This window comes from Dendrobates tinctorius, unplaced genomic scaffold, assembly GCF_039654945.1.
Source record: "Dendrobates tinctorius isolate UK_male_01 unplaced genomic scaffold, ASM3965494v1 ptg000165l, whole genome shotgun sequence".
In the NCBI taxonomy this organism is placed as follows: domain Eukaryota; kingdom Metazoa; phylum Chordata; class Amphibia; order Anura; family Dendrobatidae; genus Dendrobates; species Dendrobates tinctorius.
Genome location: NW_027361832.1, coordinates 25816781 through 25960959, shown reverse-complemented (window position 1 = coordinate 25960959; position 144179 = coordinate 25816781). Strand labels below are relative to the sequence as shown.

Below are 144179 nucleotides of genomic sequence, written 5' to 3'. Positions count from 1 at the left end.
CAAAAAGGAGGAAACACAGCGTCTGGTGATGTCCATGAGTTCAAGACTTCAGGCAGTCATTGCCAACAAAGAGTTTTCAACCAAGTACTAGAAATGAACATTTTATTTACAATTGTTTAATCTGTCCAATTACTTTTGGTCCCTTTTAAAACAGGGTGGCACATGTTAAGGAGCTGAAACTCCTAAACCCTTCATCCAATTTTAATGTGGATACCCTCAAATGAAAGCTGGAAGTCTGAACTTCAACTACATCTGAATTGTTTTGTTTAAAATTCATTGTGGTAATGTCTAGAACCAAAATTAGAAAAATGTTGTCTCTGTCCAAATATATATGGACCTAACTGTAAGAGGGTGGTGACCTACTCTTGCAGATGGGCTCATCGGAGGATTCTCCTGTGTGCCAGTCCAAGCCTGGGTGGCAGTAGGAGCCCTACTAGGTACACTAACAGCTTGACATCACATTGATTTTTTTTTTGTGGATCCAGTGGTAAACCCTTTTCTCCAAAGTGTCCTAGGAGCAGTGTTCAACATGAGGCCAGGCCACATATTGTGACCTGCGTGGCCGACACAAGCTACCACAGCATCTCGGGGCAGATCTCCAATAGAGCACATCTGGGATGCATTGGTCAGCAATTTCAGAGGGAGCTGCACTAATCTATGGAGCCTGCATCTTCTTTTCTTTGTTGCTGCCTGCTTATGAATGGTCTGCATCATACCGGGAGAAGTATATGCCCCCAGTGATAACTCCCATAGCACCCACTTGGACTTTTTTATTTTTTTTAAAAAGTTAAATCGTTAGATGCCAAATACTTTGAATATTAGGCTGAGTTCACACGTGGCGTTTTTTTCGCGTTTCCGCGGCGGTTTTAACCGCGCGATTTTGCCGCGAAAACGCGAAAAATAAGCATCCCATGCATTCCTATGGGATTCCGCAATGCTGTGCTAATGCTGCGGTTTTTCTCGCGGCGGAATCGCTTCGCGGTAAAAACCGCAGCATGCTCATTAATTTGCGGAATCGCGGCGATCCCGCACCCATAGGAATGTATTGTTCCGCTTACTTCCCGCATGTGGCTGTGCACACCATGCGGAAAGTAAGCAGAACAATTGCGGATGGTACCCACGGTCCGGAGGAGAGGAGACTATCCTCCGGGCTTTGAGTACCATATCCCTGTAAAAAAAAGAATTTAAAAATAAAAAATATTGTTATTCTTACCTTCCGGCGTCCCGCGCAGCCTTCCCGCCTCTCTCCACGCTCCCGGTCCCAGTAATCCTTTGCGAAAATGCCCGCGATGGCATCCGTTCTCGCGGGATCGCGAAGTCTCGCGGTCATTCGCGCGACGTCATCGCGAATTACCGCGAGACATTGCGATCCCGCGAGAACGGATGTCATCGCGGGAATTTTCGCAAAGGATTACTGGGAACGGATGCACGGGACGTCGGAGGGTAAGAATAACACCGTTTTTTTTTTTTTTTTTTACATTCTATCTTTTACTACTGATGCTGCATAGGCGGCCTCAGTAGTAAAAAGTTGATCACACTCGTCAAACACTGTGTTTGACGAGTGTGACCAACCTGTCAATCAGTTCTCCAAGCGATGCTACAGATCGCCTGGAAAACGCTAGCATTTTGCAAGCTAATTACGCTTGCAAAATGCTAGTTTTTCCGCGGGAAAATCGCGGGAATTTAAAATGCGATTTTCCCGCGGACTGGAATTCCGGAATTCTCGCGGTAATTTCCGCGAGAGTTCCGGTACGTGTGCACTTAGCCTTAATGTCTCTGCAACGGAGAGGCACATTTAAAAATTATTCTGCTCTGCAGCTACTAGTACATTGTGTGTCCAGTTCAACATGGAAAATTTGGTGAAAGGTCATTTTTCATGTAAAATGACCTAAAAGGGCTAAACCCTGAAGAAGGACACTACAGATTTTAATTTTTTGTGTATGTGTTTTATGCATCACCTTGTTAAAACGTTTTACAGCAGCACCAAAAGTAAAGACTCACATTTTGCCCCATTTGATGGAAAAAGCTGACTTTTGTTTCCAAGTTCGCAAGTGCTTTTGTTTCATATTCATTGCATTAAGCCTCTTGCTGACTTGTGATTTTTTTTTTTCAACTATTATAAATATGCTCTCAGGTAAAATAAAGCCATCTGGAACATGCCATGCAACTAATGAAAGCATTTTACAGTAGAGTTGCCAAGTCACTGCTTCTATAATCTATAGAGGATCATAGTTTTCCTGTTCAGGAAAAGGATAGTCTGTGAATCAGCCTCGGCTAGAGATGTAACACCTGCAGGCTGAAGGTAGTATTCCCTGTATTTGCCAGTGTAATGTATGTTAGTAGGTCTTCATCAGGTAAACACAGAAATCATGGGGGCCCATAGCAGAAGTTCTAATTGGGGCCCCCATTCCCCCCCCCCCCCAAAAAAAAAAAAAAATTCTATCACTAAAGATCATATCTCACAACTTTGCAGCCTTTAAAAATTATCTTTCTCCTTTTGAAGACCCTAGATTCCCCTTTCATTCCATCCATAAAGTATGATGCCAACAAAAGTGCACCACAAATGCTGTATGATACCCACACAGTGAATTCATCCACTGTAAGTAGAGTGAAGCTCTGCGCACAACAATTATCTGGCTAAATGCCACTGTTAATCTTAGACGGGCACTTACAGCATGTGTCCGGGGAGGGGGGGCGGCAGCCAGCTGCTCTAACCACCCATTGGAGCACCAATGGGTTGCCTTTACAGCCAGGGGTCTGCAGAAGACATACTGGTATTCCTGTGAAAGCCAGCTTGAGACTCGCGTTCATAAAATACTGTGATTTTTGCTATATACAGCAGTATGGTATTGCTATGTGTAGCACAAGCGATTGGATGATCCTAGGTTGAGGTTCCTTAAGGGGACTACTAAATACAGTAAAAAGAAAATCTATATTTCAAATCACCCTCTTTTTTTTCTTTTTTTTTTTCCCGCCATTAAAATTAAACAGGGCTAGCAAATGCCGGGCCCAGGACAAATGGTGGGACCCATTTGCTGTCGAGGACACCGGCACGCTATGGGACCCATTAGTTGGTTGAGCCTGGTGCCAGCATTGGCACTGGACCTCCTCAAATACTCACCTCTCCCTGTTCTTTACAGCTCTAGTATCTTCAGCATCTTCTGACACTCTGTGACGTCTCAGGGCAGACGGCACAATGACGGCAGTACAGTGCGCCCTCTGCCAAGCAGTGCAGAGTGCCAGAAGATGGTGAGGAGAATGGAGCTCAGGGGGAACGAGGAGAGGTGAGTACTTGAATTTTTTTTTTTTTTTTTTTATCTATGGAGCACTATATGGGTCCCATTACACCGTATGGAGCACTATATGGGGCCATAATTCCATATGGAGCACTATATGGCGCTATTATACTATATGGAGCAATATATGGGGTCATTATATACTATATGGATCATTATATGGGGCCAATATACTGTATGGAACATTATATGGAACCCATTATATTGCATGGAGTCATTATATACTATATGGAGCATTATATGGAGCCCGTTACACTGTATGGAGCATTATTCTTTGCAGCTGCAGACTTTTGAATCCCCCAGGTCACGCACTGTGCGCTGTGAGGATTCGCCGATTTCTGAGCTATTGTAGAATTTACAATAGATATCACTAATGTAAGAAGTAAGTGGAATCTTTGGCATGGTACAATACCTATATTTCTTTGCCGAAGCTGTGCATCATGAATTGTGGTAGGCGTTAAAGTGGCCGACTAAGACTCTTTGACCGGGGTCCACGAAAACCTGGAGACGCCCTGAAACTAGAGAACTAAAAAAAATAAAACAATACAGATGTGGAATCACTGCATCCCTATAAAACAATAAAATTAATTACCGTAACCCCATTGGTAAACGATGTAACGAGAAAAAAGAAATAAAAATGACAGAATTACGCTTTCTTCGGCCACTGTAACAGGACCCTAAAAGTTATTGTGCAATTTGTCCTGAGTACGCTGATACCCCACATGTGGGGGTAAACCACTATTTGGGCGCATGGCAGAGCTCGGAAGGGAAGCAGCGCCATTTGACGTTTTTGGCTGGAATTGAGATCGGACACCATGTCGTGATTGGAAAATCCCTGATGTACCAAAACAGTGGAAACCCCCCACAAATGACACCATTTTGGAAACTAGACCCCCCCCAAGGAACTTATCTAGATGTGTGGTGAGCACTTTGACCCCTCCAGTGCTTCACAGAAGTTTATAACGCCCTGGCGTGAAAATAAAAAAATCGTATTTTTTCCACAAACATGATCTTTTAGTCACCAATTTTTTATTTTCCCAAGGGTACCAGGAGAAATTGGACCCCAAAAGTTGTTGTCCAATTTGTCCTGAGGACGCTGATACCCCATATGTGGGAGAAAACGGGTCTCGGAAGGGAAGTAGTGATGTTTTGGAATGCAAACTTTGATGGAATGGTCTGCGGGTGTCATGTTGCCTTTGGAGAGCCTCTGATGTACCTAAACAGTGGAAACCCCCCACAAGTGACCCCATTTTGGAAACTAGACCCCCTAAGGAACTTATCTAGTTGTGTGGTGAGCACTTTGAACCCCCCAGTGCTTCACAGAAGTTTATAACGACCGGGCGTGAAAATAAAAAAATCGTATTTTTTCCACAAACATGATCTTTTAGTCCCCATTTTTTTTATTTTCCCAAGGGTAACAGGAGAAATTGGACCCCAAAAGTTGTTGTCCAATTTGTCCTGAGTACGCTGACACCCCATATGTGGGAGAAAACTACTGTATGGACACACGTCGGGGCTCGGTAGGGAAGTAGTGACGTTTTGGAATGCAGACTTTGATGGAATGGTCTGCAGGTGTCATGTGCGTTTTGAGAGCCCCTGATGTACCTAAACTATTGAAACTCTCCACAAGTGACACCATTTTGGACACTAGACCCCCTAAGGAATTTATCTAGATGTGTGGTGAGCACTTTGAACCCCCAAGTGCTTCACAGAAGTTTATAACGCCCGGGCGTGAAAATAAAAAAATCATTTTTTTCCACGAATATTTTTGCCCCCAATTTTTTATTTTCCTAAGGGTAACAGGAGAAATTGAACCCCAAAAGTTGTTTTGCAATGTCCAGAGTAGGCTGATACCCCATATGTGGGGGTAAAACACTGTTTGGGCGCATGGCAGAGCTTGGAAGGGAAGGACCACCATTTGACTTTTTCAGCTCAGAATTGGCTGGAATTGAGATCAGATGCCATGTTGCATTTGGAGAGCCCCTGATGTGCCCAAACAGTGGAAACCCCCAATTCTAACTCCAACCATAACCCCAACACACCCCTAACCCTAGCCCTGGCCCTAGCCCTAGCCCTAACCCTAATGGGAAAATGGAAATAAATACATTTTCTTTTAATTTTATTATTTTTCCCTAACTAAGGGGGTGATAACGGGGGGTTTGATTTACTATTTATAGCGGGGTTTTATGTTTGGCAGCTGTCGCACGCTAAAAGACGCTTTTTATTGTAAAAATAGTTTTTGCATCACCACATATTGAGAGTTATAATTTTTCCGTATTTTGACCCACCGAGTCATGTGAGGTCTTATTTTTTGCGGGACGAGTTGACGTTTTTATTGGTACCATTTTCTGGCACGTGACATCTTTTGATCGCTTTTTATTCTGATTTTTGGGACGCAGAATGAGCAAAAACCAGTGTTTCATGAATTTCTTTTGGGGGGGTGCGTTTACACCGTTCCGCGTGCGGTAAAATTGATAAAGCGGTTTTATTCTTCGGGTCAGTACGGTTACAGCGATACCTCATTTAGGTCGTTTTTTTATGTTTTGTCGGTTTTATGCAATGAAAATTATTTTATATAAAAAATAATTATTTTTGCATCGCTTTATTCTGCAAGCTATAACTTTTTTATTTTTTCGCTGATGATGCTGTATGGCGGCTCGTTTTTTGCGGGACAAGATGACGTTTTCAGCGGTACCATTTATATGCGTCTTTTTGATCGCGCATTATTGCACTTTTTGTTCGGCGGTATGATAATAAATCATTATTTTTTGCTTCGTTTTTTACTTTTATTTTTTAAGGGGTTCGCTAAAGGGGTTAACTAATGGGACAGTTTTATAGGTCAGGTCGTTACGGACGCGGCGATACCAAATATGTGTACTTTTATTGTTTTTTTTTTATTTCCAAAAAATGAATTTATTGGGGGAATATTTTTTTTTTTTCTAATTTATTTGGCGATTTTTAAAAAAATTATTTTAACACTTTTTTTTTTAACTTATCGCTGATCTGTCACATCACAGATCACTGTGACAGATCAGCGATCTGTCACAGGCAGTACAGCAGGAATTCCTCTTGCCTGCGCTTTGCAGGCACTGAGGAAGCCGGCTCCCTGCAGGCCCCCGAAGGTCCCCGTCGCCATCTTGGATTTGGGGACCTGCAGGAAAGGAGCCCCCCGCAGCAGCGCTGCACATTGCGCTGCCGTGGGGAGCTCAGGGAAGCACGGAGGGAGCCCCTCCCTGCCGATGCTTCCCTTTAACCCCCAATACACCGCGATCGTGTTTGATCGCGGTGTGCAAGGGGTTAACGTGTCGGGGGCGACAGCTGACACCCGGCCGCGATCAGCGGCGCTCACCACGTGGGCACCGCTGATTGCTATGACGTACTATCCCGTCCCTGGGAATTAAGTCCCAGGGGACATGGATGGGATAGTACGTCATATGGGATTAAGGGGTTAAGGGAACGATAATCAATACACGGTCTTAATGAACCATCTTTCTTGGCCACAAAAAAAACAGCACCTAAAGGTGACGAGGATGGTGTAATATGACCCTTCTCCAACGACTCCTTAATATAGGATCGCATAGCATCATGTTCGGGTACTGATAAGTTGAAAAGCCGACCCTTGGGAAATTTACACCCAGGCATCAACTCAATTGCACAGTCATAACTCCTATGAGGAGGCAAAGATGCAGACTTACTCTCACTAAATACATCAGAAAAATCGGCTAGATAATCAGGAATATCATGAGACTGAGGAGAGGTGGAGAAAACAGGAGTGTCCCTAAGAACACACTGACAACCCCAACTCACCACAGACCCAGATTTCCAATCCAAAACTGGATTATGAATTTGCAACCAAGGAAAACCCAGAACAATAGTATCATGCAAATTATGCAGCACCAAAAATTTACAATTTTCTTGGTGGTCTGGAGCAACTCGCATTAACACCTGGGTCCAAAACTGAGGTTTATTCTCCGCCAAAGGAGTGGCATCAATACCCCTCAAAGGAATAGGCGTCCGCAGAGGCGTCATGGAAAAACCACAACGTTTAGCAAAGTCCAAATCCATCAGATTCAACGCTGCTCCTGAATCCACAAAAGCCTTAGTGGAAAATGTGGATAAGGAGCAGATCAGAGTAATTGCCAAAAGGAACTTAGGTTGTATACTGCCCACAGCAAATATGTGTGCAAAACGTTTCTCTCGTTTAGGGCAGACAGAAATAGTATGAGAGGCGTCTCCACAGAAAAAACACAGCTTATTACGCCTTCTAAACTCCTGACGTTGCGCCCTAGACAAAACCCCATCACATTGCATAGGTTCAGACGTTTGTTCAAAAGGTGGCAGCGCCTCCCGTGTAGTTTTACGTTCACGTAAACGCCGATCAACTTGAATGGCTAATGACATAGAATCATCCAGACCAGAGGGAACAGGAAATCCCACCATAACACCTTTTCTCGGTCTCTGATAAACCCTTCTGAAAGAGAGCTGCCAAAGCACTATCATTCCATGTAGTAAGGACCGCCCACTTTCGGAATTTTTTACAGTATAACTCTGCAGAATCCTGACCCTGGTTTAATGCCAACAGGGTTCTCTCAGCTTGATCAACAGCATTAGGTTCATCATACAACAAACCCAAGGCTTGAAAAAATGCATCCACATTAGTCAGAATAGGATTTTCAGGTGTCAGAGAAAAAGCCCAATCCTGGGGATCGCCGCGCAGCAAGGAGATGACAATTTTAACCTGCTGTGCAGAGCTCCCCGATGAGTTAGGCTTCAAGGCAAGAAATAATTTACAATTATTCTTAAAATTCAGAAATTTAGATCGATCCCCAGAAAACACATCAGGAGTAGGGATCTTGGATTCAGCAGCATGTGACTGAATGAGGTAGGTGGAAATTGCTCAATCTCCATTAGGGAAAGAAAATCCTCCTACGGCCACAGAGAAAAAGAGGAAAAAATACATATAAAAAAAAACAAAAACTTTGACACTTTTTTTTTTTTAACAACTTTTTCCTGCTTTTGAGTACCCTAGAATCTGCGGTATGGCTGGTGATTCTGTTATAAATCGGTCACCAAGGAGGAAAAAACCTAAACATGCTAAGCCCAGAAAAACCAGAGAGGTTGGTAATTATGCAGATTGCAGATCCCTGATCCTAACCACACAACTAGCAGCAGTCGTGGAGCGTACCTACGATGAACCTAGACGCCTCGTCACAGCCGGAGGACTAAATAAGCCTAAAGCAAGAAAAGGGGAAAACTAACTGCCCCAGAGCAGACCCCAAAGGAATAGACAGCCCTCACGCATGTATTGACGGTGAAACAAGACGAAAACACAAAAACAGGCAGGAAAATAGGCTGAGCAAATGATGGGGCCCAAACTAACTAGAAAGGAGAGGAAAGGAAAGACACTGTCTGCAATCTGCCCAAAACCCTACAAAATTATGTCCAACACTTCTGATAAAATTAACCCTGAAGTCACTAGACTTCTCCCACTATATCAGCACTCTGAAATATTCTGAGACAGAGCAAAAAGAGGCCAATCTAATAAGGGGCAAAAAGCAAATTGGCAATTACAGATAAATAAGAGTGGAAATTCAGCACAGCCCCAGCCGGGGCTGGCAGACCACACAAAAAACTGAATAGAACAACAAAATCAAGTGTGAACATTAGCAAAGAAACTTAGCTTGAGCTGACTGGAAGAGAGCTGAGAACCAAGACCTGACAAGCAGAAGGAATCACCAGCACCAGAGTAGGGCGTCGGCTGTCTTAAATCCAATCTGAGATTCCTGAGGTCCAATCGTCATCCTCATTATCAGGTAGCAGATCTCTACTGATTAAATCAGCCTCACTACCTCCTGTTACTACCAGAGGGAGCCTAGAAGGAGAACTCTCAACTGGTAGATCAGAAAATGAACTCACAACACCCCTCATAATACGGGGTATCATGCTGCTCTCTCCTCATACGGGGTATATCAGGCTGCTCCCCCCCCCCCATACGGGGTATCATAATCATGCAACCAGGACTCGCTATATAAATAAAAAAAAAGCTATACTCACCTCTCCTCACTCCCACGCTGATTTCGGCGGTGGCTCTGCTGTGATGTCATGAGCTGCGCTGCAGTCAGACCGGCGCACAGCGGGGACGCGATGAAGTGATGTCATCGCGCACTCGCTGTGTGTCAGAGGAAGAGGGTAATAATGGGAGAGGGAGCATCATGAGACGCTTTCTCTTCCATTATTGCGGCACGCACTGGGGGGCCATGCTGACGCCGCAATAATGGAATATATGTATATACTATATAGATTATGTTTGGCAACAGCACGGTCATCTGTTGAGGTTATCTGGTTAGGGGCCCACTCAGAAGTTTCGCTCCCCCTGAACCAAAACCCTAGCTACGCCTCTGGTGGGGGGTGTGGAGTCTGTACAGCTCAGTCCTATTGTCTGTGTATCTAATCCCATCCTCTGTGATACTGTGCTGAGCCGTGTATCTAATCCTCTCGTGTGATACTGACTGCTGCGCCGTGTATCTAATCCTATCCTGTGTGATAGTCTGAGCCGTGTGTCTAATTCTATCCCATGTGATAGTCTGCTGATCCGTGTATCTAATCCTATCCTGTGTGATACTGTCTGCTGAGCTGTGTATCTAATCCTATCCTGTGTGATACTGACTGCTGAGCCGTGTATCTAATCCCATCCTCTGTGATACTGTGCTGAGCCGTGTATCTAATCCTATCCTGTGTGATACTGACTGCTGAGCCGTGTATCTAATCCTATCCTGTGTGATACTGTCTGCTAAGCCGTGTATCTAATCCTATTCTGTGTGATACTGTGTGCTGAGCCATGTATCTAATCCCATCCTGTGATACTGTGAGAACAATATGGGTGGTATTATGTGTGATCTATATGGCGTTATGTGAGAACACTATGGCAGTATTGTGTGATCTTTATGTCGGTATTATTTATTTGTGATCTATATGGCGGTATTATGTGAAAACACTATGGTAGTATCTGCAGAAAGGGGACCCATTCTAGGGTGGTTCTGGCTGAGCACCTGCACACAGGTCTGGGGTATTAGAGGGGGCAGCATGCCCTCCAGTTAGGTCATACCTCCCAACTTTTGAAGAAGGTAAAGAGGGACAAAGGCTGCGGCGCGCGTGGCGCACTGCGGCAAATTTTAGACCACGCCCTAGTCACACCCATTTTAGTAGTCACGCCCATATCCACGCCCCAACCGCACCCATTTAGCACTGCTGATCACACTGTTTCATAAACAATAATTATAAACAGAAAAAAAAATGGAGCGCTGATGCGCCGCCGCCGCTTCTCTGTCCTCCTGCGGAGTCCCGAACTATTACCTCCTCCTGAGGTGACATTCTATAAGCTGACCGCCGGAAATGAGGTCAGCAGTCAGTTCCGGCGGTCAGCTAAGGCCTGTTTTACGCATCCGTTTGTCACCATCAGTCAAGATCCGCCGATTTGCAAAAAAACATCCGCCATTTTTCTTGGCGGGTCTGTTTTTTTCCTCATAGACTTGCATTATCGGCGGATCTTGACGGATGGTTATCCGTTCGATCCGCTATTGTATGGATCCGCCAAGATTTTGCCGTCCGCTAAGCGGACAGGACGGAGCATGAAATGTTTTTTCATGCGCGAATCCGCATTTTGCGCTTCTCCGGGTGATTTAACCCTATATCCCAGCTGCGAAATCTCTCTCTCTCTCTCTGAAGGATAAAACACGATGTAACAGCAGAATAGTGAGTTCAGCTCTGGAGGTGACTGGAGGATAAGACACAATGTTATAGCAGAATGAGTGCAGATTCGGAGGTGACTGGAGGATAAGACAGGATGTAACAGCAGAATAGTGACTACAGCTCTGGGGGTGACTGGAGGATAACACAGGATGTAACAGCAGAATTGTGACTGCAGCCCTGGAGGTGACTGGAGGAAAACACATGATCATGATGTGACAGCAGAATAGTGAGTGCAGCTCTGGAGGTGACTGGAGGATAAGACACGATGTAACAGAATAGTGACTGCAGCTCTGGAGGTGATTGGAGGATAGGGACACGATGTTACAGCAGAATAATGATTGCAGCTCTGGAGGTGACTGGAGGATAAGACATGATGTAACAGCAGAAAAGTGTCTGCAGCTGTGGAGGTGACTGGAGGATAGGACACAATGTAACAGCAGATCTCTCTCTCCCCCTCTCTCCTCCATTCCTCGCTCACCCGACTTCCTCCCTATCTTCTCCACCTCCTCCATTCCTCGCCAGATAGCGGCCCCATATCGCGGGATAAATAGCTTCCTGGCCGGGATGGCGGGATACGGCCCCCAAATCGGGAATATCCCGCGAGAATCGGAAGGGTTGGGACCTATGAGTTAGGTGCAGTCAGGGGAGGGCTAGTGAGGCAGCTGAAGAGGGGTCTCATTTTTATCATTACTATATGGCTACATTTCCCCCTAGCCTGCCTGCCAGCGCATCCCTGACTGCACCTGTCGCCTCGCTTTCACACCGCCAGGACAGGATGGAGAAGACAGGATCTGAGGAGGGGAATGGGGTCTTTGCATGCAAAGTCTGGATCAGAACAGGCCATCAATCAACAGAAATGTTTCCTGAATTTCTGTGGAACCGACAAGCAGATGGTCCATCCATGTGTTTAAAACACAGAGCTCTATGTACAATCCCTGGCTGCTCCGTGCACCGAACAGGGTGCCCCCCATAGACCAGCACACTGCTCTCCTGAAATACTGTGCTGCTGTCACCCTGCTCCCTCCACCATATATCTCCCAGAATCCTCGCTGCCTGCCATCCTCGGCGACTGTCTACTTGTCTGTATAACTTTGCAGTCACCAACAAAATGGCTGCTCACTGTGTTCCTAAATGTCGTCCTCTCTTATCCCTTAGCAAACACCCAGAAGAGGAGGGGATGAGTGACATCACACCCATGTCAGCAGACTCAGCCCATATTTATTTCAGTGCAGTAAAGTGAGCTAGTTGTACACAAGGTTTTTGTCAAATTTCAGTAGTTGCTCCCCCTAGTGTTTAAAAGTGGAAATACCAAACCTTTTAAAATTATTTTTCATATTTTACTAAATTCTAAACAAACAATAATATTTTGTAAGAAAATTTAAACATTAATTCTTTACATTTTTAAAATTACTGTAAAAAAAATTTTTGATGGCACCTTCCCTTTAAATTCACATATTTGGTATTTCCATATTCTTATTGACCTGGAGAATTCAATTTCCTTTTCATTTTTATGTTATAATGAATGTTGTAAATAAAAAGACCTAAAATCAATTGGGAAATTGTGCATTTATTGCTATTTTGCTGCATTTGGCCTTTTTTTCCCACTTTCCATGTACTTCATGCTATATAGTAGATGGTGTCATTCAAAAGTACAACTTGTACCGCAACAAAGAAGCCCTCACACAACTATGTGAATGGAAGTTTAAAAAGTTATGGCTCTTGGAAGATGAGGAGCAAGAAACAAAAGTGTGTAAAACAGAAAATCGCCTGCTTGGAAAGTGGCTAATACTCATTGTCAGATAAAATAAAAAAAAATCCCCCAAATTTTTAAATAATACATTTAATAGAAAAAATATGAATAGGTCATTTTGTGATGATGGCTTCCTTTTAAAGGGAAACTCATGTGGAAAAACACCATTATCCTTCAGAAATGGGGTTATTCTGCAGGTAAATACTGTTCTAAAGCCATGTGGCCACAGCAATGGAAGGTAATCATCTTTATTCCTCTCGGCAGCCTCCGGCTTTCAGTCATAGAGGTGCGGCAAGCGCACTTTCAATCACTGCTAAGTACAGAGTGAGCATTGGCTGTAACCGCACCCCGCTACTGACTGACAGCTCGCTCTATACTGATGCACTGCTGAGCTGGCTGTCAGTCAGTGTCGAGGCATGGTTACAGCCGTAGGTCCCTGTGTACTGAGCGGTGACTGAAGCCACTCCTCTATCACTGAAAGCTGGAGGCTGCCGGGAGGAATACAGTCCTTTAGCTTTAGAACACTATTGACCTGGAGAGTAACCCCATATCTGCAGGTTAATGTAAATCCTGATGAAAAACCAGGTGTTCATCAGGGAGATGTATCGCCAACAAGGATGATTTTTAGTTCGATCATTTGAACAATTATCAGCCAATGCAAAGGAGCCTTTAGATCTCCCCTGGATGCATAGAGAATCCCAAACAGAGATGTATCGTCCTTGAACCCTCTTTACCCTCCAAACAAAGCAGACATCTAATTATCCATACATACATATTGAACTGCATTCTGCCTACAGGGTCACGCCATGAATGACTGCCATATTAAGTAGGCATCACTTCCCATCGGAAGATGTTACTGTATGAGCAATTTGCATCTTATTTGCCGTACTTGGACTTTGTGATGGAAATTCCAGTTAGGCTATGTGCACACGCTGCGGATTCTGCTGCGGATCCGCAGCGTTTCTGGCCCTAGGGGTCCGCAGCAGTTTCTGGTGCGTTGTACAGTAGCATTGTTTTCAATGGTAATACCAAAAACGCTGTGCACATGCTGCAGATTTTTCCGCGGGTTACAATCCGCAGCATGTCAATTCTTTGTGCGGAATCCGCTGCGGTTTCACACCTCATCCATTATGAGGTGTGAAACCGCAGGACTTTTGACCTGCAGATTTACCTGCGGTTTTTTACAAATCCACGGGGACAAATTCGCAGCTCTCAAAAGTACGTGTGCACGTAGCCTTAGTGTGCATCTTTAGGAGAACATAGGGTTGGTAGATTTTAGTTATTGCGCTGAGAAAAGTCTGCATTCTATATTTGCAGTATATATTTCTTATGAAAATACTACGGCCTTCACACATTAGGAATGAGGTGAATATAGGGTAAGTAGGACACTACTCCCTGCCATCAAATAAAACAATGAGGCGTGACGGTTTAACAGGGGAGTTTTGTCTGCTAGTGCAAGAGGTCATTCAATAAAACAAGGAACAGATGGTGAATAGCAGATCCTAGTAGTAGCAGTCCACCAATGACTGGTCATCCTCCCTTTTTATAAGTGTGCGCATAACAGGGTCCTGTTCTAGAATATACAGATTCTAAGCATCTTGCACCTCGATTCTACGTCAGCCAGGTTTCCGATAGCTTACAGTGCCTAGCTCCTGCCGCGGCGCACATCACCCGTGTAGTCTGTCTTTGGTTCACTTGGACAATTATGGATAAGAGCACATTTGGCAGCCTAACGACATCTAATTCCCAATGGGTATATTTTGGCTTGGAGCACATATGGATCATCGAAATGGAGACAATAAGAAATACATTTGTAATAATTCTGTCTCCGGTTTACTGATCTACACAAATGAAAAATAAACTACGGTAACTGGATTGAAAAAAAAAAAGATAAGAAATTGAATTCTTCGCCTTGTTTGAACCATTTGTAGTAATCTAAATATGGGGTAAAAACAGATCCCATTATCATGAAGCCAACCTCGTGACTCAGGGATTAGGTCATATACTGTACAATCTGCATACAAGAATGGCAGGTCGGAATCAGCTGGTATTGGCAGATCTTGTTTAGATGATTGACAAATCATCTGTGTGAAGAATTTAGTAAGCTGCCAGCCACTTCTCTATTAATCTCTGCAGGTGGGTGGCTGGCTGTGTCAGAGAGCAATATGCCTTAGTGCGCTGGGTCCCCCAAATAAAAAAAACAAAAACTGATAAGCACCTCCAGCGATGTCAGCGTAATTTTTACAGACGCTCGTGTGACATTTAATTTTACGAGCACTGCGGCCACTTGCCTGTGGGCTGCTTTACTCACACTTCCATTATTAGCTCAAGTTTTGTCCTAGGGAAGTGTGATTGACTCGGCACATTAACATACACATCATTGTGTGGGCGACGCATGCACAGTGGGAGCCGGCGTCCTGTGTGTAGGACTTCAATAAAATGGTGCCCTTCCTTATCAAAGACTATCACAGCGTGATATTTTCACTGGCCCCACATTTTGCATCTTTATATGAGTCCTGTTGAAGTCTGCTGCCAAACAATTGCAGGGTCTGTCGGTTGAACTATCAGACCTGCAATCTAGGGTCTCACAGCACCAAACTATTGGTCTGGCGGGTAGTCAGGGCGAACCAGAACCTAAGGTGGCCCTCCTGGATAGGTTTTATGGGGGACAGGATAAATATGTTATTCTGATGACCTGAGGTTGGCATCCTCAATAATCAGAACCTCCCACTCCCGTGTCCAAGACTATACACGTGCTGCGCCAATTCTTTGGAATGCACTTCCCAGGTCAATATGATTAGTCCCCAATCCCCACAATTTTAAGCGTGCACTAAAAACACATTTATTCAGACTGGCCTATTGCCTCAACACATTAACCTAATCTATTCCTGTGTGGCACAGCCAAACGTTTTACCATAACCAGGTTCCCCGTATCATGTTCCCACATGCTTTATGCATCCATTAGCCCTCTGTGTCTGTACTATTACACACTTAACATTATGGCTGGTCCAAACAATCAGGGCCACTGTTACCACCCACCTTTTGTGTCTCCCTTTTTTCCTCATAGATTGTAAGCTTGCGAGCAGGGCCCTCATTCCTCTTGGTATCTGTTATGATCTATGTGATTATTGTTATGCTGTAATGTCTATTGTCTGTACAAGTCCCCTCTGAAATGTACAGTGCTGCGGAATATGTTGGCGCTATAGAAATAAAATTATTATTATGTTCCTTAAAGACTGCAAGCTTTATTTTAGGCTACGTTCTATTTCATCTGGGAGTGAGTAGCAATGGGTTGAGATTGTTATTTATATAGAGAGATCCTCAATCCTGGGCCTTTTGATTTCTGGCGGACATACTGTCTCTCTGGTCGGTTGATGTTTTATAAGGCTCTAGGCCTCGTGTATGATGATATGGACTGTGTAAAATGAGGATGAATGAACTCATGGAGATCAACATCCAACACTGCAGAGACACCATCACGTGTTTCTCAACGCAGTGATTCTAGAGCGCTGCCCCCATCCCTTATGGGAAATATGCAAAACATGCAAAACAGAAGCCGCGGAGACACCATCACATGTTTCTCAACGCAAGCAATGACCAGCCAGGTCTTTCCCCGGGAAGGAACAACCACGGGAAGGACAGTCTCCAATAAAGAGAACCACCTATGCCAAAACATGGTATCCATCCACAGACAGCTGTTTCGGGGTATTGCCCCTCATCAGTGTGGAGTAGGAAACTGGCTGGTAGGAGCAATGCCTAGTAAAAGACTGTGTAAAATGAGGTTGAATGAACTCATGGAGATCAATATCCAACACTGCGGAGACACCATCACGTGTTTTTCAACGCAGTGATGTTTTGGCATAGGTGGTTTCCTTTATTGGAGACTGTCCTTCCCGTGGTTGTTCCTTCCCGGGGAAAGACCTGGCTGGTCATTGCTTGCGTTGAGAAACATGTGATGGTGTCTCCGCGGCTTCTGTTTTGCATGTTTTGCATATTTCCCATAAGGGATGGGGGCAGTGCTCTAGAATCACTGCGTTGAGAAACACGTGATGGTGTCTCCGCAGTGTTGGATGTTGATCTCCATGAGTTCATTCATCCTCATTTTACACAGTCTTTTACTAGGCATTGCTCCTACCAGCCAGTTTCCTACTCCACACTGATGAGGGGCAATACCCCGAAACAGCTGTCTGTGGATGGACACCATGTCTTGGCATAGGTGGTTTCCTTTATTGGAGACTGTCCTTCCCGTGGTTTTCCTTCCCGGGGAAAGACCTGGCTGGTCATTGCTTGCGTTGAGAAACATGTGATGGTGTCTCCGCGGCTTCTGTTTTGCATGTTTTGCATATTTCCCATAAGGGATGGGGGCAGTGCTCTAGAATCACTGCGTTGAGAAACACGTGATGGTGTCTCCGCAGTGTTGGATGTTGATCTCCATGAGTTCATTCATCCTCATTTTACACAGTCTTTTACTAGGCATTGCTCCTACCAGCCAGTTTCCTACTCCACACTGATGAGGGGCAATACCCCGAAACAGCTGTCTGTGGATGGATACCATGTTTTGGCATAGGTGGTTTCCTTTATTGGAGACTGTCCTTCCCGTGGTTGTTCCTTCCCGGGGAAAGACCTGGCTGGTCATTTCTTGCATTGAGAAACATGTGATGGTGTCTCCGCAGCTTCTGTTTTGCATGATGATATGGACTGTATCCCCTTTGAGTCTAAGCTACGTAAACTCCAGCAGGAAGACAGGTCAGCAGAGGCATTCTGCTCAGATTTCTGTAGAGGGGCCACTGACACCCGGTGGAATGATCCTGCTCTTAGGAGTCAGTTTTGTCAGGGCCTGTCTGAAAGATTAAATGACGCACTAGTGCTTTACGAAACTCCTGAGTCGATGGAGTCCACCAAGGCTCTGGCCAATACGCACAGATGCCTCAGGGATAAACTTGTGATTCCCCCCCATGCTACTCCCTAAAACTGAGGTTCTCCCTTTGTGCTTTGAAGAACCTATGCAGTTAGGTGTATACAGTCATGGCCAAAAGTATTGACACCCCTGCAATTCTGTCAGATAATACTCAGTTTCTTCCTGAAAATGATTGCAAACACAAATTCTTTGGTATTATTATCTTCATTTAATTTGTCTTAAATGAAAAAACACAAAAAGAATTGTCCTAAAGCCAAATTGGATATAATTCCACACCAAACATAAAAAAGAGGGTGGACAAAAGTATTGGCACTGTGCGAAAAATCATGTGATGCTTCTCTAATTTCTGTAATTAACAGCACCTGTAACTTACCTGTGGCACCTAACAGGTGTTGGCAATAACTAAATCACACTTGCAGCCAGTTGACATGGATTAAAGTTGACTCAACCTCTGTCCTGTGTCCTTGTGTGTACCACATTGAGCATGGAGAAAAGAAAGAAGACCAAAGAACTGTCTGAGAACTTGAGAAACCAAATTGTGAGGAAGCATGAGCAATCTCAAGGCTACAAGTCCATCTCCATAGACCTGAATGTTCCTGTGTCTACCGTGCGCAGTGTCATCAAGAAGTTTAAAGCCCATGGCACTGTGGCTAACCTCCCTAGATGTGGCCGGAAAAGAAAAATTGACAAGAGATTTCAACGCAAGATTGTGCGGATGTTGGGTAAAGAACCTCCACTAACATCCAAACAAGTTCAAGCTGCCCTGCAGTCCGAGGGTACAACGGTGTCAACCCGTAATATCCGTCGGCATCTGAATGAAAAGGGACTGTATGGTAGGAGACCCAGGAAGACTCCACTTCTTACCCCGAGACATAAAAAAGCCAGGCTGGAGTTTGCCAAAACTTACCTGAAAAAGCCTAAAACATTTTGGAAGAATGTTCTTTGGTCAGATGAGACAAAAGTAGAGCTTTTAGGGCAAAAGCATCAACATTGAGTTTACAGGAGAAAAAAGAGGCATTCAAAGAAAAGTACACGGTCCCTACAGTCAAACATGGCGGAGGTTCCCTGATGTTTTGGGGTTGCTTTGCTGCCTCTGGCACTGGACTGCTTGACCGTGTGCATGGCATTATGAAGTCAGAAGACTACCAACAAATTTTGCAGCATAATTTAGGGCCCAGTGTGAGAAAGCTGAGTCTACCTCAGAGGTCATGGGTCTTCCAGCAGGACAATAACCCAAAACACACTTCAAAAAGCACTAGAAAATGGTTTGAGAGAAAGCACTGGAGACTTCTAAGGTGGCCAGCAATGAGTCCAGACCTGAATCCCATAGAACACCTGTGGAGAGATCTAAAAATGGCAGTTTGGAGAAGGCACCCTTCAAATATCAGGGACCTGGAGTAGTTTGCCAAAGAAGAATGGTCTAAAATTCCAGCAGAGCATTGTAAGAAACTCATTGATGGTTACCGGAAGCGGTTGGTCGCAGTTATTTTGGCTAAAGGTTGTGCAACCAAGTATTAGGCTGAGGGTGCCAATACTTTTGTCCGGCCAATTTTTGGAGTTTTGTGTGAAATGATCAATGTTTTGCTTTTTGCTTCATTCTCTTTTGTGTTTTTTCATTTAAGACAAATTAAATGAAGATAATAATACCAAAGAATTTGTGTTTGCAATCATTTTCAGGAAGAAACTGAATATTATATGACAGAATTGCAGGGGTGTCAATACTTTTGGCCATGACTGTATATCTCCTCCGCTTGTGTATCTCCGTTTTTCTTACCTGCAGAAGTAGTTATTGGTATGAAAACTGAGAAAATATCTATCCTCTTGTATAGTGGGATGGGAGCAAATATAATGGATGCTTGATTCTCACGGGACCTTGGTCTTCCTTGTAGTGCTCTGGCGAAGCCCAACCCCATTTTTGCAATTTACTGTGCACCACTTGGGCAGGGAAATTTTAGGCAAGTAGTGCATAATGTGAACCTGTGTGTTACACCCGGTTCTGGCACTGCCCCCTGTTCTGGCCCCTTACCTGCTCCTGAGGCTGCCCTTGTACCTCTGCAAGGTCCCTGTCTGGATCCTAGCTCTCTCTGTCCCTCAGCATCCTGCTGCTGCTTCTCTCTCCCCCACTTCCTGGCACGCTGCCAGCAGGCCTCCAGGGAGAATGCTCAGGACACACACTTACCTCCAGTCTCTTAAAGGGACAGCGCGCATTTTTTGAAAATGTCAGTTAACCAATGGCAGTGCACTGATTACTACTTCTGGCAACTCCGTCATAGGGAGGGCACCAGAGCAATGAGGATCTACTCTTGCTATATCCGGTTCTGTTCCTGTTCTGTCGGCGCTGTTATAGCATTCCGTTTTTCACTCTGCTGATACTGTTTGTTTCCGCAGAATACTAGTGACCAGTTGTTCGGCTATCCTAAGACAACACCTGTACCTATATACTCAAGTGCCATCCCGTTCTGCCACTCGCCATCCGAACCTCTGGACGATGCTAAAGTTGCTGGAGCCAGCTTCCTCCCATCTACCCAGAACCTGACTAGCCTCACCAGAGCCAGCTTCATCTCTCATACCCAGTGTCCGCGGGTCAACTCCACTATATCTGTAATATTTGCTTACCCGTTTGTCCCACTGGAACAGCTGCCATGTGTCCGGGGTCTAACTGGAGGTAGCACCTGTGTCCCCCAGGTATTCCACTCTGGTCCTGTTCGAGGGATCTTACTACGGATACCTCGGGGTCACTAGTTACGCCCCTTCGGAGCCCCCCGGACCGAGGTCTCGAGGTTCCACTCAAAAAATAAAAAACAAATGTGGATTTCATCACCTGTGCCTCCACTTCCATTCGTTACCCTGTGCATAGGGGTTCTTCTCAAGGAGCTCCTTTCTTGCTATATCTTGGAAAGTCTCCTTACTCCTATTGTGTTAGTCCTTCCTTGGCTAACTGTGCATAATCCTGTTATTGATTGGCAGTCAAGAGAAATAGTCAAATGGAGTGATTTCTGCAAAAATAATAGCCTAGGTACCATCATTTCTACTGTTTCCACTAAAACCATACCGTCTTTTCTGTCCGATTTTGTAGATGTGTTCTCAGAAAATTGTTGCCAAGAACTGCCTCCCCACAGTGTGTATGATTGCCCCGTAAACTTGCTCCGTGGAGCAAAATAGCCCAAAACCAGACTACAGGGGCGAGCTGGGCAGGGAGGCAAATGCCCCCCGGGCCGCTTCCCCAGCAGCTGTACAGGGCTGGCTGCCTGATGGCCCTGCTCAGTAAACTGCATGCAGCCGTGTCTGTTGTGCTGTGATGCGGCCAGCAGCAGACACAGCCGCGCAGGTGCCCACATCACAGTCTGTCTAAGCCGCTGTCTGCTGCTTATGAGACAGACAGACTGTGCTGTGCACGCAGGCGGCGCGATGACGTCATTGTCTCGCGCCGCTCTACGGGCCTGAAGGGAAGACGAAGGTTGCGGTGCCGGGAAACAGGATGAGGTGAGTATAAACTTTATTTTTTATATGAACGGGACTGTGGGGCCATCATATTATAAATATGGGGGGGTGAAACTGCGGCCATCATACTGTATATATGGGGGGGTGAAACTGCGGCCATCAAACTGTGTATATGGGGGGTTGAAACTGCGGCCATCATACTATATATATGGGGGGGAGAAACTGCGGCCATCATACCGTATATATGGGGGGTGAAACTGCGGCCATCATACTGTATATATGGGGGGGAGAAACTGCGGCCATCATACTGTATATATGGGGGGGAGAAACTGCGGCCATCATACTGTATATATGGGGGGGAGAAACTGCGGCCATCATACTGTATATATGGGGGGTGAAACTGCGGCCATCATACTGTATATATGGGGGGTGAAACTGCGGCCATCAAACTGTGTATATGGGGGGTTGAAACTGCGGCCATCATACTGTATATATGGGGGGGAGAAACTGCGGCCATCATACCGTATATATGGGGGGGAGAAACTGCGGCCATCATACCGTATATATGGGGGGTGAAACTGCGGCCATCATACTGTATATATGGGGGGGAGAAACTGCGGCCATCATACTGTATATATGGGGGGGAGAAACTGCGGCCATCATACTGTATATATGGGGGGGAGAAACTGCGGCCATCATACTGTATATATGGGGGGGAGAAACTGCGGCCATCATACTGTATATATGGGGGGGAGAAACTGCGGCCATCATACTGTATATATGGGGGGGAGAAACTGCGGCCATCATACTGTATATATGGGGGGTGAAACTGCGGCCATCATACTGTATATATGGGGGGGTGAAACTGCGGCCATCATACTGTATATATGGGGGGGTGAAACTGCGGCCATCATACTGTATATATGGGGGGTGAAACTGCGGCCATCAAACTGTGTATATGGGGGGTTGAAACTGCGGCCATCATACTGTATCTGTATATATGGGGGGGTGAAACTGCTGCCATCATACTATATATATGGGGGGGAGAAACTGCGGCCATCATACCGTATATATGGGGGGTGAAACTGCGGCCATCATACCGTATATATGGGGGGTGAAACTGCGGCCATCATACTGTATATATGGGGGGGAGAAACTGCGGCCATCATACCGTATATATGGGGGGTGAAACTGCGGCCATCATACTGTATATATGGGGGGGAGAAACTGCGGCCATCATACTGTATATATGGGGGGTGAAACTGCGGCCATCATACTGTAAATATGAACAGGCTGTGCGGCCATCATACTGTATATATGGGGGAGGAAACTGCAGCCATCATACTGTAAATATGAACAGGCTGTGGGGCCATCATACTGTATATATGGGGGGAAACTGCGGCCATCATACTGTGTATATGAGCAGGCTGTGGGGCCATCATTCTGTATATATGAACGGGTTGTGGGGCCATCATGCTGTATATATGGGGTGGGAATGCGGCAATCATACTGAATATATGAACGGGCTGTGAGGCCATCATACTGTATACATGGGGGAAAACTGCGGCCATCATACTGTATATATGGGGGGTGGGGCCATCCTATGTATATGCGGTGGAACTGGGACCATCATACTGTAAATATGGGAGCTGGGGCTATCATACTATATATATGAGGGAACTGAGGTCATCATACTATATATATGGGGCTGTGGGACCATCATACTTCATATATGAGGGAACTGGGGCCATCCTACTATATATATGGGGGAACTGTGGCCATCATTCTATATACAGGGGGGAAAATGGGGCCATCTTACTATATATATGGAGGAGCTGGGGACATCCAACTATATATATATATATGGGGAAACTGGGGGCATCATACTATATACGGGGGGGGGGTCTGGGGCTATCATACTATGTACATGGGGGAACTGGGGCCATCATACTATATACATGGGGGAACTGGCGCCATCATACTATTTACATGGGGGAACTGGGGCCATCATACTATATATATGGGAGAACTCGGGCCACCTTACTATATACATAGGGGAACTGGAGCCATTCTGCTATATACTGTATATATGAGTGAACTGGGGTCATCATATATATATGGGGTGAGCTGGGGATATCTTACTATATATATGGGGCTGTGGGACCATCATACTTTATATATGGGGGGACTGGGACCATTCTACTATATACATGGGGGCAACTGGGGCCACCAAATTATTTGGTGCAGTGGGGACCTTTATACTATATATACAGGGCCGTGGGGCCATCATACTAAACAGTTGAACCCAGCAGTTTCCATACATTATATAGAAAGACACATATGACATAAAACGGGAAAGGTTTATTCTGATTTCATGTCAGATATTGAGAAAAACATGCAGATTTGTATTTTTATACAGTATATAGTGGATGTAACCTCGTTTCAACTGTATATACATAGGGGGCAGTGGGGACTTTCATACTATATACAGGGAGCAGTGGGAACCTTCATACTATATATAGGGGGCCCTTCATGCTGTATATTTGGGGCAGTGGGGACCATCATATTATATATAGGGGCAATGAGAACATCTTATTTTATATAGGGGCTATGTAGCCATTTTACTATATATAGGGAGATGTGGGGTCCTCAATGTATAATAAAGGGCTTTGGGGACCATCATATTGTGTTTTGTGGTATGTAGGACCATCATTCTGTATATTCAGAGTTTTGTGGGCACTCAGAGGACATTATTTGTTATAAATGGGGACATTATTAGTTTTGATAGGGGCACTCACATTCCATTATTTTTTTCTTAGGGCTCGGTTCTGCTCCCATATCTCTGTAGTAAGCTCGGTTCTGCTCCCATATCTCTGTAGTAAGGTCCGTTCTGCTCCTATATTTCTGTAGTAAGCTCTGTTCTGCTCCCATATCTCTGGAGTAAGCTTGGTTCTGCTCCCTTATCTCTGCAGTAAGCTCCGTTCTGTTCCCACATCTCTGCAGTAAGCTCCGTTCTGCTCCCTTATCTCTGTAGTAAGGTTGGTTCTGCTCCCATATCTCTGTAATAAGCTCCGTTCTGCTCCTACACTTCTGTTGTAAACTCAGTTCTGCTCCCATATCTTTGTAGTAAGCTCAGTTCTGCTCCCATATCTCTGTAGTAAGCTTGGTTCTGCTCCCATATCTCTGTAGTAGCCTCAGTTCTGCTCCTATATCTCTGTAGTAAGCTCGGTTCTGCTCCCATATCTCTGTAGTAAGCTCGGTTCTGCTCCCATATCTCTGTAGTAAGCTCCGTTCTGTTCCCATATCTCTGCAGTAGGCTCAGTTCTGCTCCCATATCTCTGTAGTAAGCTCGGTTCTGCTCCCATATCTCTGTAGTAAGCTCCGTTCTGTTCCCATATCTCTGCAGTAGGCTCAGTTCTGCTCCCATATCTCTGTAGTAAGCTCGGTTCTGCTCCCATATCTCTGTAGTAAGCTCCAGCCAGCAATCTTGGTTCCGGTCTTATGTCTATGTAGTCAGCTTGCTTCTGTTAAGGCCCCGTCACACTAAGCGAGATCGCTAGCGAGATCGCTTAAGTGTCACCGATTTTGTGACGCAGCAGCGATATCGCTATGTGTGATACTTACCTCTGACCGGCTCCCCCGCTGTCTATCGCTGATCGCGCGAGAACGTCCTGGGCCGTTTCCCGTTGGCCGCTTCCTGCTGGCGCCGACGAGCGACGCGTGTACGCGGGCGGGAGGACGTCTTCATCGCCGCGTCTGACAGGTAAGTACCGACCGCTGCGATGTAGGATAGGGGAAAGTTTAACCAAAAGGGATGGGGGTGACCCGCTTCTTGCCACAGACACGAGACTGAGACAGAGATTGTATTCAACAGGTCCGTTTTTATTGGCCATCCTTCTGACGACCACAGGAATACACCATAGCAGCATCACATCTCTCCATATACAGGCCCGGGTACCTTCACTTCCTTTGTTACTATAATTGTGGCGTCCTCTGTGGCTCTTTTCACTGTGGCTGCCCAAGGCCCATCCACCACAGCGCTTCACCAGTCTGAGTACACCGTCCGTTCAATACCCACAGGCTGTCTTCGTCTGCGGCTACCGTCCTCTGGGCCACCCCCCCCGTGACCGCCTCAACTGTCAGTCCTCTCTGGAGCCTTTCTACTGTCTCTATCTCCGCAGCAGAACTTCCTCTCTAGCGTACTCTCCTCACTGACTGAACCTTCCCGAACCTTCCCTCAGCCTTTTATCCTCCCAGTCCTAGAAACTCCGCCCACTATCACCTGACAGTTTCTCGGACCAATGGCAGTTATACAGTCCCACTCTTACACTCTCCACTGCCCTCTAATGGTCAAACTATAATACGGCACCCTTTCTCTTTATCTCAGCGCTTTCACACCTACACCGCGCTACCCCTTTGTCGCTCACTACAGGCAGGTCTGTCCGTCAGTCCAACTTCCCTACACTACGTCGCTGGTGACATCTGCCTGTTTGGCAACTCACTAGCGACCATTTAGCGATGCACCAGCGATCCTGACCGGGTCGTATCGTGGTCGGGATCGCTGGTGCATCGCTAAATGTGACGGTACCCTTACATTATCTATGTAGGCAGTAAGATTCCATATATATATATGCAGCTAGCTCAGTTCAGTTCCCACATCTATGTACCACCCTGTTTTTAAAGCCTGTTATCTATGCTTCTTTAATGCAGCGGCCAGAGACAAACAGGGCAAAAGCACCGCAACTGGAGGGCCACTGCCTTGTGATTGCCCCCCAGGCTGAAAAGTGCCAGCCAGCCCCTGCCAGACTATACAATCTGTCTGGCCCTGAAAGGCAGGCCATGAAGGATTACATCTCTGAGAGTCTTGCTATAGGACCTATTAGACCCTCCTCTTTGCCAGTAGCGATAGGGTTCTTCTTTGTTAAAAAAAGAAAGATGGAGGCCTGCGTCCCTGTTTAGATTTTTGTGAGTTAAATCAAATTACTATCCGGGACCCTTGTCCTATCCCTCTTATTCCCAAATTATTTAATCAGACTGTTGGGGCACAATAGTTCTCTAAAACCCCCGTCACACATGGTGATCTCGCTAGCGAGATCGCTGCTGAGTCACAAGTTTTGTGATGCAACAGCGATCTCACCAGCGAGATCGCTGTGTGTGACACTTACCAGCGACCGGCCCCCCTGCCGGTTATCGCTGATCATCCTGGAATGGCCAGGACATTTTTTTGATCGCTGGTCTCCCGCTGGCCAGCATGCATCGCTGCGTGTGACAGGTGGGAGATCAGCGAGCAGGAGCTGTTAACTAAGGTAAATGTCGCGATTCTAAGAGGTGTGCAGCACTTAGAAACCCGATGTGTACCTTAGTTACCAGCGCACTGGTGCAGGGAGCTGGTAACCAAGGTATACATCGGGTTTCTAAGTGCCGCGCGCTGCGTAGAAACCCGATGTGTACCTTGGTTACGAGCTCCCTGCACCAGCGCGCTGGTAACTAAGGTACACAGTGGGTAACTAAGCGACGTGCGTAGCTTGTTACCCTCCTGTCACTGGTGCTGATCGCTGGTGAAGCTGCCTGTTTAGCAGCTCCCCAGCGATCATGTAGCGACACACCAGCGATCCTGACAAGGTAATATCGTTGTCGAGATCGCTGGTGCGTCGCTATGTGTGACGGGGCCCTAAGCTCGACCTCGGGGGAGCTTATAATCTGATTAGCATCAAGGAGGAGCATAAGTGGAAGATGGCTCTTAGCACTCTTGAAAGGCATTATGAAAACTTTGTCGTGCCCTTTGGTTTGACTTATGCCCCTTCGATTTTCCAAAATTTTAACATTTTTTTATTACCTTGTGGGTAGATTTGTAGTGGTGTACATTCACAATATTTTAATATACTCACCTGATCTCAAGTTACATCAGGTACATGTGGCGCCCCTAAGGGTTCAGTCGCCACAGAGGTACTGCACCTCCTCCTGAGGTGTGGTACCCCGCCATCCAGGTAAGGTGGAGACACCTGACCACACTCCAACACCTGCATCCCACACAACATAGTAGTGTAGCAAAGCACCCTTTGGTGGCTCCCTGCTTGGAACACGAAGCGTGCTGGGAGGCGGGTGGAGTTTAGTTTGCACTAAAAGAGCGGGAAGAGGATAGGATTTAGTCAGTTAGTCACAGGAGTCTGACAAGGTCAGTCTGTGAAAGGAGATCCCCTGAGTGGGATGGATGAAGGAAGTGCTGGGTCCGCTGGCACAAGAAAGGAACATCGATAGAAAGCCTGACTCTCCATAAGGAAGAAAGGATTGATATGGAACGTGAGGAGAATAAGAGAACAAGGACCAGGGTTAGAGGAGAACCCTTCCCAAGTTCTAAGCGCAAGGCCGGGGTCCGGTCCCCGAGGTTGTATGGATACTAATGGTCCTGCAGCAGACACTGGAGGAATAGAAGTAGTGACCACTTTATTCCCACACCAGACTTGGGGGCACAACAGCAACATGTGTGAGCCGTGACTAGGTAGAAGGAGTCCCCGAAGCAGGCTACAGCTGTCTGCCGTACAAGTAGGATTCTTAGGAACATCTGACAGGAGGAACTCCAGTGTAACTCAGTACTGCGAGTACTTCACTCAAAGGTGCTAAGAGGGAGACGTTCAGAAAAGGCACATATGTTGGCGGCGTGTTGGAAGGGAGTACTTCATCTTGCCTGGAAGTTGGCTGAGCTCCTGACCCGGAGGACATGGCACGGATGCGGGCACCTGTACCACAACAGACTGTGAGTAAAGCTTTGGAACTACATGCCCTGGTGTCCTCCACTTATTCCTGCACCAGCCTGCCCGACGCCGCTACATCCCTCCTGCGCCTGACACTACACCATCTAAGTGTCACTTCACCTACACTGCCCTGGGACTACAGCCCTACCAGTGGAGGGCTATAACATCATTGCTGCACTACACCATCTGTCCCAGAGGATCTGTTTGCAGCGTCGGCTTAACATTTGCCGAACACCACAGGTGGCGTCATGAATCACTTATAAACTTTCACCACCATAAGCACACTAAAACAACCCCTTTTACAATGGAGCCCCAGGGCCACGGAATGGGTCACTGCTGCCGTGACAACTCCCGTTGAGAAGATCAACCGGCCCGGTACCGAGTACCCCACGGTCCTAGTGAGTGTGGGCGCTTCATACACGTCCGGCATGTGTTACAGGTTTTGCAGGATAATAAATTGTACGCCAAATTAGAAAAATGTGTATTCGCCAGAACAAGAGGTCCAGTTCCTGGGTTTCCTAGTGTCTGCACCCTCCCTGACATGACAAAGAAAGGTACGAACTTCTAGAGGTGGTCGGACTGCGCCTGTCAGGCATTTTCTTCTTTGAAGAAATGTGTTTCCACTGCTCCTGTACTTATTCAACCCAATGTTTCTCAACCATTTATTGCTGAGGTTGATGTATCTGAGGTGGTGGTCGGGGCTGTGTTGTCTCAAGGGTCATCCCCTGGTAAGTGGCATCCTTGTGCCTTCCACTGTAAAAATGTATCGTCGGCCGAAAGAAACTATGATGTAGGCAATAGAGAACTTTTGGCCATCTAGTTGGTTTTTGAAGAGTGGCATCACTCTTTGGAGGGGGCAAGCTACCCTGTCACTGTCATTACTGATCATAGAAATCTGTTGTACATCGAATTCGCTAAATGTCTTAATTCTAGACAAGCTAGATGGTCTTTATTTTTCAGCAGGTTTAAATTTGTCACTTACCGTACTAGGATTAAGGGTGCCGTCACACTAAACGATGCACTAGCGATCCCAACAACGATACGACCTTGTCAGGATCGATGGTGCCTCGCTACATGATCGCTGGTGAGCTGTCAAACAAGCAGCTCTCACCAGCGATCAGGACCAGCGAGGACGATGGTATCCAAGGTAAATATCGGGTAACTAAGCGCGCCCGTCACTTAGTTACCCGCTGTGTACCTTGGATACCTGCGTGCTCGCGCTGGGAGCTGGTATCCAGGGTAAATATCGTGTAACTAAGCGCGCACGTCACTTAGTTACCCGTGTGTACCTTGGATACCAGCTCCCAGCACGAGCACGCAGGTATCTAAGCGACGTGCGCGCTTAGTTACCCGATATTTACCTTGGATACCAGCTCCTAGCATCTGCTTACAGCTCTGGGAGCTCGCTGATCGTTGGTCTCCCGCTGCTACATGCAGCAATGCGCGCTGGCCAGTGGGAGACCAACGATCAAAAAATGGCTCAGGACATTCCTGCACGATCAGCGATACCCGGCGGGGGGGAGGTCGCTGATGCGTGCCACACACAGCGAGATTGCTGGCGAGATCGCTGTTGCTTCACAAAATCAGCGATCTCGCTAGCGATCTCGCTGTGTGTGACGGTGCCTTAAGAATGTTAAACTGATGCTTTGTCTCGAAGTTTCCCTGGGGGTGGTTATTCAGATGACTCTGTCCCTATTATATAGGAAGGGGTTGTCATCTCTGCCATGTGTTCTGAGCTGGAGGAAGAGGTATTGAGGGCTCAGGGAGATGCCCCTGCTTCTCCTTCAGGACAATTATTTGTACCATTGCAACTGCGTCTCAAAGTTTTAGGGTCACATCAAAGCTGGGCTGTCGCTGGTCAGCCAGATAGAAAAGCAACCTTGGACCTCCTTTCTCGTCGTTTTTGGTGGCTAATGTTGCATCGGGATGTAGTCAACATTGTGTCTTCCAGTAATGTCTGTGCGCGTTCCAAGTCCCCACATACTCATGTGTCTGGGCCTCTTCTACCATTGTCAGATCGGGGAACAAGTTTGTAAATTCTGGAGGGCATTTTGTTCTCGCCTAGTGATGCATCTATCCTTTTCTTTGGCGTTTCATTCTCAAATCAATAGTCATCTAAACCAAAGTATGGAGACATACCTCAGGTGTTTTGTGTCAGACAACCAGGGATATTGGTTATCCTTTCCACCATTGGCTGAGTTTGCCTTAAACAATCGTCGCAGTGAGTCCACTGGTAAGCCCCCATTTTTTTGGTGCATATGGCTTACATCCTCAGTTTTTTACCTTCAGTAAGGAGGGGTCTTCAGGGGTTCCTGGGGTGGAACGATTCTCTTCATCACTCTCATCTGTATGGCAAGGGGTTCAGAACAACTTAAAGATCATTGGGGACAGATACAAACACAAGGCTGACAAGAAATGGTTGTCAGCTAAGGACCTAGGTGTGAATGATTTAGCATGGCTGTCTATCAGAAATATTAAACTGAAAATTACTTCCTGCAAATTAGGTCCTACGTTCATTGGTCTTTACAAGGTGATTGTCGTAATGCCATCATTTTGAGCTTCCTCTTACTGTTAAAATCCACAATGTTTTCCACAGGTCATTACTCAAAAAATATGTAGCGCCTGTGGACCCGTTACTCTTGATGCAGCCACCAATTATTTTTTATGGTAATTTGGAGTTTCAGGTGGCGAGAATTTGGAAGGGGTAAAGTCCTGAGGAGAGAATGTAGGTACTGGCATCTGAGGTTAATGCCAGTAAACTAATTTGGCCCTTCCATGCGGTCCATCCAGATAAACCTGGTCCTGAGGGTCCAGTGGCCCCTCATAGAAGTGGGGGTACAGTCACGAGCAAGTCATATCCCCCTGGAAGACCTGGAGTTTGATGGTCATGAAGACATAATGAATCGCAGGTCTTCCTTAGAGATGGTGTGATATGTGTCCCATATTAAATGGATTTAGTTTCCTTTGGTTCTGAATAAGTTAATGACCCTTTCTATGCTGGTCAGAAAGATGCAGCTCCATTTCAGCTGCTTCTGATCTGGTCATTACTTCTTTTAAAAACTGTCCAGATCTTCTTGCCCCTGCCGTTGAAAAATTTGTCTTCCTGTGCTGTGTGCTCAAGGTAAGTGGTTGGAGTAGTGATCTGTGGTATGTGTGTGTCCCTCTTAGTCCCTGTTCCCATTTAGTTTATTGCTCCCTGTCCTAGCCTCCTCCCTATTGTTGGTTAGTGCTTTTGTATGATAGAGGTTTTCTGTTATTTCTGTTTTGTCCTTGTGTCTTGTTTATCTTACATTTCTTCCCATGTCTCATGGGGTGGGGGAAAGGACAGATCAGGGTTTAACAGGAGCAAAGTAAGGTTGGGCTTCTCTCCCTTCAAGAGTACCCCTGGGACAGGGATAGTTAGGGTCCCAGTACCAGGAACAGTTTGAGGCACCCTTCCTTACCGAAGATGATGACAGCAGCAGAGCTGACCAAGCTAACTACACCCACAACTAACCCCACCCACACCCCAGCTAAACCCAACTACACCAGGCTCTGTATGTACATTGTCTATAGACAATGAGCTGCTCATTACAGAAGGGAGCGGACTAGTATGTACATGCTGCCGTAGTCTTGGGAATGATAATCACCAGAAAACCTTCATTGTAAGTAAACAGCACACAACCTGATAAGTGACACATCATTGAAATCTGTTTAATCCCCTACCTCATGCTGTCCTCAGATTAAATAGCAAAACACTGCTGACTGATTCCCTTTAATAGCATTGGTCTTTTTATATAGGAAGAAGGGGCTTTTGGGGCCCCTTAGACTCCAGGGCCTGAGTGTGATTGCCACCTCTGCACCTATTGTAGTTATGTTCCTGACACCACTCCTATAGTATTAAATTAATGTGCAGGCTCATGTACGGTATACCGACACACCAGGTCACAAAACTAATGCACTATATGTCTGTGTGACTGACGCTCTATACAAGCCGTACCTGTGTGTATTTATAGTTCTGGGCAATCACCCATCCATGAATGGTAGGTATGCAGGTGGTTGTTTCATCAGTATTTTGCACTTTTGCTACCTCCGTCTTTATTATGGGTCTGCTGCACCCTGTAGTGCATTTGTTTTGTGACCTGGTGTTGGTAAATATGGCTGTCTTTTTACTGTAATGTTTTTTTTTTTGCTCGTATATAGACATGTATACAAATACAGCACATGAGCACCCTGTAATTATGGAATTTATAAATCCGCTATAACTACAAACATATAAATTGTGTATTTAGTTAACAATTTTTGAACAAAATGTGAGGTCACCATATGGCTTATATGCTTTTTGATCATAAAAAGGTGAACTAGGCTCTTCACGTTTTTACATGTGGAGCAATAGTGGCATTCATGTATTCGTTAATCGCAGAGTGCTGGCCGTGTTTACTTGTGGTCCGTGAATGAGAACATTTTAGTTTACACCTGGAGGCTGAAGACTTGTTCATACACAATTAGGGAGATCTATAGTAAACACAAACTACATTAAGCTAGGGGCTACAATGCAGCACAGACATCTTGGCATCACTCTGTCACTAATGAAGTCCTTTTGTGCCACGTGGCAAACGGCCACCAAAATTAGATTGTGAGAGTCCTAGATGTTTCCAATCATATTAGAAAGGTTGTCCACTACTTTTTTCATTGATCACCTATCTTTAGGATAGTAGTAATGAACAGCTAGGCACTCAAAATTTCAGAAAATCCGAGGAGGTGCACAAGTAGGGTGTCCAGCCCGTAACACCAGTAACAATGATGAACTTGGCACTCAAATGCGTGAAAAATTATTTTCATTTTATTGGCATTCAGATCACATGAATTCTGAACGTTTTCGGTCCTTCATAGGACCTTCATCAGAGAACTATCAATATGATTTACTGTTTAAAAATAAATGTAAAAAGAGAAACAGAAATACATGGCATGACATTCATCCACTCAATGCCGACTTTTATTCCCCATTGACTTGCATTGGGGTCAGGTTTCGGACGAAACTCCGACTTTTTTTTGCCCTAGTCGGACCAGTTTCATCTGAAACAAATTATGTTTCATGAAACCCGATCCAACCAAAGTCGCTCAACTCTAGTGCCAAGTTCATCATTGTTACTATGTTTAGGATAGGCTGTTAAAGTCTGATGGGTCAGGGTCCGACACGACACCTTGCACTTCCGCCAATCAGCTGTTCACGGTGTTGGCGGCCCCCAGTGCTCGGTGGAACTGCTTGATTGCGGAGGTGCTCCATCTTCTGATAGTGTCTCTGAAAGGGTTCAACACATCCTCCTCCAATTCAAATCAATAGGAGGCGGTTGTACCATTACCCAGCCGCAGCCACTATCGGTATACAGAGCAGCTCTGCAATCGAGTATCTCCAGCCGGCGTCTGCTTCCACCACCGAGGATAGCTGATCAGCGGGGGTGTCAGACGCAGACCCCATCCGTTCAGACATGGATGAGTTATCCTGAGTATATGTCATCACTGAAAAAGTAGTGGACAACCTCTATAAATTTTCTGTCGCTGGCTACAATTCCCATGTGACTCACTTTTGCGCAATTTGCAAGTGACTGTCTTTTTACAGCAAAATGGCATGCAACAGCAAGTTGCACAATGTTTAGGTTCACACAACTCATCTGAGAATTGAGGCATGACTGATGTCGCCATATAGCCTCAGCCTAATGGAGATTTCTGTGATTTTAAAAGTGTAAAAGTAGAAAAAGCAATAAAATAAAAAATTACTATTACTCACTTGTCCAATCCACCCTCCCAATGCTCGGGATCCCACAGTTACTTGTCTCCACGACCCCATTCTGTACATGCAAGCAACACCGCTGAGGCTAGCGAGTGGCTGCAGTGCCGGTACACTGTACATCCACATAACCGATGCAGCCAGTCACTGTCCTCGAGGAGGATGCTTGACTACATTAGTCAGGTGGAATTAACCATCGTGGACCATCAGAGGATCAGTGCTGGAGCTATGGGGGATTGAATAGGATTTTTGCTTTTATTTTTTATTATTTTATCACATTTCCTACACAATTTTCATTTATTTTAACCCTGCAGAATTCTGCTACATGTATGAATGACAGTCACTTCATAAAAAAACAATGTAGATGATTGTGATACAACTTACAAGCAATTACAACAAACAGATCCTAAATGTGATTGTTCTCACGAATCAGAAGTCAGTTTATGTTTGTAGTTTACAATGTTTTTAAGTAAGTAGTTTAAGGATGTGATTTTGGCTTTTTATGGTTCATTATTATAAGAAGGTAATTCTTTATTTAATGAGTGATAATTCTGTCTTACATTCACCTTTTAATAACTACCTTACAGTGAATAAGTAGAGCATAATTATACGATATAATGTACACATAAAGGACATTACACACTAACCGTTCCCTCTCTTATTAGTGTTAATCATCATTTATTCCCCAGGAATGGTGAAGACTCATTAAAACCAGTGTATACATATTGTAAGTATGTACAAGCAATAAGAAGCGACAGATGGGAGTACGGACTGACCTTCACACTCCAAATACATCTCACCCCGGCACTTTCACAATTTAATTCATTAGCATTCAAGCAATCAATAATCCCCATCTAGACCACTAAGAAGTTAATTACTGAAATCCTAAATCTTTATGTCTGACAGGACAAGAGTTGGATGACTTCAATATCTATAATACAGTCCGTACTGGCTAAGACAAAGGCGCACAGGCATAACCCTCCTTTTACCAAACTTCTCGATTAATCGCTTAGAAAAAAAATATTAAATTCTATTTGTAGGGCAGTTTTACAAAAATGTGCAAATATAAATATTTTGTACCTTTAATATTAGAGATGAGCTAATTGAAAAGATGCAATTTGAATTTTTAGGTATTCGCAAAGCTAAGCGAATTTTAACAATTTGCGATTCGATTAATGGAAATTGCCTAAATGTCAGCTGCTGTTGTTCAAATTGTGGAAGATGGTGTCAGCCAGAGAAGGCTCACATGGCCTCAGGTGATGCCCCACACTTATCACATCATGGATTTCTCATTTTTACAACACCATTTTTTCTTTAGGGACCACATCACATTTGAAGCCACTTTGAGAGGTCTATATGATAGAAAATACCCAAAAATGACACTATTCTAAAAACTGCACCCCTCAAGGTGCTCAAAACCACAGTCAAGAAGTTTATTAACCCTTCAGTTGCTTCACAGGAATTTTTGGAATGTTTAAAAAAGAAAATGAACAATTATCTTTTTTTCAAAAAAATTTTACTTCAGATCCAATTAGTTTGATTTTACCCAGGGTAACAGGATACATTCGACCCCAAAAGTTGTTGTATAATTTGTCTTGAGTTTGCTGATAGCCCATATATGCAGGTAAACCACTGTTTGGGCGCATGGCAGAGCTCGGAAGGGAAGGAGCGCCGTTTGACTTTTCAATGCAAAATTGGCTGGAATTGAGACTGAACACTATATCGTGTTTGGTGAGCCCCTGATGTGCCTAAACAGTGGAAACCCCCCAATTCTAACTCCAACCCTAACCCCAACACACCCCTAACCCTAATCCCAACCCTAACCATAGCCCTAACCACAAGCCTAACCCTAACACACCCCTAACCCTAATCCCAACCGTAACTGTAATCCTAACTTTATGCTCAACCCTAACTTTAGCCCCAACCCTAACCCTAACTTTAGCACCAACCCTAATGGGAAAATGGAAATAAATACATTTTTATTATTTTATTATTTTTCCCTAACTAAGGGGGTGAAAAAGGGGGGTTTGATTTACTATTTATAGTGGGTTTTTATATCAGGTTTTTATGTTTGGCAGCTGTCACACACTAAAAGACGCTTTTTATTGCAAAAAATAGTTTTTGCATCATCACATTTTGAGAGCTATAGTCATGTGAGGTCTTGTTTTTTGCGGGACGAGTTGACATTTTTATTTGTACCATTTTCAGACACATGACATTTTTTGATCGCTTTTTATTCCGATTTTTGTGAGGCAGAATTAACAAAAAACAGTAATTCATGATTTTCTTTTTTTTTTTTTGGGGGGGGGGCGTTTATACCATTCCAGGTGTAGTAAAAGTGATAAAGCAGTTATATTCTTCGGGTCAGTACGATGACAGTGATAACTCATTAATATCTTTGTTTATGTTTTGGCGCTTTTATACAATAAAAACTATTTTATATAAAGAATGATTTTTTGCATCGCTTTATTCTGAGAGCTATAACTTTTTTATTTTTCCGATGATGGAGCTATATGGCGGCTCGTTTTTTGTGGGACAAGATGACGTTTTCAGCAGTATCGGCAGTATGATGATAAAGCATTGTTTTTTTGCCTTGTTTTTTATGGGGTTTACTAAAGGGGTTAACTTGTGGGACAGTTTTATAGGTCGGGTCGTTACGGACGCGGTGATACCAAATATGTGTACTTTTATTGTTTAGATTTTTTTTTTCATTCAAATATTTATTGATATACGGTAACAAATATTGATTTTTTTTTTTTTTAATATTTTTACAATTATATAAAAAAAAATGTTTTACTTTATTCGCACTTTTACACTTTGTCCCACTATGGGACACTCATTTTGTGCAGGCTGATCGCTTATATGGCATGCAGATGAAGCAGCATCTGCATGCCATGTAAGCTGTCAGCGCTGCACTCTGTGCACACTGACTTGGGAAACTTCCTGACATGCACTGCGCATGACAGGAAGTTTCATCAACTCTGGTAACCCGGATGTCGTCATGACAACGTCGAGTTATCATGGGAGAGATCAGGACCCCACGTCATGCCGAGGGGTCTCCGATCCAAGAGGGGCTGTCAACCCCTCTGCCGTCACTGGAACGCTGCGATTTTGTTTGAACGTAGTGTGCCGGGAGCGGTCTGTGACTGCTCCTGGCACTTAGTGCCAGGTGTCAGCTGTGAGAATCCACAGACACCTGGCTACGCTCCCCCCGTGAGCGCGGCCGATCGCCATGATGTACTATCCTATCCATGGTCTAATTGTGCCGGGGCACATGGATGGGATAGTAAGTCAGAAGTCAGAGAGGGGTTAAAGTTTACTCAACAACATTTGGACAAGTCTGTGAAATACTGGGAGAATATATACTAGTCTGGACAGATGAGACCAAAATTGAACTCCTTGGATGCCATAATACTCATCATGTTTGGAGGCCAAATGGCACTGTAGATCACCCCCAAAACACCAAACCAACAGTGAAGTATGGAGGTGGGAAGATTATGGTGTGGGGCTGTTTTTTTCGGCATACGGCACTGGCAAGCTTCATTTGATTGAAGGAAGGATAAATGGACAAATGAACTGAGACATTCTTGATAAAGAAAAATCTGCTGCCATTTACTAGGATTATAAAGATGAAACAAGGGTGGACATCTCAGCAAGACAATGATCCCAAGGAAACTCTCAATTGATTTCAAAGAATGGCCCAGCCAATCACCAGGCCTGAATCCAATAGAAAATTAATCAAAGGAAATAAAACTGAGAGTTCATAGAAGGAGCCCACAGGACTTTCAGGATTTGAAGTGTGTTTGTGTGAAAGAATGGGTCAAAATCCCACCGGAGCAACGCATGCAACTAGTTTCTAAATACTGGAGGCATCTTAGAACTAAGAAAGTGCTGCAGAATATGTTGGCGCTATATACTGTATTTAAAAAAAAAAAATTTGAAGGGAAAATGGAGGTGTGTTGTGAGCTCATCTGTTCATTCACCTTTTGTGTCCGAGGATCTCCCTCTTCTGGTGAAGGAAGGTAGTGAGGCTGATTTGGATGAAAGAAACCAAACACCTGATCAGGTGGATTGTGACTGGGTAACAGGAACTTCAGACTGGATATAAGGCAGCCGACGCCCTTCTGAGTGGCTGGTGATTTCTCTGCTGGATTCTTGGAGACCAGTCTGATTCCTGCTTCCCAAAGATAAGTTTTTGCTCTGCTTTAAACTTATTAGTTTTGGTTTTGTTTACCTTGTTTTTTGAGTTCAGCCATCCCCGGCCGGGGGTGTGCTGGAATCTTATTCCTTGATCAGTGTTCTCTGCTTTCAGAATATTCTGAGTGCTGATATAGGGTTTGAAGTCTAGTGACTTCAGGGTCCTTTTTGCTTATCAGTTGTGTTGGTAATATTTTTAGCAGGGTTTTCTCGGATTGCAGACAGCAGCTTTTCTGTCCTGTCCTTTTTAGTTAGCTTGAGCCCCATCGTTTGCTCAACCTATCTTTCTATCTGTGTTAGTGTTTTCATCTTATTTCACCGTCATTATATGTTGGGGGCTGCCTATTGCTTTGGGGTCTGCTCTGGGGCAGTCAGCTTTTCCCTTTTCTCTCTTTAGGCTTATTTAGTTCTCCAGCTGTGACGAGGTGTCTAGGATCACCATAGGAACACTCCACGGCTACTACTAGTTGTGTGATAGGATTAGGGGTCTGCAATCCGCTAGTTTCCAACCTCTCTGATTTTCTGGGCTGAGCTTGAGTTTTGTTTTTTCCTCCTCGGTGACTCAATCATAACAGAGGTGTGTCTTATAGTCTGAATGTAGCTTACCGGGGGGGAGGCAGGAGTCAGGCAATGCTGCGGGTCGTGCACTGGGAAGAGGGGGTGTTGTTCGGAGGTGCGACGTTGCAGGGCGATGCTGTGAGTTCCAGGCTGGTAGAGGGAGTTTTCGGCGGTAAGAACCCAGAGCCTTCGCACTTCTATGATTTCAATGTGATGGACTTCAGGAAAATGACTGCTGGAGGCGGTGCATGAGCAGACTGTGATCTCGGCACCGAGATCTTGTCTCCCGAGATCAAAATATGCACTTGTGCAGCCTCCGACGGCCATTTTACTGGAGTCCTCTGTTGAGAGTTCATTTTCCCCTTCACAATTGAGGTCTGATGAACTCCCTCTTCTGGTGAAGGAAGGTAGTGAGGCTGATTACAAAGCACCTGAGCAGAATGATGATGACTGGGTTACTGGGATTGCTGACTGGATATAAGGCAGCCGACACCCTTCTGCCTTGCGGGTGATTTCTCTGAGGGATTCTAGGAGACCAGTCTGATTCCTGCTCCTCAAAAGCTAAGTTTTCTTCTCTACTTTTTGCATTTGTGTTTTGGTTTTGTTTTGCCTTGTTTTTCTGGATTTCTGCCTTTCCCTGCTGGGTGAGCTGAATTCCTTTTTGCTCTGTCTTCAGATAATACCTGAGTACTGATATTGTCTTTTTGAAGCCTAGCGTCTTCAGGGCTTTTTTCCCTATCAGTCTGTTGGCTCTTGTTTTTGAGAGGGTTTTGTCGGATTGCAGACAGCAGCTTTTCTATTCTGTCCTATTTAGTTAGCTTGGGCCCCAGCCTATCTTTCTATCTGTGTGTTTTTTCATCTTGCTTCACCGTCATTATATGTTGGGGGCTGCCTATTGCTTTGGGGTCTGTTCTGGGGCAGTTTAGATTTCCCTTTCTGTCTTTAGGCTATGTAGTTCTCTGGCTGTGATCGAGGGGTCTAGGGCACCGTAGGAACCCCCCACGGCTACTGCTAGTTGTTGTTGTTAGGTTCAGGGGTCTGCAATCCGAGAGCTGCCAACTTCTCTGGTTTTCTGGACTTAGCTAGTATTTCTGTTTTTGCCTCCTACGGTGACTCATTCATAACAGTCCTCCATATTGAAGCCACGGAAGTACAGGGGCTCTGGGCTTTCACTAAATATTGGCAGAGTCCCTCCATCGCTGAGTACCGTCGAGCACAACTTAACACCCCCCTTCTATCAGCCTGGAATGGACTTGCAGCATCACTCAACAGAGTTGTACCTCCTGTAATGCCGCTCCACCACGGCCACCGCCCCCTGCCGGTAAGCTGAATTCGAACTGTAAGACAGAAACCCATTTGACGTATTACATTTCCCCCCCTATTTTTCTCCTGAAAATTTGGGGTGCGTCATATGGTCAAGTGGGTATTCTAAGTTTTAAAAATACAGTAAGTAAAATTATTATTAAAGACTGTTGTATAAAGTATTACATTTCAGTAAGCGTGTTCAATACTTTTTTCATGTGTCGTTTCTCATTATTACACATAACTTAATTTATTAACGTCTATGGTGATTTCTTTGCCTGTGTGGATTGGATGAGTTTTTACCGAGATCTGGTGAGAATTTCATGTCAATAGCACTTTAGAAATATATTCACTAATTGGTGATGTGTTCAATACTTATTTCACCCACTGTATGATGAGGTCAGTCTGAGATTACTAAGGCTTTGTTTGTGTTAAAGGGAATCTGTCGCCCCCATTTTTCAAGTATCAGCTGCCGGCACCGCCATCAGGGGCTTATCTACAGCATTCTGTAATGCTGTAGATAAGCGCCCGATGTAACCTGAAAGATAAAACGAGTTAGATTATACTCACCCAGGGGCAGTCCGGGTCCGGTTTTGGTTCTATGGGTGTCGCCGTCTGGTGCCTCCCATATTCTAATGGTGACGTCCTCTTCTTTGCTGTCTGTCATGGCTCCTGCACAGGTGCACTGCTCTGCCCTGTTGAGGGCAAAGCAGAGTCCTGCAGTGCGCAGGCGCCGGGAGAGGTCTGGCGCCTGCGCACTGCAGTATTCTGCTCTGCCCTCAACAGGGCAGAGCAGTGCGCCTGCGAAGGAGCCACGACAGGCAGCAAAGAAGAGGATGTCACCGTTAGAAGATGGGAGGCGCCGGACCAGACCGCAACACCCATCGGACCAAGACCGGACCGCCCCCCCGTGAGTATAATCTAACTCATTTTTCTTCTCTTTCAGGTTACATCGGGCGCTTATCTACAGAATGCTGTAGATAAGCCCCTGATGGCGGTACCAGCAGCTGATACTCAAAAAATGGGGGTGACAGATTCCCTTTAATGAACTTGAAAGTGGGTATTTGAAGACTTTGCAGTACTTCTGAATTTTTGGAAAAATTCGGCAAAGTTGACGAATTTGAATTTTAAAAGATTCGCTCATCTCTGCTTGATATAGTATCAGATTTTTTTGCAAGGATTACTTCTCGTATAATGTGAAATAGGTTATAACACACAGACTGTGCCGATCGTGTGAAAGGGAAGTTTGTAATCTTGAATGCCTGTGGATGTAAGGCGTCATGCATGTTACATGGCAAGGTTTTGTACACTGAAGAGTTTTATATTAAGTATTAGGCACTTTGTGCACTGCCACTTGCTGCCTTTATGTGGCATGTAGTCTGTTTTTTAGAGAGAAAGCATTTAAAGAAACGTAAATATAAGGTTAAAAAAACCTAATAAATTTGGGTCAAGCAGTCAAACCCCGTAGTTTCAAAGTATTTTTGTACAAAATCTACATTCATTCATGCACATGTGGTTTTTGACCTTATTAAAACCGCATCACGGCCACAACATCTGCCGTTCCCTCTGCGTTCTGCTCTGCCGTATTATTAACCTGGAACAGAATCGCTTTATAGGTAAGTTGTCATCCACACCTTTTTACACCATTATGTGCACACCTTCAGTATTTGCCGCAGGTTTTTCTACAAAAAAAAAACAGCAAAAAAAACAGTGTAGGAAGGAGAAAAGTTGCATCAGAGACAGTTTTGATACATTTTCACTTGCGTTTTTCTCATTCATTTTAATGGGTTATAAATGCTGAAAGAATTAATACACTGCAGATATAAAAAAAAAACGCTTTAGGTATCCACAAGGAAAAATAAGCAACATATAATATAGGTCCCATTCTCATCCAGAAACGCTAGACGAGTGGAATTCGTATGGTTTACCGTATGTCATGCGAGTGTGCGATTATTTTCTTGGCTTGCATCCGTATGCGATCCGCATGAGATGCGTTTTTTCATGCTCTTTTCAAAATTTAAGAGCGTATTAGAGAACGTCTAAGATTACTTTTCCACAATCTACTTTTGATGTTGCAGATTTTCTGCGCCTTTCATGTAAATTAGGTTAATTGCGCTTTTTTCATTGCTTTTTTAAGCTCAATTCTTTTATGGGTTTTTATTTAATTTTTGACGCTGCGGTTTTTGTCTCCTGTTGTTTTGTCATGTTTTAAACAAGGTTGCTTTGTTTTTAATATTTCCAGGTATTTGCCTTTGACAAATATTTATTGGCACAGTCATGTGCGAATTACCGTATATGTGTTCTTTACAAGTTTCCACCGTGATAACGCAGAAAAACATAAGCGAACAAGTCTATGAGGAAAATCGGCAGATAGCACTCAGCGTGTACCCGCGGGAGAAACTGACATGTTATGGATTTGAAACACGAACCACAGGTCAGTTCACGCGGAGTAAAAAAAAACAAAAACAGTGGATGTGAGATTTCGATAGCTGGTATAGCTGGAACTTTAAGACCCAGCAAAAATAAACAAAGTCAAAAACTCATACCCTAAATGTAATCTGTATTATCCCCCATAATCTGCTGCTGGACAGATAACAAAGCACTGATTTCAATAAGTAATTTTTATTTTAATATGTCTCTCCACGACTCCCTTAGAGTAATGAGCGGAGATATCAGGTGGGTTTTGCACAATTTTGGGCATAAATTAACTTAAAAACTATAATTTTGGGCCGCCACCTGATTGGCACAGATCTTCTGAAAATAGAATACTAGGACTGCCCAGTGAGATACATTATGATTACAAGGCTGCAGCATGATGGTACATAGGCTAGTGGACTACATCTTATATGACCTGAAATCACTGTCCGATATAAAAGGGCGCATTAATAAAAAGCACTGGAGCGATTAATTCGAGCTCATCTCCTCGGCAAGTTTCTGCACATTGTGACTGATGCTGGAGAACTGCTGCCAGGCCTCTTTGTCAGAAGAGTCGTCCAGATCTCTGCGGAGCTTCAGGCTATCCATATCGTAACACAAGGTGTCCACATGACCCTGCATGCGCCGGATTTCATCATTCTTCTCTGCGATCTGAAAAGAATGAAAACATTTGTTTTCTGGTTCACAGAACTACTGGTGTGTTCAATGGCTGCGCAACATGGGGAAGGAAGTTTAATAATAAATTGTGGGGGCCTGGCGGTGCTGAGGATAATGCACACAGATGGGTTCCTTGTGATCTACATAATGTTAACCAAGCAGCAAATGTAAAGCACATGACGGTTTTCTATGCAGCCAGTCAACACAAAACACGGGAAAAAAAGAAAAGTCTGTTTAACAGACAATAAGCCGTACGGTGTACATCACGGCCACCCACGTCTGGCAAGATGGCTATCTGTTCTTAAAAAATGTCTGATACCTTCGATAACCCTATTAAGGTAAACACACGTCCTTGGAGACCTTGCAATAAGAACCAAAACATTTAACAATAAAATATACAAAAAGATGTTTTTCTGTCCATATGTAAATGAGGTTCTCGGAGCACCATAGGCAGAGTCGCGCGCTCTGTAAAGCCTATCTCAACCCCTGCGGCATTGATTGACAGCACTAGCGTCTCATGAATCAGTACCCTTTCCTCTGAAATACCGCGCATGTGTGATCATGACATACCCGACTCCTTTATTGTCAGTACGCACTGAGATTGTGGTGATCTGTCCATGAGCAGGAGTCGGGACTGTCAATCATTGCAACAAGGGACGGAGATAGCCAGCAAAACTGTCGGAGGAAGGGTGCCTCTGGACAGCACAGCTAACAAGTCGAAGAAAAACTATCCTACTGGTTTCTAAAAAAAAAAAATATGGTTCTCTTTCACGTGAGGATCCCTACAATATCTGTGCTTTCATTGATGGGGATTTCAGCGATGACAGACTCCCTTTACGCCATCTACAGTATTACTGGGAAGTCTTCTCGCCATCGTGTCAGGGTGAAAAACTAATGTAAGACAGTTTTTATATATAAGGCTGGTTTCACATTTGCGGACGGAGGGCTGCAGACTTCCTCCGTGAAGCACCGCCCCCGCCGTGCCTCCTCCAGTTAGCTCCGCCTAGTTCTGCATGCAACTTCATTCGGCCTGCGTACCCTAACATTGGGTTTGCAGGCCGTGCCGCAGTATACGGATGCAGCCGCGTTCGTTCTTTTAACGGTGCGGCGACCCGCGTAGAACGCATCATGTTGGAGTTTTATGCGGGCACCGCATTTTCAAAACGACGCATACTGCGGCACGGTCTGCGTGCCCAATGTTATATATAGGGTACGCAGGCTGCATGAAGTTGCATGCAGAAATAGGCGGAGCTAACTAGGAGGCGTGGCGGGGGTGGGGCTTCATGGAGGAAGTCTGCACCCCTCCGTCCGCAAATGTGAAATTAGCCTAATTTAGATTTTGATCTGGATGTGACAGTTGAAGTGTTGAAACCAGAAGTAAGCAGCTGCTATGTCATGGATGTGTCAGAGGCTGCAGACCGTTGCACTGCATCTGTTTGCAGAAGGTCTCAGTAGTTTGCTTTGCAAACTTCTGCCTTGTCCTTCTGATGCTAAGACCCAGTGGCCAAATTCATCGGCTCTAATGGTCACACCTGGATCTGGGTGTTTATAACTCCCAACTTGCTGTTGGGAGTTGCGGGTGACATTTTCTATTTGCACTTCTCTGTTGAGGCTTGGAGCTGTAGCAGTCTTCTAGCATCTTCTCTGGTGTTTGGAGAACGTCGGTGCTTCTCTGAGTCTACTCATGCTAAGCTTCTCCCTTGTTTCGTTTATCCTATCTGTCTTTAGCGGTAGTGAGGATTGATTAGCGCTCACTCCCGACAACAGATTAGAGCAGGGATGGGGAACCTCAGGCCCCAGGGCCATTTACGGCCTTCGATGACCTTTTATCAGGCCCCCGAGCAGATTCTCAGGGACCGCATTCTTGGGCAGGAGCTGTATTTTGATTGCCACAATCTCATTAATTTCTTCTTGATCTGTTAGCACACACACGCAGTGTTCACTACTGAACATTGAAGGGTAAGCAATGAAAGATTAAGTCACGAATCCAGTGCCAGAGTCAGGATGTACTTTGTGGGCGGAGTTCGTATGGCCCCCGAAGGATGGCGTAAATATCCAAATGGCCCTTGGCAGAAAAAAGATTCCACACCCCTGGATTAGAGCAAAGGAGGATCTGGCATCTTGAACTTCAACATGGAGATAGTTTGTTCTGTAGAGTTATCCTACACCTCCAAAAACATTTGGCAATGATTAAAGGGAGACTTCACCCCTACTTTAAATTTGGCTTCAAATTTCTGATATGTAGCCATTCCTTTAGGTTTCCGCTTCTGTCATTTCTCTGCTTTGTGTACAATCTCGTTTTGTCCAAAATGACCATTGTAGGTACATGGGGAGTGGAAAGTGTGACCCATGTCTCCCGTTATTCCCCAGCAATGGGCCAAACACGACACCATCAGTGCAGTAGAATAGAGAGATCAGGCAAATATTATTATGGGCCATTGTACTATCTCCCAAATATACTGTTTATAAGCACTAACATTTACAGAGTCCGCACTCAAAGAAACCATTCTTGTCCCTCGCTGCTGGCCCCTTGTAAAGCCATTAGTGCTGTAATCCTTTGTGCCATGTCCATCTGTTGTGCACTGGCAGCCATGTACTAATTGTGACAAAACCTAAATCTATCTGGAATGGTAAAAGTCATATCAATGGCGACTACCTATACTGACGGCACTGGTGGCAATAGTAATACTTTTATTTATATGGTACCGAATAGATTGTGGAGAACATATTACCTAAAATATTCAGAATTTGGTAATAATTAGGTATGGAAAATGTGTAATATTCCAGTTTCCAGGCCACAAGTTCAGAACATAGGAGATACTTTAGGACCCTCAATTCATTATGTAACAATGGATCATATTATGCATATACAATTTTCCCTTAATTGTGCTTTCAAATAAAGCCTTTTTATGAATAAAAAAAAATACAGTTTTTGTCTGGCTGTCTTTTTTTTGCCACTTTTTCTTGCACACAAAAAGCTGTGGCCGGAGGTTAACAGACAATTCTAAAACACAATGCAAACATTGCGTTTGTTGTGCCTCTTTTTTTCATGCGTTTGACTTTTTTTTATTTCAAAGCACAGTAGTATGCTCAGGGCATGGTGTCTTTAACAGGTTAGTGCAGGAAAAAAAAAAAATGCCTGAAAAAAAAAAGTATGTAACCAAACAAAACGCCACCAAAACCGCATGTACAGAATGCACAAAATTCATACAATTTTTTTAAAACACCAAAACAACTTACAGAATGTGTGCAGATATATATAAAAAAAAAAACACCAAAAAAACCCCGTCTACTCTAAAAGGATGACTAAAGCAGGAGCAATACAAAGAGAAGAGTAATGTCCAGACTTTGCTGGCGAGCATCCTCCCCCACCTGCCCTGTTCACCAGCTGCCCATGAATAATCTGAAGAGGAAACAAGAAATTCAGGTTTACAGACCACACACTTCCTATGCCATATCTGCTGAGCCCCCGAGGCGGTGCACGGACATCTGTTACCCAAGTATAGATCCTATGTTGTCTATATTGACATTAATCAGGGTGAAACCACACTGAGATATCATTCCATAACCATAAACTGGTCCACGTCATATAATAGCTAAATTATAAAGCCCAATGGAAATGATGCTTTCTGCTAAAACATCATATTGATTAATTATTGGCATTACTGAATCCAAAGGCCAAACCCAAGATTCACATGTCACATTTAGGTATCTACAGTTTCTGAATTCGGAACTACCATTGCAGTGAATGGAGAGAGCTGCACACGTCACCTCTTCTATAACTGCAGTCAGGCACCAGTAGGAACAAAACAAGGGACCCACAATTATTAGACATTTCTGCCATCCTGTCTCCTTCAAACACCTGCACACTTGGTTCAACAGAGCTTGTGTGTTTTGTATGGTGAGAAGAGTAAAGGGGGTTTTACACATAGCGATATCGCTAAAGCATCACCGATTTGGTGACGCAGCAGCGATATCGCTAGCGATATCGCTATGTGTGATACTTACCTCCGACCGGCTCCCCCGCTGTCTGTCGCTGATCGTGCAGCTCCATTTCTCGCTTCCTGCTGGCGCCGACGAGCGACGCGTGGCCGCGGACGGGAGGACGTCAGGATCGCCTCGTCTGAAAGGTAAGTAATGACCGCTGTATCGCTGCTGCATCGCTGTGAGATCTGCCTGTGTGGCAGCTCACTAGTGACCATTTAGCAATGCACCAGCGATCCTGACTGGGTCATATCGTTGCCGGGATCGCTGAGCAAGGTTTTTTTTCTTTTTATTTTAGTCCGGGGGACGGCCCTCCCCCTCGTTCACCCCCCCAGGCCCCCCCAATCATACTCGCCTCCTCCAGCGGTGCCTGCTGCAGCTCCAATGGTCCTGCGCCGATATCTGTTCTTTCTGTGTGAGTGTGCGGTCACATGGTACCGCTCATTAAGGTCATGAATATGGACGTCACTCCACTCTCATAGGCGTGGCGCCCATATTCATGACCTTAATGAGCGGTACCACATGACCGCACACTCACACACAAACAGGAAGAAGTTTACCGGTGCCAGGCTAGACAAGAGAAGAGCCATACACAATCACATGATGCAGCAGCCGCAGCAGGAGCAGGGACCAGACCGCGCCACGACTCAGGTGAGCTGGATGGAGAATGAGCGGCGGGGGGGGAGAATGAGTGGCGGGGGGGGGAGAATGAGCGGCGGGGGGGAGAATGAGTGGCGGGGGGGGGAGAATGAGCGGCGGGGGGGAGAATGGGGGCAGGTGGGAGACTGCGCAGCGGGGTAGATAATGAGCACCAGGGGGAGAATGGGGGCCGGGGGGGACTGAGCAGCGGGGTAGGGAATGAGCATGGGGGGGCAATGAGCAAGGGGGAAAATGGGGGCCGGGGGGAGACTGAGCAGCAGGGTGGAGAATGAGCACAGGGGGGCAATGAGCTAGGGTGAGAATGGGGGCAGGGGGGAGACTGACCAGCGGGGTGGAGAATGAGCACCGGGGGCAATGAGCCAGAGAGAGAATGGGCAGCGGGGTGGAGAATGAACACGGGGGGGGCAATGAGCCAGGGGGAGAATGGGGGCAGGTGGGAGACTGAGCAGCGGGGTGGGGAATGAGCATGGGGGGGAATGAGCAAGGGGGAAAATGGGGGCCGGGGGGAGACTGAGCAGCAGGGTGGAGAATGAGCACGGGGAGGGCAATGAGCCAGGGTGAGAATGGGGGCAGGGGGGAGACTGAGCAGCAGGGTGGAGAATGAGCACGGGGAGGGCAATGAGCCAGGGTGAGAATGGGGGCAGGGGGGAGACTGAGCAGCAGGGTGGAGAATGAGCACGGGGAGGGCAATGAGCCAGGGTGAGAATGGGGGCAGGGGGGAGACTGAGCAGCGGGGTGGAGAATGAGCACAGGGGGGCAATGAGCCAGGGGGAGAATGGGCAGCGGGGTGGAAAATGAGCATGAAGGGGGGCAATGAGCCAGGGGGAGAATGGGGGCCGGGGGGAGACAGAGCAGCGGGGTGGAGAATGAGCACCGGGGGGGGCAATGAACCAGGGGGAGAATGGGGGCCGAGGGGAGACTGAGCAGCGGAGTGGAGAATGAGCGCCGGGGGGGCAATGAGCCAGGGGGAGACTGAGCAGCGGGGTGGAGAATGAGCCGCGCGGGGGGAATGAGTGCCGGGGGGTGAAGAATGAGCGCTAGGGGGTTGGAGAATGAGCGCCGGGGGGGCAATGAGCGCTGGGGGGTGGAGAATGAGCGCCGGGGGGGAGGGAATGAGCCGGGTGGAGAATGAGCGGAGCCTGCACTGAGGAGACGGCTGCCCTAGGGAGACGGCTGCACTGGGGAAACGGGTGCACTAGGGAGATGGCTGCACTAGGGAAATGGCTGCACTAGGGAGATGGCTGTGCTCCGGAGATGAGTGCACTGGGGAGAAAGGCTACTTTCACATCAGCGATTTTTGCCAAAGTGTCTGGATTAGTCATACTCACCAATGGGGGAGGCAGCACTAAAAGTGCCTAGGGCAGCATAAACTCTAAATACGGCCCTGGTCCCTTGTATACAGTATGCGCCCCCACACAGCCCCTACATACAGTATGAACCCCACACAGCCCCTACATACAGTATGAGCCCCACATAGCCTCCTATACACAGTATGAGCCTCCCTATAGCCTCCCATATACAGCATGAGTCCCCACATATACTGTATACAGGGGGGCTATGTGAGTGTTCACATAGTATAGAGAGGCTGAGTCCTCACATAGCCCCATGCAAGCATACATCCTATACACATATGAAAGAAAAAAACACACCACATACTCACCTTGTTCTCGTTCCCCCAGAGCACTGCTCCGGTCTCCATTGCACTGACTATTTGCACAGTAGATGTAGTGATGTCATCACATTTGCGGTGTCGGTCGCACAAGCTGATTGGTGGAAGGAGGAGTTGACGGTTCCGTCTTCCACCAATGTATTCAGCGCTGTCTGCATGCAGAGGATACAGATAGCGGTGATATTGGGATAGCGGAGAGTATGGTGCAGTCCATGGAGCACAGCTTTCAGCCCTTCACCTGTCTGGGTCCGGCTGGACTTTGTAGTTACAGTATAATATACTGTATACCAGACATGGGCAGAGATCAGATAAACTATACGCACATGAACCTGCACATAACATCCGATGTCTGTTCACACAGTGTACCACGTAGAGTATACAGGGGAATACATGACAGGTATATAAAATACTGTGACCGTAGACATCTGATGTTATATAGCAATGTGTATTTTCTAATACATCTGATGTATCACAGTAGATCATACACTAATCTGTACACTGGATGCAATATATTTTGTACACAGGTATTCACTGGACTGATCACACCTGGACCTGCCCACAGGACCTCACATATTATAAATCGAGCCATATGGTACAATCTATGATGGATCCTGGATAGTGATGTCTGTGGCCTCTGCTGGTACTCATTGATTTATGGAACAAGACTGAACTTTCCGCACTGACAGGATGACCCCTAATCTGCATCAAAGTTCAGACTGCCATAATGGACACTGAGCCCCAGCCAAGCAGCCGCCAGCCGGACAATATACAATTCTGTGTGAGATGAGCAGCATCCTACTGCCTCTCACTGAAGACCTCCTCATCTCACACTTATCCGCTGAGGTCTCCAATCCGCAGGTTCCTCTCCGGGCTCAACGAAGCAGCTCCAGGCGCTCTATGTGATGTCACTTCATCAGACGCAGACCGCACATCGTGCAGCACACAGCGTGCAGCGGTCGTGTCTGCATCACTGCGCTGGGGTCGGGACAGCAGATGAACATATTCAAAGGGTACAGTGTGGTCCCCCTGTGGCCCTGAGCAGCTCCTTCAGAAGCAGCCCAGGGGCATTTTCCCCCTGACTCCTGGACCAGCCCGTCTATGGTGGTATCATATTTTGGGTCTAGCTTGTGGCATCTGGGCCGGGACGGCTTGACAACATCGATGTAACAATGAACTGTGAAATATACCAGCAAAATTCTAAAGGAAAATGTCAGGACATCTGTCCATGAGCTGAATATCTGGCTCATCCAGCAAGACAACAATATAAAGCACACAAGAATGGTTAAAGAAGAATAAAGTTAAAGTTTTGGAATGGTCAAGTCAAAGTCCTTAATCCTATAGAAATGCTGTGGAAGGAACTGATGCGAGCCATTCAGGGGAGAAAATCCACCAATATTACACAGCTGTTTTGTAGGGAGGAATGAGCTAAAATTCCTCCAAGCCGAGGAATAATCAACAATTACCGGAAATGTGTAGATGCAGCTATTGCTGCACGAAGGGCCACACCAATAAAAAACTGATAAAGTCTGATATGTTCGATGTGGTTCTCTGTATCTAGCAACACAATTTTTTTTTTTTTTTTTTAAAAAGTCCAGATTTGTTTACAAACACGCCAAAAAAATAATAAAAAATAATAAAGCTATACAAGTTTGATATCACCATAATCTTACTGACCTGGAGAGTCATGCTGCTGTGTAAGTTTTACTGCAAATTGAATGCTGTAGACAAAACCCAAAAAAACAATGAAGGAACTGCAATTTTTTCACCAGTTTGCCGCACTTGGAACTTTTTCCTCCATTTTTCAGTACATTAAATACGGTGAAATGATCGATAACCCTCATATGGCTATGTGGAAGGAAAAATATTAAAAAACGTTCTTGCCTTTGGAAGCAACAGATGAAAAATCAAGAGCACAAAAATGAAAATTTGGCTATTTAGAAGGGGTTACTGTGTATGGGGATCACACAGTGCAGAGTATACAGAGGACTTCTAGAAAGGAACACATCACATACAATGTCTAATGTCCTGTTCTTGTTCGGTAAGGTGGATGTCTTTACTCACATTACACAATGTGGAAGACTTTCATAACAAGTCTTGTGCCACAATCTCCAAAGATTTAAGGATGTAAAAGTCGCCTTTCTATAGATTGCACGCCCCCGTTTTAGCTTCTCTCAGCCGATCTCTCTTTACTGTAAGATATGATGACTATCACTTGCTATGGTAAGCCATATACCCAAGATCACTTTTATATAGGCTTGCTTGTGTCGGCTGACTCTGCATGTGCTTTTCAATATGAAGACTGTGATAAGGAGCTGCCAGACACCTCTGGCGGCAACTTTTTCCCCAGCAGCAAAGCACACTGGACAAACGCATGAGATAGCAGTTCGCCCAATAACAATCGGCCGATAGCAATCCCGAGCCTCCTGAATTTCATAAAACATTTCTATCATCTCAGTAAACTAATACTGTCATTTTCAAGTCTGTACTAAAAATAAGAATGTGACTCGGACTCTTTGTAGGGCCTGAGTGTAACTCCAACCACAATGAACAAGTTTATGAAAACCCAGTAGTAACGCCTGTTTTTACTATAATCTGGCATCAGCACTAAAAGCTACAGGTTTTTGTTCACCTAAATTGGACGCGGTCTCTTTCTTCTACTGAATTTTTTCCAAGTGGACTCCTTGGAACTACTTTGACGGTGCGTCCTTTTGGAGCCTATGTGCTCTTTGTCATTGTCCAATACTGGAGTGCTGCGAGCCACCTCTATTTTTGTGCTGTACACATTAGACTTAAAGTCGGCCGTTCCGATGTTTGCATGTTTAACGTTTATGGTGGTCTCCCAGCTCCCCCCTGGCAGATGATGTTGGTAGAAAAAAGATGCGGCCAGTCTGATTTCCAACTGCTGATTCTCCATGAGTTAGGCCACTGCCAGAGAATTCTGCCAGGACTTTTATGGAGGACGCAGGCTGAGTGTTCCTGTGTGTTGGGGGCATACGAGAGATAGCTGTTGGCTGAACCATGGAATGTGTGTGAATGTATACAGACTGTAGTAAGAAGCAGGGATGCTACACAATGGGAGACGTGGTCCTGTCCCAACTTTTTTTCACATTTCGAGTCGTACTCCTTTCCTTGAAGTTATGTCACTTTTCCATCTTATCCAAGCTACCTTTTCAGTCGAGGCAGAGAATAAAACAAGTCTATAGTTGCAGAGATCATATGAAAGGAAGAAAGCAAATTACACCAAATTTCTGGAGCACTTAGCTTAATAAATCTTCCCAAATTGCTCCTCTGTCTCTACTAAACAATGTTGCAGTTGCTCCTGCAGTGTCAGTGCGCAAGCGCACGCATGCACACTAACTGGAAACAGTGCTTGCTCTTACCAGAGGAGCTCTGTCAATCAAGACAAGGGAACGACATCCACGTGCAAATAGAAGGGCGTAACAGTCACCAAGGCATAGGCCACGCCAAGGGTGCACCGAAGTGCCTTCATTTACATTTTAATAAAATTATATTTTTTTAGCAAATATTAATGGGGTATTCCCATCTCAAAGATCCTATCCTAATAATTAGTAGTTGTAATAATAATAATAATAATAATAATAATAGCAAATACCTTCAATTAGAAATGTAGTATAGTTTTTCTGATTCGCTATGTCTCTTTCCTCATGAGCAGGCATTGACGGACCTTACGTATCCATGATTACGTCTAGTTACTAGCGGTCGCAAGCATGCATACTTAAGGTCCTGCAATGTCTGCACCTGAGGATTAAGACAGCAAATCAGATTGGGGGTATTTGCGAATATTATTATTATTACACCTACTACTTATTGGGAGAGGACTTTGGAGATGGGCATACCCCTTTACATTAGACTGTAGATGACTGGTAAGATTGTTATAGGGGCTACATCCCCGATATAAATGTTTATGCAGTTAGATTGCCATGTGGCGGTGACAGACTCACTTTATGACTTATGCTTTTAAGTTACAGCAAAATAATCACAGATAAAAAAGTTTTACATAAGAGAATCCCAAGTGTTTTGTGATTCGGGGAGTGACATACAGGAAATTCTTATTTTGTCGCTGGCTTCAGGTTTGTCCTTGTACTCCTTTTCTGACGGGTCACCCATCGTGGGCCGCACAGCCCCCCATACCCATTGTGAGGCCAGTGAGTATGGGGTCCGCATGCTTTGAGCACGTACCTGTTTATGCAGCTGAGAGATGTGCTCAACCAAATGGCTCTTCTCTACACGCAAGAGAGAGTTTTCCTGCTGAACCTTGGAGTGTTTGTTCTGTAAATCTGTCAGCTGCTTGTGCAGTGAACTTCCAGTCATCTCCGCAGATTTCCTGCCTTTCTGTAGCTGCAGGACCTAAAAACAAAAGTGATGCACCCAGCTTTTACTTACAAGGTCACATTGCATTCACCTTCGCAACCAATCTGATTTATTGCTTCTAGATCACTAAAAGAAATCGCATTCTGCGTCCACCTAGGCAGACCTAGAAAATAGATAAATGGTCACTACACTTTCTGACAATTTGATATTGTTTGATAAAGTTGTTTTCATATTTTAGGTATCACACTTCGGGCCAGTGCAGACGACTGTATTTTCGATCTGAGTTTTTCTATGGGTCTGATTTTTTTCTTTGGTCTAAGTCTGTTCGAGGAACTCAATTGCAGCACGGCCAAGTTTGATCCGATATTCAGATTGCACTCAGCCATGCAAGTTAATGAGTCAGTGGAAAACATTGGACTGCAGTCGGATGTCATCTGAGCGCAGTCCGATTTTGCTGCTCTTCCCACCCTACACCTTATGTGACATTCACACTTTTCTACCCGACCCTTGCTTTAATAATGACTTTGCATTGATACATGTCCTTTTATCTTTATATATGTCTTTGTATATTTAATAAAGATATTCTTCTGGAATTATACTATGGTCTCTATACTCCATGTTAATTGTATTCAACTAGCAGGAGCAGTGGGAAGTTCCAGAACCTATCGTACTGGCTGAATACTGATGAAGAAGAACTGCCCACGTAAAAAGATTTGATGGCAAGTTACTGAGCAGAAGAATTAATGCAGGTCCCAGATTCCACCTTTTGTCCTGACAGAATGTTTTTCAAGTGTTGGCTTTTTATACTGTAGAGGATCCCACCACAATATATTGACCAAAGCTTTAGATTTCTAACAATATTGGTTGCGTATATGCACAAACTTGTTTTTACTAAGGTATAAAAGTGGTAATTATCTTATTATACCAAAACTTGGCGCTGGAGCTCTCACTATGGGAACACAAGTGGTGCCTGGAAGGCACCATTGACTTGGGGTCCACTGGGTTACACCTGTACGTGTAAGGCTATTTCTTCATAAATAAGAATGGCATCTGAAAAAGAGGTTCCTAATTCTGCAAATGTGAACATAACCTTACACGCCCTGAGGAATACTCACTGGGCTAATGATGTCAGAATGCTTTTATAAATTGGGCCTAAAAAACTGTCATACATGCCCTTATTATGTGTTTTCTGACTGTCTGACAAGTGGGCAGGACTTTACAGGAATTTGCTCTGCTGTTTTGGTAGCATTGGTTGAGGTGCGAGATTATGCTCCAAAATTCCTGCCCCAAAGCAAGCCAAATAGTAGGAAGTGTAAGCGTAGGTGCACACGATCCGAAGTTGCTACTTGCTCAGCGTCCAGAAGTTACAGCATAGTGGATGGGATTTCATGAAATTCCGCGCCCAGTATGAGTCCACAGATGCCCATGGCTCGCCCGCAGAGACGGACATGCGGCGCGCATCTCCAGAACGCAGCATGTCTATTTCTTTTGCGGAGACGCGAGTCTCGGCAAGAGAAATTTCACCAATAGAATGTATTGGATGCTGTGAATCCACACAGTTCAGCGACAACATGTAGATTCACCTGCGTTCAATAGCCGGCCGCGAACATGTACTGCGTCCAAACCGCTGCTACATCCGGATCGTGTGCGCCCGGCCTTAAAGCGAACCAAATGCATCAAACAGCATTAACCACTGAGAAGTTTGGCAAATTTTCAGACTGTCTAATCAAAGTTGGCATTGTGTAAAAATGAGGCAACTTTAGTAAATCTGCCCTACTGTATCCTGTTGATGGTCAAAGACTTAAAGGGAATCTGTCACCCCATTTTCAGCCTGAAAGATGCAGCCACAACCATCAGGGGCTTATCTACAGCATTCTGTAATGCTGCAGATAAGCCCCCCATGTAACCTGAAAGATAAGAAAAACAAGTTAGATTATACTCACCGGGGGGCGGGTGCAGTGGGTGTCACGGTCCGGTCCGGCACCTCCCATCTTCTAGAGATGACGTCCTCCTCCTTGCTTCATGCTGTGCTCCTGCGCAGGCGTACTTTATCTGCCCTGTTGAGGGCAGAGTAAAGTACTGCAGTGCGCAGGCGAAGGGAAAGGTCAGAGAGGTCCGGCGCCTGCGCACTGCAGTACTTTACTCTGCCCTCAACAGGGCAGATAAAGTACGCCTGCGCAGGAGCACAGCATGAAGCAAGGAGGAGGACGTCATCTCTAGAAGATGGGAGGCACCGGACTGGACCGCAACATCCATCGGACCGGATCCCCGGGTGAGTATAATATAACTCGTTTTTCTTATCTTTCAGGTTACATCGGGGGCTTAGCTACAGCATTACAGAATGCTGTAGATCAGGGTTCCCCAACTCCAGTCCTCAAGACCCACTAACAGATTGTGTTTTCAGGATTTCCTTTGTATTGCACAGGTGATGCAATCATCACCTGAGCAATACTAAGGAAATCCTGAAGACATGATCTGTTGGTGGGCCTTGAGGACTGGAGTTGGGGACCCCTGCTGTAGATAAGCCCCTGATGGTGGTGGCCGCAGCTGAAGGCCAAAAATAGGGTGACAGATTCCCTTTAAGGGATGCAGAGTTACCTGGGATGTAAATTTGTTGGAAAGTTAATATTTTAGTATTTTACTTCAAAATAGTGTTTTTTGAACCCTTGGAAAAAGGTCTTTAATTTAGTCCACACACTATATGACCCTTCTCATATCTGGACCGGACCCTATTATATCATGTTGTGTACCTCTTGTATGAAAAAGTACACTTCTTTCACAAGTGTTACAGCTGATCCTTCCACACAAGCCTCCAATCTTGAATGTTTTTACATTTATAAGGCTGGTTTCACACTTGCGTTGCACAGACCTGCATTGGTGTGCGCACGGCCGCCGATAAGGACCAACCCCTGCCGCGCCTCCTCCTGTTAGCTCCGCCTATGGGCGCATGACGCTGCATGTGACCTGCGCACCGTATCTTTAGCATTAGGTACGGAGTCCGTGCGCAGGTATGCGTTTTCCGGCGCATGCGTCCTTTTGACGGTGCGCCAAGCGCACCAAAATGCAACACGGTGCATTTGGTGCAGGTAGGCGCACCGTCAAAAGGACGCATGCGCCGGCAAACACATACCTGCGCACAGCCTGCGTACCCAATGCTAAAGATAGGGTACGCAGGTTGCATGCAGCGTCAAAGGCGGAGCTAACAGGAGGAGGCGCGGCAGGGGGCAGAGCTTAGCGGCGGGCGTGCGCAGACCGATGCAGGTCTGTGCAATGCAAGTGTGAAACCAGCCTAAGTAATATACACTAAGTTAGGCCTGCGTCACACTAGAGAGAAATACGGATGAGTGAGAGGCGTTTAAAACACGCATTGCACACGGACCAATGATTCTCTATGGGGCAGCTCCCATCAGCCGTATATTTCTCGTGTATTTTTTACGGTCCGTGCCAATCGCAGCATGCTGCGACTGTCAGCGTACTACGGCGGTAATACGCCAATGCAAGTCTATGTGTGCGCAAAAAAAACGCATTGCACACGGACCAGATGTGTGACGTACACGAAATACGCACCCAGTGTCCTTTAGAAAAGCTGGCAATTCAGTGCGCGATACCGTAAAATCACACTGACAGGTTTAATAAAGAAACGAAAGAATAGCTTTCATTGTGATTGGGACACATATATATACACATTTATATTTCATAAAGTTCTACATAGCAGAATAGCTGCAAAATCAATTGCCAGCTTCTGTAAAATCATTCCCAAACCCGACATGAAATGACACATGGTTTACAAACAGTAAACTATTTCATTTCATGTATTTTTTTTATATGTCCCTGACTAATAATCAAATTAGGGTTTGTGTGTAAAATCTGGGATGTCTAGGTGTTAAATTAAGGGGTTAATTCGTTGGAAAAAAATGTGTGGGCTCCCAGGGCAAAATCACAACCGGAGAGGTAAAGCAGGTGAGTGAGGGCAGATTTTAATAGTCTTGAGAGAGACCATTGTTTTTGCCACCCCCCGGCTACAAAAATCTGCCCCCAGACACCCCAGAAAAGGCGCATCTATAAGATGCGCCTTTTCTGGCATTTATCCTCTCTATTCCCATTGCCCTGTAGCGGTGGCTAATGGGTTAATATTAATGGGTTAATGTCATCTTGCAATTGGAAGGTGACATTAAGCCAATTAATAATGGAGAGGTGTCAATTAGACACTTATCCATTATTAACCCTAGACTATTAAAGGGTTAAAAAACACACTCAGACATTAATTAAAAATTATTTTAATGAAATAAAGACACCAAGTTTTTTACAAGATTTATTGCTCTGGTAATCCATAAATAAACCATCGACCTGTAACAAAAAGAAAACAAAAAAGCAGCCATATCCTTACCTCTCTGCTGCTCAGTCAGGTGCCCCGCTGCAATCCATCAGAAAGGGTTAAGTGGTTTACACAGGGACCGGTGCTAATGCAACCAGTCCCTTGTAAACCACTGCCAGAATGAATTATTTCATCTTTGCGCAGCCTCCCTGGCTGCCCTGAGATGAACTAATTACCGTGGGAAAGTTTCTGTATTTTTTCCCACGCTCATTAGTTCACCGCAGGTCAGCCAGGGGACTCCGCGCAGCCTCAGTGAAGTCAGCGTGAGTCCCCGGCTGACCTGAGGTGAACTGATGAGCGTGGGAAAAAAGTCAGAAACTTTCCCACGCTAATTAGTTCATCTCCAGGCAGCCAGTGAGGCTGCGCAGAGCTGAACTAATTCATTCTGAAGTAGTGTAGAGTGGGGCTGGTGGCATTAGCACCGGTCCTCATTGTAAACTATTTAACCCCTTGTGAAGGACTACAGCGTGGGACATGACTGATCGGCGGAGAGGTAAGGATATTGTTGCTTTTTTATGTTTTTTTTTTACAGGTCATGGTTTTATTTTGGAATAGCAGAGTAATAAAAATTGGTCAAAAACTTGGTGTCTTTATTTCATTAAAATACTTTTTAATTAATGTCTGTGTGTTTTTTAACCCTTTCATAGTCTAGGGTTAATACTGGATCCCTGTCTTATTGACACCTCACCATTGTTAATCGGCTTAATGTCACCTTCCAATCGAATGGTGACATTAACCCTGTGTTATTAACCCATTCGCCACCACTACAGAGGATAAGTGCCAGAAAAGGCACATATTATAGATGCACCTTTTTTGGGGTGTCTGGGGGCAGATTTTTGTAGCCGGGGGGCAAAAACAATGGTCCCTCTCAAGGCTATTAAAATCTGCCCTCACTCACCTGCTTTACCTCTCTGGTTGACAAATGACCGCTGGAGCCCACGCAATTTTTTACAACGAATTAACCCTTTAAATTAACACCTACATGTCCCAAATTTTACACACAAACCATCATCTAATTACTAGTGAAAGATATATAAAAAAAAACATGAAATGAAATGGTTTACTGTATGTAAACCATGTGTTATTTCATGTCGGGTTTTGGATTGGTTTTAATGAAGCAAATATTTCAGCGGCTATTCGGCTATGTAGAACTATATGAAATATAAATATATATACATGTGTCTCTATAACATTTACAGTATATATATATATATATATATATATATGTATTCTATGTGTCTATGTCTATTCTTTCGTTTGTGTTTGAAAACCTGTCATTGGGATCCATTATATGTCCATTTTGCAAGCCTGCGAGAAAATACGTATACGGATCACATACGGATTACTTACGGATGCTTACATGGGCAAAATACACGGCCCCACCCTGACAACAGATGACATACGGGTCACTATTTAGGGACCATTTCTGCGTATTACGTCCGTAAAATATGGACCGTATTTCTATACGTTATATGTGACTCCAGCCTTCGGTCAATAACAGCAAACACTGCTTACACGTAATAATAAATCATAACACTGCCCTTTAAATGGAAGCTCTCATAAGAAAATGATCTATTGTTTAACCCCTTAAGGCCTGTTTCACACTTACGTTTTTCTTCTCAGTTGTAATCCGCCAAAATGGCGGAGAACAGATCCGAAGGCGTCGAAATACGAACGGGAGCCACCGGACTGTTGGTGCGCCGGGATCCGCCGATCCGGGAAAGTTAAAGGAGCCGCGCTGAAAAATAAAATACCGCCGATGTAGCAGAGGAGAGCCGGGATATCGCGGGACGAGAGCCGGGGTATCGCAGGACGAGAGCTGAGACATCATCAGGCGGGACGAGAGCCGAGACATCGTCAGGCGGGACGAGAGCCGAGACATCGTCAGGTGGGACGAGAGGCGGGACGAGAAGAGAGAGAGAGATTTTCTCTAGCAGCCAGATTGGATTCAGGCTTAAATGTGTAGGAAAAGGCAAAAATGCGGATCCGGCCGCCAAAAAACGCTGCACTGTCCGTCCGGTGATGTCAGCGGACGCCAAAATTTTGGCGGATCCGCCGACATACGGATGCAACGGACAAGAGTCAGTCAAAATCCGCCGATAATGCAAGTCAATGGGGAAAAAAACGGATCCGCCAAAATGGCGGATCCGTTTTTTTTTTTTTAAAACGGCGGATTTTGACTGATAGTGACAAACGGATGTGTGAAACAGGCCTAAGGACAAAGCCACTCTGTAGGCTAATGACCGAGCCTCATTTTTTAAATCTGACCACTGTCCCTTTATGAGGTCATAACTCCGACACACTTCAACGGATCCCGCTGATTCTGAGACTGCTTTTATGTGACATATTGTACTTCATGATAGTGGTAACATTTCTTCGATATGACTTGCTTTTTTTTGTGAAAATATCAAAAATTTGGCGAAAATTTTACAATTTACAATTTTCAACTTTTATTTCTCATGGCCTTAAACCAGAGAGATATGGCACACAAAATAATTAATAATTAACAAAGTGCGAATGCCATGTCACGTTTGGAGAGCCCCTGATGCGGAAATCCCCCACAACTGATCTCCTTTTGGAAACTAGACCTCTCAAGGAATGTATCTAGATGGGTGTTGAGCACATTGAACCCCCAGGTGCTTCACAGAAGTTTATAAAGTAGAGCCGTGAAAATTGAAGTAAAAAAAAACTCAAATTTTTCCCACAAAAATGATTTTTTAGCACCAAATTTTTTATTTTCACAAGATTAAGAGTTTTCACTTTATTCTGAGAGCTATAACGTTGCCATTCAGCTCCATCAGCTGAAAAATTAGCTTTTTTTTTGCAGGACAAGATGACGTTTTCAGCTATACCATTTTTATTTACATTTGTCTATTTGATCGTGTATAATTTCACTTTTTTCCAGCGGTATGATGAAAAAGCATAGTTTGACACCTTTTTTACGGTGTTCACTGAAGGGGTTAACTAGTGTGACAGTTTTATTGATGGGGTCATTCCGGAAGTGGTGATACCAAATGTGTGCTTCTTTTTCCTGTTACATAAAAATTTTGTATTTATTGGTGTAATGACATAGCGAGGGGAGAGGGGGCGAACTGAAGGCAGAGAGAGCTCCCTCCTAAATCATACTTCTCTCCTCCTGCGCGATTGTGCTGTGATCGGTCAGCAGATTGACTGACCGATCACGGTGGCCTGAGTGCGGGGGGAAAAATGTTTGACAACAAATTTGTTTCATATCACGATTTGTATTAAAAAACAAAAATTATTTTCACAATGGCCACCGGTACTTTAGTCTAATACTACTTATCTTTTAAGGAAGAGTTTTCAGCAGGCTGCTTATCATCAGAGGCAGGATTGCAATAACACGTACACATATATACACAGCTGATAAGTCAAGTTCCACTAATCACAATATGGGATATCACAGCTGACGCTGCTTCCCCTCGTCTATGCACACGCTCAGTAGATGCTTCAGTACAAGGAGAGGAGATCAGAGCCAGCTCATTGCGGCTATGTACATGTGTTGTTTCCTAAAACAGGAAATTAGAGTCTAATAAAGCCCCAGTGGCCAGTGTGAAAATTGCAAGATATGTATTTTTAAAAAATTTTAATACAGATAGTGATTTGAAAATAAAACATTTAACACACAAACCTGAGGGTCATTTTCTGATGATAGCTTTCCTTTAAATTACAAGCCGTGAAGCTTTATTAGCCAACCTGTTCCTGGGCTGAAGAGACTTTTTCCTTCTCATCCTGTAGAAGTCTTCTCCAATGTGACAGTGTCAGCTCTAGATATCTCTCATTCTCCTTCCCTGAAGTTATCTCAGAAATTCTTTTTGCACGATTCAGACTTTCTTGTTCTCTTAGCTGTCGCTCCTGAAAATGTGGATGTGTATGGACACAACAAAAACAAGTTAATAAAAAGCCAAAACAAGTCCGGTAAAAGCAGATGCTTGACATTCTTGCTGTTTTCTGCAACTGGTTCCAAGGAGTTAGTAGCAAAGATATAGTAAAGTGACCTTAAAGGGGTTATCCAGGCTTAGAATATGGAGGACCTATCATTGGGATAAGTCTTCAGTATCAGATTGGTGGGAGGTTGACATCCGATATCAAGCTAATTTTTGCATACTCTCGTGATATAATATGGTGTAATATTATATGACTGGAAAGTAACTTGACTATGGCTGTATGGAGAAAGTAATTTCTATGCAATCTGGTTACAGATCATTCATAACCATACAAGAGATAGTCAACTTTAAAATTAGATGGTCTTGGGAGCTGTGGTGATGGGGGAAACCCAAAAATGAGTTCTGGAAGATGCTCTGAACAGCCAGATATTTAACCTACAAAGGAAATGTACTATGACACACTGACTGTTCACACAAATGGCATCCATGTAGTTCCCAGACACGTGGTGTTCCTCTATGAGCTGCACTAGAAATATGAAAAATTAAGAATGCTTAGCGCATAAATTGGCCAATTCATGTGTATCTGGAAGCCATATTAAGGCGATTCTCGTTTTCCAGGACCTACCACTGCCAAACCTCTCTTAAGCCCCCGTCACACACAGCGATCTCGCTAGCGAGATCGCTGCTGAGTCACAAGTTTTGTGACACAACAGCGATCTCACCAGCGAGATCGCTGTGTGTGACACTTATCAGCGACCGCCCACCCTGCCGAATATCGCTGATTGTCCTCGAATGGCCAGGACATTTTTTTGATCTCTGGTCTCCCGCTGGCCAGCACGCATCGTTGTGTGTGGCAGGCGGGAGACCAGCGATCAGCGAGCTGGAGCTGGTAACCAAAGTAAACATCGGGTTTCAAAGCGCCACGTGGCGCTTAGAAACCCGATGTGTACGTTAGATACCAGCGCGCTGGTGCAGGGAGCTGGAAACCAAGGTACATATCGGGTTTCTAAGCGCCGCGCGGCGCTTAGAAACCCGATGTTTACCTTGGCTACCAGCTCCCTGCACCAGCGCGCTGGTATCTAACGTACACTGCGGGTAACTAAGCGACGTGCGTCGCTTGTTACCCGCGTGTCACTGTCCTGATCGCTGGTGAAGCTGCCTGTTTGACAGCTCACCATCGATCATGTAGCGACACACCAGCGATCCTGACAAGTTCATATCGTTGTCAGAATAGCTGGTGTGTCGCTATGTGTGACAGGGCCCTTACACTAAAGTCTTCAGCTGTATGGAACCTGTGAATCCTCTCTTGGACTTTAATCTATATCTCTTTGGAGGGGTAGGGTCCTGCTGTGATTAAAAACACCTGAGGCTAAGAGGCGGAGTGCTCAGTCAGAATGCTAATGAATACAAATCTTCAAAAACTGACCGTCACATGGGTGTATGGAAAGGGAGAAGTCCTGGTGAGACAATCGCGTTACACTATAGGACTTTCCCCAATAAGTTAATACATTGGAGGCGCTCCGATCTTTCTGGCCATCTCTTACATTATGTAATCAATAATGATACAATACCTTCTGAGCAGGATACACAGTGAGCATTATTTTGTGGCAGATTAGGCAAAAAGGAGCAAAGGGATCCGGTCTGGGGAATAACGTACAAGTGCGCACAGTTTCCTTTGGTATGCCTGTGTAAACTGGCATATACTGTAAATGACTGCCGATCATTCCTTGTTAACTTTCACCTGCTGAGCATTTAATATGGTTGAAATTTTTCATTTTCATCAATTTTAGTTTCATAGGAACAAGCACCTTAGAGATCAGTCAGATGAACGTTTAGTCAGCCGAAAATGATCTCTTCTAATTTCCCCATGCGCAGATCAGCCAAGCGCTCGTGTTCTCTATGAGGAGAGGAAATGATCGGCTGGTGAAATTCAACATCTGTTGGGGGAAGGAAGTAGGGAGGCCACATTAGTCTTTGACTTTAGTCTAATGTGTTTGGAGGCCTTAAAAGGGTTGTTCAGGTTTGACACAAGTCTGCAGTCACTGTATGTGGCTGTAGTCTTGTGAATGCTCACAGTACGGACTGTCAGGATTCTCTGGTGCCGATGTGGCAAACTCCCGGTCACATTCTGACTAGCTGTGCACGACCTCACTCAATGCAAGTGAGTTGAGCAAGGCTGTGGAGTGTAGCGAGAATGTGGCTGGAAGAATGGATATACGTACTCGCCCACTGCACCGGAGAATCTTGACAGCGCACACTGTGAGCGCAGTGAGGATTCACAAGTCTGCAGTCACATAGCTTAACTGCAGACTTGTGCCAAACCTGGTCAACCCCTTGAAAGAGGTTTTCTGGTTTTGGAAAACCCTTGTTCCCCACTGCCTGGTAAAGTCTGCAGTGTTTATATCAAGTCGACAGCACTGCAGACAATAAATGAGTTCAGCAGCTCTGTCCATGTGGAGCTCACGGTTTGTCTGCAGTGTTACAGAAGTGATGTCATAGCTGGGGACCTGGGGAGGGTGAGTAAAGAACAGTTAATGATTTGTTTGATTTTTAAACAAACTCCATAAAGGAGACAGGGCTTTTCCAAAATGATGTCCGTAAAGTTGCCCTACGGAGGTAGGAGAGACTTTAGTATGCCCTTAGGACGATTGTCCTCATGTTGTATGGAGCCCAAAACAATCTGTGGGGGGGAAGGGAGTAAATTAGCACGTCTACAGCCAATTTAACCCTGGATAAGATAACTAAAGTGGATGTAAGAATTTTGGCAAACAGCAGAAAATATCTGACCCAACGGGAGTGAACACTATTTGTGGTGGGCAGGCTTCTCTGTATTTGTGGTATGAAGTACAATGGGGCTCTGTTCACACCACCATCACGGATCCTTCCTGTCCTGTTTTCATTGCCATGATGGGCTGAATATTGTTATCTACTGTTCTAGTCAAACTTGAAAATACCTTGTCAGACCTGTTATACATGAGTGGGTTACAATCTGTCACAATGGATTATTTAAAAACTAAACACATTGTGGGGTCTTCTACCTGGGATTTACTACAGGTTCCTCAGCTCAGATATCTGTCTCTCTGCACCGCCGGGTCTGCTAGCTCCGGTCTAATGCTGATTGGCAGATATCTTATCAGTGATGTCATGGTGATGTCATAGTGACGTCATGCACCTCAGTGAGCACCCGTTTAAGTGCATGTGGCCAAGATGGGCAGAGACAAGGTTATATTATGGCTGGAGATTAGGGAGGCAGAATCCTGTGGATCATCCAACCTTGTCGTGATCTCTATCATTTCGTCATAGTGGTCAGGCCCCATCATACCATAGCCGAGAGTAAGGAGCCATACTGATTGTAATAGATAGAGACACATCAATTAAAGCAGTTATCCAACCTTTAAAAAGTAATTGCATATCCTTGGCAAAAGCCATCAATATTAGATCAGTGGGGGTCCGACTCTCTGTACCCCCCTCGGATCAGCTCGCTGTATGAAGACCCTGCAGCCTTTATGTGCACAAGCTGCAGATTGGGGTGCGGATTTGGCCGCGCAGATTTTGTAAAATCCGCAGGTAAATCTGCAGGTCAAAAGACCTGCGGTTTTACCTGCGGATTAGCCTGCGGTTTTGCCCTGCGGTTTTTCATCTCCACAATGGAGGAGATGGCAAACCGCAGCGGAATCCGCAGAAAGAATTAACATGTCAATTCTTTCTGCGGTTTAGAAACCGCAGGAAAACCGCGCGGAAAAATCCGCACCATCTGCACTGCGGTTTTTAATATCCATATGATATTATGGTACTGTACACCGCAGCAAAAACTGCTGCGGATCCGCAGCGGCCAAATCCGCTGCGGCCAAATCCGCTGCGGAACCACAGCAGAATCCGCAGCGTGTGCACACACCCTGAAAAGAAAGGAACAAGAGTGCCGCAGCCTCTCCAAACAGCAGATCACTCGGGCATCTATAAAATAATGATGACTCTTCCAAAGGGTAAACCCACTTTAAGTGTACATGTCACAGTCTCATATATGAAACTGTTGCATTCTGCTCAGGAGACCCAAGGCCAGTTCCTGCATCGACGGTATACAGTCGCAGCAGCTGCTGGGATCCGCCTGCTCCGGATATAACAGCCAGGTTCAGTACAGTGTAACAAAACTACTTCTCTGGAGCTGCGGGCTCCAGACCCGCTGAACACTGAATGTCTCTGGAGGCTGACTATTTAGACCCCAGACCACCCTAGGGTGGAGATAAGGTGGACAATCTCCCACCTGCTCTATGGTTGTCCACAAAAACCCAGCCCTTAAGATGGCAGATTAACCACTCTCAACACATAGTATGCTGGAGGAAACTTCTGGGTTTCAAATCACTGAAGCTAACTTTGCCAGTTACTTTGTCACATAATTCAGCAGTTTTACCTATTGCTGGCATTCCTGCGTAACTAGAAATATAAGTGGTCACAGCCAGTGGCGGATTATAATGAAGTCAATATGGGCGGCAGCCCAGGGCCCAGTGGTGTGGGGGGGCCCACCAGCCCAGGGTAAATTGCCCCATTATAATCCGCCACTGGCCACCGTAGCCCCTCACTGATAAGTCTCTGCTCTGTGCGCACAAGACCTGTGATGAGGTCACAGGAGGGGAGGAGTCAGGGGTCACATGATCAAGCATCTCAGTCTGAGGCCCCTGATCATGTAACTCCTGACTCCTCCCTCCTGTGACCTCATCACATGTCCTGTGCGCATGCCGCACAGCCCTCGATGTACGTATGCAGGACTCTGCTGTGCTGGTTGTCATCGTGCTGAATGAGGGAAGTATGTGTGGGGTCAGGAGGGGTTTACAGGGTGGATGCAGCTGCGTGTGGGTACGAGGTGTACGGAGTGGAGCCGCGTGTGTACGAGGTGTGCGGAGCGGAGACACGTGTGAACGAGGTGTACGGAGCGGAGCCGCGTGTGTACGAGGTGTATGGAGCGGAGCCGCGTGTGTAGGACGTGTACGGAGCGGAGCCGCGTGTGTAGGACGTGTACGGAGCGGAGCCGCGTGTGTAGGACGTGTACGGAGCGGAGCCGCGTGTGTAGGACGTGCACGGAGCGGAGCCGCGTGTGTAGGACGTGCACGGAGCGGAGCCGCGTGTGTACGAGGTGTACGGAGCGGAGCCGAGTGTGCACGAGGTGTACGGAGCGGAGCCGCGTGTGTACGAGGTGTACGGAGCGGAGCCGCATGTGTACGAGGTGTACGGAGCGCAGACGCGTGTGTACGGAGCGCAGACACATGTGTACGAGGTTGTTGTGAGTTCATTTTCCCCTTCGTCACTGAGGTCTGGTGAACTCCCTATTCTGGTAAAGGAAGGTAATGAGCCTGATTATCAGGCACCTGAGTCTAATGAGAATGACTGGCTGAGTGGAGTCACTGACTGGATATAAGGCTGCCGACGCCCTTCTGCCCTGCGGGTGATTTCTCTGTGGAACTTCTAGGACACCAGTCTGATTCCTGCTTCCCTAAAGCTAAGTTTCTGCTTTGCCTGTTTGCATTTATGTTTTGTGTTTGTTTTCCTTGCTTTTCTGGATTCTGCCATTCTCTGCTGGGATGAGCTGAATCTCCTTTTGCCGGTTGCTCTGTTTTCAGAATATTCCTGAGTACTGACATAGCTTTTTTGAAGCCTAGCGTCTTCAGGGCCTTTTTCACTGTCAGTCTGTTGGATCTTTTTTTCATAGGGTTTTTCACGGATTGCAGACAGCATCCTTCCTGTCCTTTCCTATCTAGGTAGTTTGGGTCCCGTCTTTGCTCAGTCTATCTTTCTGTCTGTGTTAGTGTTTTCATCTTGCTTCACCGTCATTATTTGTTGGGGGCTGCCTATTGCTTTGGGGTCTGCTCTGGGGCAGTTTAGATTTCCCGTTTCTTTCTTTAGGCCTATTTAATTCTCCGGCTGTGATCGAGGGGTCTAGGGCATCGTAGGAACCCCCCACGGCTACTGTTAGTTGTTGTGATACGATCAGGGGTCTGCAATCCGATAGCTGCCAACCTCACTGGTTTTCTGGACATAGCTAGCATTTCTGTTTTTGCCTCCTACGGTGACTCAATCATAACACGAGGTGTACGCAGCGCAGACGCGTGTGTACGAGGTGTACGGAGCGGAGACGCGTGTGTACGAGGTGTACTGAGTGGAGCCGCGTGTGTAGGACGTGTGCGGAGCGGAGCCGCGTGTGTAGGGAGTGTACGGAGCGGAGCCGCGTGTGTAGGACGTGTACGGAGCAGAGCCGCGTGTGTAGGACGTGTACGGAGCGGAGCCGCGTGTGTAGGACGTGTACGGAGCGGAGCCGCGTGTGTAGGACGTGTACGGAGCGGAGCCGCGTGTGTACGAGGTGTACGGAGCGGAGCCGCGTGTGTACGAGGTGTACGGAGCGGAGCCGTGTGTGTACGAGGTGTACGGAGCGGAGCCGCGTGTGTACGAGGTGTACGGAGCGCATAGGCATGTGTACGAGGTGTACGGAGCGCAGATGCATTTGCACGAGGTGTACGGAGCGGAGCCGCGCATTTACAAGGTGTACGGAGTGGAGCCGGGTGTGTGTACGAGGTGTACGGAGCGGAGCCGTGTGTGTACAAAGTGTACGGAGCTGAGTTGTGTGTTTATGAAGCGGAGCGAAGCCGCGTGTGTATGAGGTGTATGGAGAAAAGCTGCATGTGTACAAGATTTACAGAGTGTGGCTGCGTGTGTACGAGGTTTGCGGAGCAGAGCCATGTGTGAACTGAGTGAAGCCGTGTGTGCGAGGTGTATGGAGCGAAGCCGCTCGTGTGCAAGGTGTACGGAGCGGAGCCGCACGTGTACGAGGTTTACAGAGCAGAGCCATGTGTGTACTGAGTGGAGCCGTGTGTGTACGAGGCATACAAAGCGGAACCATGTGTGTATGAGGTGTGCGGAGCCATGCATATGCAAGGTGTATGATTGGGAGCATTCATACTTCCAAACCGTTCCAGATTTTGACAGTCTGAGCCACTGCCCCGACCGGAAGCTGACTTTTCCCACGGACATAGGAGTACACGGCGGAGCACCGAGGGGCACTTGAAAACTCACACGTGACGTTCCATCAGAAGTGACATGCTGGAAGCTGACCGTAAATGAGGTAATTTCGGAAGGAGATTGTGACGGAACCATGGAGGCACTTCAGGGAATGCTACAGATCCATCACCGTGTCCTCCTCCGACAACGCGGACAGCGGGATCGCCTTGGACTCGGGGATGTCGGCCATGTGAGTGGATCATGATATGTTCTGCACCAGGAGGCTCAGGTGGGCACTACAATGTGAGCCAGACTGGTATGGTATCTTTGTATAATTTTTCTTTCTTTCTCTCTGTTTCTTTCTCTCTCTGTTCTTTCTGTCTCTTGCTCTCTGTTCTTTCTTTCCCCTCTTTCGTTCTCTCTCTAATCTTTCTCTCTCTCTGTTCTTCCTGTCTTTCGCTCTGTTCTTTCTTTCTCTCTGTACTTTCTTTCTCTTTTTTCTTTTTCTTTCTTTCTTTCTTTCTTGCCATTTTCTTTCCCCCTCTTTCTTTCTCTCTCCCTCTCTGTTCTTTCCCCTTTCTTTTTCTCTCTCTCTCTTTGTTCTTTTTTCTGTCCCCTCTTTCTTTTCCCCCTCTGTTCTTTCCCCTCTTTCTTTCTTTGTTCTTTCGTTTTCTCTCTATATTTCTCTCTTTCTTTCTTTCTCTCTCTGTTTTCTTTTTTCTCTCTCTCTGTTCTTTCTTTTCCTCAGTACCAGCCACTGGGCCCCCAGTACCAGCCACTGTGCCCACAATGCCAGCCACAGTGCCCATAATGCCAGTCAGTGTGATCAGCAGTGCTAAATGGGAGTGATTGTGGCGTGGACATGAGTGTGACTAGTTGTGAAATGGGTGTGGTCGGGCGGCCGGTAACCAATCATCATAGTGGAAGTCGTCTGTTTCCATCAACTTTGTTATATGTGGGCAGTGTGCACCTCTAGTAAGGTGGGCACGAGATGGCGGGTCTTGTCACCTCTGCCTCACACATAAGTTACTATGAGGTGTACTTTATTCCTGCCACGTTTCTTTCTTGGCCTACTCAGAGAAATGTTTTGAACAGTTGAAAGTTATACAACCTGAGCATTGTGCATGTGTGCGCTGCTCGCATGTAGGAATATGTGTGTGTGTGTGTATGTATATATATATATATATATATATATATATATTACTCCGACGCCTATATAAACCCTGCCACTCCGACCGCTGTCCACTTTCCCATGCTCCTGTTCCAATCCTGGGGTCTTTTTTGTCCCCCCTTGGTCCTCCACATGCTGAACATCTGGGACATGACTAATATTGCGCAATGTGCACTTGTTCGTTGCCAGATGCAGCGTCGTGTCCAGTGTGTGAGGAGACGGCGACTTGTCTGTGGCGTTAACCCTTCTGCTGCCATGTTGGGCACAGCCTGTGACGAGGAGCGTCTCTTCCTGTGTATCCGGCCACAAGCTGCACACAGGAGGCTGCTTCTTCTATCTGGGGAAGTTCATGAGGCAGAAGCCTCTGTGTGACTCATGTGAAGTAACTTGTCTGACAGGTCATGGGTCCAGGTCAGCAGGTGATTGCAGACTATTAGCTGGTTTCTATGTTAGGTACAGGTGAGTCAGGACTAGATGTTGGGTGGAAGCCTTCCAGTATTTGTAAGGCCTCGTGCACACGCTGAGTATTTGGTGAGTTTTTACCTCAGTATTTATAAGGCCTCGTGCCCACGCTGAGTATTTGGTGAGTTTTTACCTCAGTATTTATAAGGCCTCGTGCACACACTTAGTATTTGGTGAGTTTTTCACTCAGTATTTGTAAGACCTCATGGACACGCTGAGTATTTGGTGTTTTTTACCTCAGTATTTGTAAGGCCTCATGGACACGCTGAGTATTTGGTGTTTTTCACCTGAGTATTTGTAAGGCCTCGTGCACACGTGTATTTTCTGAGTTTTTTACCTCAAAATGTAACCCCTTCCCGCTCCTTGACGCACAGCATGCGTCATGAAAACTAGTGACTTCCCGACCCTTCACATGACCCTGTCACATGACCGGGGGGCCCACAGAGTCTGAACAGCCCAGGGCCCTGGCTACCCTTAATCCACCCCTGGTCACAGCCAGCACTAATCTGGAAGCCCCGGCGTATAGACGCAGAGATTACAACTCATTATAACATTCACGCTTCAAAAATGAAAACATCTCTGTACCGAATTCTAGCAAATGTATTTGAAAACTTTTTTTCTTACCTCTTCAAGTTGTTTTTTAGCTTCCAGAACTCTAGATTGCAAGTGGCCATTTCCTTTGGTAAGATGTGCGCAGTCCTCCATCATTTTGTTCCGTAGGTATTTATCTTCATCTGCTGTAAGTCGCCTTTCTGTCAACTGAGTTCGTAACTTTTCTGCCTCTTTGCTGTAAAAAACATATCATTTTAGTCAATGACAACAATCCCTGGCACGGGGTAACAGAAACCTAGGAAGAGCATTCTGCACAAAACTGTTTATCTATAATATAAGTTTATGATATTACAAGGGTTTTCTGAGTCGTAACCGACTGCTGCAACCCTCGGCCTACTATGGGAACAAAGACACGGTGCCTGGTGGTAGCACTACGACCCTTTCCTAAAGCGCGGCATGGTGCCACTTCTCCAATGAAAAGCACGTACACTCGTATTTTGGGCAAAAAAAACAATATTTCTTAAATCAATGTACAGCATTTTACAACTTTTTCAAAACTGATCAAAACTGCTATGGGTATGAATGGTTGAGTAAAGGTGATGGGACTCCAGTCACAGTCAATGGGAGTCATACAGGGAAGAGGAACGTGGGATTCGGGACCTCCCCACAGTTGGGGGTCCTGTGGATACATAATAAATAACCACTGCTGAACAATATAAACAATAGTGATGAGCGAATGTGTTCGGATAAGGTGTTATCTGAGCATGCTCGGGTGCTAACCGAGTGTCGTCAGCATGATCCAAAAATGTGATCGAGCCTTCGTTCCTGCATATCTCATGGCTGTTCAACAGCCACATCACATGCAGGGATTACCTAACAAACAGGTGATCCCTGCAGTCTAACAGCCACGAGACATGCAGTCGTGGGGATACGAACACATTTTTCGAACATGTCGTCGACACTCGGTTAGCATCCAAACATGCTCACTACAGTGGGGAAAAAAAGTATTTAGTCAGCCACCAATTGTGCAAGTTCTCCCACTTAAAAAGATGAGAGGCCTGTAATTGATAGGTATACCACAACTATAAGAGTCAAAATGAGAAAACAAATCCAGAAAATCACCTTGCCTGATTTGGCAAGATTTATTTTGCAAATTATGGTGGAAAATAAGTATTTGGTCACCTAGAACATGCAAGATTTCGGTCTCTCACAGACCTGTAACTTCTTTAAGAGGCTCCTCTGTCCTCCACTCATTACCTGTAGTAATGGCACCTGTTTGAGCTTGTTATCAGTATAAAAGACACCTGTCAACAACCCCAAACAGTCACACTCCAAACTTCACTATGATGAAGACCAAAGAGCTATCGAAGCACACCAGAAACAAAATTGTCGCCCTGCACCAGGCTGGGAAGACTGAATCTGCAATAGGCAAGCAGCTTGGTGTGATGAAATCAACTGTGGGAGCAATAATAAGAAAATGGAAGACATACAAGACAACTGAATCTCCCTCGATCTGGGGCTCCACGCATGTTCTCACCCCGTGGGGTCAAAATGATCACAAGAACAATGAGCAAAAATCCCAAAACCACACGGGGGGACCTAGTGAATGACCTGCAGAGCTGGGACCACCGTAACAAAGGCTACCATTAGTAACACACTATGCCGCCAGGGACTCAGATCCTGCAGTGCCAGACGTGTCCCCCTGCTTAAGCCAGTAAATGTCCGGGCCCGTCTGTAGCTTGCTAGAGAGCATTTGGATTATCCAGAAGAGTATTGGGAGAATGTCATATGGTCTGATGAAACCAAAGTAGAACTGTTTGGTAGAAACGAAACTTGACGTATTTGGAGGAGACAGAATGCTGAGTTGCATCCAAAGAACACCATACCTACTGTGAAGCATGGGGGTGGCAACATCATGCTTTGGGGATGTTTCACTGCAAAGGGACCAAGGCGACAAATCTGTGTACATGAAAGAATGATTGGGGCCATGTATCGTGAGATTTTGATTGCAAACCTCCTTCCATCAGCAAGGGCATTGAAGATGAAACGTAGATAGGTCTTTCAGCATGATAATGATCCCAAGCACACCTCCAGGGCAACAGAGTGGCTTAGTACGAATCATATGAAGGTCATGGAGTGGCCTAGCCAGTCTCCAGATCTCAACCCCATAGAAAAGCTTTGGAGGGATTTGAAAGTACATGTTGCCAAGCGATAGGCCCAAAACATCACTGCTCTAGAGGAGATCTGCATGGAGGAATGGGCCAACATACCACCAACAGTGTGTGCCAACCTTGTGAAGACTTAGGGCCCCGTCACACATAGCGATCTCGCTAGCGAGATCGCTGCTGAGTCACAAGTTTTGTGACACAACAGCGATCTCACCAGCGAGATCGCTGTGTGTGACAGCGATCAGTGACCGGCCCCCCTGCCGGTATCACTGATCGCTGTAGGAAAGCCCTGGACTTTTCTTTGGTCGCTGGTCTCCCGCTGGCCAGCACGCATCACTGCATGTTACAGGCGGGAGACCAGCGATCAGCTGGTAACTAACGTACACATCGGGTATCCAAGGGACGTGCGTCCCTTAGAAACCCGATGTGTACGTTAGTTACCAGCGCACTGATGCAGGCAAGTTGTCCTGTGAGCAATGAGTAACCTGAAAAATCCTGCATGGAGTCCACATAAGTGAGGACAAGTCTGCTAATGGCCACAGCGCACTGTTAGGTGTAAACAGAAGCATTACCGTGAGAATGGGGAAGTCATTGTCAGTCGTTTATCAGCCCCAGGGGGAAACTGCTCTATGTAAATAGGCCCTTACTAAACTGCGGGGGGGGGGGGGGGGATCTCATTCACTTTGCTGCTATTTATGCCCCCCGTACTACATTGCAGGGGTATATACTACACAATTTATGTTAGAATGGTTTCTTTATAATAAAAGCCATTTGGGCAGGGCGCAAGGCTCTGCTTTCCCAACTAATCCTTAAAGGGGTTTTCCATATATCATTTTTAAATGCCTTATTGGTTTCCTAGTGTTAGGAATAATAATCTCAGTTCTCACCTTCTCCTGCTCCACTGATGCTTTTCTGCTGCTGCTCCCTCTCTATTTTGACAGGCTGCAGTGGTGACGTGATGAGTACCACGCACGTGACTGCTGCAGCCAATCATGAGTCCCATCAGCTCTGCCTTTCTGTAGAGGGCACAGGCTGGTGAGCCCAGTGATTGACCACAGCGGTCATGTGCACTATAGCCGTGACAACAATCTGCCAACAATGACCTTTAATGTGATCAGGGGCGGACCTGCCGCCAGATCAACCGGTGCAGCTGCACAAGGCCCGGAGGTGGAGGGGGGCCCTTGCAGGCAGGGGCGTACTGCCGGGGCCCGGCTTTCGGCTGCTTCAGTAGATCGGCGCCGGCACTTAGATGAGTACAAGTGCCGGCTGGCATCCTCATAGTGCAGACACTGCAGGTTGTGTGTCTGCTGATCTGACGTCACCTGCGCGGAGAGGAGAGATGAGGTCAGCAGAGCCAGGGGGCCGGGGCAGGAGGTAACAGCTTGATCCGATTCCTAGTATCTTATCTGCTTTCTGTGGAGGCTCTATCTGTACTGTGAGATTTATTGCACCATCTTAGGCTATGTGCACACGCTGCGGATTGGTCTGCGGATTTTTTATCTGCGGAACCGCAGGTAAAATGACCTGCAGTTTCACCTGCGGATTGGCCTGCGGTTTATCACCTCTACAATGGAGGAGATGGTAAACCGCAGCAGAATCCGCAGAAAAGAATTGACATGTCATTTCTTTCTGAGGATTCAAAACCGCAGCTTTTCCGCAGTTAAAAATCCGCAGCAGGTGCACAGAAAATTGTAAATCACATAGATTTACATGCTACTGTACACTGCCTGCAGAACTGCTGCAGTCCGCAGCAAAAACTGCAGCATATGCACATAGCCTTACACTTAGGCCCCCCCGTCACACATAGTGACGCACCAGTGACCCGACAACGATATGACCTTGTCAGGATCGCTGGTGTGTCGCTACATGATCGCTGGTGAGCTGCCAAACAGGCAGATCTCACCAGCGATCAGGACCAGCGACGACGCGGGTAACAAGTGAGGGCGTCGCTTAGTTACCCGCAGTGTACCTAGATACCAGACTAAAAGGGATAAATGGGCACCATCCACAATATATACTCAGGTGGGATCACCTAGTGCATATAAATAAATTAACACAGTAACAAATTAAGAGAAAAGTATATGCACACAAATAGGGATCACCATACACTAATATAGTCAAAAATCAAATTTTATTATAGTGAACACAACAAGCAAACACTTAGTTTAAAAACAATTAAAATGTCTGAACTCACAGACACACATAGACAAACAAAAACAATGGGTCATGTTAATAGACAGTTAAATACTGTGGGCCCCAGAATTAACCATTTAATCAAATAACAAATATCTACTGAATTTCAATATCTGGGATCTAACACCACAGGTTAACAATCCCAATCTTATTAATTGTCATAATATCATGGTGTTAATACAAATATGCCAGAATATCTACATATCAAGTCCTATAGGGAAACACTGTGATTGCATAAGGGATACACAGGCAAAATAAATGCCATGTGTATGCATCAAATTCTCAACATGTTACCACTAAATCAAATACAAGAAAATAGGGACAACATAGTCCCTTTCCCTAACATGATATCACCTGGTTTCTGAGGACAAGCAGACCAATGGTTAAATTGTACGGGACCCCCAAACCCACGCGTATCGACACTATGAAGTGTCTTTCTCAAAGTCAGTGTGTAATCACAGTGTTTCCCTATAGGACTTGATATGTAGATATTCTGGCATATTTGTATTAACACCATGATATTATGACAATGAATAAAATTGTGATTGTTAACCTGTGGTGTTAGATCCCAGATATTGAAATTCAGTAGATATTTGTTATTTGATTAAATGGTTAATTCTGGGGCCCACAGTATTTAACTGTCTATTAACATGACCCATTGTTTTTGTTTGTCTATGTGTGTCTGTGAGTTCAGACATTTTAATTGTTTTTAAACTAAGTGTTTGCTTGTTGTGTTCACTATAATAAAATTTGATTTTTGACTAGAAACCCACTGTTTACCTTGGTTACCAGCTCGCTGATCGCTGGTCTCCTGCCTGCCACACACAGCGATGCGTGCTGGCCAGAGGAGGGAGACCAACGATCAAAAAAATGTCCAGGGCTTTCCAGAACGATCAGCAATACCCGGCAGGGGGGCCGGTCGCTGATACCTGTCACACACAGCCATATCGCTGGTGAGATCGCTGTTGCGTCACAAAACTTGTGACTCAGCAGCGATCTCGCTAGCGATCTCGCTGTGTGTGACGGGGGCTTTACATACAGATCGTGTCACTCGGTCAGTGGGGTCATCGGCTCCAGCGTCACCCAATCTGTATGTAAACTCAATCTGCAGCAATAAGTCACCGTGAGCCTCAGATAGAGACTGCACTGTCTGATCCTGAGCCCGACTCCAGGACGGCCTTCATTATACATCAGATGTACTGTGCATTATAACGTGAAAGGTCCTGCAGCCTGGTCAGTGCTCAGTCACGGCATATAGCACTGTGTATATGTGCACATAGTAAAATACATAACACCCAGTACACAGATTAGTATATGGCTCATATATAAAACAAACCTGGGCACCATAAGGCCGACCTGCATCCAGATATCACCGTCATCTGCATCTTCAGGATCAAAATAGTGGTGAATATAATGGTGGAGGATGGAACCACCGACTCCCTCCACAAGTCACAACGTGTGCGAAGGAGACAGCAGACGCGATGATGTCACTGCACACAGCAAAGACCAGAGCAGGGCGCCGGGGAAGGGGAGTGAGGGGAGTATGTTTTGTTTTTTTTTTAATGTGTGTGTGTGATTTGTTCCTGTATATCAGGGGTGGGGAATCTTTTTTCTGCCAAGCGCCATTTGGATATTTATACCATCCTTCGGGGGCCGTACAGACTCCACCCACAAAGTACATCCTGACTCTGGCACTGGATTCATGACTTAATCTTTCATTGCATGCCCTTCAATGTTCAGTAGTGAACGCTGCGTGTGTGTGCTAACAGAGCAAGAAGAAATTAATGAGCTTGTGGCAGTCAAAATACAGCTCCTGCCCAAGAATGCGGTCCCTGAGAATCTGCCCGGGGGCCTGATAAAAGGTCCTCGAGGGTCGTAAATGGCCCTGGGGCCTGAGGTTCCCCACCCCTGCTGTATATAGAAGATATATGATGTCATGGCTCATACTGTATATAGGGGGCTATATGGGAAATCATGCTGTATTTCTTGAGGCTCTGTGAGGGCTCCTGCTGTACATAAGAGGCTATGTGAGGGCTCCTGCTGTATATAAGGGGCCATGTGAGGGCTCTTGCTATATATAGGATATAGGAGACTGCGAGGGCTCATCTATATATATAAACGCCTTATCGTGTCTGTCTGTAACCGAAATCGCGGGCCATTGACCAGTCGCAGCAGCCAGGCCCCCGCCAGGCCGCAACCAATCAGCGACAGGCGCGGCTGCGACCAATCAGCAGCAGGCGCAGGCCTTAATCTGTAAAAAAGAGAATTAAAATAACAAAAAGTTATTCTCACCTTCTGACAGCCTCCTGTCTTCTTTCCTCGCGCCCGGCCTCGCGTTCCCAGTAATGCTTTGCGGCTTAGACTGCTGATGATGTCACTCTCGCGAGAGCGAGAAAGAAGACCGACGTTACTCTCGCGAGAGCGAGAAAGAAGACCGACGTCATCAGCGGTCTAAGCCGCAAAGCATTACTGGGAACGCGAGGCCGTGCGCGTGGAAAGAAGACAGGAGGCCGTCGGAAGGTGAGAATAACTTTTTTTATTTTTTAATATTATTTTTGTACAGGGCCGCGGCAGTGATTGGTCATGGCTACAGGGCCGCGTTGCTGATTGGTCGTGGACAGAGGGCCGCAACGCTGTTTGGTCGCGGCTACACAAAAAGGGGGGTGAGGGGACCATGCATACCAGGATTGGGGGGTGAGGGGACCATGCATACCAGGACTGGGGGGTGAGGAGACCATGCATACCAGGGTAGGGGGTTGAGGGGACCATGCATACCAGGATTGGGGGGTGAGGGGACCATGCATACCACGAAAGGGGGGTGAGGGGACCATGCATACCAAAAAAGGGGGGTGAGGGGACCATGCACACCAGGAATGGGGGGTGAGGAGACCATGCATATCAGGATTGGGGGTGAGGGGACCATGCATACCAGGATTGGGGGGTGAGAAGACCATGCATACCAGGACTGGGGGGTGAGGGAACCATGCATACCCCAAAAGGGGGGTAAGAGGACCATGCATACCAGGATTGGGGGGTGAGGGGACCATGCATATCAGGAAAGGGGGGTAAGGGGACCATGCATACCAGGAAAGGGGGGTGAGGATACCATGCATACCAGGATTGGGGGGTTAGGGGACCATACATACCAGGAAAGGGGGGTGACGGTGAGCATACATGCCAGGATTGGGGTGTGAGAGGACCATGCATACCAAGAAAGGGGGGTGAGGGGACCATGCATACCCCGAAAGGGGGGTAAGAGGACCATGCATACCAGGAAAGAGCGGTGAGAGGACCATGCATCCCAGGATTGGGGGGTGAGGGGACCATGCATACCCCGAAAGGGGAGTAAGAAGACCATGCCTACCAGGAAAGAGAGGTGAGAGGACCATGCATACCAGGATTGGGGGGTGAGAGGACAATGCATTCCAGGATTGGGGGGTCAGTGGACCATGCATACCAGGATAGGGGGTTGAGGGGTAGCATGCATATGGCTCAGTGGTTAGCGCTGCAGCCTTGCAGCGCTGAGGTCCTGGGTTCGAATCAAGGACAACATCTGCAAGGAGTTTGTATGTTCTCCCCGTGTTTGCGTGGGTTTCCTCCGGGTACTCTGGTTTCCTCCCACATTCTAAAGACAAACTGATAGGGAATTTAGATTGTGAGCCCCATCGGGGACAGTGATGATAATGTCTGCAAACTGTAAAGCGCTGCGGAATATATTAGCGCTATATAAAGATTATTATATTATTATTATTATTATTAGTAGTAAATCTTCAAAAATAAACTGCATATATATTCTAGAATACCCGAAGCGTTAGAATCGGGCCACCATCTAGTACTGTATATAGGGGGCTATGTGCAAAATCATGCTGTGTATAGGAGACTGTGAGGGCTCCTCCTGTATATAGGGAGCTTTGTGTGGGCTCCTGCTGTATATAGGAAGCTTTGTGTGGGCTCCTGCTGTATATAGGGGGATCAGTGAGGGCTCATACTGTATATAGGGGGCTATGTGCGAAATTATGCTGTATAAAGGAGACTGTGAGGGCTCCTCCTGTATATAGGGGGCTTTGTGTGGGTTCCTGCTGTATATAGGGGGCTCTGTCAGCTCCTGTTGTATAGAAGGGCTTTGTGAGGGCCCCTGCTGTATATAGGGGGTTTTGTGTGGGCTCCTCCTGTATATAGGGGGCTTTGAGTGGGCTCCTGCTGTATATAGGGGGCTCTGTCAGCTCCTGTTGTATATAAGGGCTTTGTGAGGGCCCCTGCTGTATATAGGGAGCTCTGTGAGGGCTCCTGCTGTATATAGAGGTCTCGGTGACGGCTCACAGTGTATATAGGACGCTATGTGAGAGCTCATGCTGTACATCTAGAAACTATCTGGGTGCACATACTGTATATAGGAGGCTATGTGGGGGCACAAATTGTATATAGGGAGAGCTGTGTGGAGGCTCTTCCTGTAGTACGTCTTTTACAGGATACTGTTGTATGGAATAGTGCAGTTTACTACACTATTCCATACTTTTATTTGTAGTATACTATCAGATTACTATCAGATACCAGACATATAATGTAATACAGTATATACATGCTCGAGCTCTGCCGGTTCCCGCAGTTATCACGTAACCAAGAGGAGGCGCTCTGCACACTAGCAGTCATGTGCCAAATAGAGAGTCAGCCGTGTCTGCAGTGTTCTATTCACTGACAGCGGACACTAGTTGTCACCTGACTGCAAGTCTGACTGCGCTGGAATCAGCAGAACCAAATCTTATCCAGGGCGGTGATAATGATTGCCCTCATCACAAACAGCATGCCGGACAGGGAGGAACCCAGGCACATTTCTTGCACAGGAGCCCAAAACTGTCAGTGTCCAGCACTGAAAGTGATCTACCTACACTGGGAGCAGCTGACAAGACACATAGATTTGGAATATTAGCTGTATGCAGGTAGCTCCCCCTAGTGGTGGTTGAATGCAGACAAAATTATAGAAACCCAGAAAAACAGAGTTCCATGTGCAGATATTATACAGAATTTTCACTCCTAAAAATGGATGCCCATTCCAATAGCTAAGCCCACCACTACTTTGTCAGCATCAGCTGTTATAATGAAGGGGTGGTGGGTACCGTGTACGTTGATATACAGACAAGCTCTGCAACACTGGACTCTTCTGGATACAGATCTATTGATAGCTGTGAGATTTGGGCCGTCAGTATACATACCGAAGCTCAGACACAATCCGCTCCTGAACAGACTGAGCAGTGGATAAATACTGCTCCTCCAGGTGATGGACCGCAGACCGTAACGACAGGCATTCTGAGCTCTTCTCCGACAGTTGTGCTTCCACAGATTCCTGCTGCTTTATCTGTTCCTGAAGCTGACAAACATAATAATGGAAATGCTGAATGCCGCAGTACAGAACCTGGAATGGCTCTGACACACTCACACCAGGATGTTGCTTCTTTTTATTGTACTTGAATAAAAACCGAAATTCAATGAAAATAACCTCAATAGCGTCTTTGCATTATCTATAGGCTGAGGCTACACGAGCAGTGGCATGTATATACTGGGCGCAGGGACTGCAGGGGGTCTTGGTGTCTGTTGATAAGAGCAACACTATTGTAGGTAACCTGACAGCACAGAGATGCTGCCCGAACCGCATACAGCAGAAACAAGCTGCCCGAACCACATAAAGCAGAAACATGCTGCCCGAACCACATAAAGCAGAAACATGCTGCCTGAACCACGTACAGCAGAAACATGCTCAAACCATGTACAGCAGTAACATGCTGCCCGAACCACATACAGCAGAAACAAGCTGCCCGAACCGCATACAGCAGAAACAAGCTGCCCAAACCACATAAAGCAGAAACATGCTGCCCGAACCACGTACAGCAGAAACATGCTCAAACCATGTACAGCAGTAACATGCTGCCCGAACCACATACAGCAGAAACAAGCTGCCTGAACCACATAAAGCAGAAACATGCTGCCCAAACCATGTACAGCAGAAACATGCTCAAACCATGTACAGCAGAAACAAGCTGCCCGAACCACATAAAGCAGAAACATGCTGCCCGAACCACTTACAGCAGGAATTTGCTCAAACCATGTACAGAAGAAACATGCTGCTCGAACCACATACAGTAGAAACATGCTGCCCGAACCACATAAAGCAGAAACATGCTGCCCGAACCACGTACAGCAGAAACATGCTCAAACCATGTACAGCAGAAACATGCTGCCCTAACCACATACAGCAGAAACAAGCTGCCTGAACCACATACTGCAGAAACATGCTCAAACCATGTACAGCAGAAACTTGCTGCCCGAATCACATAAAACAGAAACATGCTGCCCGAACCACATACAGCAAAAACATGCTGCCCGAACCACATACAGCAAAAACATGCTGCCCGAACCACACACAGCAGAAACATGTTGCGCAAACCACATACAGCAGAAACATGCTGCCCGAACCACATAAAGCAGAAACATGCTGCCCGAACCACGTACAGCAGAAACATGCTCAAACCATGTACAGCAGAAACATGCTGCCCTAACCACATACAGCAGAAACAAGCTGCCTGAACCACATACAGCAGAAACATGCTCAAACCATGTACAGCAGAAACTTGCTGCCCGAATCACATAAAACAGAAACATGCTGCCCGAACCACATACAGCAAAAACATGCTGCCCGAACCACATACAGCAGAAACATGCTGCCCAAACCACATAAAGTAGAAACATGCTGCCCAAACCATATACAGCAGAAACATGCTGCCCGAACCACATACTGCAGAAAACATGCTGCCCGAACAACGTACAGCAGAAACATGCTGCCCAAACCACATACAGCAGAAACATGCTGCCCAAACCACATAAAGTAGAAACATGCTGCCCAACCCATATACAGCAGAAACATGCTGCCCGAACCACATACTGCAGAAAACATGCTGCCCGAACAACGTACAGCAGAAACATGCTGCCCAAACCACATACAGCAAAACAACACAATAGCACAAAAAGAGGACTTAAACATCCTCCAAAAATTCAAAAATACAGCAAGAAAGACAGAAATGCATCCCATGTGAACAGACACCACAGTTTACAAGACCAAATGGGCCCAACTGCACCCCGAAAAATAAAGTGCAATAGACACATACAAAATGTGAGGTATTAGTTGATATTTTGGCCAAAATACGTGAGCTCGTAATCCTCATCAAGGATTCCCACGCTTACGAGTCCCTAACCTAACTGCAAAATAGCAATAGCACAAAAAGAGGACTTAAACATCCTCCAAAAATTCAAAAATACAGCAAGAAAGGCAGAAATGCTTACCTGCCCAGGCCTCCACACAAATGCAGTGGACCCATATAGTTAAGATGGCGGCAACACAGGTGCAAGAATACCGATGAGACAACCGCTCACATCCTACCAATCCATGGAGGGGGCAGTTGCTTGGTATATTAGTGCACAATAAAGACTTGTATGCAGCGCTGTTCACACTATGGCAATGCACAGCATCCAGGTTAACAGCCTATTAGTTACACCCTTCTATTAGATCAGGTGGGCTGCCCAGCGGTATCAAGATGCATGCCATGTGAACAGGCACCATAGTTTACAAGACCAAATGGGTCCAACTGCACCCCGAAAAATAAAGTGCAAAAAACACATAAAAAATGTGAGGTATTAGTTGATATTTTGGCAAAATACGTGAGCTCGTAATCCTCATCAAGGATCCCCACGTACAGCAGAAAACATGCTGCCCAAACCACGTACAGCAGAAAACATGCTGCCCGAACCACGTACTGCAGAAAACATGCTGCTCAAACCACAGACAGTAGACAGCTGCTGCCCAAATCATAGACAGGGGTAACATGCTGAACAAAACATGTACAGCGGAAATATGCTGCCCGAATCACGTACAGCAGAAACATGCTGCCCAAACCACATACAGCAGACACATGCTGCCCGAACCACGTACAGCAGAAACATGCTGCCCGAACCACGTACAGCAGAAACATGCTGCCCGAACCATGTACAGGAGACACATGCTGCCAGAACCACGTTCAGCAGACACATGCTGCCCGAACCACAGACAGCAGACAGATGCTCTAATTTTTTTCTCATTTAGTAATTCAACTAATGTTTGCCTCTTTTTTTTTCTGTGATACATGGGGCCTAATATTTATGCCTTTTTTACAGCTGCATTTTTTTATTTTATTTTTTTTGCCAATATGGAAAATGTAAGGAGATAAAATTCTGTTTTTCATATTTTTAAATTTTGTAAGGCTACAGAGAGCCAGTAAAAGAAATTAATAGTACGTTCTTAGTTTGGTTTTAATTTATTCATTTGTTCTGGCTTTTTCTTTCATCAAATATTGTTAGTTTATTTCTGTGGTCCCCATATGTTTGTAAAAGACCCTTGGTTGATATTTCAACATTTAAATACATTTAAAGTAATTGCTGATTTCCCCTGTAACTGGGGCTGACTTGCTTCCATAACTTTATACACCATATAATAAATGTAAAACCATCGCTGCCTTCTTTATGGGAAACCTGGACATCTCGGATATCCGGGTTCACGCTCCTGCAACTGCATAATCACCCTCTGTTGTGATGTCTGAAGAAGGAACCTTATCATTTAATTGTAGTAGAAAAATTTTTTTATGAGATTTTTCCCAGTTTTGAGGTGTTAAAAATTTTATGCAGTGCTCACAATGCTTGCACCCTTTTACCCCTCTTCCCACTTTTCGAAAGTGGTTTAGTGAAAGAAAGGCCATGTCACAGAGCAGTAGTGGTAAAACGGGATGAGGAACCTGGGCCCCTGAACTGCCTCTCAGGCTAAGGTGGTGCCCTGACTTTCCTTAACTTGGGGATACACTTGATGGTAGTGAGACTCAAGTCACCGACCTGTCCCTATCTCCTGTTTAGCCCTGCACTAAACCCCCAACCCCCTCCCCAGGAGGTGAGACAGGGAAAAAAGTGAACTGAACAAATTAAACAAAAGGAAAGCTAAGACAGACACCTCGGGGTTAAATCAACTAAAAAACAAAACTTAGCGTTCTCTGCTGCCAATGCTCCAAGCAGCAGAGTAAGGCACCAGATCAACATTCAGCTGAAGCACCACTGCACTCAGCCAGCTCTTGTCTTGACCATGGTTGGTATCTAAAAGGAAGTGTATCACCAGCTGATGCCTCAGGTGACCTTTTATAGGAAGGTGGGAGTGGTCACCATCACAGACTCAGACTAACCAAACATGTAGTAACACCAGCGGCCACCGGGGGGAGGGACCACCATCTCTATAGGTTAGAGAACCAGAGAATCTCAAATCGATGATGACGTATCAGAGCTACTGAAGTACCTACAGTCCATAGTAATAGTTTCTTTATATAATAATCATCATCTAGAGGTCAGTGCACATGGCTCTAAAATACTGATAAAAATCTGAGTTTGATTTTTGTGTCATTTCTTGTGTCCTCCCTCCCAGGCTCTAGCTCTGCGTTAGTGCTGAGAATTGTCCTGCTCTGACCCAGAATAGATCATTGTGCCACTGTAAGGAGGCAGACATTATTACTTGTGTTTGCAGGAGGCGGAGGTCTCTGTCCTTCTCCTTCACATTGTGAATGGTGCTGTGCAGTTGATGAAGAATGCTCTTCTGTTCCTCCTCTTTATGTGTGAGATCTTCTACAGAAACATCTGCCAGCTTCTTTAGCTGTGTCACATCCTCCACCAGGACACTCTTCTCCCTCATATTGCCATCTCAAAGAGAAAAAACAATGCAGAGATTTATTTACCTGACACTTGCACACCTTGGATATTGAGCCATCTGCCTGTGTTGCAGCCCGTTAGTGTAAGAATATACACTTTTACCTTTTATACACTCACAACTTGTATGGTTCCACAAAAACAGGTCTGAAGGTTTTACTAAACCCAGAGGAAACCTTCTTTTAAACAAGCAACCATCCATCCCATCTTCAGGAGACCATCCCTTGACTGGTCCTGCTCGTCCAGTTATCACATCATCTCATTGCTTCCACTTGTTTCAAAGCCCCTTCACATGTCCACCCCGAGCTGCCTGTTCACCTTTCATCCAACTCAGGATGATCTCTTACCAAACCACTCTACTGAAATCACTGTACCCAAAGTCACCAAAGATCTAGGAAGTGTCAGATATTTCTCTGTTCCCCTTCTAGACCTGACCTCGACACAGTCGAACACTCTTTTATTCAGACACACATATCCCTAGACATCACAACTGTGGCCTTCTCTTGGATCTCCTCATACCTCACCGACCAAACATGAAGGGCCTGATTCATTAAGACTGACATTTTTCACTCCAGTTTTAAAGGGCTTGTCCACTACTCGGACAACCCCTATGTTTTTCCCTTGTAAAATAACAACACTTATACTCACCTCTGAGGCTGGTCCTGTTTCAGCACTGGCTCTCCAGGGATCGTGTCACAGTGTTATGTCATCACTGTGGCCAGTCAGCGCTGGCGTCACTCTCCCCGCCTTCGGGCGTATCACATACATCGGGAGAAAATGAGAGAGCAGCAGCTTTGGATGTATGAGATTTTTCCAAAGCATGCTAGCTCAGTGGTTAGCACTGCAGCCTTGCAGCGCTGGGGTCCTGGATTGAAATCCCACCAAGGGCAACATCTGTACGTATGTTCTCCCCGTGTTTGGTGAGTTTCCTCCCACTCCGAAAACATACTGCCCAAATGGGGAGAGGACGCTGTGGAGTTAATGGTGCTATAAAAGTTAGCCTCGCGACCTTCAACCTGCCTCATCCTACCCCAGCTCTGAGCATTTTGGCCAAGATTGGTGTAGAAACGTCAAAAGTCGCAAACTCTAGCAACATTTGAAGGTGCTTTATTCCAGAATAAACGCCTTGAGGAATCAGGCCCTTAATGTCCTCCAAGTTATTAATCTGTGATGCACAATGTAAGCTTGGGCGAGATTCAGACACATTACATATTTCTGCTGTCATTTACGGTATATGATTTTAACTAAAACTTTGAAAATATAATAAACACAATGATTAATCATTAAAATTTATTAAATTATTAATTAAAAATGATTAATTAATGAAAAAAAAATTCTAGAAAACACAGCTTTACCGAAATCGTTGTCTCTTTAAAGGATCAGGGGCACACTTCCAGGACCCCTACTCAACCTCTTGGAGGAGACATACTTTGAATACCTTTTTGGGGAAAGAAAAAGCCTTAAAGTCTCCTGGCCAGTTGGATCTGCACAAAGTGAATTACCGGTAGTCGTTTTCATGAGACATATTAGGGTTAATAGAAATGGATCCCATTATGATTCATGTTGCATTAAAAATAAATGTTTACTTTAATAAAGAGCCTACTGTCTGACTAGACTATGAATGAGAAGCTTTCAGTGACCGCTCGCATTATTGGGCGGTATGATAATGTCCCCACTGTCCAAGCTGCCCCTCCTTGTAAAATGTGTTTGGATATTTCTGTCATTTATCACTTGCATTTTTTTTGTCAATTTCACCACTAATTCCTTATCTATGAACCAAGCTTCTCATTTTTCTTCTTAAATACTATTACACCATAAGGGCACCTATTTTTTTTTTTTTTTACACATTGCTTATCTTTGCTAAAAATAATATTTGCAATTGGGTTTCATTAATTTTTTTTTGCATTTTTTTGCCTTCTGAAGGGAAATCTGACACCAAATGAGACCCCGATTCCTACTAATAAAACATTGATTTTGTTGAAACAGCAACACAGAAAAAAAAAACATTTTTGCAAATTTATTAAAAAAGAAAAACTGAAATATCACATGGTCATAAGTATTCAGACCCTTTGCTCAATCATATTTAAGTCACATGCTGTCCATTTCCTTGTGCTCCTCCTTGAGATGTTCTACTCCTTCACTGGAGTCCAGCTGTGTTTAATTAAACTGATAGGACTTGATTTGTAAAGGCACACACCTGTCTATATAAGACCTCACAGCTCACAGTGCATGTCAGACCAAATGAGAATCATGAGGTCAAAGGAACTGGCCAAGGAGCTCAGAGACAGAATTGTGGCAAGGCACACATATGGCCAAGGTTACAAAAGAATTTCTCCAGTACTCAAGGTTCCTAAGAGCACGGTGGCCTCCATAATCCCTAAATGGAAGAAGTTTGGGACCACCAGAAGTCTTGCTACACCTGGCCGTCCAGCCAAACTCAGCAATCGGGGGAGAAGAGCCTTGGTGAGAGAGTTAAAGAACCCCAAGATCACTGTGGCTGCTCTGCACATATGCAGTAGGGAGATGGGAGAAAGTTCCACAAAGTCAACTATTACTGCAGCCCTCCGCCAGTCGGGCCTTTATGGCAGAGTGGCCAGACGGAAGCCTCTCCTCAGTGCCAGACATATGAAAGCCCGTGTAGAGTTTGCTAAAAAACACATGAAGGACTCCCAGACTATGAGAAATAAGATTCTCTGGTCTGATGAGACAAAGATAGAACTTTCTAGTGATAATTCTAAGCGGTATGTATGGAGAAAACCAGGCACTGCTCATCACCTGCCCAATACAATCCCAACAGTGAAACATGGTGGTGGCAGCATCATGCTATGGGGGTGTTTTTCAGCTGCAGGGACAGGATGACTGGTTTCAATTGAAGGAAACCTGAATGCAGTCAAGTACAGAGATATCCTGGATGAAAACCTCTTCCAGAGTGCTCTGGACCTCAGACTTGTCCGAAGGTTCACCTTCCAACAAGACAATGATCCTAAGCACACACCTAAAATTATAAAGGACATTTGATTCTCATTAAGGGCTCCTCACACTGGTGTATAACACAGCAGAGTGCTATCCAATGTTATTCTATGGGGCAGTGCAGATCCGCGATTTTTTTTCTCATGCCAACTCGGCATGAGAAAACAATTGCAGCATGTTGCGAGTGCATCCAATGATCGGATCATGTGCACCAGAAAAAGTCTACGGGTGCGTGGAAAACATTAGACTGCACTCAGATGTCAACCAAGTGCAGTCCAAAATCATCTGACATAGAAAATGGAAAATTTGTAGAAATTACGCTCGCCATCTTCTCTGTACCTGTGCTGCGAGTCTCTCACACCAAGATGACACTCGGATCAAACGCTGACACAGTTCAAGCCAAGTGTCATTAGCATAATCAGCCTGATTCTCTTAGATGACAGAATCGACGGCCGTGTGACCCCGGCCTAAAGGCTGTTTGTTTCTCTGTAAATTGCTGGCTGCAGAATGAGTTTCACTAAGAATCTGTCAGTGAGCTGATTCTGACAAAGCTTGTAATTCTTACCTATCTTTTACAGAAATCCTCTCGGATTATTTATGTCCACACACACATCAAAGGAGAGCTGTACATTTGGTCACAAATCAGCTGAGAGGAGCTCACAAAGACAGACAAAGGTCACTGATACAATCTCAGTTAACTCATTCTGTAGCCAGAAATGTACAGAGAAACAAACAGCCTGCAAAAGTCAAATGGTGCAATATTTGTAATGAAACCCAAATTCCAAAAATATTTTTAGCTTAAAAGACATGCATTTGTTAAAAAAAAAAATGTCCATGTTGTTTAAGACTTAAAAATCATTATCCTTTTTATTTCTTCAATGTATTTTTTTCTTAATGTCTGGGTTCACTGCTCAATAGGCGCTTGGTGCAGAGGATCTCTGCTCCTCTGCCCTCTGCTCCCCTCCTCCTCCTCTGCTCCCCTACTCCTCTGCCCTCTCCTCTTCTCCGCCTCCTCTACTCCCCTCCTCCTCCGCCCCTCTCCTCCTCCTCTAGGTCCTCAGCTCCCTGCTCCTCAGCTCTCTGCTCCACTCCTCCTCTCGCTCTCTGCCCTCTCCTCCTCGGCTCCACTCCTCCTCTGTTCCTCACACTCTCTGTTCCTCTGACTCTCTGCTCCCCTCTTCCTCAGGTCTCCGCTCCTCCCTCTCTCTGCTCCTTGGCTCCCCTCCTCCTCGGCTCTCTGCTCCTCTCCTTTCACTCTCTGCTCCACTCCTCCTGCTCTTTGCTCTTCTCCTCCTCTGCTCTGTTCCTCCCTCTATGCTCCGCTCCTCTCCTCCCGCTCTCTGCTCCTCTCCTCCCACTCCCTGCTCCTCTCCGTTCTCTACAGCTCTTCTTCTCTCTGCTCTTTTGATGGGGGTCTATAGAAGGGTTGCTACTTTACAGATGTATATTTTGTCCTTATGCAAAGAAAGATGGTTGGCACTCACCAGTCTTGGAAATCCATCCTTTTGTTGAAAACGGTTAAAACATCTTCAATGGGAGAATGGGAAATGGAGTGTACGAGCGACGACGGCCGTTTCGCACTATTGTGCTTCTATGGGTCACGTCGCTCGTACACTCCAGTTCCCATTCTTCCGTTGAAGATGTTTTAACCGTTTTCAACAAAAGGATGGATTTCCAAGACTGGTGAGTGCCAACCATCTCTTTCTTTGCATAAGGACTTTCATTACTGTTGTTTTCCTGGTGGGCACCCGAAGTTTCAGGTTCATATGCTTGCAGCACAATTATTACACATCTTGCAAATACCAGCGGTGCGGATCACTTTCTTAGGGCTCATACTCACTTGGGAGAAACTCGCACGAGTCTCGCACGTCAATAGCCGGCACTGCCGCCGGCGCTCGGATCTGAGCGTTCAGCTGCATGTCCTGAGTGGCTGCAGCAGTGCTGGGTATTGACGTGCGAGACTCGTCCGAGTTTCCCGCGAGTGAGTATGAGCGCTTACTTGGGTGGACAGATGTATATTTTGGTGTAGAGCATGTGTATGGAGCAGGCAGATCTGGATTCACATTATGTGTGAGGTCAATAGTTTGCAGTTGAAACTAAACTGTGAAGTGCATGTGTGTAATCGGTTATTGCAGGTTACACGTCAGTGTGGATTTTCCCAAGAGCTTTTTAAGAAGTTTGTTGAAGCTGCTGCTCACATACGTCACTGTTATTACTGGGCTCAATAACTCAGCGCTGAGGTGTCACTTTACAGTGGGAGCCTGAGCATATGTCCCTGACGTGTCACAGCCAGACACCTGACAACCACAGGTTGTAATGGCAGCCCACACTCCGCAGTAATTACAAGGTTATATGGGGATCTGCGTACTTAGGGGAGAGGAGGTTTTTCTTTTTAACGATTTCTAGTTGTACCTCTGCTGCCTCATCATCCACCTGTCATCTATTACAGTAGATGACGGTTCTTATAAGATACTTAAAGGGGTGGTCCAACCAAAGCTGAAAGAAAGTTTTATCTAAATCCCTATCGATTTGGTGACATAATCTAAGCTATTTTTTTTTTTAAAATATATCTGCTTTAAAAATTTCCTACCGTTCCCTAACTACACGGTCTAACTGCTAGTCTTTTTTTTTTTACTTCCTGTCGGATGACGATTAGTTTGAAAGCTCTCCGTGCATCCTGGGATACTCAAACGAAGCGTAATCGGAGATGGGGGCAGAGGCTGCAGTCACTGTCACAGCCCCTATCCCCTCCCTGAAATGAAGCCTCAGTGACGCTTGTTTCAGGGGCAGGGCTGGTCCCTGCTCTCTGTGATGTGCACATTGACAGTGCACTCTCACGTTGGCACAGAGCTGCAGTAATGAGCTGCCAACAGAGCGGTATCAGAATACCTGTCTTGCAGGAGATCAGTGCAACCCACCAGGTGACGTCACTGTTTCTGCCTGGTATTGTAACACCCCATGTGTTGCCGACTCATTACTAGAGATCTGTGCCAACAGAGTGGGCGCTGTCACTGTGCACATCACAGAGACCAGACTCGCCCCTGAAATGAGCCACTGATGACACTTTGTTTAAAGAAGGGGCAGGGGCTGTGGCAGTGACCGCGGCCTCTGATGACACTTTGTTTGAGTATCCCATTATGCACTAGGGGTTTTCAAACAAATCGTCATCAGACAGGAAGTAGGAAAAAAAAATAGACTAGCAGTTAGGCCATGTAGTTAAGGAATGTTAGGGAATTTTAAAAGCAAGTGTATTGGAAATTAGCTTAGATTATGTAATCAAATAGGGATTGCAATAAAATTTACATTCGTCTTCTGACCACCCCTTCAAATCCTTACTAACTTTCAGTCTGAGCTACAACCCACACTAGTTTCACCCAGAAATTTTCTTTTATGAAAATGCACAGGTTTTTTTTTTTATCCCTGACATATTTGCTACAGGTTTTACATCAAAACACTGCAGCAAAAAAAAAATCATAGGGAAATATGAAACGTCATTTTATTTACCATGTGTCACTGTTTGGTGTGAGTCCTTAATTTTTTTTGTATACACAGCATGCTCTTTATATGCCATTTTTTCGTGTATTGGATTAAAAGGCTTTCTTATAGAAAAAAAAATAAAAAGTGTGAGACTAAAAAATGCCCCCCAAAAAACGCATCTAATAAATCAAATTCATTACATTTTTTACAAGCTAAACCCCCCATGGAATTACAGTAGCAGCAGCAAAGTGGGTGAGATTTTACTCAATCTCATGAACGCACCTGAGAAAAAAAAATCTATAGTGGAAATTGATATCGGTATGGGTAAAGGTAAAGGGGTTGTCCACTACTAGGACAATCCCTTCTTAACCTCCAAAGGCGGGGATAGCGACACCGGCGCTGATTGGGTGCCAGGCCCCACATGTCGTCATACAGCAGCACGAGAGCCCAAGGACCGCAGGTGCCAAAACCACTGGAATGGTGCTGGCATGGGAGGTGAGTAGCGGCTTTATTATTTTTTCAGGGCCGAACATTTAGTTTAAAGGGAATCTGTCACCTCATTTTTCCAATATAAGATGCGGACACCGCCATCAGGGACTTATCTACAGCATTCTGTAATGCTGTAGATAAGCCCCCGATGTAACCTGAAAGATAAGAAAAACGAGTTAGATTATACTCACCCCGGGGTCCGGTCTGGTCCGATGGGTGTCGCCGTCCAGTCCGGCGCCTCCTATCTTCTTGCGATGACGTCCTCCTCCTTAGTCCTTACTTCTGCTGTGGCTCCTGCGCAGGCGTACTTACTCTTCCCTGATGAGGGCTTTACTCACCTTTCTGGGTCCAGCACTGAGTCCCCAGGCTGCTCATAGTGACATTATTGTCTGCAGCACTGACGTCATGTCAATGGCAGCTAATCAGTGATCTCAGTGACTGGGCAGCTCGCGCCCTCAACTCGGGCAGAGCCACTGAGCTCAGTTATTGGCTTGGTTTTTGTGCTGTCGACATCAGAGCTGCAGACAATAACAGATACCGGGAACAGCGGGCGAAAACTCTATGGTGGACCTGGGGAAGGAGAGTAAAGAACGGTTTGTTCTTTTGTTTTCTTTAAGACAAAGTACAGCTGGAAAATATATATAATATATACACTTGAATATCATACGTGAACCTTGACTTTATTTGATATGATAGTAAGAAGAGCTTTGTGGATTTTGGATAAACAGCACAATGAACTGATAGAGCTTTCTACCCAAGCTAAAAAGCACAGAGCGATTCCATGCAGGGATCTGTCCTTATCACACAGCATTGTGCTCCATGTCTGCAGAAACAGAGGCCCAGACAGGGCAGGTGGTCTGTGTCCCCCAGACATTTGTGTCTTGTTACCATTATGTGTCGGCACACCCTCTATATAAGAAGGAGACAAAGGAGGAGAAACAAAGACAACTTCATCTGCATACTGAGAATACCTGAGATCTCCTGCAGGTGCCGGCGCTCGGCCTCCACCTCTCTTTTCATTGCACTTATGGAGGCCTCTTTCACCCCCAGCTCCACCTGCAGGGTGCCAATCTGAGACTGCAAGTCCTGGGGAGAAAACACAGCAAAGTGCTTACAGTGCAAGACTATGAAATACAGGGTAAATCAGATCACCGCCCTGCGACATATCTTATATACTAGTCTCCATCTAAATTTGTGGTATCTAACCTGAGAGTTTCCCCCAAACCTACAACTTCCAGTATGCACTGCAGATCCCTCCCCAGAGCTGGAGGGTCTCAGATAGGAGACTACTAATACATGACATGTACAGACAAGTTGTAATATGTGCAAAGATGGATCGAGTAAGCTTCTTTAGGAGATAGGCGGCGCTACTCCTGTCTATGGGGAAATTGGACATAAATATTTTAGGCAGTAAATTCAGCAGATTTTGATGGGCTGTATTGCTTTTTAATGAAGGTTACTTAAAGGGGTTATCCAACAAACAAAGTACATTTTAATTAAAAGATCTTTCACATTCAAATCAGCCTTTACTTCTGCTACACAGGTCTATTTCACAAGCCTTGTATCTTCTTTATCCCACAACCCCAAACAGTTATTCAGTTTAGCTCCCTCCTCTGCTCGGTCCTACCTTCTCATATCTGCAGATGACTTTGCTGCACATTTAAAAAATAACGTTGACCAAACAAGTCAAATATTTACTGCCCATCCTCCACAACCCCTAAAAGATCACTTCCTGTTGCCCATAAACTTCATCCCCACCATCACTCAAGAGCTTACTCATCTCCTCTCCAAATCACACCTCACCACTTGTGCACATAACCAGATCCCATTCCACCTCCTCCCTTACTTCACCAGCGCGCTTATCCTGGCCTTAACCCATCTCTTCAACTTATTGCTAACTTCTGGTACCTTCCCTTGTGCTTTCAAGCATGCCACAATCACACCTATCATGAAGAAGCCATCCCTCGACTTGACCTCTATGTACAGCTATTGCCCCGTATCGCTACTTCTGTTCACCTCCAAACTCCTCAAACAGCATGTCCATGTTGATCTTTCCTTCCATCTCTCAACTAACTCACTGTTTAACAATGTACAATCTGGATTTCGTTCCCACCATTCCACCAAACTGCATTGACCAAAATTGCTAACAACTTACTTAAAGCCAAAGCTAGCAGACAATTCTCTATACTCCACCTTCTAGACCTGTCCACCACTTCCTCCTACAAATCCTATCTTCCTTTGGCCTCAAACCTTGCCATCTCCTGGATCTCCTCATACCTCTCCAATCGCACTTTTAGCATCTCCCACTTACATACTACCTCCTCATCCCGCCCTCTCTCTGTTGGAATCCTTCTTTGCTCTGTCCTGGGACCCCTACTCTTCCCAATCTATACCTTTGGCCTGGGACAACTCATAAAGTCTCATGTCTTCCAGTACCCCTTATACGCTGATTACACTCAGATCTACCTTTCCGGCACTGATGTCAGCTCTCTGCTGTCCAGAATCCCTGAGTGTCTATCAGCCACATCCTCCTTTTTAAAGCTCAATGTGGACAAAACTGAAGTAATCATCTTTTCTCCTTATCACCTAACTCCCCTACCTGATCTGTCTATCATAATAAATTACATCATGCTCAACTTTGCCCTGTCCTTCAAACCATACATCCAATCTCTTTCCACCTCTTGTCGCCTCAACTCAAAAATATTTCCAGTATCCATAAAGTCCTCAACTCTAAATCTACTAAAATGTTAATGAATGTTCTCATCATCTCCCGCCTTGACTACTGCAATATCCTCCTCTGTGGCCTCCCTGCTAACACTGTCACACCTCTCCAATCCATCCAAGAAGGCCATAATACAGGTCTCGTCTCGCTACTCCTCCGCTTCTCCTCTCTATGGCTCCCAATTCCCCAATGTATCCAGTTCAAACTACTAACATTGACCTACAAAGCCATCCATAATCTGTCTCCACCGTATCTCTCCGAACTAATCTCCTGATATCTTCCAATACGTAATCTCCAGTCCTCTCAAGACGTCCTTCTCTCCTCCACATTTATATGTTCCTCACCCAATCACTTCCAAGACTTTTCATCAGTATCCCCCATCCTCTGGAATTCTGTGCCACAACGTTTCCGATTATCCACCACACTCGGAACTTTCAGACGGAACTTGAAAACCCAACTCTTAAAGAAAGCTTACAGCCTGCAATGATCCCGCTACCACCTCACCACCACCGTAGCTGCCGCAAACCCTCTACCTATTGTCTCCTTCCCCATTATCCTATAGAATGTAAGCCCACAAGGACAGAACACACTCCATGCTGTACCAGTCTGTCATTTTTAGTTGGTTCACTCTATTTTATATGTAACTCCTTCTCCTGTAACTTTTTAAATTATATTTGTATAGAATTACTCACAAGGCCTTGTTTCATTAGGAACAAATTATATATTTTTGGATGCTGTTTAGGGGTATACAAAGTGCTGCTCAATTCCTATCATTTTTGCTCCACACTAACCTGATAAAGTTAGTCATCTAGTTATTAGAGTCATGTGGATGCAAAATAAGCTTAAGCTTTTTTATGAAATATATGTGGAAGACAATATTTTATATTAAATAGTTGCATTTTAAAAAAATATTTTTTTTTCCACTTTATTTTTACATTGCTAAAAAATGTCATTAAGAGGCTAGCGGCTTAGTTCTTTGTTTTACTCTTTCCATGTATTAGTATACTTCCATATTCAAATACATAGTCCGCTGTGTTAGGCACGAGAGGCCACAAGAGCAACGCTGAAGCTCACCTGCAGCAGATCCATAGCAGGATGTAGTCTGACATAATGTGCAAGCAGCCTAAAGATAGCCATACACATGCGGTCGCTGAATGTCTATGTTTTACCGCCATCTCTCCCAACTCCTACACAAACTAATGACTTGTTTGGGTGTTCATGTGTTTTCAATAGGGTGAGAAGAGAAAGCCGCTGGTAGACACCTCTGGCAGTGGCTTATATCTGCGAGTCCAAAAGGGTCAGGCGTTTGAATTGAAAATGTCTGTCCCATATCTCCCTTGGCATCACTTGTTGGGGTAGTGTTGAGGAGCCATAGTTTCATTACCATCCATATACTATATGAGGCGGGCAGGGCAAATGACCACCTAACAACTCTGGAAGTGGTCATCTCCCGCAGAATAAAAGGGTTGGACTGGTGAACTTAAAATGTCTTCTCCTTCTCTACCTAACATCACCTGCCTGGAGAGTCAGGAAGCCCCAATACTCATCAGATGGTTGGCCTATCCTGCCGAAATACCTGTGTTCAGCCATCTTCATTCTAAAATTCCGGATTGCCTTTAGATAGCGCTCAGTCGAACCAATCTTCACAGATTCACCTTCCCGACCATTGGATATACTGTACATGCACGCTCAGTTCAGCCAAGCATACATGTATTTTCTTTTTTTTTAATCAGAGTTTTTTGTTAAAGTTTTATAATAATAATGCAATATTGTAGCATGCATGTGTTTTCAATGGTGGGGATTGGAAGAAGCCACCACTAAACGCCTCTAACATCAGTGGCTTATCTTCTAGGAACACAAAAAGTTTGAGCATCATATTTCACAATACTCATCTGTCAGGAGCGATCAGAAGTTCCCCATACATAGATGGTCTGCAAAAGTTTGGCAACCTTAATGAGAATCTGTTAGCAGGTCACTGATATTTAATCTGGGAGCATCATGATGAAGGGGCAGATAACCTGATTCCAGCACTTTGTCACTTACTGGGCTGCTTGTTGTATTATTGAATAAAATCTGTTTTATCCCTAGGAGATTATTATTATTATTATTATTAGAGGACTAGTTGTCTGGTGCCATGTAGTCCAGATTATTATTAGAGGACTAGTTGTCTGGTGCCATGTAGTCCTACTGCTCTGTGTAACTCTGCCCTCGCCACTGATTACGCTGTTCATAGGCAGAAAGCTGCCAAACAGTGAGATGGCAATCAGTGGTATGGGTGGGGCTATACAGAGCTCAGCATTGAGAGACCTACTAGATCTGCAACAGAGAAAACAGGGATTTTATCAAAACTACGGAAAGCAGCTCAGTAAGTGACACAGCTGTAATCAGTGTCACGGTCCCTACATCATGCTGCGCTTGGATTACATAACAAAAACCTGGTGACAGATTCCCTGTAATGTGTATTGGGGCTTGTGCTTCACATCTATCAGCAAAGATATGGCGACATGACACTAATCCTGCTTCAGTGCCACATTTTATCAGCACAACAGACCTAATGTGTCCATTCCTGACATGGCTATCCTACATCTTGTAAACCTCGTCCTGCCTTACCGTCTGTGCTTCTTCCCAAGTTCTTGGCATTGCACGTTAAAGAAACATTGTACATTGTATTGGGCCCTCCTGTTGGTTAGCACCCAGAAATCCATGGCTGTCCACATATATGAAGGGTTATTATTAGAGTTGAGCGACTTTTGTTTTTTTAGGGTCGAGTTTCGTTTCGTGAAACCCGACTTTTCCAAAAGTCGGGTCGAGCAAGATCGGCCGATTATAGGGAAAAGTCGGGGTCGTCCCGAAACACGAAACCCAATGTAAGTCAATGGGGAATAAAAGTCGGCAGTGAGAGGAGGACAGGAAACACACCTACAGTGCCCATTTAAATGCCAAAAGCATCAATTCTTCTTACTTAAGCTTGTCAACCTTAATTAACTTCATAATACAAGTTACGCACTGAAAAATGGGGGTTATTTGGCTAAAGTTGTGGGGGGGTAGGGCTGGCTCCAGGTTTTCATGTGCCCTGGGCGAAAGAGCGCCCCTTTAACACATACCACAACTCATCATGCTCCGATACGGCAGAGAAATAGCGGTATAGTACAATGAAAAATACTTCACTTTTTACATCTCATGACGAGGCCCATCTATTTCTCCATACAGAATCATTGGTCACATATAATGTTTGAAACAGTATATGATGAGCTCCACATAATGCTACAGTATATGTTGGTCCCCATGGATGAAGCTCCACTGTCTTATGGGCCCAAATAATGCTCCAAACATAATGGGCCCCATTTCTAATGCTCTAGTGTATAATGGGCCCTGTAAATGCTGCTCCAGTGTCTGATGTCCACCTTTGGAATGTTCCAGTGTATGGTGGGCCCCATCTATCATTCTCCAGAGTATAGTGCTCCCCAAAAATTGCTGTCCCAACAATGAAAACAATCAAATAAGTCTCCTCGCTAGGGAATCCCTGTACTAGTCTGGACTCCTCGTCGTCCCCATCTTCCATCTCACTGCACAGTATTTCAACCTTGCAAGTGCTGTGATCCTGAGCAAGCAGGGGGGGCCCACTCGTTGGCGACGGCACTGGCACAGGGCCCCTGATAGTACGGTGGTGTGTCTGATGGCGGGTGGGCCGAACCTGCACTTTCATCTGCAGCTTCCTCTTTGTCACCGTGTAAGATGGAACTGTATATGGGAAGGGTAACCTGAGTTTCATCAGGGTCAGATTCAGGCCGTGTAGCGTGCGAGGGGAATGTAGTGGTCTGGGTCAATGTACCAGCAGATTCATCGAGCAGTGGCTGGGCATCAGTGCACTTGTGTCGCCCCCAGGAGTACGGTCGCCACAGTGGCATTACCTTCCTCCTAGGGAGTGTGATGTCATGCTTGGGAGCAACGAAGGATCTCTCTAGCAGGTTAACTGATTGGGCGGCGTTATTCCCACGAGTCATGACCCTCCAAACAGCGTTCATGAAGGCAAAGTGTTTGTTTTACGTGGGCAGTATGGTTGCAAAGCTGAACCTTAAAGGAATGTCCAGAAGGGCACCACCAGGAGTGGAGCCTACGGTTAAATTCGACTCCACCTGGGAAACCTCAACCATGCCAGCTACAGAACAGATGCACACATTGCAAGCTTAATTCCGATAACGAACGAGACTCCGTCATGCCCGGCGGTCCGAGTCCGGCTTACTAGAGAGACACGTGAGGCTCTGGCACATGAGATTGGCCAATAACTGGTGTGTCATGCCCTTACATGTCCGTGGCTGCATGTGCGCTACACTGAAAAGGCCAGCGTTTGTCGCTTACAGGTGCAGATAACCCGCTGAACAACGTTAGTGATGGGGATCACTGATTACAATTATTACCCGCGAACGATAATTTCCCAGTAAGTGCAGGTCAACCGCAGTTCCGGAATTAGGCCTAACCGTCATTCCTGAAAAAATGAAAAACTTACGTGTGCAAACCACAGGTGCTGTAGCTTGCTTAACAGCTCGCCAGCCGTTCTCACGCCCAGTATGGATTACACGTGATTGCACAAAGGTGAGAAAGGGTACCGTATCCCAGGATAACATGTATGGATAGCGTACACATTCAAAATATATGTCTATACATCAGGAGGCAGGCTCAGACGGTGTTAGGCCCAGTATGGCTTGCACGTGATTGCACAAAGGTGAGAAAGGGTACCGTATCCCAGGATAACATGTATGGATAGCGTACACATTCAAAATATGTCTATACATCAGGAGGCAGGCTCAGACGGTGTTAGGCCCAGTATGGCTTGCACAAAGGTGAGAAAGGGTACCGTATCCCCGGATAACATGTATGGATAGCGTACACATTCAAAATATATGTCTATACATCAGGAGGCAGGCTCAGACGGTGTTAGGCTCAGTATGGATTGCACGTGATTGCACAAAGGTGAGAAAGGGTACCGTATCCCCGGATAACATGTATGGATAGCGTACACATTCAAAATATATGTCTATACATCAGGAGGCAGGCTCAGACGGTGTCAGGCACAGTATGGATTTGACGGCCCAGACTACACAGCGGAGGAGCAGGGAGAGGTAAAGATTGCAAATGCTGGGGCCCTGCCCAAGCAAGGGGGGCCCACTCGTGGGCGTCGGTACTGGCACTGGGCCCCTCATAGTACGGCGGTGTGTCTGACGGCGGGTGTGCACCACCACCGTCAGAGACACTTGATTGCACTATGAGGGACCCTGTGCCAGTGCCCGCGCCCAAGAGTCGGCCTACCCACCTGTCCAGGGCAACGGCACTCGCACGGTGTCGTGCGCTAGGTGGTGACCCCGGCCATGGGGGGGGGGAGGCAGCACAGTTAGGGAGTTTTAGAAAGTGGCATATGTTGATGTTGGACATTCAGCTGATGCAAAAGGCGAAATAGGTCAAGTCCCAGGAAGAGGTGGACCAAAGCAAGCCATTTTTCTGTCACCCTATGTGTCATCAGGGGAAGGTGGGACAAAATCCTTGGAAACCCATGCATGGTTCATTTTAATGAAGGTTAGAGCATCCACATTTTGGGTTGACAGACGGGTCCTTTTTTCTGTCAGGATTGATCCAGCTGCACTGAAGACTCTTTCCGATAGCACACTTGCAGCTGGGCAAGCGAGCTCCTGTAAGGCATATTGTGCCAATTCAGGCCAGGTGTCCAGTTTAGCGGCCCAATAGTCAAAGGGGAATGACCTGTGTGGGAGAACATCGATATGGGAGGAAAAGTAGTTTGTAACCATAGTTGACAACTGCTGTCTCCTGTCACTTTCCATCGATGCAGTATTACCAGTTGTGTGAGCGGTCCGTGAAAAATCAGTCCACAACATTGTCATGAAACCCCTGTCTCCAACGCCACTTCTGCTGTGTGCACCACGAACACCTCTGCCAAGCTGCCCCCGGCCCGTACGGCTCGTGTGAGAACCATCACCGCTGCTGTGTGCTGGGAATGCCTCAAGCAACCGATTTACCAGAGTTGCTTGTTTATTAGCCAATATTAGGTCAAGGTTCTCCTGTGGCATGATGTTTTGTAATTTGCCTTTATAGCGTGGATCCAGGATGCTGGCCAACCAGTAGTCGTCATCGTTCATCATTTTGGCAATGCGGGGGTCCCTTTTTAGGATCTCCAAGGCATAATCTGACATGTGGGCCAATGTTCCCGGTGTCAATGATGCACTGCGAGTGCTGGGTGGAGGAGCACTTTCTGGCAAATCCACATCCCTCCAGTCACGCACAAATCCTGTACCAGACCTTGCCACGCTAACCTTTTCACTTTGCCCCACGAGATGCATCCTCCTCCCCTAAGTAATCATCCCCATCATCATCCTCCTCCTCCTCTTCTTCCTCCACCTCGTCCAGGAGAGGTCCCTGAGCAGACAATGGCTGAATGTCATCAAGGATTCCCTCCTCCTCTTCCTCCTCATCAACATTGGCTGCAGACGCCTGCTCCTTAAGGTGCGTCAAAGTTTGCATGAGCAGACGCATAAGTGGGATGCTCAAGCTTAGGATGGCGTCGTCTGCGCTTACCAGCCGTGTGCATTCCTCAAAACACTGAAGAACTTTACAGAGGTCTTTCAGCTTCGACCACTGCACACCTGTCAACTCCATGTCTGCTCTCAAAGTGCCTGGCCGTGTATCCTCCCACAAATGCATTATTGGCCTGCCTCTGCTCGCACAGCCGCTCCACCATGTGCAGGGTGGAGTTCCACCTTGTTGCAATGTCGATAATGAGGCGGTGGTTGGGAAGGTGGAGCAATCGCTGCAGCTTCTGCATACGAACGGAGTGTACAGGCGACCGGCGGATGTGCGCGCACAGTCTTCACACCTTCTGGAGCAGGGCTGTTAACTCCGGATAATTTTTGAGGAAGCACTGCACCACCAGGTTCAAGGTGTGAGCCAAGCAAGGTATGTAGCTGAGTTTTGAAAGGGCTATGGCTGCCACAAAATTACGGCCGTTATCACTAACTACCTTGCCTGCCTCAAGATGTACACTGCCCAGCCATGACTCAGTTTGTCGCTTCAAGTACTCGACCAGCACCTCGGCGGTGTGTCTGTCGCCCAAACACATCATCTGCAACACAGCCTGCTGACGCTTTCCACTAGCTGCTCGATAGGGGGACACCTTGTGTGCAACAGTGGCAGCTGCAGATGGAGTGCTCGTACGACTGCGCTCTGTGGACGAGCTTTCGCTTCTGGAGGAGGAGGAGGAGGAGGGTCGAACGCCTACAGCCAACTGTTTCCTATACCGTGGGCTAGGCAGCACTGTCCCACCACCGCTGTCCCCTGTGGACCCTGCATCCACCACATTAACCCAGTGCGCAGTGATGGACACGTAACGGCCCTGGCCATGCCGACTGGACCATGCATCAGTTGTGAGGTGCACCTTTCCACTCACTGACTGCTTGAGTGCATGGACAATGCGGTCTTTTACATGATGGTGGAGGGCTGGGATGGCTTTGCGAGAGAAGAAGTGGCGACTGGGTAGGTCATAGCGTGGTACTGCATAGGCCATGAGTTCGCGGAAAGCTGCGCTTTCCACCAACCGATAGGGCATCATCTCAAACGAGATTAGTTTGGCAATGTGGGCGTTCAAACCCAGTGTACGCGGATGAGAGACTGAGTACTTTCTTGACCTACTCATAGTGTCTGGGAGGGTGAGCTGGACTTGAGAGCTGCATATGGTGGAAGTAGCGGTGGACAGGGCGGACTGAGAGAGGGTTGATGATGGTGATGGAGTTGGTGTTCTTTCTGATGGCCTAGATTCAGTATTTCGTTGATATAACAGTGGGATTCCCTGACTGCTGTGGCCTTGCAACGACACCTCAACATTTGCTGCTGTGCTAACCAGTGGGCTTACAGTGGGGGAATCAATGTAGCGTTGTTGACTACCTTCTTTGTGATCAGTTGCACATGTGGCACTTGAGGTTTGGTGTTGTGTCCACGCTTGCATGTGCATGCTGGTTAAATGTCTAAGCATGCAACTGGTATTCACATTTTTCAGATTTTTCCCTCGGCTAAAGGTCTTTGCCCACTTCTTACAGATAACCTTGGCCTGATCATGAGGATTTTGTTCAAAAAAGTGCCACACTGCACTCTTCCTACTTTGGCAGACATTTTGCGGCCTAGCACGCTGTGATCTTTTGACCGTCTGGACAAGCTGTCCAGCAACTCTTTTGATTTTTGGAACCTGTCTTTGGAGTGCTCCGGGCCTGCCAGATAACAGCTGTTGCGATGTCGATGTCTGCTGTGGATGCTCCTCCTCATCTGAGCTATTGGAAGCAGCACCCTCTTCCCCCAATGGATGCCAATCTGGGTCAACAACTGGGTCATCCATCACCTCCTCTTCAATGTCATGTGCACCTTCCTTTGTGTCACCGTGTATGGTGGTATAGTGTGCGGGAAGGGGCACCTGAGTCTCATCAGGGTCAGAATCTGGCTCTGTACACTGCGAGGACAATGTAGTGCTCTGAGTGAATGTACCAGCAGAATCATCTATCAGCGGCTGTGCATCAGTGCACTCCATGTCAGATTCATCTTGGCCTGGGTAATTCACCATTTCACTTGATAATCCAGGCATGGTATGTGAAAACAGCTCCATGGAGTAATCAGTAGTATGGCCTGCGTCATCCTTCAATCTTGGTTGGGGTGAAGGACACAAGGAAAGGTGTGGTTCATGAACATGAGCCTCCAATGACGACTCAGTGCTTTTATTTTTTACAACTTCAGAAGAGGAGGCGATAGAGCTGGAGGCTGAGTCAGCAATGTAAGACAAAACTTTTTCCTGAAGCTCTGGCTTTAAAAGCGGTTTGCCAACTCCTAGAAAACTAAGCCTTCGAAGGCCTTGTGGAGCCAGACGATGACGCAGGCTCAACACCTCCTGCATTCAGTCCTATTTTGCTTTTGCCACTACCATCAGATCCACCACCAACACCATCATTACCAGCTGCAAACCCCCGCCCAACTCCACGGCCTCTTCCACCAGCCTTCCTCATTTTTGGTAGAAATGTAGACAAAATCCAACAAACTATATAGTAATGTAAAACAAGGTACAAGGTGTCTATAGGACAGGGGAGATTTTGAATTTCTGCAGACACTTGTGGACACTGGACACTTTTGGATTGTGTGAGGCCCACTGAATATCAGAGCGCTATGTCACAGGCTCGATGGCACAGGTGTGAAAAAAGTGACTACAGGATAAGGGAGATTTTGAATTTCTGCAGACACTAGTGGACACTGGACACTTTTGGATTGTGTGAGGCCCACTGAATATCAGAGCGCTATGTCACAGGCTCGATGGCACAGGTGTGAAAAAAGTGACTACAGGATAAGGGAGATTTTGAATTTCTGCAGACACTAGTGGACACTGGACACTTTTGGATTGTGTGAGGCCCACTGTATATCAGAGCGCTATGTCACAGGCTCGATGGCACAGGTGTGAAAAAAGTGACTACAGGATAAGGGAGATTTTGAATTTCTGCAGACACTAGTGGACACTGGACACTTTTGGATTGTGTGAGGCCCACTGACGCTGTATGGTGTGAAAAAATGCACGCTCAGTACCTCAGCAGGACAAAAAAAAAAATTGGGATTGCTTTTAAAAAAGCAGTTTGCAGAGCAGTGGGTAAACAGCAATGCAGCTGTCAGGAAGCCTTAGAAGGCAGCCTAACAACCAACACCGCTGATCCACCACAATATAGCCTCCCCTTGCACTGCACACACAGTGACTGGTGTGTTGTACAGGCAAAATCGCTAGCAGCAGAAGCAGTTTTTTTTTCTTCTTCCCTGCCTAACGCTCTCCCTACAGAATCAGCAACCTCTCCCTATGCTAAGATCGGCAGAAGATGGCGGTCGGCGTGCACGCCCTTTTATAACCCCTGTGACGCCCAGCAAAGCAAGCCAATCACTTGCATGCCCTTCTGAAAGATGGTGGTGACCCCTGCCTATGTCATCACGTTGCCCACAGTGTCTGTGGATCCTGATTGGCTGAAAAAGAGTGCAAAACAAACTTTTGAAAAGCGACTTTGGCGCGTAAGTCGCCGACCTCGTGGCCGACCTCATCCTAGGGTCGGGTTTCGTTTCATGAAACCCGACTTTGCCAAAAGTTGGCGACTTTTGAAATTTTTCGACCCGTTACGCTCAACTCTAGTTATTATGTGAAGGATTCTATGGCTCCATGTTCTTCAACAGTTTTTCATCTAGAAACTACCAAAAAAAATCACAACCCTATAGTCACCATGTATACATAAGTGAATAATGGATATACAATGGCTTTGTGCAGCCATCTAGTCCACGCCTTCATGCAGATGCAGCCAAGCAAGCACACAGCAGTCTGCGACTTTGGAAGCCCCGGAGATGCACTTGGAAGAAGAGAGAACTAGAAACCCCCATTATATCCTAAAACAAGCCATGTATGGTCACACTGTGCGGTTGTAACTCGTCTCCCATTCTGCTGGATATCAGGCCTACATGTCTGCAAGAAGTGTTCACTGTTTATATAAAGTTCCCGGACAGGCCAGGCCGCACAGATAACAATGTTAATGTATCTGTCCTCTGTACATGCACATATCCCAGATGAGACCAGCAAACCTTCTGGAGAACAAGATATAATAGGGTCTGCAGTGTAAAATACATAGCATACCAAACACCCTAGGATAAAGAAACTGCAATGTAAGGAACCGAAGGAAACCATATTCAGAGTTTCTATTCTTAATGGGGTATTCTGGTAGGATGATCAGATACCCTCAAGATGTCGGTTGTAAGCCGGGATCACACATGCGAGAAACTCAGATGAGTCTTGTATCGTAATACCCAGCACTGTCGCCGGCACTCAGGAGCGGAGCGTGTGGCTCCATAAAGATACATGCAGCCGCACGCTCCGTTCCCGAGTGCCGGTGGCAGTCCCGGGTATTGACGTGCGAGACTCGTCCGAGTTTCTTGCATGAGTGATCCCGGCCGTAGTCTGATCTCTGGGACCTCAACAAATCGCCAGAATGGGGTACATTTAACCCCATCAAAATCGAGAACACACAACTGTTGCTCCCTTCATTAACCTAAAGCTGCAGATGGAAAGCCCTAGGTTATGTGCACACACGGTCCAGTGTCGGACTGGGGTGCCAAAGACTCACCTGTAACCAACTCCATGGCCCCACTTTTCAGCTACATGCAAATGTGAGATTATCTTCTATCACAAATTTATATAACAATGATAGATTGTAGATTGTAGGTAGAATTTTAAATTAAAAAGATGCTGCCTTTGACTGTATACAGTGATTCCACTCTTGCACAGTGGCCCACCGGAGGATTCTCCTGTGGGCCAGTCCATGCCTGTGCCCACCTTTAGCAGCAGATATTTCTGCTGCAAAAACTACAAAACTAGAGTTTTGGTAGAAAAAACACTGCATAAAATATACACGTTTTTCATGCACCTTTATGGTTTTTTCCCCCATTTATCTGAATGGGTAAAAAATACTACAAAACTGATGAAAGGATTGACAAGTTGCAGATTTTAAAAAATAAAGCTGTAATGGTTCAAATCTGCAAGGAAAAAAATAATCAGATTTCAAAAATCCAATTCACTTTGCTGATACTGTAAAACACTATATTTTTCTGCGGCAAAAATATCCAGAAAAAACGTTGCAAAAATGCAACCCGTGAACAAGCCCTTAGATTGTTTTATCAAGAACTGTCATTTAGCTGACATCAATCTCTCTTGACTCCCCCTAAGCAATGAACTCTCGGTAGATCTTTCATGTGTTGTTTTTAATGGTGAAAGTGGCTTGTCACACAGAAATAGAACTGAGTGTTTGAATACACACTGCCCATCCCTTCTTTCCTCCAAAATCATTTGTTGGGTTAAAATTGGGCCCCATCTAGCCAATATCAGAAGGTTTGGCTAACAGCTCCAATACACATTAGACTAATGTTCGCTGAACACATTGATATCAACAGACTCGGCCAATAGTCAAATGTATATGGGGTGCCCCAACAGGAGAATTAAGGGCCTGGAATGTTTGATTACGGACTGCCGATCCTTTTGTTCACTAAAGATCAGCTGCCGCCAGAGATGTCTGGCAGCAGCTTTTGCATAGAGAACACGGGAGTACTCGGCTGAGCAAATGCTCCAGTGTACAGGAGAGTTCGGAGAGAAAGCAATCGGTTGAACCATCGTTTGGCCAACAGCTATCGAAAGTGTATGGTGGAGCTTTAGGGTATATGGCTACCTTTAGTACTAGGACTCATGACCTAATAAGCATAGTTTTGCCTCATGATTGATAGCATAGACGGAAAAAAAATGAGTGGTATTATGGGTGAAGTCAGGAATCATATGTCCACTGCCATGAAGAATAATATACCAGATAAGAATCACAGGCAGGCGGTCAGGTTCTTGTAAGTGCAGGATGTTTGCTCTCCATCTAAGTGACCCAGGAGGATTCCTTCACATAAGAGTGCAGTGTACACAGAGGAATTAATCCCTCCATTAGCCACACTTTACTATCAAATATCTATAGGGCAAAATAGATTGGATTTCAATTTTCCGAAAATGAGCTACACAAAGGCCTGTCCTCTTTAGCAGAGACTTCCCAGTGATGTATGGGTTAGGTAAGACACTGATGGGGAAGTTAGTGTCCCCCCATCGAAGAGGTGATGTATTGTTGGGTACAAGTGTGAAAGAAGTGCTGCTAATTTGTTTCTTGCTAAGGCAACTTTCAAAATAAAATTTGTGTAGCGTTTGCTGTTGGTAACTCCTTTTTACCTTTGCAGAATTGTCAATCAATCTCCGCGCTCTAATTTATTAAATTTAGATTTTTGTTGCAAATTTATTTGCGAATTGCATCTCAGCAGATGAAGTTAGCGACAAATATCTGCATCGGCATACTGTGGCTCTGGAAATCTGTAACAGGCCAAAGATTCATGGTGGATTGTTTACGATGCGTAAGATTTGTTAAACCCCCATTCTCTTGTATTGTTCTGCTTTATCTGCAGAATTTCAGCTACAGACAATAAAATTTAGTGGTAAATTACAGACCAATACAAGGAATGGGGAATATTGAAACAGACATTTATTCTAATCTGCTGCGCGCCCCGTGAGTGCACCCGGCTTTGTATTGCTGCAGTTGCGTCTATACAAGATGGTACACGGTTTTCCAATCATGCAATTCAGTTTTCTTTTTTGTGTTTTTGATGTTCTTATTTTTTACAAGAAATAATTAAAAACAATTCAGATTTTGAAGCCAAACATGGATTTTAAACAGAAGAAACCTATGTACCGCCAAAAAAACTGCAACAAAGCTTCAACAGGTAAAAAAGCAAAAATGGAAAAAGTATAACTGAAAGATCTGACTACACCGTATGTTTGTAGTCTGTAACCATGGTAATGCATAAGCCTTCATAGGAGGGAGCTACAGGCATTTTTGTAAATTGTAGATGCAGCAGGATAATAAAAAAAATGCTTGTGAAAGAAGAGGACGGAGCCTTTAACATGAACCAGTAAAATTTGCACAGGACAAGCAGTTTTCAGAATCATTTTTCTAATTCTTCCAGGGAATAAATAGCTGCTCAAACTGGCATAAGGCTGTGTTCACACGTCCAGTGATCGTCTGTTAGGCCGGGGTCACACTAGAGAGGAATACGGACGAGTGAGAGGCGTTAAAAGCACGCATTACACACAGACAAATGATTCTCTATGGGGTAGCTCCCAACAGCCGTATATTTCTCGTCTGTATTCTACGGTCCGTGCCAATCGCAGCATGCTGCGATTGTCAGCATACTACGCCCGTAGTACACCAATGGAAGTCTATGGGTGCGCTAAAAATACGGATTACACACGGACCACACGTGTGACTTGCGAGAAATACGCACCCAGTGTCCTTTAGAAAAGCCGGCAATTCAGTGCACGATACAGTAATCTCACACTGACAGGTTTAATAAAGAAACGAAAGAATAGATATATATACACATAGAAAATATATATATATATGCATTCTATGTGTCTATATCTATTCTTTGCTTTCTGTTAGAAACCCTGTCATAGGGCTCCATTATATGTCCATTTTGCAAGCCTGCGAGAAAATCTCTGCATACGGATGCCATACGGATTACATACGGATGCTTACATGCACAAAATACGCGACCACACCTTGCTTACGGATGACATACGGAGCACTATTTAGGGGCCATTCATCCGTATTACGCATGTAAACTACGGACCGTATTTTGCGTCAGTTAGTGTGACCCCGGCCTTAGAACGGATCTAGCAGCAATCAGATGACAATATAGTTGTGTAGACACAACTTTGTCAAGCTAGAAAAAAAAAAATCTAATTTCAAATTAATCCGTTTTTTTTTTTTAATTGAAGTCTATGGAAAACGGATCAGTTAAATAGCCATCTGAAAGTGATCCAGTATGTAAAAAACAGATCCTTTTCAAATGGAAGAAAAACTGATGGCTAATTAATGGATCAGTTTTAAACAGACTTCAATGTTAAAAAAATGGATTTAGTTGAAATTTGTTTTTGGTTTTTTTTGTTTTTTTGTCAGCTACTTGCTGCTGGATCCGTTCTATCGGATCATTACTGGACATGTGAACACAGCCTAAAGGGCCTGTCACACTAAGCGATATCGCTAGCAATATCGCTATAATGTCACTGGTTTTTGTGACGTTATAGCGATATTGCTAGCGATATCTCTGTGTCTGATACTTACCTCCGACCGGCTCCCCCGCTGTCCGTCGCTGATCGCGCGAGAACGTCCAGGACTGTTTCTCGTCGTCAGCTTCCTGCTGGGCTTCCTGCTGTGATGTCGAGCGACGAGCGTGGATGTGGGCGGGAGGACGTCAGGATCGCCTAGTGTGACAGGTAAGTAGCGACCCCCGACCCCAGCGAAGTCGCTGGTGAGATCTGCCTGTGTGGCAGCTCACTAGCGACCACTTAGCGATGCACCAGCGATCCTGACCGCGTCATATCACTGGTCGGGATCGCTGGTACATCACTAAGTGTGACAGTACCCTAAGATGTTAGATAGCAAGAAATACAGGGGCAGATAAGGTATGTGCACACATTGAGTATTTGCAGCTGATATTTATACCCCAAAACTCAGAAAATAAGCATGAAAAACGCTGAGTAAAATGCGCATTTTTTTATGCTTTTTCCCACCAATTCAATGTGTGAAAATGCTGCAAAAACACTGAAAACATTGACATGCTGCAGACTTAAAAAAAAAACCGATTTGATAGTTCATATTTCCAAGGAAATATATAAACAGCATGTGCGTGATATTTCAAAAATCTCACTCACTTTGCTGGTACTGTAAAGTACAGGGTTTTTTACCCTTGAAAAAAATGTCAGAAAAAAAAAAGAGCTGAAAAGAAGTGCAGCGTGTGAACAAGCCCCTGGAATTTCTTGATGTGGTACTAGTAAAATGTTCCAAATGTATATTAATAGGTGTAAGCCTCTTAATAAAGCAGCTGCATCTTCAGTCGTCCTTATGCTAGTGATGGCCCACCGATCCCAGGTTAACGTTGGCCACCTAATGCTTACAAAATAAATCACATTTAGGCTGTGTGCCCACTTAAGCGTTTTTTTGCGGTTTTGAAGCGTTTGTCCCGGTCAAAACACTTCAAAAACGCATACAAGAAGCATCCCATTCATTTTAAATGAATTCCGCACTTTTTGTGCACATTGATGCGTTTTTTTCCACGAAAAAAATGCTTTGCGGGAAAAAACGCAGCATGCTCATTAATTTTGCCGAAAAGTCCATGTTTTTAGCTATTTCCTATGAGACAGAAGATGCGCGGAAGAAAACGCATCAAAAACACGCGTTTTTTGCACAAAAAAAGCACGAAAAACAAACGCACAAAAAACGCGCGTTTTCTGGGAAGGAGTCCGGTTTTGAAGCAGAAATTTTCTGCTTACATGGGCACATAGCCTTAAAACAAAATATGCAAATTTTAGTACAATTATGAAGTACGACAAAATTTGCCCATTTTTATAACACAAATACGGTGCAAATCCAATGTTAGGTTTCCCCATAATTCTGTCTTTCCAAATTGCTGCTTTTAATTAGTAATTCTACTTTGTGCAACAGACTGAGTGATAGCAAATGTTCTGCCATGTTGGATTTTTTGATCAGCAGGCGGGCAATTTATGGTAAGAAAGGGCAAAATATAAATTGCGACATGCTTTCTCCTGATAAAGGCCGGGATCACAAATGTGAGGAATACGGCCGAGTCTCGCATGTTAATACCCAGCACTGCCGCTGACACTCGGGAGTGGAGCCTGCAGCTCCATGTATTGCTATGTGGCCGCACGCGCCACTCCTGAGTGCCGGCGGCAGGGCCGGGTATTAACATGCGAGACTCGGCCGTATTCCTCGCATGTGTGATCCCGGCCAAACTCTTTCAATCATAATATAGGTTGGGTCCATTGGCGTAATTAAAAGCTTGTGGGCCCCAATGCAAAGTCTCCAACAGGGCCCCCCAATGATCACTAATCTTTAATAGGAATAGTATTTTCCTATGGGGCAAAGAGATCTTTGAGGCTCCTCTAGTCTCCAGGGCCGGGGTGCGATTGCAAACCCTGCACCTATTATAGTTGGGCCTCAGCATCTCTGCCACTAGTGACTTTTGGTACGACAGACATAAAAATTAATAAAAAATTACCCACTTTTACTTCTGCAATCATCTGTCCAGCTTCTGCTGCCAGTTTTGGCTGGTTGCTTGTGGCTTTTTGTACCTTATTCCTTGTGCAATTTTGTTAAGCCATTTGTTTTATTGTTGGTCAATACATACAGATTTCTCCATCCACGCCAGCTTAAAGAGCATGCTGATCTTTAAAACAAACCCTTGTATATAAATTAATGACTATAAAACGCTGACTCAAAAGGATCGTCTTATATTTGTTCTTTAGAAGCCCATCGCATCCCTGCCTCCTCAGTGGGGGGAGGGTACACGCTTCTGAAGACACTGGCCCGAAATGTGCACTCTCCAATGCTGCTAGCATCGAAAGCTTTGCCTCTGAACCATTAGGCTGTGTGCACACGCTGCGGATTCCACTGCGTTTCCGCAGCGGTTTTGGCCGCTGCGGACCCGCAGTAGTTTTAGCTGCGGTGTACAGTACCATTCAAATGAATGGTAAACAAAAAACGCTGTGTAGACGGTGCGGAAAAATCCGCGCGGATTTCCTGCGGTTTTGAAACCGCAGAAAGAAGTGACATGTCAATTCTTTCTGTGGAATCCGCAGCGGGTTCCTATCTCCACCATTGTGGAGATGGTGAATCCACAGGACCAAACCGCAGGCTAAACCGCAGATAATCCGCAGGTCTTTTGACCTGCGGTTTATCTGCGGTTTTTGCAAAATCCGTGCGGATTAATCCGCAGCGGATTCCGCAGCGTCTGCACACACCCTTAGAGAGGCAAGGAGATCTAAAGATGAGCAGATTCATCCATTAGGTGGGCTTCAGAGCAATGCTTGCAAGCTGTATCGCAAATGCCTTGCAAGTCCATGCTCCTTGCGGCCTTGCCAAGGAAACAAGCTACTGGAAAGGTGGTCGGTAACCTAAGCAACGAGCTGTAAACTATGAAATATAACATCCCTTTGTGCTTGAGTTTTTTCAAGCGCTCTAACTCTATAATTATATTAAAAGACCTATTTTCTAATTCATATTATCTAATTGCAGCCAGTGATAACCAGAGCTGCATTCACAGTTCTGCTGGCTGTTACTGAAAAGTCAGTACGCTTGTTGTCACACAATGGATGATGGGGAAGGAAGAACTTGATCCAGGTTCTGATCCCCAGTTCAAAGAGACGTGGTTTAAAATCATGAAGTCTTTATTTCCAGAAGAGTTAAAATTCAATAGAGAAATTCAAAAACACAAAATATAGTGTGGTAGAGCAGCTCTCTCAGCTGGACACAGAAGTAAAAACGGAACACTGTTTCTTTAATAACGTGCTTGGTTTATTAAAGGCAGCATAAACTAAGCTGGGAAAAATAAACACGGCCCTCTGGGCAAAACATCAAAGCAGAAAACAAAAACACAGTCCTTCTCCTAGCGGGGATCAGCCCGCTCACGGTTAGCAATGTCCATGGCTCAGGTCCTTAACACACAACACAAAGAACAGAACCGTTGGCACAACCATGTTGAAGTGGTGCACAAGTAGGTTCCCAATCTGTGAACTTCTATGCATAAAGACTTGGCACACACAGGTGAATTTCAAATGCAGAAAGGTAATTTAATGTGGTACAGCACATACATACAGACGTTTCAGTCTATGACCTTCATCAATGTACTGTGGGAGAGTAGTAAAAGTGGTATAATTACATAAAGAATTAAATAAAAAATAAGTATGTACAAGATTTCTGGGTAGTCAAGATTCAAAACATGATATAATAATGTACAGAGACATCAAGCACATTATAGCACAGTGCACATGGTAGAAACAAGGAACACAGACAAAATGTAAACCAAAATGAATCTACAGAGAGAGGCACATACCAAAGCGTTGTACTGTGAGCTCTTAGTGGCAGGGCCTGGGATATGAGAAAACAAATCTGCTTAGAATGAGTCAAAAGTGCTCAGTGGAGAGTGTATGTAAACAAGGAGCTGGAAGGGTTACATACCAAGAGGTGCGGAGGCACAAAGAGCCGTCTCTCTAAGAGAGGAAATAACAAAATGCGGCTAAATAGGGGTTCATGCTAAGATGTAGCACATTAGAATCGGTGAATGGAGTGCCCGTGATATCTTACCATTGCTGCAGGGGCGTTCAGTATAGCGAGTCTGTGGCGCTATACTGTGAAGAGCGACAGGGTTTATAACCCTAGCCAAGAAGGTGGCCGGGCGGAAGTGCGCAACTGGAAGTAGGCCGGCATGCGCTCCACCGACGTCATAATGCGCTCCAGGCGCTGAGTGATGGTGGAAAGGGGGGGCGTGAGCAGGGCACGCCTATCTGGGTACGCTCTAACATACTATTGGATAAGCCAGATTACATAGAGGTGCGGTGACGTGTGTCTACTGTCATGGTTAGTAAAAGGACTAAGGAAAAAGAAAAAGCGCAATAGGGTCTTATCTGGGTGGAAAACGGAATAAAGACTGATGAAATCTACTCACCCTTTCCAGGAAAGATATAGGCATATAGACCAATGCCAGCTTGCTGCACACCCGAAGGTCCACAACGTGACCACCAATATAGATCCTTTTGGATAGAATATTAATCTCAGGCTTAATGTGCGCTGCTGGACCAGATAAAATTACTACCAAATGAGAAGTTTAACCATTTATTTTCCCAACGCGTTTCAAAGTGTGAACCACTTCTTCCTCAGGGGATGACATGTAGTGAACAGATACAACCTTCTCTGGTTAAATACATACAGTGTTTGAATTTAGGCACCAAAGAAACATGTGATGGAAGGACAAATGTCAAAGTTCAAGGGTTAATAGTGCGCTAAAATGCATTTACATTTATTCTTATTAATTCTCATTTTAACCCTTTTGTATTCATGTTACAGATAGTGTATTTGAAAGAAAAAAAGGGAATAGGAAAAAAAGAAGAAAACGAAATCTTCCCCAGTCTAGTGGTAGTGACTCTTGTCTATGACACCTTTTGTCAGCGAGTTCGTTTCACCCTCCGTGTAATCTTTTTTCGGTACATGGAAGTTGTTTCTTCTTTTTTTCTTCTTTTTTTCCTTTTCCCTTTTTTTCTTTCAAATACACTATCTGTAACATGAATACAAAAGGGTTAAAATGAGAATTAATAAGAATAATTGTAAATGCATTTTAGCGCACTATTAACCCTTGAACTTTGACATTTGTCCTTCCATCACATGTTTCTTTGGCGCCTAAATTCAAACACTGTATGTATTTAACCAGAGAAGGTTGTATCTGTTCACTACATGTCATCCCCTGAGGAAGAAGTGGTTCACACTTTGAAACGCGTTGGGAAAATAAATGGTTAAACTTCTCATTTGGTAGTAATTTTATCTGGTCCAGCAGCGCACATTAAGCCTGAGATTAATATTCTATCCAAAAGGATCTATACTGTCATGGTTACCAACACAGCGCTGGTGCAGGAAGTGCCGGAGTGTTAGGCCGGGGTCACACTAGAGAGGAATACGGACGAGTGAGAGGCGTAAAAAGCACGCATTACACACGGACCAATGATTCTCTATGAGTTTGCTCCCAACAGCCGTATATTTCTCGGGCGTATTCTATGGTCCATGCCAATCGCAGCATGCTGCGATTGTCAGCGTACTACGCCCGTAATACGCCAATCCAAGTCTATGGGTGCGCAAAAAATACGGATTACACACGGACCACACATGTGACTTGCGAGAAATACGCACCCGGTGTCTTTTAGCAAAGCCGGCAATTCAGTGCGCTATACAGTAAACTCACACTGACAGGTTTAATAAAGAAAGAAAGAATAGATATATACACAATAGAGTACACATATATATATACACATGTCATTGTGACATATATATATATATATTTATATTTCACAGAGTTCTTCATAGCAGAATAGCCGCTAATTAACTCTATCAAATAATTCCCCAACCTGACATGAAATGACACATGGTTTACATTCAGTAAAGCATTTCATTTCATGTTTTTTTTATATGTCCTTGACTAATAATTAGATGAGGGTTTGTGTGCAAAATTTGGGAGTTGTAGTTGTTATTTTAAGGGGTTAATTCTTTGTTAAAAAATGCGTGGGCTTCCCATTGCCCTATATTGGTGGCGAGTGGGTTAATCTAACAAAGGGTTAATGTCACCATTCGATTGTAAGGTGACGTTAACCCTTTGTTAGATTAACCCACTCGCCACCGCTACAGGGCAATGGGAAGCCCACACATTTTTTAACAACGAATTAACCCCTTAAAATAAAAAATACAACTCCCAAATTTTGCACACAAACCCTCATCTAATTAATTATATGTCGGGTTGGGGAATTATTTCATAGAAGCCGGCAAGTTAATTAGCGGCTATTCTGCTATGAAGAACTCTGTGAAGTACAAATATATATATATATATATATATGTTTGTCACAATGACATGTATGTATTTATATATCTAGACATATAGATAGATAGATAGATAGATAGATAGATATATACATGTATTCTATGTGTCTATATCTATTCTTTCGCTTGTGTTATAAAACCTGTCATAGGGCTCCATTATATGTCCATTTTGCAAGCCGGCGAGAAAATCTCAGCATACGGATGCCATACGGATTCCATACGGATGCTGACATGCGCAAAATACGCGACCTCACCTTGCTTACGGATGACATACGGAGCACTATTTAGGGGTCATTCATCCGTATTACGCCTGTAAACTACGGACCGTATTTTGCGCCGGTTAGTGTGACCCCGGCCTCCGGCTAAGTGCACACACTTCGGATTGGTCTGCGGATTTTTATAGGTAAAACCGCAGGTAAAATACCTGCGGTTTGGCCTGCGGTTTGCCACCTGGACAATGGAATAGGTGGCAAACCACAGCAGAATCCGCAGAAATAATTGACATGTCAATTGTTTCTGCAGATTCAAAACCGCAGCTTTTCCGCAGTTAAATATCCGCAGCGTGTGCACAGCAGAATGTTAATCCCATAGGATAACATGCTACTGTACACTGTCTGCAGAACTGCTGCAGTTCTGCTGCAGTCAAAACCGCAGCGGATCCGCAGCGTGTGCACATAGCCTTAGGGTAAAGCAGTGGAGTTTCAGTGCTCCGGTGATGGTGATTCAAACAATTCATAGTGGTTGGTTCTGAAATAGAGATAGATACAATTAGTGTCATGAATATAGTATTATAACATTATGGTCTGATCACATATCAGATTACAATAACCTTATGATAAAAGGAATGACTGCACATCATACTCCTTGTTTAACCCCTTAGGTGCCAGGGTATTGAGCTCATGGATCCAGTAGGCCTCTCTTCTTTTTAATAGATTGGCTAGGGATATAAACCCCGTCGCTCTTCACAGTATAGTGCCACAGACTCGCGGCGGATACCGCGTCCACTCGCTATACTGTGAAGAGCGACAGGGTTTATAACCCTAGCCAATCTATTAAAAAGAAGAGAGGCCTACTGGATCCATGAGCTCAATACCCTGGCACCTAAGGGGTTAAACAAGGAGTATGATGTGCAGTCATTCCTTTTATCATAAGGTTATTGTAATCTGATATGTGATCAGACCATACTGTTATAATACTGTATTCATGACACTAATTGTATCTATCTCTATTACAGAACCAACAGCTATGAATTGTTTGAATCACCATCACCGGAGCACTGAAACTCCACTGCTTTACCCTAACACCCCGGCACTTCCTGCTCCAACGCTGTGTTGGTAACGATGACAACAGACACACGTCACCTCTATGTGATATCATTGATGCCATTAGGCGCAGTGAAATATATCTCCCGTCCAGCACTACACCAGTAACTTCATCACATTAGGAAACAAAATCCTCTGTGATGGGGGAGTAGGAGAGGGGGGGGACACAAAAAAAGTGAGACACGTTTCTAACACAAATGTGTTCTAAGATTTGGTTTAAACCAATTTCTCTACTGACTTTTTAACTCTTCTGGAAATAAACAACGTCTTGGATGATGACAATTTTTCTAATTTTTGTACAGTCCTTGGGGCAAAAACATTTTGCAGAGTGCAATTTGCCATAACATGCTCTGTGCTGCCACTGAAAAAGAAAGAGTTCAGCTCGGAAACCTGCAGAACTGTAGTAATACAGTGTACAACTGATGGACACAGACAGAAAAGGGCAGCTGTGAAAGAACAAGAAATGGGCCCTCTCCAGTCTAAGAGCCCATCATAATGCACAACTAAAACTGTTTTGGAGGTTGAAATGAGCCCCCTAAACCTCTTGGGCCCCCTGAGCTCCAGAGGTTTCACCAATGATATGTGCACCCCCCACAGTCTACCTACAAAGTGACCTAACTTTTCATTTAGGCTAATTCTATATAAACTGTAAAGTTTTGAGTTTTACTTGTTACAGGGAAAAATTGTGGCAAAAAAGGAACCTAATCACTATTTTACAATTCTTACAAAATATGTTCTCTTGGTACTGATTTTCTGTCAGTTATCTCAAATATTACAATTAACATGACGATTATGCCAAAAGCACTATATATTATTTTACAGTCTCCAGTACACCTGAATTTGAATACATCCAAGCTTAACCCCATTTTTCTGCCTTCTTTTGGCAGGGTTGCAGAGATAGGATAAGGTCTTCAGTATCTTTGAATGAGGGGGAACTTAACCAGTCCTTAGACTGTATAATTAGGCATCTCAACTCTCACATATATGTAGGTGGAAGGGGCGAGGACTTCCTGTCTCGCTCCTCCATGTGGGGTCCTCATGCAGATAGCCAATTCCCTATCCATGGGCAGGCTATACTGGTTTGGGTTGTGGTCCGTAAACTTTTCCAGGTGCCTCCCTATGATAATCATACCCCTCTTTGGCATAACGGGACCCTTTCTAAATTAAGCGATCTGAAGATGGGCCTTTATGGGAAAGGGCGAGCTTGGCTTACCTGGGTCAGGTTTATGCATCCTTAAATCATACCAGGCTTTGAAGAAAGAGCACAATCTTCTGAACGGTTTACTTTTCTATTCCTTATAGATAAGGCATACCCCTTTACGCTCACTCCGAAGATGCTACTACTACCTTACGTGATTTCCCCTTTGGTCTGGGTGGTGTTGTTGGCTTCCTCCACCGCCCAACAGACACATATCTTACCTACACTCTGTTCTACTGATTGGAAGCACTAGATCACCTCATATGTGGGTGATATGGGATTGGGAGGTAGCCATAGGTTCTATGTCTGACGAACAATGGGAGCTTGCTTAGGAGATCCCAAAGTTGGGAGAGCCACACACCTCTACATCCTATATTGTACATATTATACCACAGCCAGAATGAGTAGGGTCCAGGGACATTGACTTTTAAGGGAAAGGAACAACACCTTTAACGGTGTAGCGGTCTAGAGTCTTCTTTCAACCCTAAAACTATAAATTATTGGGCTCGAGCTCTGTAGATTCTAAGTCGTCCTGTGGTGACTATTGCATTGCTTATTTCAATGCAAGTGAATAGCTGATCCTGGGACGGTGTAATTACGGAAATGTCTGCGGGGACAAGTGAGAGTTACAATTATTTTAGGAGAGATGATTATGGAAACTACAATAGCGCCCCCTGGTGCCAAGGCATGGAAGAGAGAAAAATCTCATCACAGCACCAAAAAGGTGCATTAATTTTGCATTAAATGTTTAATTGAATAGTTCAACAGTTAAAATTGCAAAAACAATGTTTCCTTCATTATTAGGTTTTTAGAAAAGTAATACCCTTTTCTGACAGAAGTGGCCATTTATATAATATCTGTAGTTAGTTCTTATTATTTTTGTCAGGGTATAGTGGTGAGTGTCTCTTTGTAATAAACCCTACGATTCTGGAATGCTTGGTGTCTATGTACGAGTATTGCTTGTAACGCGTAGAAATGTTCTGAAAAATACCAGCATCCTGCAAAATAAAACCCCAATTACACATTCCCTGATTGCAAATAGTCTCATACCGGAAGTTTTCTATCTCTGAACAGTTATAGCCGGGGCTGGATGGAAGCCTGTAAATGTGATCATTACTTCTGTCATTAGCGGAGTGCACTTCCTAGGTCAGGGTGGCTTCTGTGTTATTAGCTTTTTTTGCCTTAAAAAAACACAATGTCCCTGTCCTCCCTTATCAAACCCCCACTTCTCTTCATTATACCAAAAATCATATGGCCGGCTCCATTTCCCCACTGCGGATCGCCAAACCATTAATTTTCACTAAAAACTGTATTTGAGTGCCATTCTTATAGCTGTATGAGGGCACTGTAGTGCGTCTCAATAAATGCACCCCCTCTCGAAATCTACAGTCGTCCAAATGTTCAGTAAATGCTAATTATAATGTGTGCTGCACCAAAATGTCTTTATGTGAAAAGCCAAGAATAATCCTTTTAAAAAAAATTATATTAAAAGGGGTTGTCCAGCCCAGAACAACCCTTTATTAATGGCCCCATAAAAAATGTAGACTTTCCTACAAGACCACTGCTCATACCTTCTTTATTGCAGGGTGGGTGGAGGGGAAATCCTTGGACGGTTGGGACCTCCATCCATACAGAAGGAGTCTCTAAAAGAGACCTTTCGCTACATCAAGTCTATGTTCAGGCACAGCAGAAAATTTCCGCTACCGCTTTGGACACAACTCCGCAACGAATGCACAGATAGTGATTTCTTGCAGATTTGGTTGCGGATTTCACCCTACTACATATTGAAAGGGTGAAATACGCATTAAAAATGTGCAAATTAATGAGCACGCCACAGATTTGAAATTTGCACTGTGCTTTTCTTGCAGATTTGTTTTCCGCAGTGTATGACTGGGATTTTTAAGAACCCATTTACAGTGGAATGTAAAAGTTTAGGCACCCCTGCTCAAAATTACTGTAATTGAAGGGTTTTCCCATGAACAAAAGTTCACTTTATTCACTAGATCTTGGAATAATAAGAATTTCCACAATTGGATGTGATTAAAACAAATGTTCCTGTGCTGAGACAATCTGATACATTTGCCCCTGCTGTGTGCTGTGCAATGGCTGTGTCTGACCGTACAGGAACATGGGCTGATCATACCACAGCTCCTGGGCAGGGGAGGATTCAAAAGAGATTATACAGACAAGACAGTACGGGATCACAGCTTCTACAAATGGATAATGATCCTAAACACATGTCAACATCCACAATAGATGACCTCAAAAGGTGCAAGCTGAAGTTTTTACAATGGCCCTCACAGTCCCCTGATCTGAACATCATTGAAAATCTGTGGCTAGACCTCAAAATAGCAGAGCATGCAAGACGACCCAGGAATCTCACAGAAGAATTTTCCAAGAAAGAATTGATGAAAATCCCATAAACAAGAAGTGAAAGACTCTTGGCTGGCTACAAAAAGCGTTTACAAGCTTTGATACTTTCAAAATGGGGTGCTACTAGATACCATGCAGGTTGCCCAAACTTTTGCATCGGCCCATTTTCCTTTTTGTAAGTTTTAAAATGTAAAAGATAAAAGTATATATTTATTTTTTGTCTAAAATACAAAGGAAATGTGTCATCTTTAACTTTATGCCTTTTAGAGATCGTGTCATCTTTAACTTGCTTAACTGTTCACAATAACCGTATTTTGATCAGGGGTGCCCAAACATTTACATGCCACTTGTAGTGCAGCGGCATCCACGCTGTGAAGTGATGAGGCAGTGACCCAGGAAAGTTCCAAAAGTCTCTTTAACGCTCAGCTCACAAAAAATATACAGCACATGTTAACCTCCAGATCGCAGCCGGGATACATATCCTCCAGATTGCAACCAATAAACACGCCGGAACACCTCCGAGACCTGTTGCTGTGGGTGACTGCACCGCCATGAACGCTGTGGGTGCCAGGCCTTTCAGCTCCTTGTGCCTGTGTTGCCTCACACAGGTGTAGCTCTGCAGAGCCTTCTGCTCTGCACACTTGCTAGACCAAACTAATGCTGATTCTGACCCTGACACACCCAAAGCTTTTACTGCAAGGCTTTTAACTGGAATCTGTGGCCATGGGCCACATGGAAAGCCCGGGCCAGGGAAGGAAACAGACCGCACCACTACTGTGGGCGGCACGGTGGCTCTTATTGTCCCACCAAGGACAACATCTGCAAGGAGTTTGTATGTTCTCCCCATGATTGCGTGGGTTTCATCCGGGTACTCCGGTTTCCTCCCACATTCTAAAGACATACTAATAGGGAATTTAGATTGTGAGCCCCATCAGGGACAGTGATGATAATGTGTGCAAACTGTAAAGCGCTGCGGAATATGTTAGCGCTATATAAAAAATATTATAAAAAAGATTACCATCCTGTAGTCTCTTTCAAAAATAAAAGCCCAGCAGGTTTTCTTACATCTGCCCTGGACAAATAGCATGTCCAAGACCTATACTTACTTTTATTCTGCATTGCAATCACAGCTACGCCTGCACTCCCATGGCCTCAATACGCCTCCCTGTGAATCCTGGGGGGGGGAACACCCAGCGACCATTACATGTGACACCGGTCACTGCCTCACACACTGTACTTTTATTGTAAAGTAAATTGCTGCGGATTTACAATTGGGATCCACAGTGCAAATCAGCAAAAAAAATCCATGGCGCGTGAACTTGACCTAATTCTCCATGGGACTTCTGAATATAACCGCTCACAGCAATCGGCTATCTCAAGGAGTGCTATGGAGAATGAATGCAGCAGAGAGCGACCTACACTCCATTCAGACAGGGCTCTGATGAAACTAAGGCAATGAGAAAAAACTTTGTCCAGCTCCACGATGTAGTGAAAAATATTCTTTATTCACTCAATATAAATGAGGTTTAAAAGCCAGCATGAGTTACAAGGCATGCGATCGATCTACGCGTTTCGAGTGGCTAAGCACTCTTAATCATGGGTATCATGATTAAGAGTGCTTAGGCTAGTTTCACACTAGCGTTTATGAGCGCAGCGACAGCCTGCGCACGGCCGCCGCTAAGGCTAGTTTCACACTAGCGTTTATGAGCGCAGCGACGGCCTGCGCACGGCCGCCGCTAAGCCCCGCCCCTGCCGCGCCTACGCCGGTAGCTCCGCCCACCGGCGCATGACGCTGCATGCGCCCTGCGTCCCCTATCTTTATCACTGGGGGCGCAGGCCGTGCGCAGTATGCGTTTGGCGGCGCATGCGCCTTTTTGACGGTGCGCCGACGCAACCAAACTGCAGCAGGTTGTGTTTGGCGCAGGTCGGTGCACCGTCAAAAGGACGCATGCGCCCCCAAACGCATACTGCGCACGGCCTGCGCCCCCTGTGATAAAGATAGGGGACGCAGGGCGCATGCAGCGTCATGCGCCGGTGGGTGGAGCTACCGGCGGGGGGCGGGGCTTAGCGGCGGCCGTGCGCAGGCCGTCGCTGCGCTCATAAACGCTAGTGTGAAACTAGCCTTAGCCACTCGTTTTTTCTCATTGCCTTGGATTGTGCGCTTTGACACAGCGGTCTCGTGCTCCGATGTTGGAATGCTATGTCTGGTGAGCTGGATTTGTATCCTGGCTCTGATGAAACTCCCTTTTCTGTATTGGAGGTTATCCTAGCAATCACAGTCCTAACCCCAGCGATCAGCAACAGAACACATTTCCAGTAGATACGGAAGTTAATAAGTTCTATAGATGAGAATAACCCATTAATGGACTTTTAAGCATCTCTTTTCCTAAACTTTTTTTTTGTTTAAATAACTCAGTGCATGGCACAGTGAAATGAAATATCCACTAACTGTGGAACTAGGATGGTGGAAAGGATATAAGAACGACGTCTCCAGTTCCAGAAGGTACACTTGTTTCTGAAGATTCTTGATGTATTCTGTCTCAATTAATAAACACGTTTCCATTTTTCTGTTAAAAAAAGAAAATTAAATAATCAGAATTTTGATTATAGGAATTGTTCAGGTTGTCTACACTCACAGAGAAGTAGGCGGGGCGTAGGCGGAGCTTAAGGGAAGAAGTACGCAGCCCTACGCAGACCAGCCAAACACTAATGTGAACCCGGCCTTAATTGGAAAACTGCAATCAGATAAATACCAGATAGCACCTGGCCCAATGTTATACTATGGGGCAGTGCAGATCTCTGATTATTTTCTCATGGCGATTCAACATGAGAAAACAATGGCAGCATGCTGCAGGTGCCTCCGATAATCGGATTTCACGCACTCGTACAAGTCTATATGTACGCGCAGAGAATCAAAGGAGACATTCATTTCTCTCATGCGAGAGAATCGGATCACACTTGGATCAAACTCTGATCTTAGTGTCATTAGCATATTCAGCCTGATTCTCTTGCACAAAAGAATCAACGGCTGTGTGACCCCGGCCTTATAATGGAGATGGTTGAGAAAGACCACACTCAGGCCACACTCTGACTGTTTTTCTCGCATTTGGAAAAATCGGACATGTGAATGAGGCCTAATCCTTTCATTTTACATGGACAATTGCTACACTTCTCAGTTGCACTAATTTTGAAAAACCTGGCCCATTACAAGTCAATTACCAAGTAAAACTGGAGCAAACATAAAATTCCCAAAAAGAATCCTACCTTCCACTTTTCTTCACTAATTTCACGCATAACTCGGAGTAACTCTCGACTCTGCCCTGTCGTCTCAACTCAAAAATATTTCCAGAATCCGTCCCTTCCTCAGCCCTCAATCTACTAAAACTCTTGTACATGCCCTCATCATCTCCCGCCTTGACTACTGCAACACTGTCCTCTGTGGCCTCCCTGCTAACTCTCTTGCACCACTCCAGTCTGTCCTCAACTCTGCTTCCCGACTAATCCACCTCTCTCCTCGCTACTCCCCTGTCTCTCCCCTCTGCAAATCCCTCCACTGGCTCCCAATTCCCCAACGAATCCAGTTCAAACTACTAACACTGACCTACAAAGCCATCCACAACCTGTCCCCTCCCTATATCTCTGAACTAATCTCCCAATATCTTCCCTCACGTAATCTTCGATCCTTCCAAGACCTCCTACTCTCCTTCACACTTATTCGTTCCTCACACAACCGCCTCCAAGATTTCTCCCGAACATCCCCCATCCTCTGGAACTCCATGCCTCAACACATCCGGTTATCCACCACCCTCGGATCCTTCAAACAGAACCTGAAAACCCATCTTTTCTGAAAAGCTTACAGTCTGCAATAACCATTATACCATCTCACCACCACCCGAGCTGCCACCTCATCACTACCAGAGCTGCTGCACCCCCGACCTTCTGTCTCTTCCCTACTATCCCGTAGAATGTAAGTCCGCAAGGACAGGGTCCCCTCCTCTCTGTACCAGTCTGTCATTGTAAATTTGTTTACGGTTAACGATATCTCTAACTTTGTATGTAACCCCTTCTAATGTACAGCACCATGGAATTAATGGTGCTATATAAATAAATAATAAAAATAATAATAACTAACCTGGATTCCATTGCAGATTTCAGATCCATAATAGTAAGAGATTTCCTCATTGTTTCTGGATATAAAATAAAAAGAAATATCTGAAATGATAATATCATTGTTATGTCTGTATAAGCACACTCACTCGGGTAATGTACAAACCAAGAAAGACAAACACCGAACCCAACAGGTCCCCGTTCAAACTAGGAAAGTCCTTATTTTGACCCTGATTTGTCCCTGCCTGACCACAGAGGCTGGCACCACAAGTATACACAATAGCGCCCCCATAGGCCTATGACCATATTCACACAGACACATAGAAAAGACAAGAAAATAAGAACCACACAATGTGGAAAACCTCCCAGACCCCAAGAATAAAACAAAGGATAGGGTACTGGGGAGGAAGACACACACAAGCAAACCATAGGAAAAGCAACTTAGATTAACCAGGTAAAATAATCCCTAGCTGAGGCGCTGGCTCTCCAAACACCATCTGTCTTGAAATATAGCCAGCAAAGATGCAGGTACAAGGTGAGTATAAATAGCTCCTCCCAAGATGTGGTAGGACAGAACCAAATTGGGAAATGAGACACTTGAATAGATTCAAACCAAAGAAATGAAAGACAAAAGAACCATCAGCAGTTGGACAGAGACCAAACAAGCAGTGGCTCAGCAGATCAGCAGAATGAGAAACTGACAACACAGCAAAAGGTACCAAATATTGAGGCATGATAATCACATTATGACTGGTGTAAATTTGCACTTAGATTTTGCTGATTTCTTTCACACATTGGTTAAAAAATCAATTCAATCATTTTCTAAGCACAACGTGAGAGACATATTATGCTAAAATTTGTACCAAAAAACCTCCTTTATGAATTGCCCCACATTTATTATGTGTTCTAGACACTTTTTGCACCTTGTCCAGCAAGTGAGCGTGAGTTCGCTGGAAATGGAGCATGGCCTAAATGCAACCTCATGTGCCAAAAAATGTGCTAAAATTTTGGCACAAAGTAAGCCATTTAACAGACGATAAAAACTAAGGACCAGACACTTAGCGATGCATCGAATTTATCAAACATCATGAACAATTCTGATAAATTTGGCACATTTTATTATTGTTTATGCTATCTAGACCATATTGGTACCTGTACATAGCTCAAGAGAGTGGGTATGACAGTGTGGGGGATAGCATGAAGGGATGTTTTGGAGAATAAAAATGATCCTTAGACGGCTTAAAAAGAATCTAAAAGAAATAATGCACTGCCTTCAATTCCTTCACTTCCCTATCCGGTGCTCATCCATTCCCTGATGGTCTGTGTTTCTTTTTCCTGCCCGCTTGGCCATTCACTGTCCAAAGTGCTAATCGACCGCTGAGTGCTAGAAAAGTACTATAGATGCTGAGGATCAGGGAGGATATTATTTCTTCTATTCTGGGGATTTATTCTGATGGAATATAGGCTGAACTGGAGGGACAAATGTCTTTTTTTGGCCTTGCTAACTGTTATGTTACTATGTTATTCGTTTTTTTCACTTTGATTCACCAGAACACTCCTATAACCCCTTAAAGGAGTTGTCCGGTTAAAACAAGTTATCACCTGCCTGCAAAATAGGCGGTAACTTACTGATCAGTGGGTGTCCGACCGCCGGGACCTGCACGCATCAGCAGATCTGTGAACTTTTACCACCCCCCCCCCCCCCCGTTATGAAACAGCATGGCAGGTGGATCGCACGACTGCAGCTCTGTTCATTCTCTACAGGGCTGCCAGAAAGAGAAGATGGAGAAATTACTGTAAGTTCTCCATCTTCTCCGTACCTGTGCTGCGATTCTGTCGTGCAAGAGAATTGGATCACACTCAGACGACACTTGGATCAAACTCCGACTCATTAGCATAATCATCCTCATTCTCTCACCAGTGTGAGTGAACCTGCCAGCGCAGGACACCGCGCCATTAATTCCCTACGGGGCTGATGAGAGCTGCACTCAGCTATTTACGGAAGCCCCATAGAGAATAAATGGAGCACAGGGTCAGATTTCCAACCTAGGGTACAGCAGTGTAGGGGCAGTATACACAGTGAAAATAACCACCAAATTATTTACAAAATTTGCAAATAAACTTATTCAATGGGGTGGTGCAAATTACAGATTTCATTTCACTGACTGGATCTGAGTGTGAAAAAAAAAATCACAGCGTGTACGATTTTCCTCCAGAGATCGGAGGAGACTCACCCATTCAAGTCTACGAAAAAAAAAAACGGATATTGTATGTAGCCACAGTGTAGAATTAGATTTTTACGGATACACTGCAGTTCTGTAACATAGGAAACGTTAAATGGTCCGGTAACTGATGAAAGCTGCTGCTGTAAAAAACATTGTACACGTGCTCAGCGCCATAGAATAACACGGGGACAAGTACTATCAGTCAAAACAGCGGAGAGCAGCACTCGTCTGAGCGAGTCCTAACACTGAGTACTAGCCACATATATGCCAGCTCCGTAATGCGGGGGCTACACGCAGACGCCGTACACTGGTCAAGCGACCAAAAATGGCTATATGTTGCTGCCACGTGGCAACATAGTACAAGTTAATGGGCTACTGTGAAGAGTGACAAGCAAGTCACAAAAAGTCAGAAGCAGTTGGATTTTTGTAACTTGCTTGCTGCGGTGCCTGCGGGTCGCAATGCTACCTTTCACTTGCACTATGCTGCCATGGAGCAGTGGCATACAGCCAAAAATCACCTGTATAGGGCGATTTAGTGCCCCCACCATAAGTGTGCTCCCTTACATGCCCCATGAAGCCTTTTTTATGTTTCTGCCCTATTCTATCGGGAAACCACATATCTTCCAGGACATAACTGACATATTTTGAAGATTACATAACGCTATGCTTCCTGTATATAAAATGCACTAAGAAATGCATGCAAAGTGATACAAGGGACGGAGTAACTCAAGGCTACCAATCCGATTGCTGCTTACATTTCTTAAAGGTAAAATGATAAATGATAGCTCCAACCTGATTGGTTGACCTTTCCAACGTTCCCTTTTTATAATATTGCCCCGGTGAGCCATAAGTACAGTGTCAGTCAGGCACAGGACGCATGCGGTCTCTCCACGCACTCACCAGCCATTCCTAGCCGCAGTCACGGGAGCATAGCTGTCAGTTGTGAGAGAACGGATCGGCCGTCACCATGGCAACATACACAAAACAGCGTTGCTGCTAGGTGGAGGCTGCGTTACGGCGGCCATTTTGGATGTGGGCAAACGAACCGGCCAGGACTGCAGAGAGGAGGGCGCGTCTGCTTAAAATGATAGTGAAGTTTCCTCAAGTGTTTTATAGGGAAGGATTGGACGGAAGGGTTTACTGAAATGAAACCAGCGGCGTTATCAGAGTGACTGGAAAGTGAAGGATCAGCCCATGCTGGACATGTGTAATGGAGATGGGAGTAATAATAAAAAACAGCAATACTTCCATTGTTTCTTGTATTTCGTCTGCGCAGTAAAAAAAAAAAAAAAAAAAGACTTTATTTTTATTAAGGGTCCATACGGTAATGATACCAAATTCATGTAGTGTTTTACGGTTTTACTACCGTGACCCTCCGCCTGATCAGCGTTTTTGTCTTTCGCCTTCCTCTGTAACCTTCCCATTTCTCCATGGGCGCAGGCCTTGCTTTCCGCAGGACGAGCTATGACACCATGCATTGCACTATACAATGTACTGGAGAGCAAGAAAAAAGTGAGAGCGGGGGATGAAGGGGTGAAGGAAATCGCCCTCCGCCATTGGGTTTTGTTTTTACCACTTTCATTGTGTGGTAAAAGTGTCCTATGTTCTAAAAACAAATGTCACAACTTTGTAACAAAAAAAAATAGTTTTGTATCGCTGTAGTAGTTTTAGGTGGATGACACCATACGGACGGGCTGTACTTTAACATGTATCATCAGGAGTATGGACAACTTTTTAAGAACTTTTTCTCCCATTTTTTGGCGGGAGCCGAGTTGACCAAAGTGCACCAGTTCTGTTGTTATCTTAGGCTACTTTCACACATCAGGTTTTCGGCGTCAGGCGCGATCCGGCGTCGTGCCGGAATGCCGGATCCGGCAAATGTTTTGTAAAACCTGAAGTGCCGGATCCGGTTTTCTGCCGGATCCGTCTAGTTCTTGACAGACAAAACCGGATCCGTCTCATCCGGTTCATCCGTTTTTCTATCCGTTTTTCTATCCGTTTTTCGACGGATTACGCCGGATCCGGTTTTTAAAATTGACCCTTGTGGCCTTCCGAACGGGATTGGCTACTGGAAAACTAGATATAGCATGTTCCTACAGCCCTTCTTTGACAGGTTGTAGAGAAGAAAGTGCAGGTTGGAGAGAAGAGCAAGTTACTGGCGAAGATGGATGTTGTCATTGGAAATATTACCACTAGAAGTTCTGTGACGGTTTCAGGGACAATTTTCCACTATACTTTATGTCACCTCAAGGCAGAGTACACTGGGATGACAGAGTGTGAGAGATTTTTGCCCTAAACTTGTGTACCTTCTGGACCAACAGTATATACCTTTGCCAACCAAAGTTGGCTATCTTGTCATGGTCTTACTATTTTTACCTTTAGGCCACAGGTGTGTACCTGGTTGTGTTTTATGCAAAGTATTTCACCTTTTAACAAAAGTTGTGTACATTGGTAGGAAATCACCAACAATAAACACAACTTTTTAGGTGAAATACTTTGCTTCAAACACAACCAGGAACACAACTGTGGCACAAAGCTAAAATTTACCCACAGTTATATACCTGGTTTTGAATACCTTTTTACCTTTGAAATACCCTGTATTTAACCTTTTTTTAAAACATAGTTCGCCGCAAAAAGAAATGACAGACAACCATTGTGAAACGATAATTTAACTTTTATTTAATTTTTTTTTTTTTATGTTTTTAAAGTGCAAAAAACTTTTTTAATAAAGGTTTTAAACCCAATGGGCATTTTTATTACAAAAAAAAACCATTACAACTCTGTGTACTGTGCGGTGGAAATACTGCTGGAGGGGCTGCGGGACACTTCGACACTGGGTGTGTGGAGAGAGGACTGGGATCGTGGTGGGGAAGGAACAGTTAGAGGTGAAGGTGTGGAAAAAGCTACAGAATGGGTGGACATGTGGGAGGCAGAAGAGGTGGTGGGCGGTGGAGTGGAGGGTTGGGCAGGGACTGTAGGAGCAGATGATGTTGATGGAAAGTTGTATGGGGAAGGAGTTTGGTACGGGGAAGGAGTTTGGTACGGGGAAGGAGTTTGGTACGGGGCAGGTTGCTGGAAGTGGGGAGATGTCTGGTACTGGGGAGGTTGCTGGTATGTAATAGGAGGGGGAGGATGGAAAGTGGCTGGAGGGGGTGCAGATGTAATAGGAGGGGGAGGATGGAAAGTGGCTGGAGGGGGTGCAGATGTAATAGGAGGGGGAGGATGGAAAGTGGCTGGAGGGGGTGCAGGTGGAGGAACTACAGTGGTGGGAGGTGGAGGTTGGGAGGTAACCTGCTGTAGAGCACCGTGGCACGAATGCATTACATGCATCTGCTGGGTAGGAGATAGTGTTGCCATGCGCTCCACAACAGACCTGAAAAAGGTGTGGTTTGGCGAAGATCTTGCTTCTGAATGCATGGTTTGCAGAAGTGTCTTCACCTCCAGAATGCTGGAGTTGATCTGCTGAAAGCCTGCGGAGATTTGCTCTGACAAGACTTTGAGACAGTTCTGGAAAGATGCATTCAGATGCAAGAACTCTTGCGCATAACTCTTTTCCTGACCCCTCTGCCGCTGCCGCCCAGTACCCGCAGGTGTACTAGAGGTGGCAGGGGCAGAAGGGTGGGGTAAAGGGAAATCGATCTCCTCACCAGCAGCTTCATGTAATGTAGGCGGCCACGATGCTCCTGTGCTGGTGGATGGGACAGATGGGTCGAATGTGTGGGAAGGCTGGGAAGGTGCAGATGTACCGGGGCGGTCGAAGTGTCCCTCGGTGCCGGTCTCCTCAGGGATCGCCTCAGAAGGGTCCAATCGTGCAGGCTCCCGAGTGCTGCTCACCGTGCTGTGGAATAAAGAGAAAAAAAAACAATTAAAATACTGACATGGTATGGCCCTGGCTGAAAAAAAAAAGTTACATCTAACATTTTTTTCACATGTGGTGTGTAATATTTACCTTCTGGTGAGCATTGTTTCCCGGAGGAACGACAGGGCTTCTGCGTACTTGTACTTGCTCCTGCGTCCTCCAGATCCACTCGGGGCCCGCATCTCTTTATTGAACTCCTTCTTGAAACGATCCCTCACAGACCGCCACCGATTCACAATTCTGTTCCCTGAAACGAGAAAGGAGTGGTTAGTATACAACATCAGTGTTTCACAAACTCCAGTCCTCATGGTCCCCAGGGGTCATGTTTTCAGGATTTCCATAGTAAATAGAAATCCTGAACACATGATCCGTGGGGACCACGAGGACTGGAGTTCGGGAAACACTGGTTTACATCAAGCAACCGGTACTGTATATACTTACGCTCTTTAATCTGGGCCCGAGCTTCGAGGTCCTCCCAGCGGCCCACAAGGAGAGAACAGATTTCCTCCCAGAGTCGTCGGGTAACGATAAGGTCAGCGTGGCGGCGGTCAGCCATATTCCAGAGCGGCTCCCTTTCTCTGACGAGATCGATGAGGTGGTCCACATCGAGTCCTCCATCCTCACCGTCAGAGTCGGGAGCACGCTGTGAAGGCTGTTAAAGAAAAAGACAAAAATAACATAATTAGCCTCCACAAAAGAAATGAAATAAAAAGTGCAAAAAAAAAGCAAAAATATTTATACTTACACGCTGGTGACCGCCGCGTTGCTGTCGCCGACGACCCTGGGAGGCACTGCGAGGACCTCTTGGCCGAGCACCAGATTGGGAAGACTAGAGAAGAAAACAAAAAATGTTATGTCTTTGGATGTAGGCATTTGTTTGCTGTGTGTGGTCTGCAGAACATTGTTTTCTATGTGTTGTGTGTAGTGTGATGTTGTGTTTCTGCGTTTGATGCAAAAAACTTACCAATTGTGAGCCCACTCCAGGTGTCTGTCCACCCCTTCCTTCTTCTTCTGGGAGCTCCTCTTCATCTTGTGATTCCTGTTTTGAAATAAAAGGCAATGAATAGACATACACTCACTGGCCACTTTATTAGGTACACCTGTCCAACTGTGTGTTAAGACTTAATTTCTAATCAGCCAATCACATGGCGGCAACTCAGTGCATTTAGGCATGTAGACATGGTCAAGACAATCTCCTGCAGTTCAAACCGAGCATCAGTATGGGGAAGAAAGGTGATTTGAGTGCCTTTGAACGTGGCATGATTGTTGGTGCCAGAAGGGCTGGTCTGAGTATTTCAGAAACTGCTGATCTACTGGGATTTTCACGCACAACCATCTCTAGGGTTTACAGAGAATGGTCCGAAAAAGAAAAAAAATCCAGTGAGCGGCAGTTCTGTGGCCGGAAATGCCTTGTTGATGCCAGAGGTCAGAGGAGAATGGGCAGACTGGTTCGAGCTGATAGAAAGGCAACAGTGACTCAAATTGCCACCCGTTACAACCAAGGTAGGCAGAAGAGCATCTCTGAACGCACAGTGCGTCGAACTTTGAGGCAGATGGGCTACAGCAGCAGAAGACCACACTGGGTACCACTCCTCTCAGCTAAGAACAGGAAACTGAGGCTACAATTTGCACAAGCTCATCGAAATTGGACAGTAGAAGATTGGAAAAACGTTGCCTGGTCTGATGAGTCTCGATTTCTGCTGCGACATTCGGATGGTAGGGTCAGAATTTGGCGTAAACAACATGAAAGCATGGATCCATCCTGCCTTGTATCAACGGTTCAGGCTGGTGGTGGTGGTGTCATGGTGTGGGGAATTTTTTCTTGGCACTCTTTGGGCCCCTTGGTACCAATTGAGCATCGTTGCAACGCCACAGCCTACCTGAGTATTGTTGCTGACCATGTCCATCCCTTTATGACCACAATGTACCCAACATCTGATGGCTACTTTCAGCAGGATAATGCGCCATGTCATAAAGCTCGAATCATCTCAGATTGGTTTCTTGAACATGACAATGAGTTCACTGTACTCAAATGGCCTCCTCAGTCACCAGATCTCAATCCAATAGAGCATCTTTGGGATGTGGTGGAACGGGAGATTCGCATCAGGGATGTGCAGCCGACAAATCTGCGCCAACTGTGTGATGCCATCATGTCAATATGGTCCAAAATCTCTGAGGAATGCTTCCAGCACCTTGTTGAATCTCTGCCACGAAGAATTGAGGCAGTTCTGAAGGCAAAAGGGGGTCCAACCCCTTACTAGCATGGTGTACCTAATAAAGTGGCCAGTGAGTGTATATTACAGAGATGATGGATTTTGGAAATAAAAACTTACCGTCAAACGCTGACGATGCGAGGGAGGGCTCCCAGAAGAAGATGTGCTGTCCTGTTGATGGCCAGACTCCATGGCTGTGGGTATTGCTGCTGCCAGTGATGCCATTTCTGCTGCTGCTGCTGCTGCTGCATCTCTTTGGCGGCTGTTGAATAAAGAGAAACAAAGGGCCAATGAATATCTTGATATTCCATGGCCCTAGTTTGGAGGAATGGGGGATTTGATAATTACCGTCTCTCATCTGCTGCTGGCCTCCCCTCCTCAGCATGTTCTATTTGCTGCTCCATTTGGGGTGGTGGTGGTGCTGATGGTGCTGCAGTGGTCTCCTGCCTTCTCCTGCTTCGCTTGGTTGCTTTCTTGGGTGGCATGTTGGGTGTGGCTGTGGGTCCCACTGTCTTGCTTTTATATATGTCTTGTGGGCAGAGCTACTGAGCATGCTCAGACCAAAAAAAACGGATCCGGCCACCGGATCCGGCTTTCGCCGGATCAGGCGCATTGCGGCGCTCATAGGCTTTCATTGTGTGAAAAAACCGGACGCGCCGGATCCGGCGTGTCCGGCTTTTTCGCCGGAGACAAAAAACGTTACAGTAGACGTTTTTTCCAGACGCCGGATCGCGACACATTGCGACACATTGCCGGATCCGGCGAAAACCGGATGAAACGCATGGCCATCCGGCGCGATCCGGCGCAAATGCAAGTCAATGGGGGGGAAACCGGATCCGGCATTGCATTTCGCCGGATCCGGTTTCTGTCAAAAGCGCCGGATCGCGCCTGACGGCGAAAACCTGATGTGTGAAAGAGACCTTACTGATCTCCCATTAGAGGGGTTGTCCAGAGGACGGGGGATAACTTGTCGATCAGTGTTAATCCGAATGCTGTGCCGATCAGCAGAATGGGGAACTTTTATTCCTGTTTTTTTGCCTCTGCTCACCGGCCCGCCAGGGGCAAGAATCGGCCTGTTCAGTAACTGAATGTGTGTCCTCAAATGCACGATTAGCTGACATCTATTGCCGGTGTCTTCCTGCATGGCAGTAGTTAACAGCCGACAGACAATAAAAGGACGGAGCTGATGGCGTGCACGTCGCTGGCGTAAGACGTCATTGCCATGCACCTCAAATGGATGAGGAAGAGGACGCCGCTGGACCACAGCCGGGTAAGAAGAAACTTTTTTTTGTACTGAAAGCCACAACATGGGGCCAGGCATGAGAGGACACATGGCGCCAGTTAGGAGAGGAAACATAGGGCCAGGAAGGAGAGGACACATGGGACCAGGAAGGAGAAGACACATGGGGCCAGGAAGGAGAGGACACATGGCACCAGGAAAGAGAGGACACATGGGGCCAGGAAGAAGAGGACACATGGAGCCAGGAATGAGACAACACATGGGGCCAGGCATGAGAGGACACGTGGGGCCAGGAAGGAGAGGACACATGGCACCAGGCATGAGAGGACACATGGGGCTAGGAAGAAGAGGACACATGGGGCCAGGAATGAGGCAACACATGGGGGCAGGCATGAGAGGACACATGGGGCCAGGCATGAGAGGACACATGGGACCAGGAAGGAGAGGACACATGGTGCCAGGAAGGAGAGGACAAATGGGGCCAGGCATGAGAGGACACGTGGCACCAGGAAGGAGAGAGGACACATGGGGCCAGGAATGAGGCAACACATGGGGCCAGGAATGAGACAACACGTGGTGCCAGGGTGAGGGATGTTATTGCAGGAAGGGGCCAGGATACGGGACATTATTACTGTAGGGGCTAATGAAAAGATATGATTAATGCTGTTATGTATTTAATTTTTGAAGATACTTTTTTCAGTGTGGGGAGGTGGGCTGTTACTGTGCAAGGCAGCACTATGTTGCTATTTTTTTTTCATCTGGCGTAGTGTAGAAGTTGGGGAAAAAATTGGGAAATGTGCTCTGAAAGTGGTGCTCTACATGATTTTGTGTTATTTTCTGCAGAGATGAGTCCTGGCTGGAAGAAATGATGGTGGTCTGCATTGGATGAAGAAGAAAAGGGAAGATGAAGGACTTCATTTAGAGACGTCACTGGTGAGTCAGTGTGTTAGATTGGAATTACACCAGCGCATGGCATCCGATGTGAGAGTACTGGATGTGATATGCTAATGGCCCTCGGCTCTAGCTCTGCTGCGAGCGTGAGTCGAGTGTCAGTTCTTAGTGCTCCGATCCTCTCGCATGAGAGAATCGGAAAACAAGTGCAGAGGAGATGAAGAAAGTACTTTCTCCATCATCTCCATGGCCTGATTCGGCGTATATTGGACTGCAATGCGATGACATATATGGGTGCAAATGAGTAGGGTCTCACTGCCAATTGCAGCATGCTGTGTTCTTTCATGCCAAATCGACATGAGAAAATAATTGCAGATGTGAGCTGCCCCACAGAATAGCACTGAGCCGAATGCTATGCAGTGTTTTATACAGCGCTCTCGTGTGTATAATGTCACCAGTGATCATTGTATTACCTGTACACTATGTACAGAGCTCCTGTGTATGTCACCGGTGATCACTGTATTAAATGTACACTATATATAGAGCTCCTGTGTATAATGTCACCAGTGATCATTGTATTACCGGTACACTATATACAGAGCTCCTGTGTATAATGTCACTGTATTACCTGTACACTGACACTATATACAGAGCTCCTCTGTATAATCTCACTGGTGATCGCTGTATTACCGGTACACCATACACTATATACAGTATAGAGGTCCTGTGCATAAAGTCACTGGTGAGTCAGTGTGTTACCTGCATACTTACACTCTATACTATATAGAGATCTCCTATGTATAATGGCACTTATGGTTTTATTAGTATTGTGTTGTTTTTTTCATTATCAGTAGTGTTGAGCATTCCGATACCGCAAGTATCGGGTATCGGCCGATACTTGCTGTATCGGAATTCCGATACCGACTTCCGATATTTTTTCAATATCGGAAGTCGGCATCGGAATCGGAAGTTCAAAGTTGATTGACAGCCTGACGTCATCATGATGCGCGGTGTGTGCGCATCATGATGCGCCGTCATTTCGGGCCTTCCGGGGGTCTCTGCCGGCCTGCCGGGGGGCTGTGCCGGCCTGCCGGGGGGCTGTGTGGACTGCCCGGGGTCTGTACCGGCCTGCCGGGGGGCTGTGCCGGCCTGCCGGTGGTCTGTGCACCCTGTGGGGGTCTGTACCGGCCTGCCGGTGGTCTGTGCACCCTGTGGGGGTCTGTACCGGCCTGCCGGGGGGCTGTGCCGGCCTGCCGGGGGGCTGTGCAGGCTTCGGGGGTCTGTGCAGGCATCGTCCGATGGGACTACAAGTCCCATCGGGCGATGCCTGCTACCATGACAGTGATTGACACATTAGCCAATGATGGGACAGTAGTAGTCCCATCATCCGGCTAATGTGTTAAATGTTAAAAAAAAAATAAAAAAAAAAAAAAATACTACATACATACTACATGCATGCTACATACATACTACATACATACTACATACATACCACATATATACTACATACATACTACATACATAACACATATATACTACATACATACTACATACATAACACATATATACTACATACATACTACATACATACTACATACATACTACATATATACTACATGCATGCTACATACATACTACATGCTACATACATACTACATGCATGCTACGTACATACTACATGCTACATACATACTACATATATACTACATGCATGCTACATACATACTACATGCTACATACATACTACATATATACTACATACATACTACATACATACTACATGCATGCTACATACATACTACATGCTACATACATACTACATATATACTACATGCATGCTACATACATACTACATGCATGCTACATACATACTACATGCTACATACATACTACATGCTACATACATACTACATATATACTACATACATACTACATGCATGCTACATACATACTACATGCTACATACATACTACATATATACTACATGCATGCTACATACATACTACATGCATGCTACATACATACTACATGCTACATACATACTACATATATACTACATACATACTACATACATACTACATGCATGCTACATACATACTACATGCATGCTACATACATACTACATGCTACATACATACTACATATATACTACATGCATGCTACATACATACTACATGCTACATACATACTACATATATACTACATGCATGCTACATACATACTGCATGCTACATGCATGCTACATACATACTACATACATACTACATGCTACATACATACCACATATATACTACATACATACTACATACAATACATTCATACAATACATACATAGACATACAGTACATATAACATAGAGTAACATACTTACCAATACTTGTCACATTGTTCCCCGAAGCCATTGTCTTTTACGGAATAGATATTAACATAACAAATCACAAAAATACTCACCCACGATCCGAAGCAGTCCACGAGTGTGTCCCACGACGATCTTGGGTAGAGAACTGCAGCATCAGCTGTTGCTGCCGTTCTCTACGGGCTGCAGGAATCCAATGACGGAAGGTAGGTATCCTTCCGCACTGTATTCCTCCGCCACTTAAAAAAAAAAAAAGTCCCTAGTCTCACTTTATGCCATTGCTGCGTGGGAATTTCCAACACAGCAATGGCATAAAGTGAGACTAGGGACTTTTTTTTTTTTAAGTGGCGGAGGAATACAGTGCGGAAGGATACCTACCTTCCGTCATTGGATTCCTGCAGCCTGTAGAGAACGGCAGCAACAGCTGATGCTGCAGTTCTCTACCCAAGATCGTCGTGGGACACACTCGTGGACTGCTTCGGATCGTGGGTGAGTATTTTTGTGGTTTGCTATGTTAATATTTATTCCGTAAAAGACAATGGCTTCGGGGAACAATGTGACAAGTATTGGTAAGTATGTTACTCTATGTTATATGTACTGTATGTCTATGTATGTATTGTATGAATGTATTGTATGTAGTATGTATGTAGTATATATGTGGTATGTATGTAGCATGTAGTATGTATGTAGCATGCATGTAGCATGCAGTATGTATGTAGCATGCATGTAGTATATATGTAGTATGTATGTAGCATGTAGTATGTATGTAGCATGCATGTAGTATATATGTAGTATGTATGTAACATGTAGTATGTATGTAGCATGCATGTAGTATATATGTAGTATGTATGTAGCATGTAGTATGTATGTAGCATGCATGTAGTATGTATGTAGCATGCATGTAGTATATATGTAGTATGTATGTAGCATGCAGTATGAATGTAGCATGCATGTAGTATATATGTAGTATGTATGTAGCATGTAGTATGTATGTAGCATGCATGTAGTATATATGTAGTATGTATGTAGCATGTAGTATGTATGTAGCATGCATGTAGTATGTATGTAGCATGCATGTAGTATATATGTAGTATGTATGTAGCATGTAGTATGTATGTAGCATATATGTAGTATGTATGTAGTATGTATGTTGCATGTAGTATATATGTAGTATGAATGTAGCATGTATGTAGTATGTAGTATGAATGTAGCATGTATGTAGTATGCATGTTGTATGTATGTAGCATGTAATTTTTTTTTTTTTTTTTTACATTCAACACATTAGCCGGATGATGGGACTACTACTGTCCCATCATTGGCTAATGTGTCAATCACTGTCATGGTAGCAGGCATCGCCCGATGGGACTTGTAGTCCCATCGGACGATGCCTGCACAGACTCCCGAAGCCTGCACAGCCCCCCGGCAGGCCGGCACAGCCCCCCGGAGCCTGCACAGCCCCCCGGCAGGCCGGCACAGCCCCCCGGCAGGCCGGCACAGACCACCGGAGCCTGCACAGCCCCCCTGGCAGGCCGGCACAGCCCCCCGGCAGGCCGGCACAGACCACCGGAGCCTGCACAGACCCCCTGGCAGGCCGGCACAGCCCCCCGAAAGGCCCGTACAGACCCCAGAGAGGCTGTACAAGGGAAAAACAGGATTTTTCTTATTCCGATACCGGAAGTCCCATAGACTTGAATGGGACTTCCGGTATCGGAATCGGCGATACCGATACTTTTTTTTAAGATCGGCCGATCCATTCCAATCCGATACTTTGAAGTATCGGACGGTATCGCTCAACTCTAATTATCAGTATTGTAGTATTCGGTCACTATGTGGTGGTAATGTGTTTCGTGTATGTGGTATTATTCTGTCATTATGTGGTGGTAATATGTGGTCTGGTCATGGTATGGCGGTATTCCTTGTATGTGGTATTATTCGGTTACTATGTGGTGGTAATATGTGGTCTAGTCATGGTGTGGCAGTATTTGTTTTGTGTATGTGGTATTATTCTGTCACTATATGGTGGTGGTGATATGTGGTCTCGTCATGGTATAGTGGTATTTGTTCCTTGTATGTGGTAATTTTGGTCATTTTAAAAAATGTATTTGACACATTCTCTTAAAAAAAAATGTATATATACCAGAAAGAGTATTGGATATTTTAAGAAATCCTTAGTAGGTTAGAGTAGAGTAGGGCTCTCCTAACCAGACTGTGACAGGATGTATTTTGATGCAGTGGTAACTCTCTGGTCAGGGGAGCCGCCGGCCAGTCCGAGGATTGCGATGCAATCATCTGTGTTATACGGCCGTCTGACTGTGCCCTCATGGTGGTCTTTGTGAGGTGATGGGGAATATGCCGCTGACCGTTACCTACCATTACCCGTTTGCATGTAATTTGCAGCTGCTGTTCTATTTTGTTAGCAATGTGGAATTGAGAATATTATTGCCTCCAGTACTAATCACCGGCCACAGGAGGCCACTGTTTACCCTGCAACTGCTTGATGACTCCGGTTTAAACTGGTTTTTGCAGGATTTTGTTTCTGAGGAGGCGACTCCAGTTCTGTGAGGAGAAATAAAAACAGTGATTCTGTGGGCGCAGACTGGTGTAATGTTAAATGGACGCTGCTCTGATGGTTTGAACAGCAGTTTGGACAGAACCAAACAGAACCCCAGGTCAGGGGGGTAGTACAAGCAATTGGGAAGAAGTGCCTGACAGGAAGGGGTTGGTTCGGTGGCCATCTTGAGAAAGCTTGGTGTGATCTGGAAGGAGGACGTGTGACATTTCCACTGAGCGCCATCGGCGAAGACAAAATCCCCAGCATCACGTCCCGAAGGGCCCTCCAGCAGGTCAGCTGTGGTAACACGCATCTGGGTCGCCCTCCTAGGGCCGTGGGGTACTCGGTACCGGACCCGTGGGTTTCAGTGGGGAATGTCACGGTAGCTGTGACCCGGTCCGTGGCCCTGGGTGTCCATTGTAAAAGGAAATGGTGTTAAGCGTGGCTGATGATGATTAAAGTTTATAAGTGAATGATTCGTGACACCACCTGTGGTGTTCGGCAATGAAGATGTTAAGCCGACGCTGCAGACAGATCCTCTGGGACAGATGGTGTGGTACAGCAATGGTGTTGTGGCCCTCCACAGGTAGGGCTGTAGTCCCAGGGCAGTGTAGATGGAGAGCGAGTGAGGAGAGCGTAAGGCTGTGTTCACACACAGCGTTTTTTTAGCGGTTTTTACCGCGGTTTTCACTATAAAACTGCTAAAAATAAGCTTCCCAGTCATTTCTATGCATTTTGCACTTTTTGTGCACATTGATGCGTTTTTTACCACGAAAAAAACGCATCGTGGTAAAAAACGCAGCATGCACATTAATTTTGCGGATTTTTCCGCGGTTTAGGCTTCTTCCATGCAGTTTGAAACCGCTGCGAAAAAAAACGCATCAAAACCGCGCAAAAAATGCGCAAAAACCGCCGCGGAAAAATAGGTGCGTTTTCTGGGAAGGGATTCAGGTTTTTGAGCAGAAATTTTCTGCAATGTGTGCACTTAGCCTAATGGTGCAGTGTCAAGCACAGCGATGTAGCAGTGCTGAGTGTGTTGGCGCAGGAAGAAGTGGAGGACACCAGGGCATGTAGTTCCAAAGCTTTACTGACACTCTGTTGTGCATACAGGTGCCCGCATCCGTGCCGTGTCCTCCAGGTCAGGGGCTCAGACAACCTCCAGCCAAGATGAAGTACTCCTTTCCAACACTCTGCCAACATGTGCCTTTCCTGAACGTCTCCCTTCTAGCGCCTATTTGAAGTACTCACAGTACTGAGTTACACTGGAGTTCCTCCTGTCAGATGTTCCTATGAACTCTACTTGTACGGCAGACAGCTGTAGCCTGCCTCAGGGACTCCTTGCTACTAAGTCTCGGCTCACTCTCGTTGCTGTTGTGCCCCCAAGTCTTGTGTGGGAATAAAGTGGTGACAACTTCTATTCCTCCGGTGTCTGCTGCAGGACCATTAATATCCATACAACCTCGGGGACCGAACCCCGGCCATGCGCTGTGAACTTGGGAAGGGTTCTGCTCTAACCCTAATCCTTAGTCCTCCATTCCTCCTTACGTTCCGTACAAATCCTTCTTTCTTATGAAGAATTAGGCTTTCTGAATCTCTCCTTCCTGTGCCAGCAGACCCAGGTAACTGAGGTCTGCTGCAGCACTTCCTTCATCCATCCCTCTCTCTGGGGATCTCCTCTCACAGACTCCTGTGACAGACAGACTAAGTCCTAATATCTTCCCACTCTTTTGGTGCAGACTAAGCTCCACCCACCTCCCAGCACTCTTCGTGATCCAAGCAGGGAGCCACCAAAGGTGCTTTGCTACACTACTGTGTTGTGTGGGATGCAGGTGTTGGAGCATGGTCAGGTGTTTCCACCTTACCTGAATGGTGGGGTACCACACCTCAGGAGGAGGTGCAGTACCTCTGTGGCGACTGAACCCTCAGGGGCGCCACACATCGGTTAGAGACAAGTCATACCTTGGCCAAACAGCCGTCGTCCAGGTGGGCTCATCTCTGCAACAACAGAGCGACAGGTCAGTAAGTCCTGAGCTCAGGCCCACCTCAAGGATTACGGTGAGAGAGTACACGCACACACAGTTTGTTGTCAAGCTCAGACAGGCAGATACAGGTACTTGAATGCATCAGTGCCATCAGACTCAGCTTGCTGAACCACTAGTGACCTACAGAGACTACAGCATTAAAGAGGATCGGAGGTGATCTGAGGAGCTGCCCATTGCACTCACATAATCCTTAAAGTCAACACGATGGTGTATAATTGGATAACTGGGTTCTATCCAGGGGGTTTAGAGTCATTTTGCTAAGGGCCCCGTCACACACAGCGAGATCGCTAGCGAGATCGCTGATTTTGTGACGCATCAGCGATCTCTCCAGCGATATTGCTGTGTGTGACACGTGTAAGCGACTGGCCCCCCTGCCTGGTATCGCTGATCGTGCAGGAGTGTCCTGGGCCTTTTTTTGATCGTTGGTCTCCCGCTGGCCAGCACGGATCGCTGCGTGTGGCAGTGAGAGACCAGCGATCAGCGACGCGTGACGCTTGTTTCCACCATAAACATCGGGTAACTAAGAGCCGCGCGGCTCTTGGATACCTGCTGTTTACCCTAGATACCAGCACACGCTGGTATCTAGGGTAAACAGCGGATATCCAAGAGCTGTGCGGCTCTTAGTTGCCCACTGTTTACATTGGAAACCAGCTTGCTCGTTGGTCCTGATTGCTGAAGGGGCTGTCTATGTGACAGCTCACCAGCGATCAGCCTAACGATGTCCCAGCGATCCCATCCATGTCGGATCGTTGGTGGGATCGCTGGGACATCGTTATGTGTAACGGAGCCTTTTATGAATATTCCAATATCTAAGATCCTATCTCAATATGTAGTAGAAGTAATAATAATATTAGCAAATACCTCTATATGGAAATGTAGTATAGTTCTTCTGATTCGCTATGTTGCTTACCCCATGTGCAGAGCATTGCAGTAGCTTAGGTATCCATGGTTATAACTACTCATATAGGGACATGCTAGTGGTCATAACCATAGATACCTAAGGTCCTGCAATGCCTGCACAAGAGGTAAAAGACATAGTGAATCAGAAAAACTATACTACATTTCTAATTGGAGGTATTTGCTAATATTATTAATATAACACCTACTACATATTGAGATGGGATCTTAGAGATGGGAATACCCCTGTAAATTTGTAAGCTGCTGTTCTGTATCACCAATAAGCCACCTCTGGCATTCACTTGATTGTTCCAGTTTTCCAGGTAAATGATTAGTAGCCGCACTAGGCGGGTGCACAATTAGGTAAATTATAGTAACGTAGTCAACATCTCCGTGCCTGAGTGACGCAGCACCGTGGTCCTGATCAGTTCTCGCCGTGTGTGAATTTTTCTGTTACATTTTGTTGGTTGGTGGAAGTGTAACCAGTCTGAGATTGACAGTAAAAGTTTATTTGATGAAGTTAGTGTAGTGTTTATTGCTTTTCTTGTCCATGGCTTCGCTGTATCCTGGGAGCCCACCCCGGGCGATGGCTTACAGTCTTCAGTAAGGTGATGGAGGGTGGGAGGCTATCACTTATATACTGCAGGGCTAGCTACTTAGATGCAGTGGTCTAAGGATTTAAAGGGAACCTGTCACTTTTTTTGGCAGCTATAAGATGCGGTATCCATGCGCCTTTCATGGCTTATCTAAAGCATTCTATAATGCTGTAGATAAGCCCCCGATCCAACCTGCAAGATAAGAAGAATAAGTTTTATTATACTCACCCGAGGGGGGGGGGGGCGGTCCGATGCGGTCCGGTCTGATGGGTGTCACAGGTCCGGATCCGGCGCCTCCCATCTTCTTGCGACGCCACCCTCCTGTTGCTTCATCGCTCCCCAGCATCGCACTCCTGCGCAGGCGTACTTCTCTACACTGTTGAAGAGAGAGCAAAGTACTGCAGTTTGCAGGCGCTGGGCCTCTCTGACCTTTCCCGGCGCCTGTGCACTGCAGTACTTTGCTCTCCCCTCAGCAGGGCAGAGAAGTACACCTGCGCACGAGCGCGATGCCGGGGAGCGATGAAGCAACAGGAGGGCGGC

General features: G+C 45.5%; 1 protein-coding gene across 2 annotated transcripts; it reads right to left on the bottom strand.

Moving 5' to 3' along the window:
• Window positions 1-42336: 42336 nt before the first annotated feature.
• LOC141053210 (uncharacterized) lies at window positions 42337-127971 on the bottom strand. 2 transcript variants are annotated; one of them, XM_073550603.1, is made up of 11 exons: window positions 127895-127971; window positions 124795-124849; window positions 123140-123229; window positions 111416-111494; window positions 92948-93062; window positions 84850-85034; window positions 80489-80643; window positions 70990-71152; window positions 61558-61716; window positions 53337-53504; window positions 42337-42817 (listed from the first exon to the last, which is right to left on the bottom strand). In XM_073550603.1, the coding sequence occupies exons 1-11, from the start codon at window positions 127899-127901 to the stop codon at window positions 42635-42637; spliced, it is 1359 nt and encodes a 452-aa protein (XP_073406704.1). In that variant the 5' UTR covers window positions 127902-127971; the 3' UTR covers window positions 42337-42634. The 2 variants fall into 2 exon arrangements, with proteins under 2 accessions (XP_073406704.1, XP_073406705.1); XM_073550604.1 differs by having other exon boundaries at window positions 127787-127899.
• Window positions 127972-144179: the final 16208 nt, after the last annotated feature.

What these genes read in the sequence shown, in the direction of transcription:
- LOC141053210 (XM_073550603.1), bottom strand. An exon ending in AGATGATTGCAGAAGTAAAA is followed by an intron (nt 93,063 to 111,415) that starts GTGGGTAATTTT and finishes TTTTCTCCCCAG; the next exon opens with GACTTGCAGTCTCAGATTGG. An exon ending in TCTCTTCAGCCCAGGAACAG is followed by an intron (nt 53,505 to 61,557) that starts GTTGGCTAATAA and finishes TTTTGTTTTTAG; the next exon opens with GTCCTGCAGCTACAGAAAGG.